This window comes from Chaetodon auriga, chromosome 15 (genome assembly GCF_051107435.1).
Source record: "Chaetodon auriga isolate fChaAug3 chromosome 15, fChaAug3.hap1, whole genome shotgun sequence".
NCBI lineage: Eukaryota > Metazoa > Chordata > Actinopteri > Chaetodontiformes > Chaetodontidae > Chaetodon > Chaetodon auriga.
Genome location: NC_135088.1, coordinates 7,035,264 through 7,170,000, shown reverse-complemented (window position 1 = coordinate 7,170,000; position 134,737 = coordinate 7,035,264). Strand labels below are relative to the sequence as shown.

Sequence of the window (134,737 nt, the reverse complement as noted above, 5' to 3'; positions counted from 1 at the left end):
GTCTGCGTACTGTACGGCATCGCACAGCTTGTCATTTTGGAAGCGACGCTCTTACTCTTGGCCAAAAATGAACCTTTGCAGACTTGCAGAGTTTTGCAGGCTGCGTTCAGACCAACTTTATCCCTGCAAGAAAAAAAAACCGAGACCTCCAAGTAACATGAAGGCCTTATTTGTAATGTGTATCTCACAATCGTCACAGTCAGAGTTGTAAAATCCTTTTTCAGACCATCATAAAACCACTGTGCAGTGTTTTGGCCTTCAAACACGTGGGTGTTTTACTCAAACTAAACCTCCTGGATTGTGTTTCATGTCTCACCAGTACCTCAAGCACCACTCCCCCCACCAAATCTGACCAAAATATTCACTACATCATAACATGCAAAGGCGGACATTTGGCGCATAGACCCCTCACTTTTAACTGTTTTGCACTCTTGGTCACATCACTGGTTTTTCCAGGCTTTTGACACCAGCTCTGGGTGTGGTTTTGTGTGTGCGTGTGTGTGTGTGTGTGCGCGTGTGTGTGGCCTGAGTTTCTGTGCCGGCTGTCATGGTTTATTGCCCCGGGCGCTGCAGCTGTCACTGGACCGGGGCTGAACCTGTTCTCCCCTCTGCCAACAACTTGTTTCTGCAAGAAAAGAAGGGAGAGAAATCATCACCTGCTGAAATCCAGCACAGGCACCGTTTCAGTGCTGTGGGAAGAGCTTTCCCTTCCAAGGAAAGATGACTTATTTGAAACAAAACAAAACAAAAAAAAGCTCGTCCAACAGCATGTTGCAGTGAGAGCAGTAGATCACTTAAGGGTTTTGTGAGAGTTAAAGGGTCCAAGACGTCATTGTTTGAGTGATTTGAAGTAATCACTGTGTGGTCTTAAAGAAAACAGATCTTGAATTAGTTTCCATTATAACAACGTTTGGCTATTTGGCAGATAAAACAAACTAGATCTTCTTGGTTTGAATTGTCTGGTGTTGGGAATTTGCTGTATTTTGGTCTGATTGGATGAGCCGCGGATGTGTTTTTTTGCTCTGTAGTTGCATAAAAGTATTTCCTGTTGCTTGTAGTTTAGGACTGGCACTACCCGAGGTGTCCGATGTGGATTCATGTCATCATCCATCCGATGCTCTGACGAGGTCTGAACACACTGTGTTTATGTTGTGCTCATTCAGAACTCACTGCACGATTTCGTAATTCTACAAAATATTCTTTATGACAGCATTTTTTTTTTTTTACTTTGTCACGTGTACTCATCAGCAAACGTGTTCAAATAAAAGTTTGACGTCATGCAGAGGAACAGTACTGAGGAAATACTGAAGAACTGAGTGCAGTGAGCTCTCAACTAATGCAGTGATGTTGTGTCTAAATGTAGCAACTCTTTCGTGTGTGTGTGTGTGTGTGTGTGTGTGCGTGTGCGTGTGCGTGTGCAGGAGTAAATAAAGGTGTAAAATCAAGTCTCGACACTGAAGCCATGATTCATGGGCAGCGTGTTTATCTGCGTGTTTGTTTGACAAGTTCTTGAAACTCTAAGCCCACTTTTGTTTTGTCGGAGTAAAGCTTTGGCCGTAGTGCGGTTTTAGAGCTTTGTCTTATTTCCTTTGTGAGACACAAATTCACACCAGCTGACAACAGAGAGAGATATCAGATCTCAGTACAGTCAGGGCAGCAGCAATATTTGGTGGGTACACACATTGTGCGCACACACCCACACAAACTCAGCTTCTCAGAGTTGACTCAAGTCTGTTGATTCTTCTGCCATTGTGGAAATGCAGGAGGTCGTAGAGAGGAGCAAACATGGGGAGCTGCACTGAGGTGTATTTTGGTTTTTTGTCCTTCTGTAAACACACATACATTCACACACAGAACAGCCCCAATTCCAAAAAAGTCAGGATGCCGTGTCAAACGTAAATAAAGCAGAATGTGATCATTTGCTAATCCTTTTTGACACATACTCAATTGAAAACAGTACAAAGACAATGTAATGTTTCACCTCATCAGCTGCATTGATTTTAGAAAATATCTGCTTATTCTGAATTTGATGCAGCAACACTTTCAGACAAGTTGGGACAGGAGCCACAAAAGACTGTTTTGTGGTTTACACAGGTAAACAGGCTCATTGGTAACAGGTGATAGCATCATGATTGGGTATGAAAGGGGCATCCTGGAAAGGCTCAGCCGCTCACAAGCGAGGATGGAGTGAGGTTCAGCACTTTGTGAACACATGATTGTTTGAGGTATATTACTCCATGGGCTCAGGGACACTTTCTAAAAACATAATCAGCGAACACAGTTGGTTTGCAAATGTTTTGGACTGGTTTGGAGTCGGGGTTGCACATGCAGAAGGCGCCCAAAGTCTACAAACTGCACTTCTGCAGCTCCTTTATTAATAGTAAACTGCATTTTTTCCCTTTGTCTCACACAGCTTGTCTCACTGCCCTGCACACACACACACACACACACACACACACACACACACACACAGACACCCACACACACAGTGAAGAGACAGGCTTGGCAGGCTTCGTGCGGCGCTGACAGGGACCATGCGTCTCGCCTCAGTGGAGTGTGGAGAGATCTGTCAGAGTCGGGCTGACCTCCAGGCTAAGGGCTCTGAGAGAACTCGGAGCCCAGCAGACTGCATTCCTCTCTGGGAACTCTTAAAACCACGCCTGGGTCTTCATGTCCTGGCAGGAGCTGTTGTATAGACAATATATGGATTTTGTTGTATTTATTCATTCCATCACCAAGATTTTTGATGCAGGACCGCTTTTCTGATGAAACCGGTTCAGAATATATAAACGAAACAAAGAACACACGAGTCCTGGGGTGTGAAACAATTTGGGGAATCTTAAGTGCTGGACCTGGTGTTCTAGCACATGTGTTGGGAAGCGTCTTCCTAACTGACGTGTCACTGACAGATGACAGGAAACCCCTCGCAGCTCTAGGAATGCTTTCTGCAGCTGACACTGACCTCTGACCTCCATGCAGGGAGGCAGGCAAAAGCAGAATTTGCGGAAAGGGGGACAAAAAGATATCTCTTGATTAATGATGCAAATACAAAAAAAAGAAACATTTAAAGCATGAGTATTGTGTCCAGACCCCTTTGCCTCATTTCAGTTGCTTGAAGTTTAAAAAACCCTTGAACAAATGTGCCTCTTTCTCTGTCATTGCTGTAAGTACTATTAAAATAAGAAAATCCAATACAAAGGGATAATAGCTTTTACTGTCCCCGGTTTGACCTGGCCAGTGCACTCCACAAACAGAATAAGAGCTTAATATTTTGAACATTTAGTGAATAATTGAGTTTCCTGTAGAAACCTGATATAATCCTTTTAGCCTTGATTGTGTTGCCAAGAAGCATTAAGGCAGCATCAGCAGGAATGGACGCTCTAAAATGAACTTCTGTTTCACCCAATTTGTGGAATCTTGAGTGTGAACATATGGATCCTCAGTGAATCTGAATGCATGTGGCAGTGAAGTGCCAAATAAATCCCCTCACATCCAATTTGATCCTTGTTCAGCTACAATGAGGAAGGTTTCCAGCAACAATATGGTCGTCACTTTGGTCCAGCTGCAGCCGCTGTGGCTATCACTCCTTAATGATGGCCACAGCGGTGTCTCGCACTGCTATTTGAAATCAGTGTGACGCACCGAAGCTTTGATTTCACAACCGCTCCCTTTTGCTATTTCATAGGAAATCTGTCCGTCTGAAGAATATATGCTCATTCAATTCAGGAAAAGAAGTGCTTTCATCATTGTTTCCATCATCAGAACACATTATGAAGACAGGCTTTCATCTGAGCACTAAATCAAGAGGCTGAAATTTGGAGGGTAGTCTCTGCGCTGGGGTGACACTGTGATTAAGGATGTGATGAGATGAAAGTTTGCTCTTTTTTGGGCCCAGAGAGAGGAAGGGCCAACAGTAAGAAGAGAGAAAGAAAGGATGAAAGGGAATGCAGAATGAGATGTGGAGAGAGAGGAAGAAGGCAGCAAAGGAGAAAATAAAAATGGGAAAGGGAGAGAAGCGAAGTTGACAGGACATGGGAAGAGATGAACAACAGGAAGGAGAAGATGAATAAATGAAACTGGATGGAGGGGGAGAGGTGGACGTAGAGAAGGGCTCAACACAAAAAGGCGAAGGAGCCAGGGACAGCAAAAGGAGCTTCAAGGGAGGGAAAAATTTAGAAAAGATGAACAGAAGCAGAGGAGAAGGGCAAAAGGAAGAGCTGTGAAGGAGGAAGGAGAGAAATGACTGAGGAGAGCAAAATGCTGAAAACCAGAGGGAAGAGGGAGCAAGAGACAGTGTGAGAACAAAACCAGAGAGGAGATGTGAGAGTGAAAGTTGGCCGTTTCCCAGCTCAGCACGCTTCCATAATTAAAACCAGCCTCTCCTCCAATCCTTAAACAACGCTGAGTCGCCACTTTCGGCACGCCAGAGGCAGCGAGACGTGTTCACAGGCCGGCCTGTTCTCAGGGATCACCGCGCTCAGTGATTGAGCTGTTCAGACGGGGTATCTCTAACACGCTCACACACTCAGACAGAGCATGGGAAACAAAGACATGCATAATTAGCAAATGCATAAACGCAGACGCTCGCAGCGCGTAGCGAAAAAGTCCAGCGTTGAATTAACTCCCACAGAGTTCATTACAGAGTCTGCGGAGATGCTGCTCCAAGCTGCTGCATGACTCGGGTTGAGATAAGGAAGCTGAGCATTGGACGCAGGAATAATGCGCAGCCACAGACGTGCACGATGGGAAGGCTTTGTTTTTCACCGCTATGAGATTGCATGTTGTTAAATGGTCATTATTTTAGTAAGTACACTGCTAGCTTGCTAATCCCCAGGACAAATTTGCTGTTCAGTCCTTTACATTACACGAACGTCTCTACATGTTCCCAGACACTCTGACATGCTAACAGCTATGGGCTGTGGAGGCACATGCAGAGACTGTGTACAGTGATGAATCCTCTTCTGGAAGGCATTCATAGGGTTTCACTGTGTTGTTCTCAAGTGAAGTGCCACTAATGGTTGGGCGACAAATGAAAAAGGAAAGCTGGAGAGGGAAGGTCAAACCCTGGTGTCTTTCTCACCTCTGCATAGCTGGACAATCACAGCCTGAAGTGGGTGTGAATGCCAGATTGTTTGTGGTCCGATATCAGCAAGGTTTGTGTCAAGTGAGGGGCTTTCTGAAGCTGTTTGGCCATCAGACAAGCACTTCAAGAATGTATGAAACCAGCAAAGCATCGCATTATGCTCTGACTTAATAGATTAGTCATTTATTTTGATGATCAATTCGTTGTTTCGAGCAAAAATGCCAAACACGCCGCAGTTCCAGCCCTCTGAAATGTCAGAATTTGCAGCTCATCAGAGTAAACTGCACCTCTTTCAGTTTCAGGCTGTTAGACATAAGAAGCAATTTTAAACTGCCATTTTTAAGTAATGACATAATTAATCACAATTAATACAGATTAATTGATTCAAGAGTTCTTCCTCAACTGCTTTGATTCTGTCGGCTGTGGCTGTAAGGAGAAGGGAGACATCATGCAACATGTCCATGTGACGAGTGTAGAGCAGACCGACACACGTGGTCTCACCACAGCATCAGCTGACTGCGGCTGAACCTCTGAGGCCTGCACACAGAGAGTCACACTGTGCAAAAAGCTGTTTACTGGTCAAAACTGTTGACTGGTAACACGGCGTAACAACACTGGTGGCTCGATCCTGATCTTGGCAAGTCCAGGATGCCCCTTGTGAGTGAGGCAGCTTGACAATCAGCTGTTCAGTGTGTGAAGTTGACCGAACAGTTTGCTTGATGCAGAGAGAAGTTAGTTTATACAGATTTGAAATTCTAACACATTTCTCATAACTCCATCAAACTGAAATGTCTGCGGTCAGCTGTATATTGATTTTAATGGTGAATGTCAACACTGGTTCGCTGCCAACAGATCACGGCTCCTTCAGCGTCCTCCCTGGTGCACATTACACCAAACAGATGTTACCTCTCGTATTGTGGAGAGGAGACGTACAGGAGCTACTTGGTATCGTTTTACTCTGATTTAATCCTTGACATTTCAGCTTTGATTTTGGAAATTACTGCCATTCGGTGGCGTGTGATGCTATTGTTCATCTGTGGGTGGGCGAATGTGATTGACAGCATCTGTTGCCGCTCGTCAGTGTGTGAGAAGTGTCTCATCTTTGCCGTTGGTTTGGTTCAGTTTGAACACTTATTTTGTCTGCCTGTGCTCTCTCTACAGTTTCGGCAAGCAGCTGGGGGGCAGACGAGGCTGTGAATGCATCACATTGGAGCCGTCAGAAATGATTGTGGTGAGTAGAAACACTGCCTCTGCCTTTGTCTCTCCTCCAAGCACCTCCCCTTTTATCCACCCCCCCACCTCTCCCATCTCCATCCTTTGATATCATTCCCATTTTTTCCATCTTTATTTGATGTCCGTTACCTTTTTTCCCCCCGTACTCTTCTCTTGTTCGTCCCCTTTCTCCCTTTCTTTCATCTCTCTCTTCCTTTCTATCTCCCCCATCTCTGTTCTTACCCTCTCTGCCCTCCCCCCACTCTGTATGCACCATATCTCTGGCCTCAAATTCAGATTCAAATGAGCCTCATTGGCAGGATATGTTGCCAAACCGTTTGCCATGAAAAACATAAATTACCTCACGTAGCCCATGTTCAAGCCCAGGAACATTAGAAAATAAAATCCAAGTGCTGCAGTGGAATTAAACATATAATATACCACATTTTTCTATCCATATTGGTCCAATATAAGATGATATTAATTAAATAAGAATCATGTTTCAAAAGCGTGGATTTGAGTACTGGAAAATTGCATACGTCAGAGTATGGTGAGTCTCTTTTTCCCCACGTTTCAAGTCCACACTTACACATAAAATTAAGGCAAAAAAATCCTTGCAAAGTTTCTCCAAGTCCGTCCATGGTGCGTCTTTTAGAGTTAGTGAGTCCTGAAAGTGTTTAGGAAGTCCATTTTAACCTGCTGGAGCTTCTAATTGCTTGTGTAAATTGTTTGTCAGTCCCGATGACTGAAAACAAGACAAAAGTGTCTCTTTCACTGAACTCAGAAACGAGGGTTTCGGTTTAGCAGTAAGATCTGTAACAGCTCATCCTTCCCTTAGTCGGCTGGCAGCGTTTGTGACGGGGTGCTTAAAAGAGCTCTGCTGTTTTGATTAGTCACAGTGGTGTCATGCCATGTGGAAAACTTTCCTCTAGTGTATTTTCAGTGTACACAGACCACCAGCACAGACGTTGTGTGTCGTCTGTGTCGTTGCTGGTGAAACTTTTCCGTAATCCTGGGAGAATATGCGAAAGTACTCTTTACGTTTAGCATGCTGTAATTTGCATATACAAATGTGTTTCTGTGCGCCTCCACAAGGTCGCAGTGCTGACAAAGTCTCTTTCTTATCTCCGCTGGAACTGTCCTTCCTGCTGTCCTATCTTCCCTCTCTGAGTCTCTGAGTCTCCCTCTCACTGACTTTATCGAATAGGAGACCCTGAACAGATTTGACCTTGTGCCTCCTTGATTGTCCCTTGATTGTTCGTAGTCTGTCCTTGGCCTGTAACGGCGAGGTCAAGGGACTCGTGGATATCACAGGAAATGCCCCGCAGCGTTTTCTACAGAATTTTCTAAGAATCCCTCATGTGAGATATCTGTTGCTATGACTCTACAGAATTACATAACTGTCATTACTGTAGCCAGGGGAACAGTGATGAAACCTTATCGTCCTTAGACAGACCGTAACGCTGCTCACTTAAAACTGAGGCAATAATGTGCAAGATTTCTATGTGAATTCATCTCAGTTTTACCACTTCGTATCACTTCTTGTTATAACACAATGATGATTTAACCAGTTTCACTTTGAAAGTATTTATGTTTAGTGCTTCAGGCAGTTTTTTTTTTGTTTTTTTTTTTTTTTTTTGGTGGGGAAAAATCCCCTGATTTACAGGAAGTCATGTTTCCTCTACAGCTGAGAAGAAGAAAAATATCAAATGAACATAATTGAAAATGTCTGCTTTAACAGCCAACGGGTCGGCGGAGAATGATTTTACAACGTGATGGGTTTTGTGTTTGGTTTTGTCATTTTGACACTTTGATGCTTTAGAGGTGTGGGAACGTGGATTTTGTTACCTTTGGTCAGAGCAAAGCTAACTGTTTCCCTCTGTTTTCGGTCTTTGTGCTGAGCAGGGTTAGCCGGCTGCTGGTGTTAGATTCATATTTGACTGTATAGACATGAGAGTGGTCTTAATCCTCGTCCTCTCTAATATTATACATATGGACTATAGAAAAGTAGACCAAAAACACCAGAATGAATAATTATGCTATTTGATGATTATGATTGGAATACAACCGTAATGTTTCTTTAATCATGCAGGATATGTTTATACCCTGTTTCAGAAGAAATGAGTAACCAGTGGAGCTTTGATCAGATCCCTGGAAACAGGGAGCTGCAGCAGCTAAACTCCCAAACTAAAAGTCCCTTTTGCTCCTTCCATAACTCCGGCATCAAAGAACTGTGGCACACTGCGATTTCTGTTTGAAGGGAGGCTTGCAAAAGTAAAAAGGGACTAGTTGGAAATCTACGATCTTTGCCTAAACATCAGAAGAAGAAACGGGGCTTGCGCTTGACCTGTCAGCGATGCAAATTCTCTTAGTTTCGGGGACATCTGAACATAGTTTTCCTGGAAAGTTCCCTCAGCAAAAAAAAAGGATTATAAGAGTGAGATGTCCTTTCAGCAAGTCACTAAATCCTAAGCTAACCTCAGGCTGTAGCTGCAGTAAAAGAAAGTGGCGGCACTGACGATCCTCCAGGTATGATTGTGTGATACTGTGTTAAAAAAAGAGTTTGTGGCTGAGGGAGTAAAATAGGTCTGAATTAAACCCTTCACTATGCGTGTGCCGTCCTGGAGGAGCAGAGAGAGATGCCGGTGGTGATGGAGGGTAAAGGCGGAGAGGAGCGAGAGTTAGAAAGAGACAAATACGATCAGCTGATGAGAGCCTGAGGAGAACATGAGGTGTTTTTCTGTGTCTGCGTCCGCACATACAGACGGTTCATCTCTGAAGTCGTCGCATTTTTGTCTGAGAACAAGGAAATGAGATTATGTTATGTTATTGTGGTAAATAGCCGTGCATAGCCTCGTCTCGTCCACCTTTAATGGTCTGTAATGCTTCTACCAGCTGCAGCACAGCAGGACAGGGTAGGTCTTTGGATCCAAAGTATCCGATTCAAGGAAACAACAAAGTACGACATGCTGAAGCAGGGGTCCATCCGAGGGACATGGACTGAGAGTGAGAAATCAGAATGACAGATGGGTTTATTGTCCAGCAGGTTTCACATACAAGGAATTTGCCTTTGTGTTGTGGTGAACAAAGCAGCACTATTATGAATTGGTGTGCGTGGTAATAATAAGTTAGATGTGGAGGGTTCACAGATGTGCAAATATTAAAGACTTTACGTTACATGAGAATCAGGGTCAGGGGCCTTGCTGTTGATGAGGCCAGCTGCAACTGCTGCTGAGCAAACCCCCCTCTCTCCCTGTCAAACAGTAATGACACTCGTCAACATGATCTCCTGTCAAACATAAAGTACACAGCTCTGTAACAGTCAGGTAAATATGTCATCTTTGAATTTGGCAGATCAAGACCACCTCGTCTAAATTTAGACAGATTTGTGCGCAGAGCTGAGCAAAAAAAAGATCTTAAGCACGTTTCTCCCATGAGGCTTTGACTGTGCACCTCCACATCTACAAGATAACAGTTGTTTTATGTTTGCAAAGATACTGACTTATATTAGAACATGGACAGAGGACCCCCTGAACACATTTCAGCTTTTTAGAGTGCGTTTAGATTGATTGTTTAATGCCTTACAGAAGTCCAGAACTGCTTCTTCAATACATTTTGTGACAGTATACAGAAGTTTCTCATCAGATTCTAGCTTACATTAGCTTGCTGATTGTCTTTATGATCGCTCGGTGCAAGCAGATGATCACTGGCTTTCAATCTGTAACGTCAAAGTTCCACATTCGCCGCAGCTGCCACTCAGTCTAAACCCAGCGAGTGAAAGTTTTTACATTTGAGTCAGTCGAGGCTTCCCAGAGAGAATCCTTCTTGACGTGTACAGTAAGCGACGCATGTGAGGCTTCAGGCAGCAGCGGCTTGTTCGGAATGAATCGGTGAAGAAACAAGGCAGTCGGCTTGAACGATAAGAGCTGAACAGACGAAATAAATGAAAATAAAGACACCGGAGCGCTGTTTGAGTCACGAATGATTTCTCAGCAGTGAGTGCTTATCACCACTGGTGCCTTCAGGAGTAAAAAAAATGTAGGAATTCTTGGATGACCGCTGTAAAGAAAACCAGAAGCACAAATAAACATGAACACATTTGCACACACACACACACACACACACACACACACACACACACACACACACACACACACACACACACTCTTCCAGATAAATGCATAAACACACAAGAGCAGAGGCTCTGTGGTCTAGTCACACTGCATTGCAGCCAATCAGTTAATTAGGGCCATGGGAATAGTAGAGGGAGTGTAATTTGTGGCTGTCGTCATGACTCTGGTCACAGGATGGACAGAAGTGACATTCACAGACTGGAAGGGTGGGGTTGTTTTTGAGTTTGTGTGTGTGTGTGTGTGTGTGTGTGTGTGCTGGGAATGGACGGGAATGAAAAGAAGTAAGTAGTGGGAAGAGGAGAGTGAGAAATGAATGAACTGAGCATAAAAAAAAACAGCCAAGCCATCGCAGACAGAGAGGAATGTAAACTGACAGATGAGTAGATGTTAGTCACACACACACATATTTGATTGGATAGAGGAAACAGGAAATACGGTCACGATATGACCATGACAGTCAGTCAACATAAAGGCAGGAGTTCTCAATGGCTGCTGGTCACGGGATAGATGGGGGTTGTGTTCTGGCCGGAGAGGCACGTCCACAGTGAGACAAGAAGACGGTTATATGGTCACAGGATGGATACGAAAGTCTGGCACTTTTCTTACCTTCTCCTCAGAATTTCGGGTGTATTGCCTTCAGGCCGTCGGTCTCATGAGGCTTGTTAGAAGGAGGCGAGATGACATTTTTTGCAGTGAGAAGGGACACATCAATACTGGCTACTTTTTACAACTGTTATTTGTTATTTTATGGCTGAACTATCCCTCATGCGGTTGTTTCGGAGTCCATTACAGCTAAACTACCCACAGTGCAGTTGTTTTTCAGTATTTTACAGCAGAACTCCCTCACATGATGTTGTTCGGTCTGTTCCAACACATAGAGGCTGTTCAGTCCCATTTGGATCCATCTTCCCTCTTACGGTTTATTTTAAAGCCGCAGCCTGATCGATATGCGAGCTTGCTTTTGGAACCATAATCCGAGTCTTTTCATGTTTCGTAGGTGTTATGGGTGTTATTATATGTGTTACATGTGGGAATACAGAAAGGCAGACAGCACAAATTTCAGTCCTATCAGCTCAGAGTCTTCCAACACAACTCACATCTCCTCATAACTCTTTGTGGCAGATCATGGGTCTCCTTATTTAAGGCCTGAATACTCATGACTGACCTGAGGGGGGGAAAACACACAGTGGTCACGTAGAAAAACACTGTCTGTGTGGAGCACACACACTATGAAGAAAGCTTGCTCTTCACTGCAAAACACTATTCAAAAGGTTAAGGAAATAAAACCAGTAAAACCAAAATCCTGCGCCGCAGTTTTTAGGGACTGTTTCCATTTTTTCCAGATTCTGTTTTATTTAACTTCCATCTTTTACCGTTTTAATTTTCTTACATTTTGTCATCAGAGAGCTTCTAACCAAGTGGTGGATAAGTAAAATTTCAACCACTAAATAGGGAAATATTCAAAATGTAATGAATATCAATGAATTGATGTAACACAATATTGCACTATTTTTTTACCTAACGGCTCTGCAGGACAGCCTCCACCTGCGGCTCCAACACACCGAGTAAAGTGGGTCTGACGGAGGCTGTTCTCACGTTCAGACAGCGCTCCTCCTTGTTTACAAAGCTTGACCAAAAAATGGACTTAAGAGTAAGAAGTGGAAGAGGAAGAGTCTAAGGGAAATGATGAAGAAAAGGACCAAAAAAGTGAAGCTAATTAAAAGAGAGAGAGAGAGAGAGAGAGAGGGAAAGAGGAGCGGCAAGAAGATGCAGATTAAGATGTTCAATCAGCAGCAGATGGATCATGTTAATTTCGTTCCTCTCTTGGCCCCTCAGACAGACACACTGCCAAAACTGCAAGCCTGAACAACAGGCAGTGACCAGGCAAAGAGACACACGGCTCACACCTCTTAAAACCCAGCAAATCGTCCAATCAGTGTTCTGGACTCAGGCGAGGATGGCGTCCACGGCTGGAACTAACAGCTGAACGCAAACCCTTCAGCGTGACATGACGGTCCAGTGAGAAGAGGTGAATTTAGGCTCATACATGCCTAACAGTACGTGATTTACGTGTAATGATCCCCTGCAGGGAAATTTGGTTGACGCACAGGGACAACACAGAAAGTCTTCTTGAAATTTGAAACAATACTGAAGTTAGAGGATCTAGTTTTAGGTTAGTTTTTTTCACTCTGTTTAACATTAAACATTCAGTTGTAAGAAAAAAAAACTAAACAAGATTTACAAAAAACAAGTGGCACACGAAGTTGAAGCATAGCGTGTCCTCTCTCAAAGATGGGTAATGTAGTTAGAATTTTTTTTTTTAAATATCATCGTTACTGACATAATAAGGCCATTGACTTGTTCAACATTAAGCAGTGGAGGAAGAAAACAAATTCCTCCTTCAACAACAGGCCGGCACAAAGAGCCTACGGGGAACCAATTGTATGGCCGGAATCTGTGTGCTATGCTGTTTTTTTCTGCCTGGCAAGGATATTTGTGTATTTACGGTTTCCTGGAGGAAACTCAGGGCTCGTGCTGCAGCGCGCGCGTCGGAGAGCGAGCGAGCGAGCGAGCATGTGAGTAAGTCTGTCAGTATGCAACGTGTTGAGCAGCTGAACTCTGTCCTGAACTCTCAGAAGAGGACAGCTCTCGCCAGATCTGAGGCAAAAAGAGACACAGTCCGTTTGTTTGTCCATTCTGGACGTTTGCCCCAAAGGATGTAATGTTGCGGGATGCCTCGGGATTTTGGACCTTTGTTTTGAATTTGGATGAAACACTTCTATTCATCTCTCGTGTAGAAGTGTTTCCCTGCTGTTTTTTTTCCTCCCCTCCTGTGGTATTTCCTGCTTTTATGTGTTGTTGTGATCGCGTCCTTGCGTCCCGATGAGTGTGCTCCGCTGGCACCGGCTCTCCGCGCTCTGGAAGAGCTGGATGTTCAACCAGGAGCCAGCAGAAGAGCAGGGCCACATCTCAGAAGCTCCAGAGCATGAGGCAGAGCCGCGGCTAAAGGAAGGCAGCACATTCACGGATAACAACTCAGACTTTCACAACTTGGATTATGCGAATCAGAAATCGGAAGTTGAGGACCAGAACTTAACAAATGTGAACCCTAAGATCCAAAAGTCTGAGCTACTGAAGCGCAGCAGCTCTGAGCCGTGCTCTCAGGTCTCAAACAGCGAGGATCGGTCGTCCAGCTGTCCTCACACACGGGAAGGTTGTGGGCGCGAATCCCGTAGAAGCTGCTATTCTGAGGAAGGTGTCGACTGTGTATTGCAGGTGGATAACGGCAGCGAGGGGGACGACGGTTTTCTGCAGAGAGACGGATCACAGCGGAGGTCCAGACGGCGCTTCAGGAGGGTCAACCCCAGGGGAGAGCGGGAACTCATCACGGACGGGCAAGAACCCGCCAGCTACAACACGGTAGGAGTAACACCCTCTTCAGTGTTTCTGTTATATCCCGCTGTGAATAGTGTTGTTTTACTGTAAAAATACAGGCTTTTTTGTACCGCATGTTCACTTTTAAATCAATGTAAAACCACTTCCACAATATGAACTTATAGCCTTTAACATTTGATTTCTTCTATTAAACATACATAGCTGGTTAGATTTTATGTTTGAGCAGTAACAGGCTGTTTTCAGAGGCTCTTAAAATAAATTCAGGTTTTCTGAAACCTGCTGACATCCTGACTAATTAGTGCTTTCAGGCTCAGCAGTGGCAGATGACACAAGTTGGTCAAAGCTGTCCTCAGCTTTTATTTGTCAAATCCTTCTACTCCTGCTGTAGTTCGTACCAGTGCACAGTCTGCATGTGCAAAGAACAACAAAGAAGATTAAAAGGCACTGGCGGAAACCGCAGCTTTATTTATTGCCCAATAGTACTGAACATTCTTGTCAGTGTCTTTTAGGGCTCACAGAAGATAAACATCCAAAATATTATCACGTCTCCAACATTTCAGACACAAGAAAAAAGCTAAAAACAAGCTAAGTCTCTCTTGAGGCAGTTTGATGCTGTGGCAGGATTTTTGAGCAAAGTCTGTGTAAGAAAAGTATTGAAACTGAATGTGTGTGTTTCCCTTTGTATGAGGTTGAGTTTCCCTCCCTCTGATAGAATCACTGGGGCCAGCAGTGTGTCAGTTACACTTTTGACTAATCACCAGAAGCCACGCTCTGCCACACACAGTCACAAAGGCACACACACACACACACACACGCACACATACACACACACACACACACACACACACACACACACACAAACTTCAGCACTTAGCTCACATACACACTTTTGAAAGCTCATGCAAAGCTCCCTGGGGCGTTACAAAGGGGCTTAATGGAGAACTTAAAGTGTCCTCTGCCCACCCTATGTGCCTCTGTAGTCTCTTGGTGATTGTTCCACTTTTTTTAAATTGCGTTTTTTAGCCTTCAGTGTCGCCGAATCCCCCCACATTCTTTTCCGTGACTGCATTTATTTTGTAAAGGCTAACCGCTCTGATGTGATAGCTAGCGCAGCGCTACTCCAAAGAAGCAGGGCAGGAACAAGTGGAGCAGTGCAAATGTCCTAGAAATTCAGAGAATTTCGTTAGTCCTGCGGTCAGTTTGAGCAAGATGAGAGGGCAGGATGACCAAGAGACAAAGACAGAACATCCACAATGCAAGAGATCACAGTGCTATGACATGTATTACAGTCTGGTCATTGTTAAGTGACTGAATGGGGCCCTTGACATGCTCACTTTCCAGTTATTAAATGAGAATATAGATTAGAAGAATATGATCTGCTCGCCTGGACTCATTTTCTTCTCAGCACACACAGATGTGTTTGCATACTGTCCCTTTCTGACTGTCTATTTTTTCTCTTCTCTTTTATATTTCTGCTGATGTTCCTTGGCTTCAGGATTATGTCAACAACCAGGTAGGAGGAATTATAAAAGGAATCTTTCCCTGCATCTTTGCTCCATCCTTTCTCATCCATCAGGGGTTTTCTGCTGATGTGTCTGGCGTACGTGTGTGTTTGCCTGTGCATGTATTTGTATGTGAGTCACTCCTGGTGCAGGCACCTGTTGTTTAGAAACAGGCAGTGTTGGGAAAAGCGGGTAATTTTGAGGCTGCCACACACATGCACATGACACTGTGGGTGGCAGATAGGAAGGGGGCTAACTGCAGAATAAACAGATGCATGCTGAGAACAACAAGTGACTGCTTAACAAATGGAGGACGAGGCGCGTTGTTTCGACATTTAAAGCCGACGCGACAGAGACAGGTTTGAGACGACTCTCAACGGCGTCTTTTTCAGGTTTTTCCTCAGATTCTCCCCTGAAAGGGAAAATGGGAACATGATTTGTTTTGTGATTCGGTGCTTTGTGAGACATCAGAACTGTTATCTCTCCGAGCATCTCGTGTGATCCTGGTGGTTAGGTGACACATAAGGCCAGGAGGCAATTTCCCCACATTGTCTTTGTTGGCAGAGAGAGAGACATTGAGAAACTCCCAAATCTGGCTTATGTCCCAGTCAGGAGTCAATTCGAAATAAAAATAACACCATGCATCGTTGAACAAGTTCAGTGGCAAGAGAAATGCTACATGTTCATGGTCCAGGATTGTGCAATAGAATTAATAGTAGAGCAATTTGACATTTTTTTTTACGTGTGTGTGTGTGTGTGTGTGTGTGTGTGTGTGTGTGTGTGTAAAAAATGTCAAATAAAGCTAAACATTAAAGTTTAAAAAGAAGCAAATATAAATGGACATAGTAGCACAGAACAGAGAAAATGTTTTTTCTTTCAAATGTTACAAATCAAAAAAAGTCAAAAGTCAAGTCAAAAAAATATATAAATACTAGAAAACATAATTGTGTTTTTTTCCAGCTCCTGTGCGCCAAACTGTTCTCGGCTACAGCAGCAGAAAGCATTTAAAAACCTCTTTGTACAAGACACTGAGTGTGATTTTTCTTCACTTTTTCCAATGTATCTTTTGGGGAGGCCCATTTGTAATCATATAATGGTAATGAATGGATGTTACACAGGCTGTAAATGTATATATGGCTCCCTCACACACACACACACACACACACACACACACACACACACACACACACACACACACACACACTTTAAAAGAGCTGTTTTTCTGGCAATGGATCAGAGGATGTTGTTTAGGGGCCTTATTAAACCATAATGACATCAGTAATCCATTATCACTGGTGTGTACTAGTGTCTGGTGTCTTGCTCCCTCTCTTAATGGCTTGCCCTGGAGTGAATTAAGTTCCTGAAGCTATGAATTGAGAGGAGTCCCAAAAATGGTGCAAAAAATAGTTCGAAAATGTAGCATCTCGTGCATCTTGAGCAGAGAATAAAGGAAAATAGAGCTTCTATCTACAAATCACTCCACTGAATAGGCCCACTGGATGGATTTTTCTTCTTTTTTAGAGGCAGAGAAAGACAAACTGCTGATTAGATCAAGTTTTATTTTATTATTTCATTTTACTTCTTCCATTGGCTCAGATGACTCTGGTTGTGATTGGCTCCCATTGATCCAGAAACCCGATTCTTCTTCCAGGCGGGGCGAGAGACAGCAGATCTGTGCATTCTCTCACTTCCATAGCCAACCGCTGGGATTCACTAATGACTCGCACTCACCCCACGCAAACATGTGCACGCTGCACAAAAACAGGCGCAGAACAACACACACACACACACACGCACACACAGAGAAAGTCACTTCATTAAGACATCAGATGCCTCACTGGGTTACTGTCTTTCTCTCACTGGACGCGCCCAGATAGATAGATGAACCCATCACCTCATTTGCCTCGCAGGGGGAGACCTGCTGCAGGGGCTTTTACAGCCAGGCTACTCCGTGGAACCCCAGGATCATTAATTTAACATGATGCAGGTTCAGCCATCTGCACTGGATAGTTCAGTATGCAACACTAGAATAAAATCAGCTAAGAGTGATGTTTCGCTGTCTGAGCCAAGCCGTGCTAAATTCAGTCTCATGCACTGGTATTTCAGACACAAGCCAGTAACACACTCTGCACCACGTGAATATAGACACAGGTGTTTGCACACTGTGTGGAGCCCTTTATCTTGTTAGCAGCTACATCAGTCTTGAACATGCGTGTGGAAACGCTCCGAGCATGAAGCAGCATCCTCTCTGCTGTTTTGAAGCAATCTTGTTTCGGTGCACACCGGAAACACCACGTCTTGCAGCGTCTGTGGTTAGCTAGCTTCCTGTGTTACAGGGCAAGACGTCTGACGTCTGCCTCTGCTTTTTCCTCCAAACTCTTGAGCGTTTGTTTTCCCTCTCTGGCTAACCTGGCACACACGTGAGTTAAATGTGCAAACCTTTTGGCAGAGGGGGAGGCTGGTGAAATCTACTCCAGCCAAAATTTCTAGAAGTACTCTTGATTGTAGACGTGTCCTGCTTGCCCACATTAGGTGAGGTGTTTAGTCACTTCTGGAAACCTCCACACAGGAAGCAACAAATCACGTCCTCACAACAAACTTGTTCCAAAAGTGTACCACAGCCATTTGAGCTCAACCACTGATGGTTAGATACCCGTTAAAAGGTTGAATCCTTTCTGTCTGCCCCCACCACACACTAAGCAGAATTCAGAAGAAGAGCGCTGTGTCACACATTCATGGTAATAAGTAGGGTAGCAGCAGCACTATCAGAGAAAACTACTAAAGCCCCTCCATCAGCGAGCACTGACCTCTGTGTGGAGGAGGCGTCGTGCATCTGCTGAGGAAGATCACGTCAATCAAAATCTCCAAGACGTCTTCTGTTGACGTTGTTGTCAGCTACCAGTCAACTACACTCAAGAATGTAGTGACCTTTGCTTGAAAACATCTAATTTTCAGGTATTTTTCACTCTCGTAACCTAATATAAAAGCTTATTTGGTCTTTTATGTGGTGTATGTAGTTTTAAAAGGCTACTGTGCACTGACCGCACATTCAGTAAGTATATTTTTAGGTGGCCGTTAGCAATGGCTTAATCATCATGATGCCTCTTTGGTGGTATCATATTAGCTCAATCTGATGAGTTTGTACTCGTCATGCAGTGAGATTACTCAAGTTACTCTATGTTGCTCTTCGCAATCAGGTTAAATCTAAGGTTGTGTTCATCATCCAGTGCGCGAGTCATAGGTGTGACTCAACGCTTTGTCATAACAGTGTCAACCTGGTTTGGACGGTAATGCAAAGACTCCTCTGTATCATCTTTCAACCTCCCCCCCGGTTTGAAGGTCGTCGGGATGGGGTGATGGGAAGGTGCACTTGCTGTGTTGTTGTTTTTGATCAGCTATTTGTGGTAAATTTGGCTTATCTTGGGAAGTTTTTCTCTACAGGCCACTTCGGCAGGTGTGATTGGACCTTCCGAGCTTCCTTATGTTAAAGCGCTGGTCAAACGTGTCTGTGGAGCACCAGCCACTGTGGCGGTTTGTTGAAAACTTAATTTCCTGTGTTGATTGTGTTGGAATGAGCTCACTGGTGTCGGTCAGTTTTATAGAGTTTTGTTTGGCATCATGTAATGGTGGAGCTGTTAGCATTCCCGTAATAATCCTGGCACCGTTTTCATTATTATTAATGTGTGAGAGTGTGTTTTTGAAATTCTGCGTGTTAGTGAAACTGCACATGTGCTGTGCGTGTGACTGTTTCTCGCTGTTGGGGTGTGTCTGGCTGTTCTTTAGTGCTTCTCAGCTGTGTGTTTTTAATGCAGTATGTAGGTTTTATGCACGTCTGCCTCGCCGTTCTTCTTCCCCATGATTCTGCAGAGCTTAAACACTCTGGGCTGCTTATGTTTTAAAGCCCCTTGCTGCTTTAATGCACCCAGTGCTTTCCTGAGCTCATCTGGTCTCATTCTATCAGAATGCAGGTGGGGCCAGCTAAACCCCAAGGGCCTCGAGCCAGCTCTGCCACTGCTACACCAAGCAGGGCCCCAGGGAGAGACAGGGAGCCAGGAAGAACGAGGGGAGGGAGGAGAAGAATAGGAAAAGCCTTAAGAACAAAAATGTGTCTGTCTTCTCTCAGAAAATGGTACAACTTAAAGGAGGCCTCCATTATTATCACTAGAATTATTATTCAGTTGGATGTTTGACCATGTTAATGATAGCTCATGGTTTCATTTTTTCAGTTTTAATTGCGTCAAGCGTCTAATCAACTAATAGACGATGCAGCACAAGTGGACACTTCTTACAGTCAATGACAGTAATTGACATGAACGATGAAGCCACAGTTGTTAGCCCGTCTATGATGTGGAAATAAATGGCCGTCAAAACGGTTTTAGGCTGATGGTGGACAGTCTATGTTTTGATTAAAGCAAAGTGTTTCAAACTGCAATGGAAAGAACACAAACTTCAGGAATAAATAATGCAGCATGTGACTGGAACACCACTCAAGCTCCTTCGCCGCCGAAGAGACGACAAAATTGCAGCTGACGAAAAGATCGGATCTCCATGGTGCGATGAGGACACTTACTGTCCTCTGTTCTCTGTCCAAATGTGTGCTAAATTTGGATTGGAACTTGACTCATGATCCTCCTGCTTTTTGTCAACTAGTAAAACATTAAAACCCTTAAAAGCAGCCTTTCAGGTGACTCAGCGGCCACAGAAAGAAAACCATGTCTTGGCAATCCCACTTTATTTTGATGCAAAGTTTCGACCTTTGTGAAACGTCCTGTTCCCTTTTCCTGTTTTTCCTTTCACTCTCGGCTGTCTAGTGAAGCAGGGATGCCACGAGAATAACCTTTTAAAAAATCAAAGAGGACAGGAAGGAGGACGGCAGGGAGAGAGAGAGGAGGAAGGAGGAGTAGAGGATGAGTGTGAGAGACTAGGAAGCAAAGTTAGAATACGTAACATAAAAACGAGCGAGGATTAAAAATGATGGAAATGGAAATAAATTACAGTGTGTCTTTGAATGTGGTGAAGAAAGACAATCACAAAGAAGTGAAGGAGTGATAAGGAATCCAGGATTAAGAAAAGATGCATTGAGCACATATCATAGACGTGAGGAGCTGTGAGGGACCGGCTGAGATGGAGATGAGGGGTTGAGGGAGGAGAAAGGAAGGTGAAATGAAGACTGGAAGATAATGGGGCTTGACAGGTAATGAAAAACAGGAGCGGGCATGCAGCAGAGGGGGCGGTGAGACACGGAGATGGAGGGATGGGCCAGGAAGGTCAAGGTTGTGGGAAGGTCAGATGAGGATTTAATGGGAGGTGGGAAGGATGGGGTGAGAGAGAGGCGGGGTCAAGAGGGGGTGAAGACAGGAGAGCGAGGGAGGGGGGTCGGAGGATGAGGGAGCAGAGGAGCGGATCTGACTGGGGTCAGTTGTATCTGCAAGTAACGTCGCACCAGTGGCTGTAATGACTGGGGAGTCCTTGAAGTGGATCCCCGTCTTCATCATGGCTTTTCATAGAGAGAACACCTCAGGACTCACCTGAGGGAAGCGTGCTCATAAGCTACCAATGTCCCTACTTTGTTTTGTGAGTCGATTGAACGATCAGGTGGACAGATAAGAAATGATCAAGGCTCACTTCACCAACCGAACAAAACGTGGGCTTCAGAAAGAACCTGGAGAAACCATCAAAGTCTACGGTCTGTGTTTCTACCACCTTTACGTCACACATCACACACATGTCTGCTGCGAGGGAGGGCAAACAAAAAACACAGAAAAGCTCGAGATCAGATAACTGGCAAGGAACGAAAACAAGAAGACCAAAATATTTTTCATCCACACAGCTGGCGGGGTCTAGTGCAGCCATCATGAGCTAATCAATGACTTGTTTACTTCCTCAAATTGTGACTCGGGCTCAAAATACTCAACTGAGTCTTGGAGCGGTGCCTTCAAACCGCCATCCAAACCACAGACCTCAGAGCCCGGCGGTGCTCCGGCCCTGCTGCTGGTCCATGCACACAGCACGTATTCGAACACTGACAGGCCTGTAAAGAGTCTGAAACTGGTTTTGTTTTTTTTGTTTTTTTGTTTTTTTTTTTACGTGCAGGTCCATTCTTAGAATAATGTGGTGCAGGCACAGCATTCGTTTCAGTCCTGCTGTGTGTGTGTGTGTGTGTGTGTGAGAGTGTGTGTAGAGTACAGTACGCCGGGCAGTGCAGTGTACCAGTGGGGCACTATCTGCGGCTGTTATTGCTGCTAATTTTAGGGATTACATCAGCAGCACTAAGATGACAATGTTGTTGAACTCCCTCTCTATATTCCTCTCTGCTGCTTCTCTCTTCCTCCTCCTTTCCTCACTCCCTCCTCCTCCTCCTCTCCTTACCTCTGTCCCTTATCCGCCCATCATCTTCTCTCCCTGCTATTTCCCTCTGCCTAACCTTCATCCTCCCTGTTTTTGTGCCTCCCTGTGATAACATTTGATGTTTTTCTATGAAATATGCGCAGACATACGGACACCTACTGTGCATACGTTATATTCTACACTCATAGGAATACATTTTCTTGCTCTTTTGTCTCTTGTTCGTTTTAAATCATCATTAAGCGCATGACCCACAGGTTTTAAAATCCAATCAAAGCTTTCTCTGTAATTTCCAAAATTCCTCCTTAGATCATGAGGAGCCTGTTTGAGCTGAAGGACAGACGAGGATGTGTGCAGTTCATGTTGTCTGCAAGTGTCCAATCAGGAGATCAGAGAGGGTCTTAACAGTAGTAATAAATGGCTGTTACAGAGGTAAAAAACAAAGCTTACCTCGCCGTTACCTCATGAAATCCCGCTGACAGCCCGGTCCCGTCTTCTCAGCCCCACCCCCTTTCCTTCAGTTTGTCTAAATTTTTCATTCAGGAGTCTGCTCCACTCACTTCACTTCTTTTTTCTCTCTCGCATGCTCGTCTCTGACTCACTGTCTCCTCTTATCCACTTGCAGTATGTCTCACTCAGGTCCCGACCCTCTGTGTTATTTCTAACTCGCGATGATGACCTGCTCTTCTCTATTTAACTTAATTACTTTATTCCCTGGAGTAGGAGGGGAAGACAGGTCATTTTCAGCCTTTTGTTTATCCATCATATGCATCACATTAGACGCCACGTGTGAAGCTTCTTAGGAAACATGCAGAATTACACATCTCTCTGTTTCATAATTATTATTATTAAACACTTCTTAAAGCAGGTGAGCCCCATTTAAGTTAATGAAATCTCTTTTCCAAGGCGGCAGCATTACAGTGTGTCAGGCAGCGGACATGTAAACATTGAAAACACACCGAACAGAGCGTGCAGTATTGACTGGCTTTACTTTCTGGGACTTTCAGCTACAGTTCAAGGTCGAAACATAGATGATTGTCACAAATTGGCCAAGGATGTGATTCGAGCATATTGTGGATAAATACCTTGTTCACTTTTGCAGTGGCCTGATTTTATCGGCCTGTTTCATGTTTTTGCATCTCCAGCTCCTCTCCCTCGAATCAGCCTCTCTGTGGAGACCAGTCGGAAAGGGAAGGGCTGATTTAAATGGCAGGAATTCCTGTCTTGTCCTTCAGACAGATGCGCACCCACCCACACACACGCGCACACTGAGCGTGTACTGACACACACACACACACACACACACGCATGATCACATGGCTGCAGCCAGCGCGTTCACATAGTTGTGGCTTTGTGTGGTTTGTGTGAATGTACGTGTCTGGATGTTTTTGTGTGAGCAGGACTCGATGCTCTTTGTGTACTCGTCTACTGTACACAGGAAACCATCAGATTAGATCTGGCTTTGAACAGAGGTACCTCCATATTTGCTCACAGGGATTTAACCGTCTACTCCCTGCTGTGAGGCGACAGTATAATGCCCACCGAATGCAAGGAGCCACGAGGTTTTTGAACATCTTTGCAGGACTTTTAACAATGATCTTTACACACTTTGTTCAGTGTAGGATTAATGCGTACTTTGTGCTAGTCATGTACTATTTGTGTACATTGTGCAAGAACTACTGCTGCTACTACACACAGATGGATACGATGCTTTTCACACACTCTCAGAATAATGCATTTTACCAAAATTTCACGGATACCAGCCTCTCAAAGGAGAGTTTGTGTGGGCGTTCATCTTATCTGTTTGTGAACACGTTGGGTTTCAGGCAGTCAGACAAAATAAGCTGTTTGAATATGTTGACTTTCCCCCTAGAAATTGCACCATTTTTCACAAATTTCTGCCATTTAATATATTTTTTTTTGTATTCCAAGTGATTAATTGAGACAATAATCTGCAGGTTAATTAATAATGAAATAATTCTTGGGTAGCGTTAGTCGTTTGCTGCATCCACACAACTCTACAAATGTTGTCAAACTCAAAGAGAGCACAACATAAAAATCATATTCTCCAAACATAAGACGTATGTCACATCATCATCATCATTTTTGTATTTCTGTCCGTACAGATGATGCCAAAATCCAGCTTCACTTTGATGGCGCAAAAAGATGCGTGATGCACCAGACCTGCACTGGTTTATATCAGCCCTCATTAGTCGTGCTGTAAAAGAGGTGCAGTGTCTCTGTGGCTCTGGACTGTCCAAGCAAATTACTGTATGGCCACCCAACAGAGACACGCAGGACTTGAACAACTCAGCACTTGTGCTTTTGTGTGTGTGTGTGCATGCACATCTGTGTGTTACAGAGCTACAGGGGCTTTAGTCAGCTGACTCTTTTTAATTAGCCTGGCAGAACTGATTAGCTGCAAGCAGTCACACGCACACACACACACACACACACACACACACACACACACACACACACACACACACACACACACACACACACACACACAGAATGTAGTTGGCCACTTTGTCCAAGCATGTGAGGGTATAGGGATTAATGTGTGTGGTGTCTCAGGGGGGCAGTTGTCCCAGCAGCACCAGGCCGAGTGACTAAAGAGAGACAAGACCCCCTCAGAAATCAGCGAGCCGTGTCACGCCTCAGCGAGCAATACACGCAAGACGCACACACACACCCACACACAGGATGTATGTGTGTGTCTAGTCAGGGCGAACTGTCTAATATGTGTGAGCCTGTCTGTCTGAGAACTTGTCATTGGAGGGTCAGATTTCCTGTCTTTTGGCGCCTGCCTCAGTTTGTCATGTTGTCCAAAAAACGTTTGTTCTTCGCACACTTTCTGTTTCTCTGTTTCGTTCTGTCTCAGTCATTAGCTGCAGCTCGCACCTCTTTTCCCTCTTGTTCGTCATCTGACTTTGCCCGGCACATGTTCACAAACGGCCACAATCGCAGTCAGGCTGTTCCAGGAAGTGTTTCCTGCGTGACGTGTATCCTGCTGTGTGTTTTGCAGACAGATCCCACATGACCGTGGACTGAGTTTTACAGTAAACGGCGCTCTGGGCCACGTTATGCAGATTAGCATATGTTTTGACTTTTCCAGTTTGAACTGAAAATCAGGGCAGTCGCACAAGATGAGACGCTTGACTCCTCTGAACTTGCATGTTTTGAAACCACGTCATGGTGTGCTGCTGCAAATTAAACGCAGCACTCTGTTCAAAATGAGTATAATACTCGGCATTCCTTGTGACAGTTTGACTTTAATTCCCCTAAATCTTCCTCTCCAATGAAAATGAATTTAGATAAATGCTGCTACACTGCGGTGATGTGTGGAGATATTTTCTTTATCTCGGCTGAATTAGTGTCACATTGACGCCGTCCTTTCTTTTCTCTTGTCTCTTTTTATCCTTTCTCTGTTTGAATTTCATCTGTTTATCTGCTGGCTTGTTGTCTGAGGTCATTTCTTCTGTCTGAGTTATTTTCTTTCACAGACCCATCAGGTCGCCGCAGCTCAGCAGATGTCACAAAGCGCTTCGATTTTGTTGGTTTTTTGCAGCGCCTTTGGTCATTGCTTGGTTCTAGTATAATGTCCAAGTGATCGCAGAGCTTAAGTTACAGTGTAAAAGCTCATCAGTGTGCAGCAGAGATTCAAGAGTCTCCAGTGTCTTTAAAATAGGAAGAGCTGAATGATTCATGTGTTTCATCAATGATTGATAAAGAAAAGCAAAAAATTCTCTCACACCGTATGAAGAAAGTGGTGATCTGTAACTTAATTAATGCTCATTAATTAATCAGCGCGCACTCTAAATATTTAATCCATAATTTGTTTGCTGTTGCGACCAGTCAATTGTCCGAAGCTGGACTTCAGCGCAGCTTTTTCCTGCAGACCTGCAGGCGCTTCACGAAACTTCCAATACTTAGAAAAGTGATTTTCCTCTCAGGTGCCCTTTCTCATAGTTAGCCTTTGTGATATTATCTTTGAGAAAGCAAACACAGCAGCTGAGTGCGTGTATACGTTTATGCATGTGTGTGTGTGTGCGCGCGCGTGTGTGCGTGCATTTATTAGGGCTGGGGCTTTGACAGTAGGGCAGGGGAATGATGTAGTGCTGCGCACACTAGTATGCGAAAGGGAAAAGACTGCAGTTAGAACACACTACACACACACACACACACACACACACACACACACACACGCAGTATAAACACAAGCCTTTGAGATACATACTTAATTTCACCCCATTTTCTATCTATTCATCTATCTGTCTATCCATCTTTCTCTATGTCTGTCTACCCATCTGTCTGTCTGTCTATCCATCTGTCTGTCTGTCTGTCTGTCTGTCTGTCTGTCTGTCTGTCTGTCTGTCTGTATATGCGTATCTCTTGCTAGCTATCTGTCTCCATATCTATTTCTATCTGTCTCTTTCTCCTCCCGTCTCTCTTGTGTACATAACACTCCTCTGAAGGCAGGGCTCCATGTGCTTGCATCTGATTGGCTGCGGAGTAAAAAGATGATGTCATTCTTAGTCGGGAGGTGCATATCATTTCACGTACACACACACACACACACACTCACACACACGCACACACAGAGGAGAGAGAATCGAGGGTAGAGATCCTGGTTTCGTAGCAGAAGGCAGAGAGAGAATGAAAATGGGAGCGTGGAAAGAGGGAGAGGGGTAGATGGACGGCGGATAAAAATGAGAGGAGAGGAGGTCTTCAAAGGGACGAGAAGACATTGACACCAGAACAGATACTAAGGCAGGAAAAGAAAAATTGGGGATTGAGGGAGAAAAGGAGGATGAAGAGGCAGACGGAGAGGGAGAGAGGGAGGTCAGAATGAGAGAAAGGGAGAGGGTGAGAAAGACCCCCCCCCCCCCGCTCCGAAGCGTCTGGTAATAAAAGCTCGCATCTCTCCTCAGCTGGAGGAGAATCAGCAATCCAAACAACCAGACAGCTCCCATTGTCTCTGCTTTCAATTCATCCCTCCTCTCGCTCTCATCTTTTTCTTATCGACAGAAACAGAAGAAGGAGGAGAGAGAGGACGGCCGTAAGGCTTGGCACCAAAAATAAAGTATAATTATTTCATTATTTCAATTATTTAAATCCCTACAGAAGACCTTTTTTTTTTTTTCTTTTATTTTTCTTTTTTTTTACAGGTTTTAACTCGTTCACGTGTGTGCTACTGAAACTCTTTTACGTCTTCAGGAAGTGAAGCGGAACATGCCTTTGCTGCATTAAACCAGTAAATAATCAAATTTTATACAGAAGTTGTTATGACAGATGCTTTGAAAAGGGATCGTTGTACGGTGTAACTCCCTCTGAGGGGACACGGTGCTTCACAGGGATGTGAAGTTTGGGAGAAGAAGTTAGCGTCATAAATTCCAGACCTGCGATTCTGAGGTTGTGAGATTTTTCGTTTTTGAGGAAGAAAATTGAAATTTATGGAACAAATTTCAGTAATTTTTGAGATAAATGCCCATTTTTCTTGCAAGAAAAAGCGTATTTGTAGCCTCTAGGTGTCCTCTAAGTAAGGAGTACAAATCATTGTTTCAAGTCACGGTTTTCCTATTTGTTCCCGCTGGTTTCTGCTTCATTAGCGCTCATTAAAGGGGTTGTGATTCCCATTAAGCATCGATTGAGCGATTTGGTAAAAACTTCTACTTGTCAAGGTTAAACAGTAGCCTTGTTTCATTTCAGTGACCTGCTTCATATTGAAATAAAATGCTTTGAAACATTCCAAACTTTCACTCATCAACCATGTTTGCTTTGCTTTTCACTTGAGACCGTGAGACGTGTTTTGCCTTTGAAATCAGCTCAGATCAATGCATGGTGGGGTTAGGTAGTTTGGTCGATTGGGAGCTGAAAGGATTGGAAAACCAGTTTCAGTCTAACTTTCTTTGGTGGTGTCCCATGTTTGCCGCTGTAAGTGGAATAAACCGCCTTCAGTAATTATTTGTAGTTGCTTTCAAAGCAGCTCTGCCTCTAATAGTTTACAGCTCCAGACCTCTCAGCCGAATGCCTTTATTACCTCAGTGTTTTGCTCAGTGATGTATTGTGTTGGAGAGATTTATCTGTGATTGTAATGCGCCTTTCTTATTCTTGAAATCCTGTCTACTGTGTCGCAAATCCTCCAGACGCGAGGGGGGAAAACCCATTATCGGCTTGTGCTATTGTGTCGCGTGTTCACATTCACCAAAATACCGCCAGCGTCTGTCTTTGTATCAGATAGGGGCTCTGTGATTTATGCCCCCCCCCCCTCCTTTTTTTGTAATTTATGCTCACAAAGGGGAGGGGGTTGCCTCAATATACTCAGCTTTATGTTACCAGCCGATCAATAAAGATGCTCCCTCTCTTTCCTCTCTATCTCCGTCTTTCCCATTCTCTCGCTCTCTCTTCATCTCTTCCTCTCTCATCCACATCTGTGCAGCAGCCAATCCATCTAATGCAGTTTCCCTCTGCTTGCTCGGGCTTCATCCACGCCACCTCCCATCCCCTCTCTCTTTCCCTCTCTCTCTCTCTCTCTCGCGCTGCACAGGTGATGTCATTCTTTTTCAGCTGGATTCTCCTCCCTTCTCCCTCCTCCCTCGCTCTCACTCTCTCCTCCGCTTCCCATTAGCGGCTGGCTCTCCACAGCACAGCATCCTATCCGCGGTCGCACATCTCCGAGAGTGGGAGGGGAGCAGGAATGCCGGTGTGAGGTGGGAGCGCTAACCAGGGGAAGAGAGCTTGAGGCTAGGGGTAAGGAGCGGGATCACTGGACTCTGTCATGGAGCTGCACCGCTGGAGCTCTGTAGAGAGATAAAGAGTTGCAAAGAGACGGAGAAAGGAGTTTGATAGACATAGACGGTGAATGAGGAGGAGAGGAGTGCTGCAGGCAAAGGATCCAGGCTTTTGGGAGGTGAGAAGGGACTGTTTGGATGACTTTAAGCCAGGCAATAGGCTTCTTCCCAGGGGGCTGCAGATGCACAGACAAGCCCCTCTTTTCATCCAGCACCAGCTCATCTACTGAGGAGAGGAATCCCTGCTTTTTTTAAAGAAGGAAAGTGGATCTAGAAGAAGAAGAAGAAAATGACTCAATGAGTTTTTACATTTAACTTTCTGCAGAAAAATCAGCTGAATTCGGATGTGAAGTTGGATTTCTTTCTTGGACCATGCAGCTTGAATATTCAGCAGATTCCCTGCACTCAAGCTTTATTTGGAGTGTTTTAAGCATCTCTGCTGCTGTTCCTTTCAATGCTTTAGTCAAAGACGTATAGATGGATCTGCCTTGACTTTAAGTCTCCTTCTGTATCGACGTCTGACAGCCGATCTTCTGCCTTTTACTGCCAAGTCAACACTGAGGACTCTTCTGGACAATTGCAGCAAAGAGACCAGCGTCAGCCCTTGCCCTCCTCGTTTACTTATTTATTTATTTTTCTTTTTTCTTCATCTCTTGGTGAACGAGGGGAAACTTCCCCTCTCTGGCACCCTCCCTCCTGTGGAAATGGCTTTCCTGGTCCGTTGCTATGCCAACTGCTTGCAGCCGTGGTCCTCCAAAGTAAGCGATGTCGTAATCCCTTTTCTGGCCAGTGCCTCTGGCTTAGGATGCTGCTGCCTGTGTGTGTGTGTGTGTGTGTGTGTGTGTGTGTGTGTGTGTGTGTGTGTGTGTGTGTGTGTGTGTTGCTGAGAAAGAGAGATAGGGTGTGGATGAGGGAAAACGAGGTTGATTCATATGCATATGACGAATGTCTGTGTATAAATGCATTCATGCTTTGCTTCCTGCGTTTAATTTGAATTTTGACTGTTGTGTCCTGAAAAATACTGCTGTCCACAGCAGCTGGTACCGTGCCAAAGCCCTTTCCCGTGCCGTCACTGTCAAGGGAGGATGAATTTAAAAACTTAAAATCACCTGCATACTATATAGGCAAGATGTGTTGATTTACCAAATAAACAAGAATACATTATTTTAACTATCTGCATGAAGAAGTGTATAAAAAAGAGCCTTGTGTTTAATTCCTCATGCTTGTGCAGTGTTTAGTCGTCTCAGAGGATAAACCTGATGGCATATTGAAACATCTCAAAACATCGCAGTGTACTCACTGTGTGGTCACTGAAGAGCTTTGATCGAATGAAGATGAAGGTTTTTTCCCTTTCTTTGCACCAACACTCCTGATTCTCCAAAGCAGGGACTGATCTGAGGGTTTCCAAAAATAATGTTCGGAAGCCACAGTGCAGTGCACCTGTGACTGGTTTTATTTTTAAAATCTTTTTGCTTTTGTTGAAAGTACAGTGTTTGAAGATCACAGATGATGGAAGAGCTCGCAAATAAAGTTGCATTATTTATAGCGTCTAGTTTATATATAGTAATATCACTTTATGAAACTGATAATAATAGTAATCTCAAGGCTTAGAATTATACTTACATTTGGGTACTTGCCAATACCGAGTACTGACTTGAGTCCGTAATAGTACCATTACTTTGGAAACATGTTTCATCAGATGTTCCTCACTTTCTGACAAATTAAATATACGACACGATGCTGCTGCTGACATTTTAACATTCAGCTCTGTGTTTTCTTGAATATCTCACACATTCAGTCGATTTCAGAAACTGTAGCGTCTGACATGATGTGTCATCATATGTTAGCGCTGTCTGTCTTTTTCAGAGAAGAGGCAGGTTGTTTTCGATGAAAAGAAGCTTCTCTGCATCATCAGCTGCGAGCCTGTTTCTGTTTTCATCTACGACATGTGACACCGAGCTGAACAGCCTTTCACTTTCCGCACGTTTTCTCTGGCTTCTCCAGCTGCAAAGTCGGCTGTTGCTGTTTCCCGCTGCTAGCTTTAGCAAACTCCTTCAACTCCGTGTTGCTTTGGTTCTTTAGATGAAGATTCATATACTTCTCAGGTTATATCTGTCAGTGCGTACATGTTATCCATCTGATCGGTCTAATCTGATCAGTAGTCTCCCAGCAGTCAGCTGTAGACTGGTAATGATGTAGCCATGTGTATAATTAACAGTTGGATGTCCTAGTTTTAGTTGCTCAGAATAATCCGCCAGAGTTAGCCTAGCCCCCGGTGAACTTCTTGATGATGCAAGTGACGCAGCTAGAGCGCATGAAGCGTGACTTGTGTCTTTTATGGATCCTTGTTTTGTTGTTTGATATTCAGAGAAAAAGGCTGCATCATAAAAAGAGCCAGCTGAGTGACAACACGCCAGGACCCCTCTGCTGCACGGCTCATTGGTCGTCCAAGCAGAGCGACTGTCGGGTAGATCCCTACGTGTCTGTCTCTTTGGGAGCGCCTGTCTGGGTGCCGAAAGCCTCAGAGATGTTTGTCTTCATTATGCGTGCGTGTGTGTATGTGTGTGTGTGTGCACACGCTGTCAGTACGATAAGTAATAATTAGGTCCCTGGAGATGAAAGGGGATAAAGTGAGAAGATGTTCAGTCTAAGATAACACATTAAATCTGTACCACACGCAGCTACACAACTTAAATACCTTATTACTCGTCTTTAATGCCTCCCATCTCTCGTGTGATCCAAATTATGCATAGATCTCTCACTCTGTGCGAGGGCGCTAACGTCACTGCTGCCTCATGGAAACCTTGTATATCCAGTTCTGTAAACTGCAGTTTTAACTGTGCGAGTGTCAGTTTGCTCATCTTAAGTGACATTGTGTGTGACCTTGTATGTACTGGCTTACAGTGTATGCGTTTGCTCTTTCATCTCACAAGACAAAGCCATAAGAAAGTTAAGACAAGGGATTGTTTGGCTTTTTTTTTCACTTTAAAGAGTAATAGATTATAAAAATAGCTGCTGATCAGCGATCAGCTATCATTTCTGCTCTGCTTGTGAAATTTTTGTCATGAAGAGACACAGTTTCTGAATGATCTCAGCTGCCATTTACACCAACACCGATATATCACCGATAAGCTAATGCCACCTGATTCATCAGACTATTCACAGCTGAACATCCTGGCCACAACTGTTGCAGGTCATTTCCAGTCCAGCATCTGCAGTTCAGAGCAGGTGACCTCATTCGTCGGCTTCTCAAATCTCAAGGCTCCTGATCCCTACTGAGTGGCGCTAAATTGGGTTTTTGTCCAGTCAAATGTTTTCTCATCCACATTGTTTACAACCAGGAGTAAAGAAGAACTTAGACAAACAGTTTTTTTTTCCTCTTTAAATGTTGTTTTTGCATCAGCTCAACTGAAAATGTTGTATCTGTATGTCATTACTGGCCCATCTATGCTGCATGAGTCTCGCTCATTCATCTAGAGCCACTGAGATTGTCATCCAGCTCAACCTGTTTCAAGTCCATAGTAAATTGGTCAGCGTCTGTGATGAGCCCACCTTTTGCAAAGGTTAATTAAGTTTCCCTTTTCCTCCTATTAGGTAACATGTGCTCTGTCTGGAGATACAGCAGCAATCAAAAACACTGCAGTGGGGTTGGAGGGAAGAGAGGCAAAGTGGAAGACGGTGTGAGGGTGGTCTGCAAAGGGATTTTAATTCCCTGAAAAGGTTTTGTGAATTCATTCTGGGACCTCAGGGAAGGAGGGACAAGGCAAGGAAGAAAGATGAAGAGCCATGTTGGAGCGTGATTTGAAACTTGAGGGAGGCGAAAGACAGAAAAAGAGAGGCAAGCGAGAAAGAGACAGAAAAATACATTAGTAAAGAGAAAGCCTCTGAAGCAGTGATTTTTATTCCACAAGAGGTTCTCACAATTTTATCATTGACTGCCTTCTCAGAATGGCAGCCAATTATTTTCTCTCGAAGTCGGCGTCTTTTGATAGTTTTGGCTGGCCTGCGCTGGCTGGGATTGGCGATACTCTTGCTGTAGTGATCTTTGATTCATCTTCACCAGCCAATAAAGCAGCGGTGCAGGCAATGACAGCTTCACATTTAATGCATTTCCCACCAGTCAGAGGCTTAATTAGCCTAAATGAAATTTTGATCTGAAAACTGAACTAGTCTGCTTGCTACTGGTGAGCATTGTTGTTCATTTGAATCACTTAGTTTTACTTCTCTACAGGGAATCTGCAGCTGCCAACAGGCTTTTACGCTCTTTTCTACAACCTTATTTACTACAGACTTGGAGAATAATCCTCAGGCTGAACTTCTATGGAAAGCGAACAGTTTATTTTGCATTGTAGACGCTTTTGTTGGTTATCGCTGTTCTGAACTGCAGCTCTTAACATTTAGCATGCCATACTCGCTTGCTCTAATTTCTAACGTCAGAGCATAGTTATTGAAATATTGACTGTGTGGCTGGAAATTTGGCATCAGATGACAGACAGCGAAATGTAGGCCAGTGGAGCTGCTCTGTGGGGCCAGCAGGGCCTTTTTTCTGACGCACTGAGCACTTATGAGGCCTAGATTTATTTACATCTCCAATAAACTGCACAGATCTTTAAAAGGGAGCTGTGCTTGGGGTAGAATAGTGTCCTCTGAAGAGTCAGCTGCCGTGAGCTGCTCTCTTAAAGAAGCTTTCAACGTCTTGCTTACATTTTATTGTTTTATTGTGCCGTGTTTATGGATGAACTGTCCCTTTAAATCACATCCTGCTCATCCCGGTGGAACGCAACCCCAGTCCACGTCCTCCCGCTGCTGCAAGACTTGTCAAAATGTTCTGCCGCTGAACTCTTTGACCCTCCCCGCTGCCAACATGGGACCTGTTCTCTGTCGAGCCTTCCCAGTTTCTGTTCTTGTTTGCTCTCCCTCTGTCTTTCTTTATCTTTGTCTCTCTCTTCCATCTGTTCTAAGCGGGGACTTCCTACTGTCTTCCTCTTCCCCCTTTGCTTCCTTTCTCATCTGTTTTTAGTCAGGGACTCTTCTATCCCCTACTACTTGTTCATCTCTTCTTCTTCCTCGCCCTCTCTCTTCCCGCATCTATTATTTAAACATTAATAATGGGGGCCGTTGTTGTTGTTGCCATCCTGATGCTGCTGTTGTTGCTGCCCTGCTGGGCTGTATCCTCACTCATCTTCTGCTTCCTGTCTTATAAATCACACTAGCTTCTTCTAAAACCATCTGCATCCTCACATGTCCAACCTTTGCTCTCTGTTTCTGCACCAAATGGCACCCATTACCTACGACCCTTTTAGCTGCCTCGCATGTCCTTTTCGCTCCTTTCTCTTTGGCTTTTCAGTGGCGTTGTGTAACAGTGAATTTAAAATTTCATCAAAAATTGGTTTAGTGTCGGCCGCTTTGCATAATGGTGGCACCAAATGGCAGTAAGGTATTTTAAGCTTATTTACTCATAGTTCTCTTTAAGCAGTATTGTCTACTTGATTGAACAATACTTTCCTACTATGCCTCCCAGATACAGGCGAAGAAGTGAAACTGAATATTCAGACTTGTGGGAAAAAATATATGGACTCTATTTGTGGAGAATGTAGCCAGTATCTGCTGGTTTCTTTAAAGGAACTGCAGCCAGTCTAACTTTGTGTCTTCTTGCTGCTCAGTTGAAAGGCTTGTGCATGACTCATAAATGTCTTTCTTGAGGAATGTCTCCTTCTCTGTTCTATCATTTGTGCTATGCAGATTTCCCACCATCAATCATTTCTAACCAGATAAGCTTTTGCCTGAAAAATACAGGAAGTGTCATGCCTCACTGATAGGAGGATTTGCTCTCAACACTAAGCGCATAACTGAAAAGAATTGTAATAATTCCCCCCTCTGAGCTGCAGACTCCCCTGGCAGAGTGCAGCAGGTCCACACTCAGGTTGACCCAGGCTGCTGTCTTTGCTTCCCTCAGCAATCAATGGGCCTTGCTGAACATTGGCGTAATCAGTTTGTGTGGGCCCATGCTGCGTTGAATAGTAATGGGGCTGTTGAGGTGTTGGTAGCGGAGTGCTTCAGTGGGATGATGGATTCAGTGCCAAGGCAGGAAGGGCAAGGCGAGGCGGGTCAGACAGATGGACAGGTAGACGGACGAAGCGTCTGGCATATCCAAGTAAGTGCCACTCTTTACCCACAGCATCCATGGAAACAGACCAAAATGCTTCTACAAGAAGAAAACAGCATAAAAACAAACAAGATGGTTTCTAACGAGTCATTTTATAGGCTACAAAGTAGATCTGAATGAGGGCAGAAAGTAGAGAGAAGACCAAAAACAACTCTTGACTCCTTCTCTGGTTTGCTCTTCAGTGGCGGCAGACTTCCTGTTTAAACAGCAAGATGCTATATTTGATTCAAGCTACAGTTACTGGCCTACCATTCATCATCAGATCAGATAGGATACATAGCTACATTAAACTGCTGAACCTCTATTGAGTGGAGCGAGGAGATTAATTATTCTTCAGTACAGTTTATTGACCCTTTTTCTCAGTGCTGTGGCTTCATGCCCGGACAGCATTATGAGTCTGATTAGGAACCGAGCGCCTTGAAGCTCTGCGCTTCAGTCCAGAAGGTACATGGTCAGACGTCACTCTGAGGCATAGAGACAACACCTCCAGTAATTACCACACTGATTTCAATTCAAAGATGAAATAAAGTGATTGTTATGGTTTAACTGGAGGAACTGTTGGCAAAACCCATAACCAAGTGTGGTCACATCAAGCATACAAGTGGTTTCATATGGTTCCTAATGGTTAGAGAGACTTTTTTCTCATACTGCAGCTTTGGTCCATCCTGTCATAATGCCTTTGAGTCAGACTTGTAGAGGTTCTTTTCATTTGAAGTAGTTATGAGAGTGTCAGGGAAATACCTGAAATGTACTTTTCAGTTTTGTAATCAAGCTTTAAGTAAACAGTTATCATGCCATCCAAAAAAAATATGATGGTTATTACAGACCAAAACAAGAGCCGGGACATTCAAATTAGCTACTCCAACACAAAGGGTGACATTTGGGCACTGTGGAGGGCCAGTGCGGTCATTGTAACTGCACCCTGTGTCAGCAAAAAATAAGTAGTTTATGAGGCTCAGTTTTGCTTTGTTACACAAGAAATATCAAATGAAGTACAAGAAAACACCGTTTTCATCTTGAGAGAGAGAGAGATCTTGATTTATTGAAAAAATGCTGCGGTCAACAGGTTGTAGCTGGCTTTCAATCATAAAATGCACTTTGTACTGTAATCCTCTACATCATCAGATCAGTGGATGGAAACTGCAGGCACCATTAAAGGAGTATTAGATAGTTGCACCGTGGCTCCCCTGGTACCTGAATATGTTGACAGATCCATTTCTGTGCACCGAGAGGACGACCTTTGCCAGGTGATGTAATGCCACGGCCTCTTCACGTTGGCCTCAACAGATTTACTCTGACCTCGAGCCCACAGACAGCCTGATTGACGGACTGACAGAACTCCAGGTGTCAAGGTAATGTGGCCTTTGAGCCCAGAGAGATGGAGGGAGGCAGATAAGAGCATGAGGAGAGAGAGAGTGGACGAGTGAGAGACAAAGACAGACAACAGAGAGAGAGAATCTGAGCATGAGGCAACAATAGAGAGAGAGTGCTTTTAGCATGCCGAGGGAGGTGTAGGGTATCATATGCACAGGAAGTAGGGGTGATAAAGATCAATATGGGTTGCATTAGGCCAGGCCATGCCCAACTCACATCCCATAAGTCATGAATTACTATTCCATCCTTCTAAACAAAAGCACACATGGTTGCTAATTTTTTCTTGCTCTTTTGCTCGTGCGTCTCTTATATAAGATTATTCTGTGAATCAGGAAATAGAAAAAAATAAAATTGAAACATCACAGCGTGCGGCTTTGCCGGCTTGTGAGCATGCTGTGAAGCGTCATGAATACCATAAGAAAAACACATTTCTGCTTCGTTTTAGCATTTGTTGACTTTGAATGGACTCTCCAGTTGCCTTCTGTCACCTCCTAGATTTTTGAGAAATTACTGAAATAACTTCTTCGTGCCACACTGGAGTATGCTGCTAAGTGCTCCCTTTAAATCATTTAGCTATGTGGATACCTGCTATTCATTAAGTTTCAGATTAAATAAGCAGGGAGCAACACAGTGTCCCACTCAAGGACACTGTAACGGAAGACATAAATGTAGTTTTAAAGCCTTTACTTCTACAGGAACATGCGCTAAATTGGTCAAAGGCTCATTTTTTGCAGTCTTCTTCACAGCTGATCTTGTGCATATGACGCACTGCCGCATATTGTCACGATAGCACCAATTCCAATACTAGTTACAGTGCAGACAAAGGTCACAGAAAAGGCTCTTGCTCGCTTAGTAGTTTACCAGACTTCACCTTTTGATGTTGAACTCAGAATGCAGTGCTTTTTGAATGTTTCAATGGGTACAGTGGCATTAAAGAGCCAGTGTTGTGTCGTGAATGGTGTAATTACTGTCCATTAGCTATGATAGGCTGAAATTTTAGAGTGAAAAGCCCACTCAAGCCCTGTATGCATTAACATGCCCAAACAGGTCAACATTACTGGGCTAAATGGACTGAAAGTGAGGCTGCTCATGTGGAGACGCACTCCAGCCTTTGTGCATAAACACACACACACACACACACACACACACACACACACACACATTGTATGGACACCCATGCATGTGACCTGCTGGTGTCTGACTATCAGATACAGTTTAACACCCGCAAATGCATAGACACAAGCACACACACACACACACACACACACACACACACACACACACACAGACACGTACACACATGCATAGACCAACATACTTGCAGTGGTCACGATACCTTCATGCATACAATTCATGTGCACATACACATAAATGACTCCCCCTCACTTTGCAGACTCCACCTACCAGAGCTGTGTCAGTCATAAGCTGCTACCCCCACCCATACACACACACACATACACATCCTGGTGCTGATATTTCAACCACCCTTAGCCACTATAACCCCCCCCCCCAATTTCCCTTGCTCCCATTATCTCGCTGCTATTGATCTACATCCCCTCCTCTGCCTGCACAGCCAGAGAGCCTTTACTGGATAATTTTCAAGGGCATTTATAAACACAGGATGAGATGGACGGGTGATGCTCTGTGGGTGTTTGTGAATTTGTGAGAAAGAGAGAGGAACAACAAAGAGAGAGAGATGAGTGAAGGGGCAGCAGACAGTGTGGTGTGTCCGTATGCAAACAAATGTGATCAGGCAGGAGGATGGTCAGACGCTGAACTCCGTTCATTTGCTGGTAAATTGTTCTTTTTTAGTGCTTTAAGGTGATCAACCAACCTCTAAAGCAAGCACTTATTCAGTGAAGACTAAATCAGTTCTTTCTTTTGAATTGTAAGCCAGTCATTTTTTTTGTCAGCTTTCAGCTATTATTATAACCACATTTCAGCGTTCACATTTTTTACACTGAATATTCATCGACACGTTAAGCTCCTTATGCACATCTGTAGACTGTCACGTCGCCGCACGCTGACAGCGGCATGGAACATTGACACCAAAAGAGGCCAAATGGTTCTAAACTCGGGCCATAATGGAAAGAATGGCTTTTTTCAACCATATTAGCGCCAGCTCAGCTCATATCTAGCAGAGGCTCTGACTTTCTTTTCTTGTCAAGGCTAGTTTTTGTCATGTTACGTAATAAGATGTCTGATAAGCGTTGGAGATCAGGATTAGGGTTAGGTCGGCGAGCAAACAAAGTTAATTTCCTGTCCTGCCTGCCCTGGTACAGAAATTCTAGTCAGCTCTGTCTGGGCTGAGATGAGTGGGCTGAGAGAGTGGAACAGGATCCAACATTAACAAAAACACCACAGGAGAACCAAAGGGTGGTGCTGCCCCTGCACCTGGCCCCTGGGTCAACCTGTAGGGGTGCCAGGGACGCTCTGCGTGTGTGTGTTTGTATGTGTGAAGTAGTGTGGGTTGGGCTGCAGGGCAGGAAGCATCTGTTAACAGAGGGGAGCCAGGAGGTACTAAGGTGTATGTGTCTGTATGTTTTTGTGCATGCGTGTGTGTGCGTGTGTCTGTGTGTGTGTGTGTGTGTATGTGCATACACAAGTAGTTGTATAAGTATTAAAGCCAAGTGTTTAGCCCTCCCCCCTGTATCCGGCAGACCTGGCCATGGCCCACCTTCCTCAGGGGCCCAGACAGAGACGCCTTGCAGCTTCCTGTAACACACATGCGCACACACGCACACACACACACAGAACAAAAGAAAGAGTTGATAGTGAACATGATGGCTCGGTTTGAAACCGCACACACATTGCATATTTAAGTCAGTGAACTCTATCCGGCATGCAGAACAACAAGGTGAAAACAGCAGCATTGATGAAGCTGCAGCAGCTTCAGTCTGCTCGGCCGGCGCCGTAGGTGTGGGTGCCATCCCATTAATTATCATTAAATCGACTCCATCAAAACCACATATAGATCCTTTATCAAAGCACCAATTTTTATTAATCTGTTCTCACAGCAGGGAGATAAAAGAGGAGTTGCAGGATATAGAGGGGGTGGGATACAGAGAGACAAATGAGGGAGAGAGATGGAAGGGATGGAAAATAAATCTCCTTTTTTAACACACCTGGAGGAAAAGATGGGCCAGAGCTGCTGCTGCAGACAATCTAACAGCCATGAAAAAGTGTGGACTTTTCTTAAAACACATTCACTCTTTCATAGACAATCACCCTGATACATGAACCTCAAACGTCTCCTACGACAAGCAGGTTTAAATCTAGCTCTCCCAGGTGTTAAAGGGAGTAGAGGAGGAGGGCAGACGGGCTGTGACAGGTTGAATATTCCTTTCAGAAACATCTAACACTGTTTGGCAGCAGCTGCCGTCTGCTGCCTGCTACCACACACACACAAACACACAAACACTCTCTCTAGATACCAACTGGAAGGAATTTCCACTAAAGCCTGGTTGTAATACCATCAGTCCTCCAGAGAAGAATACTTGACTCCGCAGGGGTGCCGACCCATGCTAATTACCTTCTTCACTGTGTAAGCCGCCAGAAAACTGAATGAGTGGCAAAGACTGCATGAGATGAATGAGCATGCAGCCAATTTAGAGCCATTACTCACCAAGAAAATCCAGACTGGCGTAGCTTATTGTGATGAAGAGAGTGTGGCGTAGACGTTATTTAATGTTTCTGGTTGTTATTACATTAACAAGTCAAGTACTTCATGTGAAGTTTGTGATATCAGTTCTTTAATGTTTATTAAATTATGGCAAAGAATTTGCATCTTAACTCCTTGAGTCAGATTTTGGCAACTTTAGACTTGACAGAAACAAAAAAAGATAATTTGATTTTGGCACAAGTTACTTCACTTAACACTTAACAGGAAAAGGTACATCTGACAGTGTACAGCAGACAAACTCACAAGGACTTTTTAACGCCAAGACTTGAGACTTACTTGTGCAAAAATAATAACTTCAGCCCACCCATACTGGTTTAACATTGAGTGTTTGAGTAACAATGCACTTCCAGTTCAGGGCTGATTCAGTATGGTGGTCCGTTGTTTGGAGGTTGTTCCCTGGGTTCGGTATTACAGGAATGTGTCCAGGATTTTAGAATGTGTGGATGAATCATTAAACATGAAATCAGAGCAAAGAAACACCAAAGAGATGCAGACACAGTCTTTTCCTTCTATTTACTTACTTTGTTTATCCTTCCTTCCTTCCTTCCTCTCCTCACTGTGTGTCTCCCTCGCTGCATCTCTCTCCTTCATCACTTTCAGACAACTGGGGCAAAAGTCACAGGCCTTTGGCAGTGTTGGTGACAGTGCCATTCAGCATCCCGTCTGTCACAATACTGGCACGACAGAATGTGGATACTGCCAGCTAATGGCTGTTTATCCACTGTAGAAGCTTTGCCAGCCACTCTCTATCCAGGCTAAAAACTTGCCAGCCAATGACTGTTGAACCTTGTATCTCACAAACCAGCGCCTGCCAAATCACAGGATGTAGTTCATTTCCACGACTGAGATTAAAATGTGTTTCAGGGAGATTGTTCGGCAGTGTGTTGCTATGCAGAATACCCACCTTATGTTGGAAAAAAGTTTTTCTGTCAAGCTGCCACGCGTTCAGGTTCCAGCCATTAGTGTCTCTTTTTATCCTCCAAGACTTTTTTGGAGCATATGTTGCTGAAAAAGTACTGAAGAGAAACAGGGAACAGCAGAACACAGTGAGAAGAAAACACAGTAAGCGTTTAATGCGACAATAACATGATTTGCTATTGCACCTACGTGAAGTCAGGGGGGCTTGTGAGGGACAGACTGTAATAAGGATCATCAAAATCAAAGCAGCCAAGGTAGATATAGTCTGACATTTTGCTCCATAGTAGCAGTCACATCTCCAAAAACTCTGGATCCTACATTTCCCATAATGCAACCTGAAATGCCAGCAGGCTTCAAACTGCACACGCTGAGTTTTTAACAGGCTTTCTGTTCCAGATTTGTTCTGACTTCTCAAGCTGAAACGGAGATTGCCCTGATGACATCACTATGGCATCATCTCAGTTATTCTCTCAGACTTTGAAAAGCTTCCTCCCGAGTGACAGAAGATATTATTCAGCTGAGTTGTACGCCTCACGATGACTCAACTGAACATCGTGTCTAAAATGAGAGGACTTTGGGAAGAAAGCAGACGTCAGACTCGGCAGACCGCACGAGAACAAACCAGCAGAGCTCCTCTCAACGCACGATCGAGTGTTTATTCTTGTGGGAAATGGTGTTTATTCTCTTTACCGGGGTTTAATCTTCATCTGTGGTCCGGTAGAGTGCATGAATAAGTAATGTAAAGCAGCAGCAACACACATTTTATTTTGGTCAAGATGTTCACTGCAAGTCCTTTCGGAAAGTAGGACTGGCGGGAGATGGAGGTCGTCTCGCTGCGAGAGGCCCGAAAAAAGTGTGAGTGTGTGTGTGTGAGACGCAGAGAATCCGTGTGTTCGGATTCTTGTTTGTGTGTACGCACATGGCGTCTTCTCTGCTTGACAGTGTTTGAGTCCTCGTCTCCTCATATGGTCCCCTGCTAACTCCACCCAACCCCCCACACCCACCTCTTCCCTCTCTCTGTGGCATGTCTGCCTTTGCAGTTGTCACCTCCAATTCCAACTTCAATTCATTACATCTCCCCTTTCCCCAGCTGGCACGCACGTACACACACACACACACACACACACACACACACACACACACACACACACACTCTCTCTCTCTGTGTCTCTCTCTCTCCCTCTCTCGACCACAGATATGGTCGTCTGGACTGAGGTAGAATTGGATTCTTAAGAGAATATTTGAGACTTTTTATCTTCATCTGTCCCCTCCCTTTCACTTCATCCTCATTGCACCCTTCGCTGTCAGTTCTATCTGGCATTATACCCCCCCTGCTACCTTTGCTCTCTCTCTCTCTCTCTCTCTCTCTCTCTCTCCCTCTCACACACACACACACACACACACACACACACACACTTCACTTTCTCAATCATATGCTGCACTCTGTCTCTTTCACTGTCTCCTCTTACACTCTTTCCTTTCAACCCCACTCTCTCTCTCTCTCTCTCTCTCTCTCTCTCTCTCTCTCTCTCTCTCTCTCTCTCTCACCCTCACCCAGTCATATTCTCTCTCTATTTTCTCCTCATCTCCATCTGTCTCTCCCTGCACTGTATCTTAATCCAGCCGTCTGTGGACTTGCCAGTAATAGAGTGGAGCGTGGCAGTGTGCTGAGCCTATTCAATGAGCTGGGTGTGTTTTACTGAATGGAGCCCATAGATGCATGCACTTCACATATAGTATACTCCGTCTGTGTGTAGGTTAGCTTGATTTCACGTTGCCTACTTCTTTTTTGTATGTGTTGTTGTACTGAGCGTGTACTTGTGTGTGTATGTGCATGTATTTTCCACTCCATATTGCTCAAGAATGTGTGTGTTTCCCGACACCTTCCCCCTCTCACGACATTAGACCAAGCCAGCAGTGGCCTTGATTGATCAAAGCTTTCTGCATCGCTACAGGGCTAAATCTGGAGCTTCAAAATGTGTGTGTGTGTGTGTGTGTGTGTGTGTCCTGTTCCAGACAGCAGAGCCAGCGTTCTCACCTCGCTAGTCTGATGAGGCTACCTGCAGTCGTTTCACTCCTCCTTGCTGCCTTTGATGCAGAATTGTGTCTGGGAGCAGAAATGGGGGTTTGATCCAGTGGGGAGAAAAAATGCAAGGCTGGAGAATATTACCCAAAAAATAGACATAAAGTGGTCGAGGCGAGAAGAGAAGGCGACAGAGAAGTGACACGGAAACTGGAGAGTAAGAGGCTGTAATGATAGAGTGAATCATTGGACGCAGAGAGAGACGGGAGAGTTAATAACCAAGACAATCAAAGCGAAGACGTGAGATCAGCCGGAAAGAGACAGAGCGACTCGAGAGTGCAGCGAAATGAACAAACCAGCGGAAATCAGATTCAGACATCAAGTTAAGTGTTACATCAAAGGAAGGACAACTCATTTGCACTATGAGTCTGGAGCTGCACCGTGTCTTTGGGTGGAGGTGAACTGTCTGTGGTGTGGTTTCTGGTGTAACAACCTGCTCTGAGATACCTCAACACATGGTGACAGCTGCTATGAGTGAAGACACACGTTAACAGATTTCCTGTTTTAATGTGTGAATGTGTTATAAATACATACTGAGACGGCCTTTTGTGGAATTTCAATTATATTGATGAAAGTGATCCAGACGGCGGAGCTTGCTTTATTGTTGCAGTGTTTGAATTTCACTGCTGAGTGATGGTTGTGTTGCTTGGCTCGTACCACGTCAGTGCAGTTTGTCACTGCTGACACCTACAGGCCGACCGCGTTCATGTCAGATACCCGGCCGCTGACCTCACTATCCATCGGCGTGCCGGTGTTTACTCAGCTGGGGGTTATGAGCAGTGTGTAGCTACTACATCCAGCAAAGCCAGCTCTAAAACAGGACTTATTATTCCCTGAACCTCTGCAGCATGAATTTTCTTTTCGGGGGCAGTTAATGACGCTTGAATGACTGTTGGTCGGCACTCATAGCAAGATTAACAGGGATAGTTGAAATTGTTTTTTCGAAACATGACAAAGTGATAGATTTTTCCGCTTAAATCTGTGCAGTATTTCACTGATGCTTCCACAAACATAGCAAAGGTTTGTCCGGGTGGAGCCGTGGTCATCCTGCATTAGAAACATGACAAAGGAAGATCTTTAATGGTGCAGATCTTGCAGAAGCACCAGCTCTCAGTGATATTTGGCTCTGGTATCTGTTTGGATTTATGAACAAAGAGACACATGGATACACTTGATTTCTGCTCACATCCTTTAGTGTGCATATGCTTTGGCTTTTTCCCAGCAATCCATTTGGAGACACCGAGCAACAACTCTTTCTCTGTGATGTTGTCATTGTGCTTTGTTTTTGCAAACACAACGCTGGCTTTAAATATTCATTGAGCTTTGTTTGTGTCACTGTTTGTTGAACCCAGTTTAATTATCACCCTCATCAGGATTCATCAGTCTCATCACATTTTCTTTAATTACTCAGCGAAGCCATTTCTTCTCCTTATTATTCGTCTTAATGTATTGTTCTCTGGCTTCCGTTCCTCTTTGTCTCGTTCTGTGTGTTGATTTATACGTCTTCGTCATGCTCCATCTCTTTTGATAAATCTTCTGTCGTCTGAAGTCTCAATCATGTCCTTCCATTTAGTCATTAAACGAAATCCTAATGAAGCCTAGGCTAAAACAATATTGGGCCAGAAAACTATTAACTAATAATTCACGCAGAACAGAATTAAAAGTGAGGGAGCACACCCTCCTTTTTTCGTTTTAATGGCGTAGCCCCTTCTGGGACCCTTAACCAACCAATTCCAGACTATTATGCCAGACAGGCCAGGACTCATCCATTAATGTCTTCAGGGTTTCCCAAAACATCTCTCCACACATTAACCTACAATGTAGCAAAGATTATCCCAACACTAAATTACCTTTGGGAACCCCGCTCTCTTGTCTGTGTAGCCAAATGGCCAGTCTGGGCTTTATAGCCCATTTTATCACTGAAGAAATAGGGGGAACAGAGCACTCAGGCCCACAGCTAGTTAATCTCATTGTTAAAATCGGATGCAATAAGAGAAACAGACTTGGCTTTTATAGAAGAAGGAATAAGAAGACATCATCCAAATTTTTTTTTTTTTGTTGGTTTAGCTTTCAGGTCCACAGGAAGACAAATGAAATCATAAAGTTGGCTAAGAAAAGAGCAGAGTGGCCATTTATGCGTCAGTTAATGTGCTTTTCTCCATGTCTGATGGATGTTTGGAGGGACCTTATTTGAGTGATAAACTGCTTGTTGGAAAATAGAGTAAAAACACACAAGTGAGAAATCACATTAAGTATGCCCTTGTACTCTAATTGTAGTCTAATTTAATTTAAACCACAAAGCATACATATGTAATACACACACACACATCACTGACAACAGTACTAGAAAATTGGAAAATGTTGCTCAGCCCAACCAGTTGTGTTCTTTGTTCATCACATTAGCCAATTATTCATTTATAAGATGCCAAATTAGGAGGCAGCTTGGTGATCTAACAGCTTCAGCCTCGTCCTCCTGCTGCATCTCTCTTAGATTTCTGTTCTCACCCTTACTATGACTGATGATGGGGGTTCATTTCTCTGCCGTTAATCAGACTCTGGAAGTGACTGATTTTGTGGCGGCTCAGTCTGTTTGACTGCCACACAACATTCAAAGCCTGCTTGATCCTCCTATGATTGCGCCCGCTCGTTGACATGATAGAATTGTACAGCTGAAGGAACCTTGCACATTTATATTTAATCTCCTAACTCTCATCCTTAATGCATGAGGAGAATGGGAGACCCCGTAAACCCCCCGCCCCGCGACTTTGCCCCGCTGGGAGAGGGAAGGAGGAGGATTAAAGCAGGATTAAGTCTGTGGTGTGAATAGGAGCCACGAGACCACCACAATTATTCACTTCCCCCATCACTCCCGGGCCGGACTCCCTCCTTCCATCCTTCCCTCACTCCTAAACTCACACAAACGCATGAACTCCCCCTCTGGCCTTGCCTTATTTCATTCCCAGGCCCCTCCAAAGCACACATACTTGTGAATTTGTCTGTCTCATACCTAACCTTAGTCTTATCTCTTAAGTTTCGAGCTGAATGAGCTGCACAGTTAGATTACAAACACTCCTCCAATCAGGACTTCCTGACTAAGAGGAATCAGAGCCACAGGCTAATTATTTTTTTTAAATACAGGATATTAATTTTGTGCACTGGCATTTTCAGATGCTTACTTGCCAAGCAGAGCCAGATCAATGTATTGAACTGCCAGTTTTATCTGCCAGTATTGGCTGAACGTGCATTTATTGGTATTTGACAACGTGTTGGCCGATACGGAGCGAAATTTTGAATATAATTCAGAAGAAAAAGTGCCTGGTGGTGCAGAGTCTGACAGGAATATTAACAGACTGTTAACGGACCAGTAACTTCCTACAGTCTCCACCAGTTGCCGATACATAACACCCAGTAAAACAGCACTTTGTAACACTTTGGATTTTGTGTGGATTAAACAGAGCAGATATAACGTGTTAATTAGTGGGCTTTGGAGGTGCTGATAGGTGGATTTTGACAGTGCCAGGCCAGCCATTTTGCCCTGTTTCCAATAATAATGCTAAGCTCATGTAGCCGTCTGATTATCGTAGCTTCAACAACCAATTTTAAGATGTTTTGGGCAAAAGAGGTTAAAAAACCCTCATACATCCACTGTAATAACCTGCCCAACAGTCTCTCCACGTATTTCAGTGTTCAGTCATGCCCTCTGCATGCATGAATAAATGAATATCCAGCAAAATTATTTACATTCAACATGAGAGATAACAGGAGTTCAACAAATCCCAACTAATTCCAGCGTCAGTCAGGCTGCAACAGTGGGTTAGTTTGACGGCATCAGACACAGATCCTCATGTAAACATTAACACTCAGCCTCCTGTTACCAAACGCCTTCACTTTGAAACTGAAATTTCCAACTCAGCCAATGGAAAGTGTTGCTTTTTCGTCCGACTGCTGTGAGCTTGACAAGATGAAACTCTCGCTGTTCAATCATATTAATCACATGGGCTCAGCAGTTTGACACCTTAACCTCTGTCTCCGTGTATGTGGATTCAGGTGAATGCATTAAATGGATGCAGGGTGGGAGCTTCATCATCGCCGCCTTATAACTGCTCCATCACACAGAAATCAATAAGTATTTACCTGTAATGAAATTAGCTATCACTCTCTGTCCCCCGCTGTCTCTTCTTATTCACACACAAACACAACATGCTACCAGTGGAGAGCTTCAGTCCACAGTAAGCATCAGGGAAGAGAGTAGAAAACTCAACTTATGTATATGTGTGATTTAGTCAATAACACCAACAGTTTAGGATTAGGTGTTTGCCTGCAGTTCAATAAGTGAAACACAATGCATTACACTGCTGAACCTAATGGGGGAATTGATTTCACTTAACATCAGAGGCCTTTGAGTAAGCACATGTGTGTGAATGTTGCAGAGGCACACTTTGAAATTGCAATCATACGGTTTAGAAAATATTAAGTGGTATGCTACATTAACAAAGGGGTGTGTGATGTAGAAAGAAGGCAGCAGATGCATTAATGTTTGATGTTTATAGAGGCTAGTTTTACAGACCAAAAATTCAAACTATTAAAAAGAAAACAAAGATGACATCGAATAGAAAACCCTGTGTATTCAGTCACACAGTCACTTCCTAATTATCTGATACTGTTTAGTAGCTTGGTCCATTCCATTCACGTACCTCTGTGTTTTAAAAGGTTATTCTTGGGTCTGCACATGTCTAATTGTTGTTTATCTACAGGGATAAACAGTGATTTAGGACGCAGCCCAGGAGTCCTTAACGCCCAGTGTACGTGAATTCATTAACTGAGTGTTCTCCTTTAATAGGCCACACATTAAGAACAAGCCGTTGAACTTCCTGAACTCCACCCCTCAATACTGTGTTTCCCTGTGGGTTTGGGGGAGGGAGGTGGGGAGGGTTAAGTGCTGATGGGGTCGTACAGTACAACAGGCCTATTAGGATAGAGTACTGAGGGGGCAGCACCCCCAGACTCAACGTCTTTAATATTACATGTTGGCACCGTGGTTCCTCGCAGCCTCAGCCAGTTTCCGAGCTTCAGCTTGGCTTGGCGTGGCTTTGGATGTGCTGCTGTTGGTGCGAGCGAGAGGGTTTATGTGTGTGTTTGGGCGGCCAGCGCTGTCTGCTGTGGCGATGGAGGAGGTGTGCTGTAGGTTTGCCCGTTGTCGCAGGAGGACTTCCTCTCTTACTCTGGCACTGCCCCGATCCAAACTGGTAAGACTGGAGAATCTGAGGTTTGGCTTTCTTTTAGGGACTGTGTGTGTCCACTTGTCCAGCACATAGAGATGAAACCTAGCTGCTTCACGTCATAGGACATCCCATATTTAACTTCCTCAGTCAGGCTCTGAATAGTTAGCAGTAGCAGCCTCTGTAGAACAACCTGTTTTCGTTATCCTTTCATCTTCATCTAAGATAAAACATGTAAGCATCATAGTGCTAAACCCTGTTAATGAAGAGAAGACGGTTTCACACCAGGATATGCTGATTTGTGGGATGAAATGTGTTTCTTTCCTGTAAACTGGAGCAATGCTTCAGATTGAATTTAATGTAATTTGAAGACTTTGAGCTGGGGTGCACAGATATATTCACCTCGCAGTAGTCTCTCTCTCCATGGTGCTGAAACGTTCAAACCCACTCTCTCTCCTTCTGTTTATGTCTTTCTTCAACACCCAGCAAAACCAGTTTCACACAACTGATCCTGTTTTTGATGGAATCATCGGCCTTAATCATGCACCTCTAAACGAGCCTCATTGTTTAAGCTCGACTTTGATGTGTTCTTGATTTGATGTCCTTCATGTCTTTGCTTATTTTAATTGTAAAAATGGCGATGGAGGTGTAATTGCGTGTTCATTATTTTTTGTCTTTGATTGGGTTAGCGTAAGAATCTTTCTGTGTTTGGATGTGGCTCTGACTGAGTTTGAGTGTCCTTGTGTTCATGTGCACGTTTGTGTATTTTAGCGTGTCCACATAGTACCAAACATGTGTGCATAAAAGAAAGCAAGCCATGCCGTCTTAATGAGACAGCCACGGACGGAGTTTACAGTTTTATACTTTTTCTAAGGTCGCTCTAAAATTATAAAAGCAGCCTCTCACCTCCAGCCTCCTGTCAGGAATCATATCGCCCTCCAGCTTTGGATCATAATTTACAGCCGTCTGAAGTGTCTTCAGCTCCGTCCTCTTCATGACAAACAGTGCCAAACCACTTTGGCTCTCAAGCTGATGAAACAGCCATGTGTGTGTGTGTGTGTGTGTGTGTGTCTATGTGTGTGTGTGTGTGTTTGTAACTTGCTGATCTCATATCGTCTCTGCCTTCTCTGTTTTCTTTTTTCTCCTTCTGTCTCTCTGCCACTTCCTGTCTGTCTGAACAGCTTCCTGCTGACCTCAATAAGATGCACCTAACAGACCACGCCCACCAGCAGGTGATGCACATGCCTCCCAGCCAATCGGGATGCAGCATTGCCAGCGACTCGGGAAGTAGCAGCTTATCAGACATTTACCAGGTGGGTACCTCATTGCTTCTTTAAGTCATTTTATCTTCATCTTATCTGCATCAACAACTGTGAGTTTATTTTATCTAGATGTGTTTCATCTTATTTTATTTTCTCTTATTTTATTATCTTTTCTTTTTCACACGGGGGTTGCAACGAAAATTTCATTGACATGGCCATGCTCAATGACAATAAAAGCAATCTTGAATCTCTTGAATCTTGAACTGGCAGACCCTTTCCAACATGGAGTTTTACACCAATGATGCACAGCGTTAAAATCATGTCATCTCCTTAACCTCCAGCTCTATGAAACCTCGTCTTTTAAATATTCCATCAAAGTTTGGACATTTTCTCATTCATATTACTCTGCCACACTGTGACAACATCTGCTCTGTGGCACAAGTGTTTAACTGATGGAGGACTCTCCCCACCTTGATTTGCTCCAGTTCTGTCTGTTTACCTGTAGCATATCCATCAACCCTCGACCCTCCCTCCTCATAGTCATTGGTATCTGGCTAATTATTGCGCATCAGTCGTGCGTCCTGGTGTTCCGTCCCCTTCTGTACTTCCTGCTGCGGACGAAAGGTCACAAGCAGGAAATGAACCTAACCTTTCAAGCTCTGTATACACCTGTGCCACAGACATATAGAAGCTGTAAAATCGTCAGTGTGGATGGCTTCATAACGATCACTTTGCAGGTATTCCTTTGGTCTGCTCCCATAGGTAATATGCAGTGAAGCGTGGTAGGGGGATTCAGATAGTATAACACCCAGTGTACATGTTCGATTTAGGTTTCCCTAAATCGAACATTAAATTTACATTTTCCTGATTTTCTCATCAGGAAAAATCCCATTTCCGAGTTCTCTCAGGTTTTCCCATAAACATAAATTACATCTGAAATGAGACAAACGCATACCGTTATTTAATGGAAACACTGGAAACATAAAGACTTTTGAGATTGATTGTGTCCTTTAAATGTGAATTCATTCCTTTTATCTGACCCTTACTGAAGGTTGCTTTTAATGTCAGCAAAGCAGGACGCCTATTCAACGGTTTCCTTCATTGCAATCACCCCGTGTAATGCAGGAAGTGTGAAAGTGTAATTTAAAAGTCTTATTTCCAGAACAGGAGCTCTTTAAATTTTACTCTCTCCCATTGTATCAGCCTTACCTTTACTTGACATTTCGGAGCATTCAGTAGCTCAATGTGCTTTGGAATTAAATCCCGCTCTTGAGTGCTGGGTATTGAAATGGCTGTGAATCAATAATCCATAAAAGGATACATGACAAGACTGTCATCTCATCATTTTAATCCCCCAGATCTCCTAATCTCCCCTCTTTACACACAAAGTCGTAATAAATCCGCCAACCTTTCAGTATGGCTCTCTGTCTTGACTTGTCCTCACCAGGCGCTGCAGTTTTTTGTTCCTCTTCACAATCTGCATGCCATATTCTTTATACACGTGTGTGTGTGTGTGTGTGTGTGTGTGTGTGTGTGTGTGTGTGTGTGTGTGTGTGTGTGGATTGGGAGTGGTTCCATCTGACGCCAGCTTGTTAGCATTGTTAGCATTCATCAGTGGAACTGGTGAGGTCCATTAGCTGCAAACTAATGAGCTAGTTACAAGATAATGAGCTGGCATGATCAATGGGCAATGCTGGCCACAAAATTAATGAGCAGGTTTGGTTGAGGAACGTAAACTAATTTTTTAAAGGCCAGTTCGTAGGTTTTGTTTCGCTCACATTTTAGCAAGCCAGGGGTGAGAAAGCCAACCAGAAGTCAAGTGCAGGTGCTTCATTCCCAGCCACCACACCAAGCTTTTGAAGGCCACAGTCTGTATTCAAAATGTGTCTTATTAGGAGATTATGTTGCATGGATTCCCTCAAATAATGCAGTTAACAAAGAGAAAAGTAATAAGAAGGAGAAAGTAATGTGGAAAAAGCATAAAAAAGGCACAGCTGAGACAGTGGGGAATAATGAGTTTGCTGCAAATTACCATCAGGGCTGCACTAGTTACCTCAAAAGTAATAGTGCAAGAATTATAGAAACTGTTCGTCATTGTCAGCAGAATTTCACAAAATCACCTGTGCCCTCAATAGAAAACAGACTGAAATGACATAATTCTGATATCTGAACCTACCTGCCACAACCTGTCCTCCCCGCTCAGCCTGTCTGCGAGGCGTTTGCAGATTGATGCAAGTCAGGTCAACCCGGGTCGGACGTTTAACACCTGAGACCTGATCTCTTCCTCCTGAGATTAGATATTAATCACACGGAGCTGATCCCATCATCTCGCCGCTGACCCGGACCTGTGTTTGTTTACAGCTGTCTTAAAGCGCTGACCCTCCAGTCAGCTGTGGTCCTCAGCCGTCAGTGCAACAGGGTGTTTTTGTTACGGGTGTCTCCCGCTCGTTCTCTTCTTTCCCCCACTCTCTCTCTCTCTCTTACAGTTCTTCACTTAACTTTTCAATCTTCGTCTGCCTCCTCCTCCTCCTCTCTCATATTCCTCCCTCCTGCCCTTTCCCTTCTTAACATCCTTCCACTGTCAATCACCCTCGATTCTTCTGTTATTCTATACTGTTCTTTTCTGTGCTTTTCCCTCTTGTCCTTCATCTCTTGGGTCTATCCTGAACTTCTGATGCATTCTTTGTCTCTTTTCTGTCTCTGTTGTTCTGACACAGCATTGTTAAAAAAAAAAAAAAAAATGTGGGGGTTTGTGAGCAGATCTGATGTCCCTCATCTCTAGGAAATGTCCTCCTCCATTCTGAGACCGGGGGACTTGGACTGAAAGGGCACGTCCTGCATGCTGAATGAATTGGGCCTCTCAAAAGCATTGAAAGATATGTCAGTGGCAGAGGGTGAGAAGAAAAGCGAGGTGTTATTTTGTCAGGGCTGCGCCTCTGTTCTTTCCACCTACCTTAATGCCTCCATTTTCTAACAAAGTTTAAATCGAAGGCCCCTTTTCTGCAAGAATTTAATAAGCTCCATAATAGCCTCAATCCGACAAAGGTGTTCTCTGTTGGGAATAATAAAAAGCACCACTGCACTCTTGGCCTTTGTCTCGCACTGAATACTGCTGGCCTGAGGAATACATGAAACAAATGTCCTCCAAGAATCAATAAATCGGAGCTGAAGCAAAATTAGAAATACAGTTTGATCCTGCAGAAGAGCGTGCAGGACAAGCTGCTGTTGAGATGCTTGGTTTGAGTTTTTCGTGTGCTGGTTTCTGCCTCATTTATCATGTCAGTCAGGGTTTTATTTGGACTGAATTTTCATGCTTCTTTGTTCTTATGTTTTAGGCCAAATTAAATGTATCTGGACAGGGCAGAGCTGAGCAGCTGGTGTGTTTTTAAAAGTCCTCTAAATAGCTTGACCAACCTAATTTATGAAAACAAAAGTGGACCTGTGCCTGAACTCGGGATGGACTGTTAGCTTAATCCCCCTGCCTCAGAGGAACCAATAAAACCCTTTGGCCGGGTACCAAATCGGCACAGAACTCAGGAGCTCCATCACATTGTTGGTCAGGGGGTTCATCTGGTAGTTTTCAGGGCAGCAAATGAACTTTTTCCCACCAGCCACAACAACTGATCACAATCAGATCTACTCCTGCTTTCTACTCTTATATATTAGTGCCTACAAGGTAACGTCACTGGGACTTTTATACTTTTTTCATATTTATTTAGCTCTTTATTCCAAGATCTCAGAGAGCTGCATGGACATTGTTACACAGAAAAAAACTAAATATATAAACTAAGTGGCCAGTAAGAATTGTTGCCCAGTAATAAGCAAATATCATACAATAAGAAGAAAATGATGAGTAAATAAATAAACAAATGAACAAACAAGCACACTGTTAAATTATGCAGTTATTAAAAACGGACTGAAACAGGTAAAAGAACGGGTAAAAATCAGGCCTCAGTTTTTCTGGATGGTTCCCTTCGCCGACCTGTAAGGGCCCCGGTAACAGATGGCCTGCAGTGCTGCCACTACCACAGGAGAGCTCCTCTTTTCACCTCTCGGTTGACGGTTCAATTCCCACCTGACCCCAAGACCCCCGTGCCCCTTTAGAACCATACTCTGCCAGCCATCTGTCCGCCCCGCACAGGGGAAATATGGTGGAATATGAATTATTACCGCTGGATTTAAATATTTGGCAGTTCGCCTCCGTTTTCTGGTTTGGGACTCGGTGTCAGGGTGTTAGCTCAGGGTCACAGGTACAGCTGCTCATTCCAAGGTTATTCTTCGTGTGTTGTGTAGGTGTGACATCACTGAAAATAAATGAGAAATGTAATAGAGCTGTAAAGTTAGAGGGGGTATCGAATAGCATGGAGATTTTTACAGGTATTACTCATTTACTGAAAGACATATTGCCTCCAAAGTCTGCATACTGTTTGATTCCATAACTGACATACATCCCCATAATTTAATAGAATCTGTGTGCCAACGTCATGCAATGCTACTAAATACCCTTTAGCCTCATTTTATAATGTTTTGAATCAAATCTCCGTCATGTCACAGCTTTGTGCTGCCTGTCACTGAATACCACTATCAAAGGCTTCTCCACAGACTTCTCCACTCGTATCGTTACCGACCTTCTCCTCTGTCTTTGCACCAGGCCACGGAGAGCGAGCTGGGAGATGTGGACCTGTCCGGACTTCCAGAGGCTGCGGTGGACAGTGAGGAAGAGGAGGAGGAAGACGAGGACCTGGAGAGGGCTTCAGACACTCTTCTGGGCAGAGACCTGGTCCGAGAGTGTCTGGAAAAAGACCCAGCCGACCGCAACGACGACGACATTGGTAAGTGAACTCTCTGCTGCCCTGTTTTCCTATCTGATGTGTCTTTATGCTCACTTTAGATGTCATTGACGAAGTCTGTGGATTCTAAGTGATAGATTCATTTGATTTCTGGAGTAGAACGATGTCAGGTCGATGTCTCTGTCAGGTAGTTTGTTATATCTGCAGCCTCAGTAGCAGCAAATGATCTGATTTTCTGTTTATACCTTTCTCTTGTAATTTCATCTAAACTAGCACAGTAAGAACTTTCCTCCAGCTCGTCCAATGCAGTTTTCACTTCCTGCCCTCCATTAACGTCACGTGACTGCAAACAGCCCATAGCACACTTCATTTCAGTGAAATCGACTTCATTGTCAAGAAACGAGGCACTGACAGAGTCCGTGCCTGCATGTCACACTTAGCCAAGGAGGACTGTCGCTTGCTATTTTTAGACTTCATGTACACGAAACACAGCCCTTAGACACCATCTATCATTCAGTAAGCACAGGGGAGATACACAAGCCCCTCGCACAAAAGACCCCTCGCAGTGGTCTCTAAACACCAGTGCCCTTCCAGTGTATATTTTTAAGCAGGCAATCAGAGAGACGACCTCATTAGCGGGACCCAGTGGGGTCTTGGAGGAGAAGGTGACCACATCAGAGAACTGAGAGGCGCTGTAAAGGCCTGGCCTGCTGTGTGCCTGCTGGGAGGCTGGCCTTCTCATGGCCCTCACCACCGACTGGCTCCACTCAGCTCATTCACAGAGGAGGACGTATCTAACCAAAGTTCAACCCTGGCTCACAATAGTATCTTACATATATAAATGAATAAATAAATACATTTTTCTTTGTCACTAAAGTTCACTTGAGTTCAACACCAGTGGAAAGTAAGTGGAGGATGTCCAACGACTAATTTCCTGAACAGTTAAACTGAAGTTTAAACTGGTTTAAGATGAGACTCAGAAAACAATCAAAATTGAGCACAATCAATAAAGTAGAACACTGGAAAAAAAAAAAAAAAATTGTATATATTATAAGAGCCATTTTAGTCAGTGCACATGCCGATACACATGTGCTATAAGATTTCAGTGTTCCGGACAAACGGGAGAAATTCTGGTAGAATAATACCCGTGTTTATGGACCCTTTTTGTTTTACGCTTAATCATCCATTTGACTAATTTCCTACTTTAAAACACAAATAATTGCTTAAAGCATTGTGACTGTTTAACCCAGCTTTTTAAAAGACTAAAGGGAAGAGGGACAGAGACGAGGAGGACGACAGGAAATGAGTGAGGCGATAACAGCGGGGGGGATAAAAGGCTGCGTAGTGTGCGGGTTGGAGCTGGGTCACTCTGTTCTCAGCCACAGCACAGAAGTCGACAGATCAGTAGGGAAGGAACAGAGTGTGAAAACATCTCATCACGCATGAAACTCTTAAGCACTGATGGTACGCACTGTGCCAGGCTAACAACAGTGGGGTTGTTAGCTTGTTAGCTTCAAGTATCCTGTGATCTGTGTATATTATTATATGTGATGTTTGATTTCTGAGTGGGGTTTGCTTGCAGTAGGGACCATTTAAAAGTCCAGCGTTTGTTTTAGAAATGCTGCTGTTTGTCAGTGGAAAATCAATGTGTTTCACCTGCAGACCTGAGAAGCATCGCTTTGGATGGAAGTTACATCAATAAATGCTCTTTGCATGTTTCACAAGAGGTTACTGTTTTTCTTTCTGTTTAACTCCTTTCCTCTCTCCTCTTCTTCCTTTTTGTGCCAAACAGAGCAGCTACTGGAGTTCATGCACCAGCTGCCTGCCTTCGCCAACATGACCATGTCTGTGCGCAGAGACTTGTGCAGCGTCATGGTGTTTGAGGTGGTGGAGCAGGCCGGCACGGTCATACTGCACAACAAACAGGAGGTATGAATAAACTCACAAGTCTTAGTATTAAGAATATCCCTCATGCAGTAATTAGAGTTAGTGTTTTTTCACATTAGCGGCTTCTTTTGCTGCATGTCCCTCACAGATTTCTCACAAACGGGGTAATTAAAATGTTTTGTTTTTCTAATGTATCTGCTTCATTAACAAAATTACACTGAATTCCCTGAACGCTTAGATTAGTGTTTGTCTTTATTTATTCACAAACAAGATGTGTTTCTGGCCTGCTGATTCTTAATTGGGTTGTTAATATAATTACAGTTAAAGATCTTAAATTTGTCTTTCCGTAGCCAGCAAAATACCAACATAACCTTCCAAAAAACACACAAAAATGCACTTAAGCATGAAGGGAGTCATAGGAGGTCAACACGGGTGAACATGCAAAAGCATATAAAGGTGAAAGAAAGGAAAAGATGGAAGAAACAGCCAAACCCAAAACCACTGACACTGGGGTTTGAAAGAGTCCACACAGGTGCTGACACATTCCCCTGTGTGCAAACACACACGTCCTCACCGTCTTCCAGCCTGTCCAAAGCCAACTCACACACAGTGCAAAGTCACTGCAGAGTAAAAGCCCCGTCAATCACCTGAGCCGCTACACAGCTAATTAATTAAGTTACATGCCTGAGAAACACGAGCTCCGTCTTGGCTGTTTGGTTGCACACAGCAGCATTGGAAGCGACAGGGTGATAAATGGCAATGAACTGCCAGCCGCCAAGCTCGGGGAGGACGGGACTCCACATCAGCAGGACAACTATCCGCTCACACACACAAACAGACATACACACACACACACACAGATAGGCAGTGTGTGTATAGGTGCCCGTGCTTCCGTAGCATCTGTGTCGAGTGTGGCTGATGGACGGGTCTCCTCTGCTTTGTCTGTCTCTCTGTGGACTCTGTGTTGAAGGTCAAAGAGAAGCACTTGGCTCCTCTCACAAGTGAACACATCTCCGCTAAGTGAGCGAGAGAGGGAAAGGAAAATAAAAAGAATCTAAAGTGGTCTGACAGACGTAAAAACAGAGGTAAAGTGCTTCAGAAGACAGAAAGGAAGGGAAAATGGAAGTGGAGGGAGCCAGCAAGGGACTGTCAGTTACAGGAGGAGTGAAACCAGCTAAAGTTTCTTAACTCAACGTTTTATTTGAAGAATAAGAAGTTGACAAATAATAGTTTGCCTGCCTTCACAGGCTGGCATAAATAGTCATGATAGACATTCATCAAATATATGAGATGTATTAGATTTATGCAGACATTATGAGAATAGCCTTATGTTCAGTGTATATGTGGTTGGTTACCTCACCTCACCTTACTTATTACCATTTCATCATTGCTGAGAGATAAGGAGCACGAGAGGCTGACTGGAAGAAGGAGTAGCTGATGGGGAGAGAAAGTGAGAGAATTGGAGATTTGCTGGGTGAGAAACAGTGAGGGAATGAAAAGGCAATGAGGAGGAAATATCAGTTTTAGTTTCGGAGGCAGCTCGGGGCTCGTTCACCCTCCCTCCCTCCGCCTGCTCACACCGGGGATGAATGGCTTGTTATATTATGCCTGCTAGCATTTCCTTTTTCAAAAGCCACCGCTGGAGCCACAATGCCTCTTCAGCACCATGCTTATACCTCACACACCGCACATTATGCTCACAATATACTAAATGTCAGCTGGGAACATATCGCCATTTTAACAGTCATTCCTGCGCAGTGACATCCAGTGTGCTCTTTGAAATCCAAAGATTTAAGATAAAACTCTGCCAAGTGATGTTAATGATTGCTGATGCGCAGACAAACCATTATATATTTGACTTTGCTGCTTGTGTGCCAACCCCAGTTGTACTGCAAGAGTAGCTTAAACGCAGGATGGTAAGCACACATGGATGTACAGTGTACTACCTTAGCTGTGGAAAAGGGCATGAATGAAAAGCAATAAGATCCAGCATTAATATTAGCATTATAACAATAAATGACGTTGCATGTTTGATTCCCGCAGCTGGACCTCTGGTATGTTATCCTGAACGGGGCAGTGGAGATCAGCCATCCAGAGGGAAGAGCGGAGACTCTTTGCATGGGCAACAGTTTTGGCATCTCACCCTCACTGGACAAACAGTACATGAATGGAGAGGTTCGCACCAAGGGGGACGACTGTCAGGTAGGGGAGACTGATTAAGACAAAAAGGTTTTTTCTCGCTCGTGATTGGATGACGTGACAACCTGTTGATAGCATTTCAGCTTAAAAGCAAACATTGCTCGGTCTCATGCATGGCAGACTTCAGAGGGTTTGTCAGGGTGTAGCTAGAAATAAAGTTGAATTTATTTAGCGAGCAAGAACAGAAGAGTCGGGCAATGACACCTGGAAGCATGTTTCACAAGATGCCACCATGAATGTTCTGTCTGTTACAACATTGCTGAGTTGAACTGCTTCCCGTTTAACTTTGCGCGGCCTTTTCTTTATTTTGCAAAAATGTGTGTCAGAGTGCAAGAATTGCAAAGTTACGTATTTTCTTGATTTCTTCTTTTGACTTCAGCATGGAAGTTTGTGACCACAACTAAGCAATGGCACATCTGAATGTCAAGATTTTCATTTTTACCTTTCTTTTGTTTATTACAAAAGTTGACATTTGTAAAATTATCATAGCATGTCTTGTGTACCTTTAAAGAGTCTTGGTTGTCTGTGAAGTCACGGGTCTGTTGTACGTTATCATAGCCTTGCAGGTTTCTCACAGAGAGACAGTCTTAATATAGAGCAGGCATGTTATGTTAATGACTTTACAGAGGTAAAAGAAGTGTTGCATGTAATTGTGGTAACTTCTGTTCACACTGTCCGGTTCCTCCACTGCACGCCTCATTTCCTGTCTTCAGATGCAGAGGAACTTGCAGAGGTAGGGCTCAGCGAGGCAAATGCAGAAATTAACGATTTGGTGAGGGGAAACGCAGCGAGTGACAGTGCTGTAGGATAGTGACAAATCCTGTGAGGCACTTTCTGTTCAGTGTGAGAGAATGGGAAGCTAGTTTAGCTCCAGTGTCAAAATTGAAGTGAAGGATGCTTCTGCAAAAGGCTGAGAGGATTTTGGACCACCGTAGGTACTTACTTAATCGAGTTTAGAGTGAGAAGTAGCGCTGTTTGACCTTCCCTCCTTCGTCCATCCGTCCCTCCCATGCCTCTCTCTGCCCGCCATCATGCTTCTTCTGTGCTGTTGTTTGAGTTCCCGACTGTGGTGCAGAGCAACGTTTTGCTCTTCTACAAGTTCACCCGCTTTCCCCATGTCATCCTCGACCAGTTCGTCTGCATCGCCCAGGAGGACTACTGGCGCATCCTCAACCATGTGGAGAAGAACACGCACAAGGTGGAGGAGGAAGGGGAGATCGTGATGGTGAAGGAGCACCGCGAGCTTGACCGCAGCGGGACCAGGAAGGGACACATTGTCATCAAGGTTAGTGATTTTATGTGTTTCGAGTGCTGCGTTGTTAGATTTGAAGGAACAGAAGTTCGACCACGGTTTCGAGAAAGCGTTTGGCTGTTCTGAAGTGTCCACTGAGAGTCTTCTAGACCCGGAGGTTTCTGTGTCTGACCCCAACCTCTGACAAAGATCAGCAAAGTAATAAGCTATTAGTATCTCTATGAGGTAAATCCACTGTGGATGAAAAAAGCAGGGGTGATGGATTGCAAAAGTGAACTCAACCTCTGGTAACTGACTCAATATAGAAAAACATTTGACTTTGTGACATTTAAGGTTCAGTGTCCAAGGTTAAGCCAACAGGATTGTTTGATTTCACTCTAAGTTTGGGTTAGCATGACTAACTTCTAAAATGACAAAAAACAAGTTCACAATCACCCTTTGCTTTTTGTTTTCTTCATTATTATCTACTAGATACAGTGAAATGCCTCGAATTGATTTGAGCACCACCTCATTTCGAATCAATAGTGCCCTCATATACAGTATCTTGCAAAAACGCCAGGGCAGCCACTCGGTGTTCTTTGTTGGTTGCTTCGAGGCACCGTTAGCACTATTAGTGTTTGCTGGAGCATTTTCTTGTACGCTACATTGCAAAGCGCTCCAAGGCCTTTTGATCCTTCTCCCGAGCCTCCAGAGGCAGCCAGGTATTGATTGGATAATGGGCCTGAATGATTCTCTTGGCCACTGCTCCGAGGAAGGCTGTTGGCTCCAAAAGCACATCCAGTGGAGATGAGTCAATTCACAAGTGTTAGCATTTCCGCTTCTGTTTTTGGCTTTGTTCTTTTTGTGTCAGACAAAAGTGGATGCCTTTCTAGTTTCTGTTCCCTGTCAAAAGAATCGTTTCCCCCCGAAACATCTGCTCTAATAACACTAACAAACTCGCTGAAACCAGAGGAGTCGAGTTCATGTGTCTCGGACGTCGCGTGTCTGCTGCTCGTGGATACAAATGAAAAGATCTAAACAAAGAAATAAAACAGTTTGTCCCGAATAATCCATTTAGATTTGGTCTTGTGATAAAGATGTACCTCAGCAAGAAAAAGTCAAGTGAGCTCTTGTAGTAGAGTAGAGCTATTCTGTGTGTGTGTGTGTGTGTGTGTGTGTGTGTGTGTGTGTGTGTGTGTGTTTGAGAGAGAGAGAGAGATAGAGAGAGTGTTTGTCTGTGTTTCATTGATGGGTGACTGACAGCTCAGTTCAATAGCTGCATCTTTATAGTTCATGTCCTTGTCACTTTTATGATTAATGTCGACATAATTCATTCAATTTGGTGTGTGTGTGTGTGTGTGTGTGCGTGTGTGCATGCGTGCGTGCGTGTGTGTGTGCGTACTGCTGCATTTTGCATGCTTGTGTGGTGTTGTGTATGTCTGTATTGAATTGATTATAGTAAGAGCCCTGGTGTTATTGCAGCTGTCTTACATTTACTTTTTTTTGTGCATCCTTACGTGTGTGTGCGTATATGTTTTTCACCCCAGGGAACCCCGGAGCGTCTGATCATGCACCTGGTGGAGGAACCGTCTGTCGTGGACCCCACCTACATCGAGGACTTCCTGCTGACCTACAGGACCTTCCTGTCAAATCCTATGGAGGTCGGCAAGAAACTGCTGGAGTGGTTCCAGGTGGACAGCCTCCGGGACACGGTGAGTTCATGTGCATGTGGTCATCTGGTTTTGGTAGTTTGGGGTATGAGTGTGTCTGCATGTGTGAAGAGTAATAAAGCAAAATGTGTGGAAATGTGTGTGTGTGGACCTGCAAGATCTGTATGCACGTCTGTACTTCTGAGTTTGTGTGTGTTGTGTAAAGAAAAGGTCAAGTGGGTCAGTTGGCTGGCGTGGGAATGTAAGTAAATGGTGCAGGACATCAGTGTGGAGTTCACATACACATAAGTCAAAACTGTTAATACCTGTACGTTCTGTACTGTTTTACATGTGCAGAAATTAATGACGGCCCTTATGCTTCTATCAGCACTCCTAATGTTTCGTATTCATGCATGTTAATGGAAATTCACATGTTGTCCCGCTCACATGCCGATCAATACAAGTTCAGCCAGCTCAGCTGTCCTTGAGCCCAGCCGTGATTTGTTCATGCCTGAGACGCCCATTGTCCATAACCGCTTTAACCTAAGATTAGTCTTGTACTGTCAATAGTCTTTATGTGGTTGTCATTCAGGCTTATAATCTTCAGCTCCGTTAAACAGGATCTAATCCCATACAGAAGGAGCAGGGAGAAAGTAACGGAATGTGGAAAGAAAGGGGGAGAGATGGCCTGAGAAAGGAAAGCGAGAGAAGAAAGTGGGCATTGATTGATGCTCTGTGTTGATTTATCGGTTGCTGCTCTGACCTTTCGCAAAGGTTGGAACAATGTTACCGCCGGTGTAAATTTGAAGGAATAACTGTTTACGAATGCCCTTTTCTTAAGGGTTTTCTTCTAATTATTGCGGCACGAAATTAAGCAGTAAGCCAGCGGTGAAGCATTTTTTCTGCAGCCATGCTTAGGGTCATTATTTAGCCTCCCTGCTGTTTCAGATGTTTTGCTCGCTACTTAAGGCTGTTTGTTTGTTTGTTTTCACAAAATATAGACAGATCCATAATTGGACTGAAAAAAACAAAAAAAAAAACCCAGAAATCTGACCATTGGGCTACATTTTGTTGGAGTAAGTTAGTAATACTCACTTACCCATTAAATGTAACTGAGAAATTTTGATAAGGGCAGCATTTGACAGCACGGTAACACAGGGAATACGGACGACTGCACATAAAGCGCTCATGCTGCCAAGCGTTTAGCCTGCTAAAGTGTCCCTGAGGCACTGCAGAGGTCCTGCAAGGTGGTTAAGTATGACCTCTGACCCAACACCTACAGCATAAGCATTCTGCAAGAGCGCTCTGCAAATGACTCGTCAAAGCAGCTCACACTCAAACCGTGCAAGAACTGGAGGGTCAGCATGTGTTGCTACAGGAGCTGAGGTGTCCGTTTGGTGTCTCCACTGAACAAAGCTCTCATTTGTCTTTACAGGTCACAAGAATAGTGCTGCTGTGGGTCAACAACCACTTCAATGACTTTGAGGGCGACCCGGCCATGACACACTTCCTGGAGGACTTTGAGAAACATCTAGAAGCGACAGTAAGATCCAACGTCAATCCAAAATTAGTTTTCACTTCAGTGCATTCGAGTTCGTCTTTTATTTTGTCTCTTTTTACTCAGTTCAGTTGAAGAGTCCCCAAAGACTTGACTGTCTCGTCAGAATAGCAGCTCAGATCAAACCATTATTGTGTTATCATTTATTTTCTTATGCAAAAACGGCTGGTTTTAAATCAGATCCGAGCATTCGCACGTAATTACGTCTGCGAGTTGTTTCTCATTGCAAATCTACATCGCACACAGACAAAGGCTAATTTACATCCAAGACCGTTCAGGCTCATCATTTTCCCATTTTTCACTCCTCCTCAGAAAATGAAGGGCCATTTGCGGCTGCTGAACATAGCGTGCGCAGCCAAGGCTAAGTGGAGACAGATCACTCTGCAGAAGGCGTCCAGGGAGTCGCCGCTCTACTTCAGCGTGCAGGGCGGCAGCGAGAGAGGATTCGGCATCTTTGTTGAGTCGGTGGAAGCAGGGAGCAAGGCCGCAGAGGCTGGACTGAAGCGGGGAGATCAGGTGAGATGACACAGTGCCTTATCATGTGGTAAAATACAGAGTGTACTACCAACTGCCTGTGCTTTTTAAATAATGAGAGTGGCCTTCATGCTTTTTAGTTTTTTATAGAGAGCATTTAAACAGCACATAGCAAGTGGCTTCAGGAGCCGGAGTATTGAGCTTAGATCTGTGTTTACTTGATCATTCTTGACTGTGAGATGTCCTCAACTGTGCCAAGTTTTGGTGGCAAGATAGTTAGAGCAGCACACACTTGCCTCTGTAGAGTCCCATTGTGAGCAAAAACCAAGTCCAGAGAACTCATAGACTGCAGAGGTAGACGCTGGGAAGCTGTTTGGAGCAGCTTTACGATAAGAGGAGCTTTTATCAGGGAGGTGAACGAGGACTTTCCTTCTCGGCTGGGCTCAGCTGGAAGTGGAAGCTTGAACTCCAGCTTTAGAGAAACATCTGAAACATCACGTATGCATCCAGCTACCAAGTTTTGACCAGAGGCGACTTTTATTTGAAAAAAACAATTATATTTGCTAAACTGAAATCCGTTGAACATGAGAGCTGGTGATAGTGATTCATCAGAATTATTGTCTGATGACTGCACTCACACATTTCATTCCTATTTATTGTCTTTGGTCGAGGTCTTTTTTTCTCTATTTCTATCTGTAGCGCGTTTTCTGACTTATCTTGTCTGAACATGACACGAAACAACCGTGATCAAATCAAGCTAACCAGCAGTCACACTGCACTGCGTGCTTCCCTTTTCGTGTCGTTTGAAGAGCAACGTGGTAACCACATTGTTCACCCTTTGCATTCAGTAAACTGCTCACAGATATGCTGAGTCTGGCTGAGTGCGAGGCGCAACAGAACAACTAATGCGTTACAGATTTCAGTTGTGGGTAACCTAAAAGTTTGCTTTTTTGAGGGAAATTCGATATTTATTTACTGGGCAAATACCTGCCCATCTGCCTGTGTGTGTGTACTTCAGTCCTGCTCTAATTTTGTCATTTCATCTGTCTTGTTTCAGATCATGGAGATCAACGGTCAGAACTTTGAGAACATCTCCGTCTCCAAAGCTGTTGACATCCTCAGAAATAACACGCACCTCTCTCTCACCGTCAAAACCAACATATTTGGTGAGCAATTGTACACATAGAGCGCAATCTGCTTCGATTCGTATCAGTTCTAATAATTGTAGATGACGACTAATCCTCCTCCTCCTCCTCCTCCTCCTCTCTCTGTGCCTCCACCCATCCAGTCTTCAAAGAACTCCTCAGCAGGATCGTGCACGAGAAGAAGAACGGCGGCCCTCACATTCCCAAAATCCAGGAGAAAAAAGGCAATCGCTTCTCCATCCCCGACCTTCCTGGAGACATGGAGTTCCCCACAGACCACAAGAGCACCAGGAAAATGAAGGCCAACACTGTGTCAGGAGGACGGAACAAGATCAGGAAGATGCTGGAGAAGACGCGCTTCAGTATACTGCCACCCAAACCATTCAGGTAAGAGGAGTAATGCGACGCTGCTGTCTGTCTGCACGCAGGAAGATCTTAAACGGGACTAAAATTATTGTTAGTAATATTCCAATTTAAATGTATCATTGAAACTTTGCACATATACAAGAAGAGCAGGCAGAAGGACATTGATTGAAAGTATATATCATTAAATCTCCTCCACTGATCAGGCATGGCATCTGGGACAACAGAAGATTAGTTCAGGTGGATTTACCTTCCGTGAATACCGTCCCTCAGTCTCTGCCTGGATCAGCCTGCTGTCTGTGCATCAGTATTGTAGCGAGCTGTGACCATCTGCAGACAGAAAATATTGGAGGCGTGAGCAGAAATCTAAGCTTCTAGCTTTGTGACTGAATTGAACCACCTCAGAAAGTGACAGAGAAGCACATCCTCTCGCGGCTCGTACGAGCAGCAAAATGGAGAGATTTCACCCGACTACCTGCGGTTACCTGGTGCTACACAGAAATAAGGAATCATATGCAAGTTTCATCCCATTTCACCCTCTGAACATCGCTCTGAAATTATTTTCTTCTGCACTCTCCACTCTTCCTGGTGGTTGCAATACTCTTATCTTCAGCTGCTGTAATGTCGAAAGGTTGCAGCCAAATCACAAAAAAACATAAAAGGCATCATAATAATAATCATCATCATCAAATAACCATTGTCGTTGTCACCCATAACCGTCCATTGCACTTGCAGCATCTGGAGCCATTGAAAGCAATCGTGCAGACGGAGGCTCATATTCAATATTCCACCCGTAACGTGCTGATACAGGCTTGATTTCATTTCATCATTTCATGCCTCTCCAGGCCTCATTAAACTCCATACTGTGTCAGTGTGTGAGAGGGAGGACGCCGCTCTCGCCCTGTTAATTACAGAGCTAACCGTCAGCACGGCTCTCGCGCGCTCTAAACTCACACAGTCGCTGTCACGCGTGTCCCCTCACTCCTCTCCCTCACTGTCTCCACTCTCAGTTTCCAGCCCTGCAGTGATTATGCCCACAAAGCCACACAGTTTGCATGAAAACTGATTGTGCTCTGTCTCAAAACGCAACACACGCTATCACACGGCCATTGATCTGACTCGGCGCGCGGCTTCCAAAGGCTCTCCGCCGCGTTCTATTTATCGACCAAACAAGGGTCTTCATTGCTTTTTATTTTGCTGGTCGGCACCATTCAAACCACTCTTTGGTTCAAAGGAATTGATGGCTGATTAAAGGGGCTGCAGATGAGGATGGAGATGAGACGGGTGATTTGGGTCAATCAGGATTCATCTGTGCCTGTTTCAAATGAAAATTTGAAGGGAGGCTACACTGTAAAGTGTACTGGGCGTGTGTGTGTGTGTGTGTGTGTGTGTGCGTGCATGTCTACCAAACGTACAGACTGCACTGAGGACAATGTAATTTAAGATACCGTGCAGTTTTAAGTATGCCCACACACACACACGCACTGGACTCACTGGTAAGGACACATTAGCTCTCACAAGGATGAAACTTGTGACTCCTGTTGATATGAAACAGTCATTCACACAAAGGCCACATTTAAATGCTTTGGCTCACTCCTTAAACAAATTTCAGATATTTTAAATCAAGCCATAGCCTTGTTTAACAATTTAAAATCCTATTCAGTAGCCCTTGCCCAGCTTGCGTTGATAGACAAACCCGCCGTCGCTGCTGCTGCTGCGGCTTCTTCCTGTTCTTGGCTGACATTGTGCTCCACGTCAGACAAGGATTTTATATGACAAGGACACACTGGCAATAAACAAGTCGTTTTTCTGCCAAATGAAGGTGTCCGGGCCTGCGCATGCACCTTTACACACATCCCACATTGACCAACCCAGGTGATTTACATTCCAGAGATTGGAAAGCAATAGACAGAGGTTTTAGCCTTTAGTCAGTTTGTCTCAGAAGTCTGAGGTGATTTAGTGAGATGGCAATAAAATAGTAACCCCATCTCCCATGATGCCGTTTCCAGCCTCTCTACCTCTTTGTGATACAGTTACATGCCTTAAATCATGATGCAATCACCATAACTATTCTGTTATTGAGTGTTTGTGCATCTCAGCGTTCAGCCTACAAGACGTCAGCATCTTACTGCTCGACTGCTGCACGAAGCTTTCATGTATGTAAAATAGGGACTACTATATCTACTGTAGATTATAAGTCAGTAATGTCTGTGATGACATGAGTGGAAATGCTCTGGTCAAAAGGCCGCCACCTACCAATTTCAAATAATTGGTGCACTGAGTTGCTCTCTAATAGCGTAATAGACCATTAACCTGGAGCTGATCATAAACTGAACTTGTAAGACTCCATAAGGGACAGGTTCAGGGCTCTGCCTTGTTTTCCACTGTGTTTTACAAACCAGAACATTTCGGATACACGTCATTGAAAAGGCGTATGGCAACGCTGGGACAAACGTCATTTTAATGAGCTGTCGTGAAGGCGTGCTGTTAGTCGTGAAAACGGAAAAAAGTGGCGCTAATATTAATTTTCTTTAACACATTTTACAGACGTGTGAAGACTTTTAAAAGTCAGTGTTGTTAAATTAAAAGAGCCCCACCTGCAGTAGGAGGTCAACAGAATGGCGCAACCACAAGACCGACAGCAGTATTTACTTTTACAGGAACATTGAACGTCGCTGTACATGTGCCATTTCTCAGCTGACGTGTTACAGAAAGGTGTGACTGTCAAAAACCAACAACTGAATCATTAAGAACCGAGTTTTGACTCTTTCTGTCTTCCTCAGGTACCATCACAAGAGCAGCTTTAAAAACCAGGCTTTAACTTTTATGCTTGATTGATTGATTTATTGCTCGATAAAACATTTTGTCTTTCCAGGTACAAGTGATGCAGTTCATTCCTGTACTTGCATGTTTTGTGTGGTCAAAGTCACAGTTAATAATTCTGTTTTCTTTCTTATTTCTTCTGATGATGTAATCTTCATTTCCTTCCTGCTGCAGATCATCTCACTAGTATGTTTTGTAAAAACAGGTCAAATAGTGGAGTTGGATTCCCTCACAGATCCTTCAGTTTCCTGTCATGTGCTCTGTGTGAATCGATGCTGGCGTTCAAAAGCTGCTCCTGACATTTTTTCTGCTTATTTATTTCAGCAAACCTGTCAGTGCGTCCGAACTTTAGCTGCTGTGTATTCTGTCAGCCGACATGTGTGTTTGTGCCGTTTTAAGTGTGTGGGCCTCGTCGCTCTGCTGCACTTGCGCTGCTGATTCACTTCGGCGGAGCTCTGCTTCTGTTTTTTGGGCTTGTTTTCGTTTTCTTTTTCACGCTTTTCAATGTCGTCTCTTTTCCCGTTTGTCTCCGCTGCTTCAGGGGCCTGTTTGGGTAAGACCTCTTGCGTAACTCCCCATCCTCTAGCCATTTGATTCAGTGCTCATCTGCAGACCTGCACACAGCAGGCTGCCACACACACACACACGCACACACACACACACAAACACACACACACAGCACCACTGACCTTCAGCAACGACTGCATTTATAGATTTCATGCTAATTCCTTTAACACGCACTTTTAAGCAGGGTCGAACGTGTTCTTTCTCTTTGTTTTCTCATTCAGACTCTCCACTTAAATTTGTGGTCACCACTTCTTCCTGCCGTCAGTCTTAGACGTTCTGTTATTCCACCAGATGTGCTGTATCCTGCCATCAATGAAACATCAGGGAGGCTTTGGTTTAATGCAGTGTTATCGGCTGCAGGTGGTTTGGCTTTCTTAATGTTGAACAGACGGCACACCTGGGCCTTAAGTGACTCAGATAAATACCTGTACGCATAAAAACTTCCATGCTTGAGAAACTTGCTTTTATGCTTTTTCTGTGTCAACGCCGCATTTAATGGACTCTCATTATATGCAGCTGACAAATTAGTCTTTAAAAGCAAAATTATTTAGATTGCAGGACTACCTGTGGTTCAGAATGCAGGACTGCTGTAGGTGGCAGTCGGGCTTCTCTGAGTGTCACATTCTTCATCATCAGCTGTAATTATGTCTGTCTTGACCTGCATCAGTTAAAGCATGAATATTATTAGACTTGATGCTCAGAGCGACCAAAGTGAGAAGTCTAATTTGAGCTGTCTCACTTTAACTGTTACGCCCTTTGTCTTTATTCGACATGTTTCTTTTCCATTTCTTTTCCCTTTCTCTTCATTTCATGTCTGTATTTCCTGTCCTGTCTTTTCTTCACCTCTTCCTTCCCCTCTTGCTTCCATCTTGTCGGTGCAGTACTTATCGACTGGTGACTTGAAGATCACAGAGGCTTTGCTACGGCAGCACTCGGCTGTGTTGGCGGAAGCCCTGCATTACTGCATCGTGTTCAGGACATACTGTACAGACACACACAGCTAGAGGGAAGCTGCCGTTAGTATGCAGGCAGGATGAGATGAACTCTCTGTCTCAGACGCTTGATTACAGACTGTCACTCAAACTATTTGAATATATAAATCCTCACAACATTGAAGTGCCGATATCAGCTCATATTGCTTCCCTCTTCTGTTACTCTGCTCCTATGATGGGGCATCTGCAGGTCTTGAAAAGTCTTTACTTCAGTTTCCTTCAAAGAACAGGCCTCAGAAAGCCCAGTCATGCTAGTTGTGAAATGTTTCTAATCTGACTCACAGTATGATTGGAAATTATCATTGCATGCCGCTGGGAAGTACTGAAGAAAGTGGGATATAATGGTAAATAATGCCAGGTTATATCATCCCCACTGGTTTTCCTTCATGCTTTTATTACTTCGGCCAGTATGAAAGTGAAACAGGTATTAACTTGCGTTCTATTCAGCATTAAAACGTTCAAATCTGTCTTGATAAACCCTGCGGGAACCTCGGTTAGGCTGAAAGCCGCCACAGCTGTTTAAGAAAGAGTTATCCAACCTTCAGGAACCCACATTTATCATTTGAGGCAGGGCCATTGGCTGCCTGTCTGTCTGCGGCTGTCTCTCACAAGAGTTGCCATTTCCATCACATGTATGCACATCCAGGCAGTCTAATGAGACCATTAATGTAAAGGTTGATGTTTGCATATCCCTGAGCGGAAGCTGGGGAGCCACGTAGGAAAGGCGGCTGTCTCTCAAGTCCAGTTTAGCAGCATAATGTGACCGACTGCTGCACTCACACACTCACACACACACACACACACACACACACACTGCAAAGACACGGGAAAACATCTAAATGAGCTAAAATCCTCATTACGTATCATTTCTTTTCATACGGTGCTCCGCTGTTTGCAATGCTTGTGTGTGTGTGTGTGTCTGTTAGCTCGTGTACACCTGTCTCATTGGCTCGTGTGTGTGTGTGTGTGTGTGTTTGGTGAACTTGTGTGTGTCTATCTGTGAATGCTCCTTATCAGTTCCTGCCATTCATGAAACCTCATGGATGAATTTCAGCTGTGTCACTGCTGCATATTAAAAGACAAATCTAGTGATATTGATATTTTGTGTTGTCATTCTGCAAGAGTAGACATTTTGATTAAATCTCTTGATTTTTTTTTTCCCCACAGCGTTATGAGTATCGCACTTTTCTAGTTTCTCATTCTAATACTTGTGCTTAAAACTCATAAAACAAAAGGGAAAAAAAAACATTCAGACAATGTCTACTGCTGCAAAATCAAAGCTGAAAATTCATTTTAGAACATTAAGTTAGTCTTCGATGGAGGAAATCTAATTTTCCGGTTTCATTTTTTCTTGTTATACCACCCCTCCTTTCCCCCACTCCAACCTTCACCCCCTCCTCTTTCTTGCTTTCCTTCCTAGTGATGGTGGCATGGGTCAGTCTCAGGACGACAGCATTGTGGGCACCAAGCAGTGTCGTCACAGCGTGGCCATCATGCCCATCCCTGGCAACCTGTCGTCCAGCAGCCCCGACCTGCTGCAGCCGGCCACCAGCGTCCTCGACTTCTCCAACCCAGCAGGTAAGAAAACACGCCGGCTCAGTGAAAGCAGGGCGCTTCTGCGTGGACACGACTGTGGACGTGAATTCTTCTGATGTCGGCTTTGTTTGCTTTTTGAGGTTTCTCGTCCTGTTTCTTTCTTGCTAAATGCATTTGATGGTTAGTTCGTGTTTTTCAACATATATCAACAGCCTGAAACGCGTCTCTCAAACTGAAAGTCAGTACCACTCAAATATGAAACAAAGGATAGAGCCGAAGCGCATCGATGCAGACTGCCCTCTTGTCGGAAAGTGCTTCACCGAAGAACAAACCTGAATTCCTAAAATCAGCCAAAGAATCATTTTTGCTTCCTATTTGTGTATGAAACACGTGCAAGCGTTTCGTGTGTGGAAGGGAAGCAAATCTTTGATTACACTCACTCACAGTTGTTCATGACCCTCATGGCCTTATTTCAGGTGTCTCATTCAAACAATCCAGTGCTTCTCCCCTGAAGCTGTTTGTCACACTTGACTCGAGACCTCAGCCCTACTTGAACAGCCAAAGTGGAGTGAAGGACTCCAACGCTCAGAGACGCAGTACGGACAGCCCGTCACCCTTGAACATAATCGCATAAAGCGCCCATATGAGAAGTGTGGCGTCGTGCAACACAAACTCTCAGCCTCTCCTCTTTTATATTTCTCTCTCCTTGAAATACAGGCAAACTCAAAACACTTACGCTCACTTGTGCTGACAAAGGAACACACATTCACTCACTCAAAGCAGGCAACTGGAGGCTTCTAGCATAGGTGTACACACATATTCACGCACACACACACACACACACACACACACACACACAGCCTGGGGCCTTTCTTTTTGAAGTGCCACAGAGCTGTTGCAGAATTGTATCCGTCTGACAAGAATTAACCTCCTGGACTATAAGACTTATTTATTCCTTTCCTGTCAGACGGGTTTCTGCTCCCATTATTATTCAAGCTAACATGGAGCTCTCCCTCTGTGTGATTTGTGTGTGTGTGTGTGTGTGTGTGTGTGTGTGTGTGTGTGTGTGCGTTACCGAGATTGAAATATGGAGAGAGGGGAGAACAAGAAAGAGAAAGCGGAAAGGTGAAAGAGAGCGAGAGAGTGAATATGGTCCTGATTTATTCCACCGGCCATTTATCAATGAGCTACACACACATACACACACCTGCACGTGGATCCCCAGTTTGTAGACCCATACATCACATGTGGTTGTGTTGTACTAGAGTACAAACACACACACCAACTGGGTCCCATTAATCATCCACCGTTAGATCAAGTTTCCGTTAGTCCTCTGGCCTCCCATTACATTTAATAGTCGAGGGGGGGACAGCCCGTTCAAACTAGACCCCGCTCCAGATGCTCTGCAGGCCTTGTAATACCCCCCACCTGCAATGACATTAGCATAGCTGATGCATCACCATCACCTCTCAGCTGTCCATACTGGGAAGTATGAGCAACATGGCTGCCAACGTTGTATTGTTTTGGATTTGTCGTAGCTATTTTTATGGTTTAGCGCAGCTCTTCGGTGGTTTTAAGGTGCCACAACCTGGTTTTGTGGCCGTTTCTCACAAGTCTTATGTCTCATTGTTATTGCAGTCTGTCTCGGTCAGGAGATTTTTACAGATCTAGTCTTACTTTATCAGAGAGTATCAGTAAAAGAGAGCAGTTAATATTTAAGATCCAAAGTGCTTCATGCTTCATGACATTTTTCAGCCTTTCATACAAAATAATCTTGAAAATCATCAGTTGGTTTTTAGCAGAAGAGAAGCAGGAATGAATCAGCAGCAGTTTTGGCCCATTTTGATCATTGGTTAATTGTTTGACATGCAAAAATGTCCTGGTTCTTACAGCTCGTCCTCATATCACTGTGAGTGAATTGTCCTTCAGCGTTGGACTGCTGGTTGGACGAACATCAGCATTTCAGAAACTGAACGATCAATCAGTTAACAGATCAATCAAATCAACAGATCCCGTGCTTCCCTGCTTTAAACAACGAAAGCTGAGACAGGTAGAGAAGTGAGGCGCGCCGTCTTGTTCTCTTTGGCTCTTTGAGTAAAGCAGCGGCGTGGACGTGTCTTTTCATGCGTAGCTCTGAGTCCTCCTCTCAGATCCTCTTTTGTCTCTCTCTTTCTGTCCGCTCTCTCTTTCTCTCCTCCTCTCCTCCCGCTCTCTCCTCTCGCGTCTCCCTCGCTGTGATTTTAAACAGATGTTCTCGTGTCGACATGGTGACTCATTCTCAGCCCCTCTGGTTTCGCATGAACAGATTAAGGCTAAACTAGAGACTCCACTGGTCTTCCCTCCTTTTCTCTTCTGTTGTGATGCTTCCAGTCACTGTGTCTCTTTGTACTCCTCCCACACTCTCTCCTCCTCTCATATTCACTGTGTTTTCTCTTTTTCCTCTCTGCTTGCCAAGCCCTGGGACTGTACTGTAAGTATACACACCTTCAGTGCCACTGTTTGATTGTGTCTTTTATCCATGAACTAATTTTCCTCACTCCATCTCTGCATCCGCAAACTGCATCCTTCAGGCTCTGACTATCAGAGTAAGGATGTTGGTTGGTTTCCACTTTTCGCGGGGTCGCCTCAGGGTTGAAGTAATCATGTTTATCATTTTCACTTAAGTAAAGGTGTGATATTCTTCTCTCTGGAAAACAGTGGCAGTTCAAAGTACAACCAGTTCATGAATGCTGATGTTTCCATGTGTTCTTCAGCAGTGAAATGCTATTTTTGGTTTCATGATGGCACCCCCTGTCTTTGCATGAATTCAATGGAGAACCATTAGTTAACCGTCCACATACAGCCGATCAAATTGTTAAATTTTAAACCGTATTTTCATAAAGCAGCAAAATCACCATTCTATTATAGGCGGAGCAGATGGTCCTGCTGCCTGAGAGCCATCAGCCTGCGACACAACACAGACTTTGAGTAACAGTCCACACTGGCTTCCAAACGTGGACACACATCCTGAACCGGGGAAATGTACACCGCTAACATCAATTTGCAGGCTCAGCTGTAGCACATCCAACAGCATGTAAACATACCTGCAGAGTGTCACTTTGGTCCGGTTAGATGCTGGTGTGGCTCCTCACTCCTCAGCACCACTGACGGAGCAATGTCTGCTCATGGCTTGTAAGCTACAGCGCAAGTTTTTTACTTAGTCTGTGGTTCCCCCTGGTACCAGAGCTAAGCCTGCAGGCGACTGTCAGTCAAACACAGCCACCAACACGTCCCTCCAGCTGCTGAGACAAAACAGAGCGTGAAGGAACACTCCACCTAATGCAACCATTTGGCTTTATTTTGTCTTTTTAATCCAGACGTTTATCACATCGAAGCATAAGTAATGTCAAGCTGTGGCTGCAGAGACAATGCTTGTTAGTAGGATAGATCTATTGTTACTTTTAGTCTCCTCAGGGGGATTGATGATAAGAATAAAAACGTAAAATAACACCATCCGTATCCTTTAATGCTTTAGCTAGCGGGATGTTCAGGAATGAAACATCCTCCTAACAAGTGCAATAAGATACAGTTTTTTTCATTCGTGTGTGTGTTTGTTAGAGCCCTGGTGTTTAACCACAGCTGCTCTGCTCCCCTGTCCTCTGAGCGCCTCGAGCCATCATGCCCTGCCCTCTGCTGCTCTGTATGCTTTCACATGTGATTTATGTCTTCCGATTGTATGATGGAGTGACTGGGAAAAGCTTTGGCAAACAGTAGAAAGGAGGGCAAGGAGGAGGAGACCGAGGATTGCGGAAAGTGTGTAGCCTCTTTTAGTGCTGTGTTTGCAAAAACTGAGACTTTTTTTTTTCCCTGTGTTGAAATCCTCTTTGGCTTCGGTCCATGAATAAATTCTCTGGTGTTGAGGAAAATGAATGATCCCTTATTAAAGGTGATAATTGATTGGATGTTTGGCTGGATGGGCAGCGATTGTCCTCCTGTGTGCAGGTCGGGCCGCAGCTCGTCCAGAGGATTAAATATGATTAAGCCCCCCGGATATGATAGCCAGCTATTTAGCCGAGAGCTTCCCTCTCTCTAATCACAAATCACTGCTAATGAGACACAGAGCATTTAGCTTCCACTCAGCCCACCCTCACCACCCTGCTGCACATAAACAAGAGAGGAGCTCTGCTACTGCAGCAACATGGAGGCAGCCACACGCTCATTCCTCTCAGGCAGTCTTTGTGTTTTTGATTCTGAGAATCTGTATTTCTGCATATATATATCGCCTTCTTCAGGATTAAATTCAGTAATCATTTGACTGGCTTAAGTGCATGTGTCATGTGATTTCAATCAATAAGCTCACAGTCCATAGAAAGGTCATTCATATCCAAGATTAGCCTTAACATCAAAACATCAATATGTGCACATTCCAGCAAGTGTTGAATGCAAACTAGAAGAAAACAAAGTTAAATCCACACATTGTACCAACGCAGGTACACATTTATCAATGTGCAATAGCACATTTATACACCTGGACACATCCAGAGTGATGCCACTTCCTTCAAAATTATCCTCAATTCTTTCATTTATGTATCACAGATATTGAAAACACAGTCAACCTGTACACACACACACACACACACACGCGCACACACAGTGACACACACCCACAGGCTCTGTAAACAAGCAGAGGTGATTGATTATCAGCATTCTAACCTTATTGTTATTGACTTTACCTTCCGCAATTTGTTTCTGCTTATTGTGCTGCTGCCGCTGCCGTAATGATGATGATAATAAAGCTCTTTTCATCTGAACACACACACACACACACACACACACACACACACACACACACGCACACACGCGCCTAAAGATCGCCACGGTCGGACACGTGAGAGATCTGTGTGCTAATAAAGGTGGAGGTAATGACTTTGTGTCTGAGCACACTTAACCCTTTTCTGCTCGGTAAACAGGAGGATGCGAACTCATCAGTCAGACAGACCCTGTGCTTTGTTTCTAGATGATCTCTTCGTGATCTCTCTCTATTTTCAGTCTACGTGATGGAGCTCTTCGGCCGCCCGTGGCTAATGGGCCGTACCCTCCTCCTTACTCGAACACAGGGATCTTTAATGCAGTATTTCACTCAGGGGGAACATTTCCATTATTTAACACACATTGCACCGTGTCGAGTCGCGTGCAGCTGCACCGGGATCAGCTGCCCCGGGAAACTGTAGCTTTTACTTTGGCCTCTCACTGTTGAATATCGTCTTAAATCAATCAAACAATATTAAGGTGTTTCATTTAACATGAAGAAACAGGGTCATTGTGGAAGATGATGCAGTTTTATTGTTGTTATGAATTATTCAGCGTTGCATTCGTAGCTTTTAAGCGGTGCATTACATAATGCGGCTCAGTAAATGATTTAAGTTTAAATAGTTAATTATTGAATGAAGAAAGTGTGTTTTGATTTATGTTTTTCTTCAGATCCATCGTAATCTTTATAAAAGGTTTTCCTATAATGTTGAGTCGAACTCAAGCAAGTAATTATTGACCAGGTCATATATCAGAAAGAAAGTGAGAGATGTTAATGTGTGCACATCATTGTCCCTGATCACACATGCATGTTCAGAGTGAGATTCCTGCTGCTTCTACCATCGTCACGCAGCTCCAAGCACACTGCTGTTTCCTTTCTAGCTGCATGTGTCCTTTGTATTTATCTTGCATAAGCTTTAAATGAGTGTGTGAATGATGGGTAACCTGTGATTTCATCGATCATGTCACATGCACACGTATCTCCAGGGTCATTGACAGTGTTTGTTTTTGATGCAGACGTCCAGTCTGTATGATTTATGCACAGACTGTATAACATAAAAAGTTCTAATAATGATAAGTGAACTAAATGTAAGCATGTAGAGATGTTGCCAGATGTGACGTCAGGATGCAAGTCCATTAAAAAACTGGCTTCACAGAAAGACTGATGGGATTTATGCGACAGTGAGGCTGGAAAGAAGAAGAAAACAGAGTGTTTGATTTGGCCTAACAGCTGGATAGTTCAGCAAAGTCATTGGTACGCTTGTAAGTGTAAGTCATACCAAAAGTAAACTGGTAAATATCAGTCACTGTAACACCCAAAATCTCTGTGTCTTTGACCCTTTGCCCATTTGGTTTTACACCAGAGATGTTGTGGGAGGAGAGTAGTCAGCTCAGCCAATCTGTTCAGAGACAGTTTGGTTACCTGAAACCCTCAATAATGTGCAGCGGAGTGTCCTGAAATCTGATTGCCCACCCCAAACGCCATCTCATTATCCTTAAGTATGATTGGTGATCTGCCCATTGAGTGGCGGGATCGTAGTTAGAACCAGCTTTTTTGAGAGTACATAAAAGAATGAAGTATGGATGGATCTTTCTAAGTCTTTCTAACTTAATGACATTCTTGTGTTGTGGAAACTCAAATATCAGTTTTTGTCTGCTTCTGTGAAAACGCGTATCCAAATACGAGTCAGCACATCATTTCACTTCTTTAGTCAACTTTCATCGCTTGTATGCCAGAACCATCGTTAGCATTACACCAATCGCAGCTTTTATACACTTCAGGTTACATCATCGACTCATTTCGTAACAGGGTGCACGACCTTTTGGCAGGATGGATGAACTTCTGGCTTAGCTTTCAGATGTGATACTGCTTTCCAAAATGTCAGCGGATTTATGCTCTGTCTCTCCTTTTCAACAATAGTCAACAGCAGTTTCCCTCATTTAGAGACTTCCTCTTCTACACAGACACTCGTACACAGGAGACAGTCTAGCACCCCTTCAGATGAAACAGACAAAAGTTGAGAAACTGTTTTTATGTGCTGTAGTCTTCATTAGTTTTATTGCATTTTTGCCTTTTGTTTCAGCGTTGGCCTCCACATACTGTAACCATCAACTCGTCCGTTCCTCCGTCAGTCACTGACAGTTCTCCCTTTTTTTCTCTTCCACTCTCAGACATCCCAGACCAGGTGATCCGGGTGTTCAAGGCCGACCAGCAGAGCTGCTACATCATCATCAGCAAGGACACTACGGCCAAGGATGTGGTCGCCCACACCGTCAACGAGTTCAGCCTCATCGCAGCACCCGAGACCTACTCCCTGTGTGAGGTGTCCGTCAGCCCGGAGGGCGTCATCAAACAGCGCCGCCTGCCCGACCAGCTGTCCAAACTGGCTGACCGGATTCAGCTCAACGGCAGGTGAGAAACAGGAATTGCACTTCTTTCACATTTAAGATTCATGTGTCTCAGCCCAACTGTGGTGGACATAAGGGTGTTTCTGCCTCTCCAACGTAAAATACACAAGGCAGCAAACAAGAATTAATGTAGCAGGAAGGAAGCATTTCATGGTCAGGGAAGCACATCAGTCCAGGAAAAAAGCAGGGACATGTATTTACAGCAGATCCACAATGGGAGCCTTGGACAGAAAGCAGCTGGAAGCGGAACATTTCTATAGACCTACGTCTTGTTGAAGACTTGAATGACTAAACCAGAGCGATAACCCACAGTGCTTGGACTACAAGGCCAAAGTCCTTCCTTTTCTTTTCCAATTTATTTTGCTTCAACCTACGCAAGGCCGCACGGTGCTCATCATTTTGCAGCTTTATTCTGAAAATAGATGTGTAGCCATAGCAGAGGAACCCAGTGCAGCACTTTACGAGGCACTGCTCTGTGGCGTTGTTAATTCACTTAGAAAGTGTAAATCAGTTTCTGAGTCAATGGCCCGACTGAAAACCAGCAGGGCTCCAGGTGCCGAGGAGCAGGATCCAGAACCACTGTCCTAGTTCAGTGGAATGAATAAATCAGGCGGCGCATTGCCCCGTTAAAGGACTGGAAACGTGTTCAGTTGCTAGTTGTTCACAGTGAATTGCGTATAATGCTGGTCAGGTGCCTTTGTGTGATGATGGTGATGATGGGTGTTTATTTTGAACCAAAGCACCACTGCCGGTCCGTTTTTTTTAATATGTCTGCAAGTCTGTGGTGCGTCACGCTGTCGTCCTGATGCCAGACTCATTCCCTTTTTAAGATGAAAGTTAGTAGGACATGAAGGATAATTGGACTGCAGCCGTAAAGTCTGCCTTAAGACCAGCTCCTCTGTCAGTTTTTCACACTTCTCTCCCTCTCTTCCTGGTCTCCCGTGGTCCCTCATCAGTCCCCTCCCAACTAGGTTAGCATGAATATTTCATCCTCTGTCAGAAGCCTCGGCAGACAGCATGGCACGTCTGGAATTATTCATACACACACTCGCATGCACACGCAGGCGCAAGATATAGATACAGACTGTCACCCTCTTATACACGCTCACGCATCCAAACGCAGATAGACATGCAAATACTGTGTTTACGCAGCCATTATGTATTAGTACGAGCATGCTCCTGCACGCACAAATTGTTGCCGAGAAAGTCCGAACATGTATGAACAGAGACACACTCAACAAGCTATAAGATGCTCCCCCTGTGTTTTTGATTTATGGCTGAGCTGCGTGGGGAAAAACTGTCATGCTGTGAAATATTGGTAGGAAAAGATTGTTTTTACTATGAAGGTATGAACATGTATGGATAGCTCTTCTCGCTAATACTTCATTCATTCTATCCTGTAGTAGTTACTCACAGCAAAATACAACGTTTGCCTTCACAGATTGTTCATCTTGCTGATAAATTGACAATACACTGTCATGTATGGCAGCATTTGTACATGTGTACATATACATGGTGCGGTGTCAGCAGCGTGTACATGTAGTGTGTACTCAGCAGAGTTTGCAGTAGTTTCCAGGAGCAGGAGGCAAATATATCTCTGTATCCCGCCTCCTCCGCCTCTCTCCCTCTCTGCAGCTGATGATTGACAGACGGTCTAACAGGAGACGGGCCAAGCCAATGGCGAGCCTTGTTCACACCACTGCCAAAATACACACTCGCACACACACACAAACCACCAATGGCCATTTACACTGGCTTAGTTCCAGTGACTTAGCACCACTTTGTCCATCATTAATTTAGTCTCCTCTCCATATGTGCAGAGCTGTGTGTTTATTTTCTATTTTTTGTCGCACAGGTCTTCAGTTTATTAATGTAACTTTAATTGAATTGAGAAAATTGAACCAATATGTCCACTCATTTTATCTCGTCTCCACCTCTGTCCTCTCCCCTCTGATCCTCTTTTCTCCTTTTGTGTCTCCTCTCATCTCCTCTCGTCCCCTCTTGTATCATATCGCCTCCTCTAGTCTCATCTCCTCTGTCCTCTCCTCTCCTCTCCTCTCCTCTCCTCTCCTCTCCTCTCCTCTCCTCTCCTCTCCTATCATCTTATCTCCTCTCTCCTCATCTCCTCTCTCCTCTCCTCTCCTCTCCTCTCCCCACGCTTCCCCACAAGTTCTCCTCAGCTTATGTCAGTTTATTGTGTTTACAGGTTCTTAAAAAAGTCCTAAAATGTCTCAAATCGAAATGTGAACATTCAGCCATCAGTTAAAGTCTTCAGGTCTGCTTTTGATTTCTCAAAATAGCAGCCACTTCTGTCTGAGTGTGAAACCTGTTGTGCTTTATCCTAAATGTAAGTTTACCTCGATCCTTTCACCTCACATCCACTAATCTCCTCCTGCTCGCTGCTCCTCTCTCCAGCGGCCAGTTTAGAGTGATATCCATGCCAGCACTTTGCCCCTGAGAGCTGCAGGTCTACAGGGCGCAAAGGTGCTGCATTCCTACATGACCGCATCACAGCTCCATTAGAGTGGAAGTGGGGGGGTGTTAGATTTATAAACACAGAAGCACATAACGAGGTAAGAGAGATGGCCTTCGGCTGGAAGCTCTCCCAGAAAACTGTTGAAGTTGGAGGCAAAAGAGAAATGGCTCTTTTCTTTCCTCTCACTCTTGCATCTGTCATCGTCCTTGCTTCCCCTTTGCTGAGTGCCGCTCACTCCTCTCTCACTCTGTTTCTTTACCCCAAGGTAAAAAAAAATGGCCACAATCTATCAGTATCATCGGTATTTATCCCCCCTCCTCAAACTAATCTTAAATTGCAGACAGAAAATGTGGCCCTTTAAGATGAAATGTGAATGAGAGGAACATTCTAGAGATTTATCTGGGTTTTTTTAACATGAGCAGCAAGTTACAGCTGCATGAAAAACTGGATCCTGTCCACCCACCTGTCTGCCTCTGCAGCCTGTATTAAAGCATCTGAGGGCACTGCAGATCCAGTACCTGCTGCTCTAAAAATACACAAAGATGACATCATTTCCGAAGTATTTTACTTTCTTAGACACAGTTGTTCCCCTTCTATTTTTAATGTCTTTTCTTTCGCAGGATTTGTGTTACTCGTGGGGTTTCTTGGATATTATACATTTCTCAGATTTGATAAATTGGCAAGAGAGGTCTGGGATGGCAGAGAATAACTTTATAGAAAAAAGGAGAAGTATAGTTTCTTAACTCGTTCATCACATCCGATTGTGGTTTTCATTGGTTGCTAGAAGAATCCAAACTCTTTGTGACTTGATAGTGATGCACCATCTTCCACACCTTATCCTCTTGTCCCTCTGCTGTCCTCCCTGTAGGTACTACCTGAAGAACAATATGGAGACGGAGACGTTGTGTTCGGACGAGGACGCTCAGGATCTCCTCAGAGAGAGTCAGATCTCTCTGCTGCAGCTCAGCACCATGGAGGTCGCTGCCCAGCTCTCCATGAGAGACTTTGAGCTCTTCAGGAACATCGAGTCCACAGAGTATGGAGCTGTTGACGTTTTGATTGCTTTTTATGACCGTGGTCACTTTGTTTGTGTGGCAGTTTTCAAAAGCAAACTTCAGAAAATGCTTTAGAGAAAGGCATCACGGTTAACGTCTTCGTCATGGTTTCCAGGTATGTGGACGACTTGTTTAAACTGGACTCCTCGATGGGAAGTGGTAATCTGAAACAGTTCGAGGAGGTGATAAACCAGGAGACCTTCTGGGTGGCCACAGAGATCCTGAAGGAGCCCAACGCCCTGAAGAGGATGAAGACCATCAAGCACTTCATCAAGATCGCCCTGCACTGCCGAGAGTGCAAGAACTTCAACTCCATGTTCGCTATAATCAGGTGGGCTCAGCGCAGAAGCTGTGGGAAGAGTTTGTGTGGACGTTTGCTTCCTAATTAAGTGCGGTGACACGGTGTTTCATCATATTCCTCATTGTTGCCTCAGTTGTAGAGTAAAAGTAGCATCAAAGACAGGATTCTCGTTCTGTGAGGACAGCTAGCATTTCCTGCTCTCCGCCAAATGAGCTCTGGCCACTCGAGAACCTGCCTCACCTCCTCCCTTCCTCTTCCTCCTCCTGCCAGCTTTCTGAATGAGCCCTGATTCTCCCAAACCACACAGACTCTGCCTCAGCAACCTTACAGCGTCCCAAGAGTCCCATAGCAACGGCTGCATTTATTGTTTGTTGCTGTTGTTAATTCCCTGTGGCCGCTGTGGTTTTGGCTGTGAGGCTGAGCTGAGGATGTGTGTGCTGTGGCCCTGTTATAAGGGTGGAACCCACATGAGGGGAGGAATTTCAGCGCTGGTATTGTGCTTTTAGTGATGAAATTTGGAGATTTGATTGTGTTTGAACCCACCGGTGTGTGCATACATGTATATTCATGTGCAGTTGTGTTTGTGTGGCTGAACGGGTAATTGTGTGTGTGGGTGTTTTTTCAGTTGTGTGTATTCGTTTACGTCGGTTTGATAATCCTCTCCTCAGTTTTCCCTCTACTTGTTATTCTGAAAACATCCTAAATTTCATTTTGATGCAGATGACAATACTTTTTCTACACTGCCGCCTTATATTTCTCCGGCTATATCAAATCTACAAGCAGATCCACGTCCTGCCGCTGGTCCTTATTGATCTTAAACTGGTGTTCTGCAAACAGAGGGCGAGAACGAACAAACACAACAAAGAACAAAACAAACCAAAACACAAATGCTCTGCAGCCATCTGCCGTTTCCTGTGTATATGCTTTTAATGGCTTGAACAGATGACATCCTACAAATACTTCGGGCTGTGGCTGCGTGATGAATTCTCCTTTGAATTACATGAAATTAAAAAAATGAAGAAGATGAAATAAACAGATAAGAAATAACAGAAGTGAGGAAAACTACTGCAAACATTAATGAAAGGCTGGAATCAAAGATGTTTCTGAATCCTGCAGAGCCTTTTAGTGAAAGCAGAGGATGACCTCAGCTGTTAAGCTTCTGTTGTGCATCCTGACTACGATTAAGCTAAGCTAATTATTTTTTTATACATACAGCAGCATCGTTGTGCCAGACTGTGTTAGTGGGACTTGGAGATGATGCCACTCACCAGCTCCTCCTTCTTGCTCCATGTTTGCTCATTTACTGCTGCAACAGTGTCCCAGTCCCCAGAGTAATTATTCAAAAACAGCAAGTCATGTTCCTTCTGTAGCTCAGCCTGGTTAATAGGTTGTTTAGACACGTCTGTTTTGCAGTGTGCTGTTTTCAGTCTACAGAATAAATAATAGGATATTGTCTGCAGTGTTATGCTGTTATGCTGCAGCATACATTTAAACATGAATGCATGAAGATGCAGCTCTGCTGTAACTATTGGATCTAATATGTTTTGATTCATTGAAGTCAATACAGTTTCTGCAGCACCACTTTCAGTTGACTTTCTTTTACAGTTTCACTCATGCTAAGCTGTCGTCTTGATAGTGATAGTAAAAATAATCATAAACTTTATTTGCATAGCAACTCTCATGCAAGAAATGCAGCTTCAAGTGCTTTATGGCAAAGACATGACAAGCACAAAGTGTTTCACATAAAAAAAAAAAAAAGGTTGGTTCATGTGGGACAGAGTCCACTTAAGATCTGGTCTCAGTTAAAGGAGCTGAGCAGTCTGGTGATCTTTTGCTTGCTGCTGTAAAAGGCATTTTAGGACAGGAGTGTCTGACCTCCATGTCCCTTTACACTCCTCCTCACAGCATGATGTCCTAGCACATATGGCTCTCTGATGCATAACCTGCCTGGCGACAGGGGCATTGCTGCTGTGTGGGTGTGTGTGTGTGTGTGTGTAAGTAAGGTAACATACAGGGTTTCCCCACAGTGTTTTGTAGTAGACACACCGCACTCGTCTTACCTACACCAGCATCATTTATGCAGGACACACCAGATTATTTTTGGATGCGGTGACGTGTTTAAAAATAAGGCAAATTGGTAGATGTGATGAGCTGAGAAATAAAGAGAGACCCCAGGAGAGGGATTTGGATGTAAGATGAAAAAGCAAAGCCTAGCAACAGAGAGGAAGGTGGGGGAAGCTCAGACAGGTAGCAGCAGCAGTGGAGCCAGAGAGGAAGGGACAGGAGCTGGACAGAAAATGAAAGACGAGAGCAGAAATAAATGCTGTGCCAGTCATAATTATCAGCTGTCTAAATGAGTCTGCTCAGGGATGACTTCACCTCGAGGGGTCCTCTGCTCTGGAAAATGGAGACCTCGCTCACTGAACATAGCTCAAAAAGTGGTGATTAAGCAGAGGCCAGTGTGGGGTTTTGATTGGGATGTATATATCAAACACTGAAACTGTTCTTTCTTCTGTCTCCACCCTCCTTTACCTCCTCTGCTTCCTCATTTCTGCCTCTATCCTCCCCTCCCTCCTTCCCACCATACCCTATTTATCTCTGCCTCCCCCGCTTCCCCTCTCCCACCCTCCTTGCACCTCTCTCCTCCTCCTGTAGCGGCCTGAATTTGGCACCGGTGGCTCGGCTGCGGAGCTCGTGGGAGAAATTGCCCAGTAAGTACGAGAAGCTGTTTGGAGACCTGCAGGACGTCTTCGACCCGTCCAGGAACATGGCCAAGTACCGGAACATCCTGAGCAGCCAGAGCATGCAACCGCCCATCATCCCACTGTTCCCAGTGGTCAAGAAGGATCTCACCTTCTTACATGAAGGTAGATGGCTCAGTGGAAAACCCAGGATGTGCCTTTCTTTCTGTGTGTGAGCAACTCACGTGTTGCCACATTTCGTTTGATTATCTGTAAGCTAAAAACTGAAGCTTTACACGTCATCCTGTGTGGTTTACTGTCCCCTACTTCCTCTGTGTGGAGCAGAAGGTCATTTTCAGTCTCACTCAGAGGCTTTACTTCTGCTTCCCCATCGTGCCTTTCTAAGATATCACACTGACTCAGGTCAGAAGCACCCAAACTGACTTCTCCTTAGAGCTTTTCTCTTAAATGTACGACCATGTTAGGAATTGAAAAGAAAGTTTCCCTAATTGTGCAAGTTGTTAAAAATTCTCAAGTGGCCCTGCGTGACTCAGTGTGAACGACAGACACCACTTTGATCTCCCGGAGGCGCGACAAGAAGGCGGCCAGAACAAGGAGATTTCCACTTTGAAGATCCGACTTAGAAATATTGTTGCGCTCTTGCAAATGTCCCAAAATATGAATCATTTATCTCCTTTATCATTTTGACAGCTGACTTCACGCTCACTGTTTGTGCATGTGTGCGTTCTTGTGTTTTTCCTCTCAGGCAACGACTCCAGTGTAGACGGCCTTGTGAACTTTGAGAAGCTGAGGATGATCGCCAAGGAGATCCGACACGTGGTGCGGTTGACCTCGGCCAACATGGACCCCGCGCTCATGTTCAGACAGAGGTTGGTTGTTATTGATGCCAAGAGTCCTCAAAACCTTTTCTTCTCAAGATGAACCAATTTGTCGTTACTTGATGCTGTTGGGGCCAGTTTCACAGATATGGGTCGTATAAAACATCTATGGGGGCTTTCATCAGCTTAATTATCTATATCACAAAAGTGTCGCTCCCAAAATTCTCTCTAATAAAACCAAGAAAACTGAGTACTTCAGTGGTTGATGTCGTGAAAATGTAAATTTTTGAGCTTTTTTGAAGAAAGTGTGTTGGGAAAGGAGCCCGAGGTGGTTCAGAAATCATCACAGGATCCCAATTAATGGTTGATTTGTGTAGAAGGACGGTCTCCAACCGATTTACTGTCAACAAGTAAGTTACCACAACATCAACCCCTTCAATTCTGTGCATCTTTGAAACTGACTCTTCCTGTTTCCCATCAGCTAGACTGTTGCAAAACTATCAGCTCTCAGAAAGAGGCATGAAGGCAGAGAGTGGAGAGGTAGATTACGGGTTTTAGAAAAGGGACCTTGACTACAGAAGAGCACAAATGTGAGCAAAAGGGGAACCACTACACACCATACCTCCACCAGCCGACCTGGATCCTTCACCAGCAGGATCAGGCACACACTCGAGGTCTGGTTCCATCAATTCCCATTCACTTCCTGTCCAGCTCGCGGCTCTTGTTGTTTCGATTGTGTTCCTCTGCTGGAACGTAACGGCACAAAGACACAAGGCGTGGATCGACTGGAAGTGAGGTAGAATTGATGCCAACCGCAGTGTGTAGTTCACTCAGTTTGTGTGTGTTTATCACAGTCTGTCACTGCTGCAGTGCATGACTGCCCCCTGCAGACACTCCCTTCATACTACAAGCTCAAGATGTCAGAGAAGACTTAAAAATCTGGTTTCAGCATCATCAGATGTGACAAAAGCTTCTACAAAAACCCCAGTAAGAGACACAACAACCATGTCTTCACGAGTGTGTGACGCACAAGGCCGTGACACGCACTCTCCGGGTTGATATGGGGAGATGTCATATGTCCGGTGTCGTTCATCTCCAGTCATTTCCTGTTTGTTTGTTGTGGCATGACCTCTACATAGTCTTGTCCACCCCGACCCCTGAACTTGTCTTAAAGTCACGCTTCAATCTTCACGCCTCTTGCTTGCAGGAAGAAGAGGTGGAAGAGTTTAGGGTAAGTTTGGCCTGGTACCGGGTTCGTCCTGTTTCAGTCTGGACCAGCAGAAATTCAATCCACCCTGCACCCCCCACCACCACCACAAACTCTGCATGCCCCCCCCCTTACTTTACCTGAGTGTACATGTGTGTCTGCCTGTGCTTGTGTGTGATTAACCCTTCCATTTGCAGTGCCCATTCACCTGAACCATACTGAAGTCCATCATTGACCCATTAATTGTTTGTTCATAAGATTGTTTGAGTCATATAGTAGCTTGAAATAACACTTAGTTTTTGTTTTTACCAAGAGGGTCTAAACACATTTGCATAGTGATTGTAGGTATTTGAGAAAATTGCCTGAAATTTCTGATTTCTAGCATTTACTCGAAGTTTAAGTTCACAGTTTTGTTCTTTCCTTGGGCCAATGAGAACATAAAACAACACAACTTTACAGACAAAACTATCAGCAAAGAGTCACAGACAGGCTGCCTGTCTGCACAGATTTATCATAAATATTGGATAATGGCATCAAAATATAAAAAGTAAAACAATCTCACATCAGGTCCATTTAGTGTCTGTTCTAGAGCTTTCGATCGTATCACGTGATCTCCAGCAGCAGACGGAGTTCACCGTCGAACTGTAAATGTTCAAGTTTCCGTATTTAAAGACAACTTCAGCTTTAAAGCCAACACGAACAAGAAGTCCTTGAAGTGCTCAGAAAAATGAAATTTGAACATTTGCAACTCCATGGAAACCGACTGAACCAGCTGCTGCTCACGAAGCTCGAAAAGCTCCAGAACGGTTACTAAAAAGTCGTTAGCCTTTATTGAACAAAGACTATGCATTCTCAGAATGAGAGGCGATGATTTATGCCAAATTTAGCTATTAGCTCGTTTCTGTCTGCAGTCCCTGGGCGGGTGCACACAGAGCAGCCAACAGACACTGAAAACATTTACACAATAAATCTCTATCACACCAACAATTATGCAGACAGATCTACGAGCACAAATCAACATACAAATACCAGCACGCTCCATTACCGCTCTGAAGTGAGTATCAGATGGACCTCGAGGTGAGATTGTGTTGTTTACAAGCTCAAGTCTGAACTTTGAAGCTCTCAGTGGCAAAGCAAAACAAACCATGAGAAATATTTACAGATACTATTTGACTCAGGTTTGGTGTTTGTTCGTATCTGCATCCCGGCATAATATTCCCCATATCGAATCTCGTGCATCATTTGTTTCCTAACCCTTTTTGCCTCCATCTGACAGAATGTTCCGCTGTAACTGTGATAGCATGGCACACGAGCGAGAGCTGCCTCCCCCCCAGCTGCATGGTCCTGTTTTAAAATGCTATGCTCCAACACAAAGACAGATGTGCAGATTTTACAGTAGAAGGGGTATTTGATGATAAAGCAGCTGTGCCTGTGTTAATGCTGGTTGGACTGATTGTCGTTTGCCGTTCTTTCCTTCCCTTTGTCAATCTGCCTCTTTGTTTTTCCGTCTTTGTACTTTGATTTGCATTTCCTCTGTTTTCCTCCCGCGTCCCTTTGTCCATCTTTTACTTTCTTTACTTCTGCCTGTCCTCATTATCCTCCTCCCTTCCTCTTCCTCCCTCTGTCTTCCATTCGTTAGGTCTTTGAGTCAGGGCAGCACCAACTCCAACATGCTGGACGTGCAGGGCGGCGCCCATAAGAAGCGAGTCCGCCGCAGCTCGCTTCTCAACGCCAAGAAGCTGTATGAAGACGCTCAGATGGCCAGGAAGGTGAAGCAGTACCTGTCCAACCTGACGGTGGAGACGGACGAGGAGAAACACCAGATCATGTCCCTGCAGTGCGAGCCGTCCTACAGCACCTGTGAGTAACACTGAAACTGAGACTGCTTTACAGAGTTAACCTCGTCTTCACTTTGTTGACCCATGAGAGTTTATGCAGAAGGAATTTTGGACCTCTTATCAGAAAATACTGTCGACAGCCATAAAAATCCATTTAATCCTTGTTTTATTCAGTACATTTAGAATGAAATGTTATATACTGACTCTGAATGATATATGAACAAACTCTTCTGTGAAAACCTTCAGTGTATAGATGGAAAAAAAAATGAGAAGTTTGATGTGTGCAAGTGCTACTGAAGAAATCTGAGAAAACAGCCTTTAAAATTGTTAAGTTCCATCCATTTTTAGACAAGAAATAAGACACTACAGGTGAACCCTCATCCTACCTGCTACATGCATTATTCCAAACATTTTTATGCGTCTGTGTATGAACTTTTATGTATTTTGGCCCAACATATATCTGAGGTTTGACTGTTGGAAAAAGGGTAAATATTTATTTCCAAAATGCTAAAATGTGTTTTTTCTTCTATCAAAATAGCTGTAATTTCACTGGCTGATAACTGACCTCACAGTATATCCTTTACTGGACACAGCTTACATTTCTATTATTGGCTTGCACTGCCACCTAGTGCATTTGCAAATGTCTTGCAGAAGAGAACAGAAATTGATTGATGAATCTGTTCATAGATAGCTGCTGAAGCATGCATCTGTTGTATCATCTAAACCCTCTGAAGAACAAAACAGACACGAAATAGTTTGAGGTTTTTGTCTGATTGGTTTAATAAAACCTAAATGTGAGATTCTTAAATTGACTTGTTCAGGGAAGTAACGTTCTGTTCTTCTTCGTCCTGTGGTTGTAGTGTCTAAGAACTTGAGTGAGAGACGATCCACCAAGTCGGACATGTCTCCAGTGTCTCTGCGGTCGGCTCTGCCCTCGGCAAAAACCCAAAACAGGGTGTCACAAGTCCTTCAGGTCCAGGTCCCACTGAACCCTCTCCGAAAGAAGAGCACTGCCAAGGACATCGGCACACCGAGTCAGTACACCTGCGTTATACTATATATCACAATCATACTTGTCACATACATACGAGTTGTGTTTTACTTCTTCATGTTTTTTGTGTTTAGTATTTCATTTAAACCTTTTCTGTCCTTCTTCTCTGGTAAAACATGCGTAAAAGAAAACTTCCATTCCAAGTTTTCTATCATTGCAGGTGCATAACAGACTCCCAGGATAATTAACTTCACTGGAACCCTTTTCTCTCTCTCTTTTTTGTCTTCTCCAGACTCCAACTCTCCCCAGGTGGTGAAGAAGCCTCCAGTGAACTCATCAGAGGAGTGGAGCACCAAGAGACCATCTGACGACACCGTCTCCACCGTCTCCTCCCTTCACTCCAGCCCCACGGTGTCGCCCCAGGGCTCCCCGCGCAAAGGTGCGCTACAGGAACTGTGCTGTTCACTCAGCATGCTTCAATCCAAACAAAGTTACACTCGGTGAAGAGGAGGCCCAGAGTAGTTTTAGTGAAACAGTCACCTCCAAGCAGAGCTGAGTTACTCAGTCAGGGGTGGATCCTTGTGCATGTAAAGTGTAGATTTATGGTTCATTTTTCACACTTTTCCTACCTTGAAAACTTTTGCAACAGTATGCACAGAACATCTCTTTCATCTGTGATGCATTTTTATATGAGATGCTCACTTTGTCCTGAATGTCCTGTCGCCTCCCTCTGACTTAAATCTCCAACCGTCCTTTTGTTTCAAGACAAATAAAAAGCCCTTATCTTCATCTCTTATTTCCTTCCCCCTTTTCAGTGGGCGTGGCCAAGTCCCAGAACTCCAGCCAGATGAACCTGTCGGGGTCTTCGTCGTCGCTGACCAGCGACGCCAGCACAAAGGCCGGCACCGTCAGCCTGCGCAGCTACGGCATAGGTGGGGCTCTCCTTCACAAGAGGATCCTCCTGATGACCAGGCAGCACAGCCGAGAGAGAAGCAGGGAGAGAGAGGATCAGGCAGAGGAGGAGGAGAATGGAAGTGAAGTGAAAGAGGAGGTGACGCAGGAGGAGACAGTTCAGAGAGGCTTGCTTCCTTCAGAGCACAGCAGAGGGAGATCCAGGCAGCAGAACAGCCAGGGTGCACAGGCAGATTCAGGGCTAAGGCTGCAGAGGGTGACAGCAGGAAGGACGGGCACGCATGAGGTGCGTCCCATGGCCCGCACTGGGCCTCCTCCCAGTCTACCCGTGCCTCTGTCACCTCTCTCCCAGCCCCAGCTAATGAGACCCAAACCCCCAGAGTCCCCCATCAGGACGAGGCTGATGTCACCCTTCAGGATACTGAGGGAAAGGAGTCAGTCCAGAGAGAGGCCGATGGCGGTCAGGCCACATGTGAACAGTGGGGAGGGAGCAGGAGAGGCTGCCCCCTCCTCACCTCAAGATGAGAGACAAAGAGAGACAGAGCAGAGAGCCAGGAGGTCGGTCAGCCCCTTCCTTTGTCTCTGCAGGGACAGACGCACCAGGAGAAAGACCGTCTGACAGGGACAACAGATTCATGCACTGATCCGCTGACTAGAAACAGAGAATCAGAGATAAAATGAAGAAAATTGAAGGTGGCGGTGTGAATTTTTATTAGCAGTTGATGATCAATTACTTTTCCATCACAAATGGTAGCCTGTTAAAGTGGTAGTGAGAGGAGAGAGCCTCATGTCCACCGTGAGTCATAGAAAAGGGCGAACAGCGAACATTCAGAGCAGATAAGAAAAAATAGATGCTGTTTGCAGCAGCAGAAGTGACAAATGGAAAATCATTTCAGCGTGTTCCTCCCAACGTTTCTTTGTGCGTGGGATTAATGCTGTGAGGCTTTCAGTGTTGCAATGTCAACAAACAGCCAAATGTAGCAAAATCCCTCATTGTCAAAGCCGAAAGCATATTCACCTTAACGTCTTAATCCCAGGGTGAAGGATCTTTTGTCACTATGAAACATTTCTGCACAGATCCAGCTCTGAAATGTATTTTCCCAAGAAAAAGACCCTTTTTTGTTGATCAGTGTTTGATATGTGACTTTCTGCTGTGGCATGTTTTATTGCCGTGTTCATTCAGTTTCCCTGCAGTCAGGAATGGTTTGGTTCAGGAGTTTTTGGTCATGTGAAAGTGGTGATGTGACCCCGACAGTGTCCTTCACAGTCATTTCTCTGTTTACCTTCACGTTTTAGAAGTGCTCATAACTCCACAGCCTCACGGTTTCTGAATTCATCACTGATGGAAAGTACTGTACATGACATAAAGACAATGACGAGTGTTATGGTTCCAGGGTTAACAGTGTTATATTTAAGTATTTGGTATTAAAAAGGAAACACGCTTCAGGTTGTCTCCTCATGTTCTCACATCAGTATCTTTCTGTCTTTGCTTTTATTCCCATCACTCTCCATCCTTGTCCCATCCCCTTTTTTCTTCTTCTCCCTCATTATAATCTGTATTTTTACCTCACGTTCAAATGGAAATGTCCTCAGTGTTCCTCTCTCCTGCCCTCCGTCCAGGTTACACCCTCCTACCAGCCGGTAAAGCAGACAACCTGTCGGACTCGAGTCACAGCGAGATCTCCTCCCGCTCCAGTATCTGCTCAGTTGACTCCATGCCAGCACCCGGGCCTGAAGACCGGTGCAACAGCAGCAACAGGACCTGTACTACTACTATTACTGCTGCTGCTAGTACTACTACAACACCAGCTGCAGCTGTTGAGAGCACAGCAGCAACGCATGCACACTTAAATGCTGATTACAGCCAGCCCAGCACAAGGTAATTCACTTTAGTTCAGTTTCATCTTAGAGTTTGTTTCTTAAGTGCTTTTGATATTCACAGTGGGATGAACAGTATTTCACATAGGAAACAGCTGAGTTTTTAAAGTTCATCCTTTTCTGCAATGCCCAGATGTAGATGTAGACAATATAGTCAATGCATTTATGTGCATGTTAGCTTCACCTGCACAATGGTGACATTATAGGTTACTGTGAGCGCATTCTCTGATCACCTGTGTCACCTGAACTCTCTGAGATTACTGGTTTCCTCAGTGGATGTGAGCCTGCTGAGCGATTCACTACAATACACATCCAGATAGACGAGCCGTTTACGCTTGGCATTAACTTGCGATCTTTATCTCTATATCCCATCTGGGTATTGAAGTCCAGGTGTGAATGCATGCAGATAGCCTGCAGAATGCACTGGGATCACTGCAATCAGCCAGACCTCACTGTGAGGTGGTCAGGGTCGCACTGTAATGGACCCAACAAGGTCAGGAAAGGAGAGGTCACCTGACTCCACTTCTTTGGGCTCAACCAAGCAAACAGAAACTACAGGCGGTAGCAGTGAGGCTGGCTAGCGGCTCTTGCCTTCATCCAGTTTGATGCGGTTGCAGGCTCTTGCTGTCAGTAAGTTTATTTTTCCGTCACTCTGTGATCTTTGCAGCCGCTGCACTGTGTGTAAAAACTAAAATGAAATTATCCAGTTCATTGAAAATCAGTAGGTAATTGTTGCTTTAGATATTAGTGGGCTGGGAGCGTGAAATCAGCTCCCATAGAGAAATAAACGCGTTGGAATGGAGCTAAACTAGCTTGAGGACCTGTGACTTCGCAACGACTCATGAAGATTTATTTCAATCTCCCCAACTAGAAACACCTTTTACTTTGTTTATCACGATGCTTGTTCGCTCGTATCGTGCCCACACCCCTGAGAGCACACATTTTTTTTCCTGCCCGTGACTCAAGCCTCGACCCACCAGGACACATAAACACTTAATCATCAGAAAGCTTCCCAGAGGCCGGCGCGAGCGAAAAGGCAGCGCACGTCCGCGGTCTGCCACCCCGAGCCGCTCTTCCATTTCCTCTCCCAGCTGGATTCCAATTATGTCCTTTCCTCATTAAAACTGCGAGAACAGGAAGCCGTAAAACACAGCAGGTTTTTATTAGCATCCCACATTTACGGCCCTCCTCTCTCCTCCTTCTCTCCGTTAACAACGTATCGCTTTTCGCGCAGGCGGCTTTTTAATCTGCCCGAGTAAACAACACACCTTTTTTTTATTGTCTGCTGTTTGTTTATTGTTCCTACATGATCAGGCCATTCTGTCTCACAAAGTGGGGACTATAAAATGCCGCCCGACGCAATAATCTGTCTGCTTGTCTGATATTATATTACCTCGGCAGCCTCGCCGTATAACGGCGGCCTGTTTTATGAAATATGGCTCCGTTTCATTGAGTGGCTTGTTTGTCCAGTAAAAGCGTGTCAGTGAATCAGGCTTCTGCTGGAAGTTGGACGACAGCTGAGGAGGAAAACTTTTTGAAACTTTTTGTTTGTTTGTTTGAAGCCACGTGATCGTATTTAACGGGTGAAACAAAAAAAACACACCTGGCGACATTTTGTTTCGTCTTCATTTTTGTTGTTTTGACTCTCTGACCCTCATGTCCTCCAGCCAACAGCCTTTTATAGTTCTCCTCCTCCCGTGCCCTCGCCTCCCTCCCTGTCTCCTCATTTCAGTATGACGTACCTCCACCTTTAACACCACTCAGCAGCTCGCCGTCATCTTGTGCTTCACACTTTTCTCTTTTCCTTCTCTCTGGTTCTTTCACAGTTTTAGGCTTGGTTCATTAACACTACCTCTAAGTCTAAGTCTCGTACTCTCCATTGTCTCCACTGTGCTCCCAGGTCAAACAGTACTTCACATCACAAATACAATTTAAGCATAGAAAAGTCATTACAAGTACACTTTAATTTATAATGTTTGACACATACTTTTAAAAAGTGTACTTCTAAATAGATGTTATTAGGTTCTACTTAAATGTATCAGAAATTAATATACTAAATCTGCAGTACTTTAAGTGGTATTTCAGTCCAAAGTCCTCTAATACACTACTAGCATGCTTAATTAAAGTGCACTTTAATTTCCAACACACTGGTGATAGAATACAGTTGCCCTCTCAGGCAGCTGAAGGTGAGGGTTGTGCAGTGATCCACACACCTGATCAAAGTCGAGATGTGAACTCACTCATCATTTGTTTGTTTATCTCAGGAGGGCCGTGCTCGTGGATTAACTGGAAATTAACAGTGAGTTTGTCTCCGTCTCTTTGACCCACAGTAGTTCCTCGTCGTTGGCTCGAGGACACGTAACGCGAGCCTCCACCTTCACCTCCTCCACCTCGACGGAGGAGCTGACGCAGGACCACACCTCTCTGGACTCCGTGGCCGACAGCGGCCGCGGCAGCTGGACGTCCTGCTCCTCCAACTCCCACGACTCCTTCCAGAGCCTGCCCGCCTCCTCCTGCCGGCCCTGGGACCACGGCATCCACGGGCACCCGCTCTCCCTCCCGCACACGCACCTGGGCGGCTTCAAGCACACGCAGCTCGCCGGGCCGATAGCGGAGGTCGAGGCCGCCGCTCAGGCGTGGGCGAACGAGGACGCCGCCGCCAAGCAGCACTCCAGAAACTCCAGCTCGGACCTGTCCAACCAGTCGCGGCAGAGCTGGGCGTCGTCCAGCTCGCTGTCGGACACCTACGAGGGGAATTACGGGACGATAAAGAGGCGAAACACCTCGGAGCACCCCTCCTCGCCGACCAACGAGGAAGGAGGGCAAAGCACAGACCCTGTCTACAAAACGGTGACGTCAAGCACAGAGAAGGGCCTGATAGGTGAGGGGTCAGGTTGCGAGTTTGATTCCCTGTAAGCGCAGTGTGGCAGCGGTCTGTTGAGGCGTGTGTGGATGTTGGATAGTTACAGTAAATGTTGTTGTTTCGGGTGAATTACTGCGGCTTTCTGTTGCTCGACTTGCTGCTTCGGTCTAATGACCAGCTGGCAAACGCTGCACCTCATGTCTTCGATCTTGGGCTAAAGATTCCTCACAGATCTCATTCTTGTTGCTGTCGGCGCTCGAACTGACACGAGTTATGCAGCATCCTCATCAGCCAGAGTGTAAATTTGTCTTTGGATCCCCTGCTGTAGTTCCATGTGAAGACCGTGCAGTTTGCTAGTTTATCAGGATAATAGAGGAGCTAAGACAACATTATGTCCACTGCCAGACAGTGTCAGTTAATCTATTGGCAGATCAACAGAACATCAGTTGAGGAACATTTTGATAATCGATCAGTCGTTTAAGTCGATCATTCTCTGCTTCCGGCTTCTCAGATGTGAGAATTTACCTGTTTTCCATCACTTAAATGAAACATCTTTAGGTTTTGGACCGTTGATCAGACAAACAAGCTGTTTTTCATTTTTTTCTGAACCAAACGATTGATCGATTGATCTGGTGAATAATTGACAGATTATTCAGGAGTGTCAGTGATCATTAGTTGCGGCTGTAGTTCTGTCTGTATCCGCTGCAGCCATCCATCTCATCGGTTCTATATTTTTCTTTTAATTTTAACACGTTTTGCTGCATGTGTAGATGTTTAGTGTGTTTGTGAAACATCACCTTGATTTCATTTTTCCATTATTTTCTTTTGTTTCTTCCCTCCACAACTTTTCTTCTTTTACGGCGACCTCTTCGCCCCCGTCGGCCCTCATCCCCCACCCCCCTCCTTCTTCGCTGCATCCCTCCTTTCTTTTGATCTGCACCTCCATCCAGTGTACTGTGTCACCTCCCCCGCCAAGGATGAGCGTTACCGAGCTCCCCCTCCCACCCCTCCAGGCTACCAGGGTCTGGCTCTGGGGGATCTCGGCCTCACAGACGGAGTAGTGGGTGGGCCAGGAGGCGCCCTCCCCAGGCCTCCTCACCTCAGACCTCCAGACTACAGCGTGGCCCTGCAGAGAAGCAAACTCCTGCAGAGCCCCGGAGCGGCCGGCAGTCTGGCCGAGGCGCGGAGGCTGGCTGCTAACCATCACCTCCACCAACAGGAGGCCCGGATGGCCAGCTCCACGCAGGGCCACTCCAGACCGCCCAGCATCTGCCTCCCACCGCAGGAGCTGGATGACAGTGAGGATGGTACGTCCCGCAGGATGGAGAAATGATGAAGCGGCACTCTCAATCTCTGAAAGTGTCTAAACAAAGTGCTGGTTCCCGTACTGAAACAATGCATGTCCCCACAAACAGATCGCTCGATTTATAGTTCATTTACACGTTTGCAGGTTGACTCATCAAGTCTTAGTGGTCAGAATGGTGCTATTACAGTATACTGGATGCATCAATAGTGTTTCAGAAATGACCACAAACTTAGAGAAATCACAAGGGATTTCTTTAACTAGTCGCTCCGGTCAGGATTACTTCATATGAACGGACACATTCATATGATTTTGTTCTGCTTTCACATTAGCAAGTTCATGCCATGAGCCGAATTCCTTTCTGAGGCCTAAAAGCAAAGAAATAAAAGAGAAAGATGTCTTTTATTACCGAAAACGGCCAAACTTGCCCCTTAAAGTTGAGAATGTTATTACTCTCGGATAGTTTCATGCAATAATCTCAGTGATTATCGTCACTGGTTTTTAGAACTAAATAAAGCCAGATACCTGATATTAAAAAAAAAAAAACAATAACAGAGAAATATTGATTTTATTTGCAGTGCGCTCCCTCTGCACTAACTTTTTTTTTGGACATTTTTAAATGGAGCCTGGTGCATAAGCGCTCCTCAGCCACCTGTTTGCCTTGTCTCTCCTTTTTTCTCTTCACGTTCTGTCACTGTAAGATTTTCTGACCTGAGTCAGACAGTTTCATACTTTTGCTAATATGATATATTAAGCATGCATTCAATTTGGCATTACAAAGGTCTTTAAAAATCGTAATTTGAACCTTGTGAACCCTGCAGGAACCTCGTAAAATGTTTTAAATTTAGAGCATATAGACCTGTAGAGTCCCCCTAAACGCTGTCCTCTCTTCTCTCTCCAGATGAACAGGTGTCGGCGGTGTAAAGACGGCGGCGTCACCCTCTCACACGCACATATTCTCACACACGGACCAGGTCGCGGCGGTCAGGCTTTGGACTAAGCTAGCAGCCTGCTGTCACCGCGCATCAGAGCACATTCTACCAAACCCCGCCCACAACCCTGTGTGACGTCACCACGGACCATAATGCACCTGTGGACCGGAGCGGTGGGTCACGTGACCTCTCTCCACCTCCCAGGACTTGTACAATCATCTCTTTTTAAACCCATTCTTTAAAAAACAAACTCTGGAACAATGCAGAAAAAGGCAGCGTGATGGAGTCACGTCGCGTCAGACGTTAAAAAACGGACGAATAAAAGAAGGAAAGAGCGACGGTCAGAGTTTCTCACGAGAAGACGTCGGCCTCCTTGGAAACAGACCACCACGTACCTCCAGTTTGCGCTCCAAGCTTGTCTAAAGGTGTTTCTCGTTGTTTTCTACAGTTTTAACACGTTGTACAGTGATTTGTTTTCTATATATAAACAGATTTGTTTTTCTTTTCATTTGCAATCTCCGAGCTTTGCAGCGTTTTCCCGTGAGAACGGAGAGGAGGAGCAGACAAAGGGAATGAGTCAGTGGTAGTATTACGACGATCATCGGCTCGCGGGGGATTTTTTTCTTTGGTTATTTTGCAGTTTTGCTGTCAGCTAAAAGAAGATGAATGTAGATAAGAGACAAGAAAAACAGATTTTTAGATTTCCTCTTGTTTTTCGGGGGCTTTATGGGCCTCTATCCAGCCCTGGCACTGATGATGTAAATTCCCACACAAACAAACCAAATGCACACAGCTACAAAACCAACTGTTAACCCCAATACTCACACCTTCGTCTGTATTTGAGGTCAGGGAAGCCCTCGACTTGTTTCCCACTCCTCTTCCTAAAAGAGAAAAACTCCCGAAGTGACAGAGAGCACGTCTGTTTGTGTTTACCACTTATTGAGCTTTATGAATAAAACAAAACAAACAAAAAAAAAGAAAGACGAGCAGCATCTCTCAGGCAGTCGTGTGTCTTGTCCCGCGCTCTCCGCCACCCCGGCCGCCTCGCTTATTGCTCGTTTCAGCCTGACGCGAGGTACTTTAGCGGCATGCTGCCTCCTGGATGTTCTATAAAAACTGTATTATAAGTCGTTTTTAATGAGCTGAAGAACAAAATGCCTCGCTGCTTCCTCTAGAGCAAAACGCTCGTCGTTTATTCTATTGCAGCAGCAGTAATAAAACCATAAATTAGCACTGTGTGTTCACACAACGTGCATGCATACACACACACACACACACACACGATAATGTTAGTGTGCATAAAGACAAAGGACAGTGTTTACACCGACGCTTACATGTTTTGTTTACAGTGTTTATTAGACTAGTTGTCTATTGAATTACAAGCTGAGATGTTAAAGTGTGACTCTCCAGGTTCGTGTGACCTTGTAAATTTGTTTATAATGCAACAGGAAAATGAGATGCAGCGTAAACGTCGACTGTGTGCTCGCAGTGTACCTCTCATATCGGTTTTTGCTTCTTATTTAAAAAGAACGAGCGGCAGAACAAGTCAGCAGATGATGTATTTTAAGGCCTGGCTTGCATCTCCATTCCATGTTCATAGTAGATTTTGTAGAATATTTAAAGGATTTGCTTGAAAAATTGTCTATTTGTATTGAAAACAGAAGCAAATTTGTACATTCTGAGTCATGTTTTGGAAACGGGAAATTGTTTTTGATTGTGTTTATCTGCAGTGCAGCAGGGGTGTTAACTGGAATTAGACGCTCTTCTTCTTCTGCTTTCTGTCTCGCGCTCTGTGATGCTTCTTTCGTATTGTTTTGCCACACAAAGACTTGAAATGATCAATGCTAATATATACATGGCATATATATGAATTTATACATATATATTTTTGTTGTTTCTTTGCCATAAATTAATGTATAGATGAGAGAAGAGAGTCCTCTATAAAGGCTATTTTTGAATATTTTGTTATAAGAAATAATCCGAGGTGGTGATCGCCCTGCTTCTGTCTGCGGGCAGGAGTCTTTTAAGGAATTAGTTCTTGTCGTTGTTCGTGACTTGTTTTCTGCCCTCACGCTCTGTTGTTGGTGCCATTTCTGCTCTGTCTATAGTTGTAATTGCTGCTGTGTTTTGGGATATGACTGCGTGCGCGTGTGTGTGTGCGCGCGTGTGTGTGTGTGTTGTGGAATTATATTTGCGAGGTTGAGATCGACATGGAGTTTTTAAAAAAATATCCCATTTTGTCGCAGTCTGGGCTCGTAGCACATAAAGAAAGGCTCAGAAGTCATTTTCAATAAAAGCCCTGCTCGGTTTGCAGCTCTGATTGCTCCTGCCTGCAGGAACGTGGCGCCCTTGTGGGTCTCCTGCCATCGGCTTCGCGGCACAGGGCGAGTTCCTTCGAGCTCTGGCTGGATGATTAAAAGGAGTTGTTGGTTTGTTTGTTTTTTTGATGCTGTAATGTCTGTTTGAATCGAACAAACCCTGCCACGATGCCACGTCTAGCATCGTCTCCCCGCCTTCGTCTCGACCCAGCTGGATTTGGCTGGATCCGCTGTGACCCTCGCCCTCGTCCCCTTTTTCCTTAAAACAATCCCCATTGTAGAAACTTCAAAAACAGACTGAGAGTCAGAAACTGAAAATTCCTCTCTTTTTTTTTTTTTTTGCACAACTGTATTCCTCAGATTTTTAACCGTAAATCAGTATTAACCTTCTGCATGGATGATTTAGAAAATAGCAGCACAGAAGAGTCGGTCCAGATGTTATGACAGAGGCACAGATCTGCTTTTAAACGTTGGATTGAGAGCTGAACATCGGACAACAGCTTTGCATGAAAGTTATTTTACTCCTCACGTCAGCTCGATAAGGCCTCCAACACAAGATGCTACATTTTTATTTGTTTTTATTCACTTTTTTCCTTTCAGGGCTAAATTTCATGTAGCAGCAACCCCCTCTTCTCCTGCTCTGCATACAGTCGGTATGTTTTCACGGAGGGTCTGGCAGTGAGCAGCTCTTGGCACTGTGAACACAACATGTCAGTGTTTTTAACCCCTTCAGACTGGAGAGGATTGACTTCACCTCTCTCCCAGCTTGAGGAAAATCTCTGGCTGATTGTAATTTAGCCCCCTCTTGTCCTGCCATGTTCCCTGGAATGCAATAAGAGAGAAGTTGTGAATGTGTTTTACGTCGACATCTTTTGGCATTACAGCAGAAATGCACAACAATAAGCTTAAAAGTGGTGAGCGTGCTGCACAATCTGTACAAAGAGGTATTAACTTGGTCTGTGGCTTAAAGTTTGCTTTCGTCTCACACTTCTCATAGCTGTTGTAACTTATGTCTTTTAGAAAGACAACATGATCTTGCTCGTACGCTTTTTATGTATTTTTTACGAGTGATTGTAAATAGTTGTTATATTTTTGTTTAAGAGAATGTTTAAAAAGGAAAAAATACCTTTTATTTCTCCAAGTCTACTGATATGAATTTGGACAATGAATAAAATGTTACGCAAAAAGGATTTTGTGTCCTTCTTTCTCCAGCCTGATGTTTCCCACGTTGAAGCTAAATGTCTTGTTGTCTGTTGGCCTGAAGCTAACAGGAGGCTTTGTGACCTCTTTGTTTCCACTTTGTCAGGACAGACACAGCCAGTATTTGTGGTGTAATACCCACTGTCTGACACTTTTGACCAGTAAATCTTCACACAAAAACAGAAGGTATCTAATCTCTCCTTGTGCTGTTCAGACGTCCTCGGCTTCGTCCTCGCTGTCTCTCCGCCTTCTGCTGCGTTCAGCTCCGTATCAGACCTGATCAGAGCGCAGAGCGTCATGCTGTGCTCAAGGTCAGGCTCCTTTTATTACTCATTAAAGGTTTACTGTCACACAGAGGGGCAGGAAGTCATGCTGGTTGCTCTTTCTATGTGTGTGTGAGAGGGAGAACACACCAGTCTGTGTGTATATATGTTGTATTTCTGCTGTAGCTGCAGGTGTGCAGGCTGAAGCAAACAGAAAAAATGTCTGAACCACATATGAAGCTTTTTCAGACGACGATGGGCTTCTCTGCTTTACATACTGGCTGCCATCGTCAGCAGACTATAAACACCAGGAATGACTCAGTTCTTTAGTAGTTAGCAGAAACCCATAAAAAACATTTACAGGGTCATTTCACCCAAATCAGAACAGCAAAAACACTCAAAGCATTCATTCACAACCAGGAGTCTGAAAAAACAATCCCAACTCAAGGTGCACTCGCTGGCCTTTTTTCAAAGCTTTCAACCATATCAGGCAGTAACGGCAACACACAGTTAAAAGGAGCAGAGCACGAGTAACAGGAACGTAGGCGGTATGTCTCAGAGCTTCATAAGAGACTAATCAAGGATTAGGTGTGCACATGGGTCAGGTGACTTCAATGATGCAGGTGAATGAAGCAGGAGACAGGGTGAGGCTGTAGAGGTCTTCATCAGCACAGCAGATCTGTTCCCAGGCTCAAGGATCAACTTTGGTGTTTCATTTTTAAGCCAACACAGATGAGCAGAAGTGCTGTGGATCAGATCATAAGTTACATACGAGCGGAAGTTGAGTTTGGACTTTTTTTGTCAAAAAACAACAGATTTTTTCATTTAGTTGAGTTCAGCACAACCCATGTGTCCCTATACGAGCAATTGTATCTAAGCAACAGTCTGAAAAGATACATAATGAGTACAAAAATCTGTTAAAACTTTTCAAAACATCCAAAAAAAAAAAAAACTAGATAAAACACTGAGGAACTGAGCAGGTGGACAGCGGAGGGGTTGAGGGCCCAGAGTACCTTAATTAGCATCACCAGATATCAGTCATGCAGGTTTTGAGACATCAAATAAGAAAATAAGATTTCTGTCCTCTGAATGTCCCTGAGGGGGCTCCAGCTGATGCTATCTGCTGATCTTTATTTCATTTATTGTGGGCGGTGGGTGTGAACTTTTTTTCAGCCTCTGAAGCACCAGAAAAGATTCAAGAACCAGTGCTCTTAATAATCCACAGGAAGCACTGTCAAACCGTTTCTAAGGGAGCTACAGGAAGTCCAATGAAAGTGGTTTTTAATGAAATTAAAAAGATGAAGTAAGACCAGCCACATCCTGACCAACAGCACAACATAAGATGCGCAAAGTCTGACTAATTCAAGTGACGTTTAGTAAACTTTTCGCTCAATCTGACTTTGACACTATCTGAAGTGCTTCTTAAAGACTCTGTGTTCTTCTGCTGCTGCAAAGTTAGAGGGATGTGTAATGGACACGGGTCAGGGTGGTGCAGGGGTGAGGGTGGTGCTGGCGCTGAAGCGGGGAGGGATGTTAACCAGCATGTTCAAAGAGCTGGTCCTTCCACTTCAGAGAGAATATTCCAGAACGACGAGAGAAGTGAAAGTTCAGCTCCGAGTGGGATTCGATTGGAAACGAGTGGGTGAAATTACACGCAGCTTCAATTATACATCACAAAGGGCGAAAGAGCCCCACTGGATGGCAGGAGAGGAAATGTGGAAAAACGGGAGCGCTCGGGTCTTGTAATAAGTGCGGCCTGTATGCACCCGTGTGTGTGTGTGTGTGTGTGTGTGTGTGTGTGTGTGTGTGTGTGTGTGTCACACCTCTCCTCTGTTTTGACTTTGAAGTTGTGACTTTGTCAGGAGCAGCAGCCGAGAGCAGGAGGTGGGAAAACGGAAACTTTACCACCTGAGGGTTGTGCGCACACACGGGGGTTGGCTTTTAGCATATTCCTGTCTAAATGAAAATTTGTGAAGCAAAACAGTTTGGAAAATATTCCGTCACCTGTACAGTCTCAGCGCTGCCCTTCAGCTCACGTATGTGTGAGTGTGCATTTGCTCTCACGCACAGAAATGAAAAATAAGCTTTCATGTCATGATTTCTGCATGATCATGTAAATAAGTAACTTTTTTTTTACGTCTTTCTCTGCTCACTTTACATCTTGTTACGGTGCCGTGTTCACCAGGACCACCAGCCTGTCGCTGTGATTGATGTTGCTCGGCCGCTTGTGTGGAGATGAACAAATAGATGCTATGTGTTGATTGATTTGATGAATTCATTCAGAGGTGCTGGTCGGTGTATTTTTGAAGTTTCTGGACACAGCCTGGCCTGCTGGTTCTCCTGCTTCCAGTCTTTATTCTAAGCTAAGCTAATAATCTCCATGTAGCTCTCTGCCAGAAAATAAGTGTATTTCCTAATATGCTGAACTATTGCTATGAATATTTGTTTTGCACAAATGCAAAGTGAGATGTCTGGATGATGCCTCTGAAAAAGGCTCAGTGGTGCGACCATTTTAGAGTGTTTGGATCGGTCATTCTTTGCAAACTGGCTGTGCACTTTGAAAGTTTTAATGGTGTAATATCCGCTGGTGTTTTTGCTCTGTGAAGCAGTGGCATTAACTGGACGGACACCATGACTTTAAGTTTCAGCCCTTCTTTCTGTCGGGGTCTAAGGCCAGTCAGTGATTTACGAGGCCGTCTGAATACAGGTGATGTCCAGCAGAGTCATTACTACAGTTCATCTTCTCGATCTTCACCTGCTCTGCCACGTGTCACATGTGGTCACTGCAGTCGTTTTTCACCTGTGGTTCTCCAGCCAGAGTCACACTAAATATGTTCAGGTCAAAAATTTATCAGACCGGAAAAATTCAGCTTAAGCGTACCCAAACAGACTATAACGTCACCTGTTTTCATTCAGTTCTCTTCAGTCTGTTGAGTGAGATTCTGGTTAATTATGAGCTTCTCCTGTTGATTACCTTTCAGGTCTGTCTTGAAAGTGTCAACAAGCTCTCACAGCAGTTTGCTTTTGAGACACTTGTCCTGTTAGCTTGTTAGCAGCCCCATGTGACAATCTCAAAACTATTTATATGTAGGCTTTTACACCACGCCGGTATTTAACTGTTATGGAACATTTCATGTAGTTTATATAATATGAAGGTTTTACATAATGGAAAAATGGAGGTAGAATATCTCATATTGATGTGTTTAGATGCTGGGTGGGTGTCTGTTGGTAATGGCTTTGTGTCCAGGTTAATCCTCAGCCACTTACAACAACTCATCAAAATACTGAAGTGTCATTTAAGATGTTAGCCTGTAGGAGTGGGCAGCAGCAGTGCTCTGAACTGAAACTCAGAGGCGAAGATTTCTGGACAAAAATGTGCAAATGTGCCGCTTATGTTGTACTGCATGCAGGTGGAAAAAGGATTTTCTTTTTATCAGCTCTCCTGGGCTCCCAAGTCTTCCTCTCCGGACTATTTGTGGGGCATGGAGTTACATGTTGAGGTGGCACCCTCCAGGGTCGCTCTGGCCATTTGTCACCAGTCCTCAAGGCTTCCTGCGGCTTGTAAAGCGGTCGAGGTCGGCGTCCTTGCATCTCACTGTCCTCAACAATGTCAGCAGTGCAGCACAGATAAATGACCTGACAAGCCTGTAGAATGTAACCCAGTGTTAAAAAGCCCACAAGTAATCCTTCATGCTCTTTTTTTTTCTCATCCACTCTTCCCTTCACACATTTGCTGCAGGTGTCTGTGTGACTCTTACACATCCTTATACCTAAATGACTGAGCAGGTCAATTGCCAATGACTGCCAAAACCACATATATGACCGCCAGCAACAGACCTGTCAGACCTTCCTCATACCGGACTTTTGCTGTGTGGTTAACTTTGTGAAACAGTTGCAGTTTGCTGAGGTTTAGGCACCGAAACTGCTTGATTAGGTTTGGGAAAAGATCATGGTTTGGGGTAAAATAAGTACAACACTGTGTATGCTGCATAGCTTCAGTTTGTTACCTAAGTTAAAATAAGTCAGCATTTCCTGGGTGAAAGTCCAGTGTTTGTTTGACCCCTCAGCTCCTCCAAATGTGGACTTTCTTGCTCTTTATACTATGTCACATGACTTCCTCCTTTGTTCTGTCAAAATTACTATGGCCGAAGATGCTCTATAACAACAAGATAACCCATTACAAGCTGTGCTAATGGTACATAGCAAATGGAAACAGTATACACTTCCTGTCTCCAGAGCGGGCACAGTTGCCCCCTCCCCAATCCCCACTGGACATGTTTAACACTAACACATTACTGATGGACTGTTGCCTGTCTATGTAAAATCCCCAGAGTGTATAAAACATGAACGATGCCACCATGACGTCACTCACAGGTTTCTGTTGTACAGTTGGACATTTAACATGGGGGTCTGTGGGCATTGACTCATTTTTGGCTGTGGTGTGAAAGAATCTGTCAGAATCTGTGCTCATGTTCACTTCTTCCCATTAGAGTGAAGAGATTCAGGACCTGTCATTAGTCTCCTAAAAGGCGGGTCAATGGCGACACCATCGAGTCCAAGCTGCCAAGCTGCCTCCCCTCCAGCATGAATTATAGTTCAACATAACAAGAGGTTTTTATAAATGTCTCACTGTGACCTTCCTTTAAAATCAAATTCCCATTTCAGTTTCTCTAGTTGAGTGACCTCTTTTCCCAACCATTCTGTATGTTTCTGATGACAATGTGAAAAAAAGTATAAAAATAGCAGGTTAGTTTTGACAGAATTTTACACATTGGAGCAGTCTGTGGTGAGCCGGAGAACTGACTCTCCTGCTGTTCCACAGACGACCATGGGGGGGCAGTGCTGCATTGTGTGAAACAATGCCTGTTGACGAGCACAGCAGCTGCATTCCTGCATCCGACAGGCCTTCGACAAGGTTTCTGAAAGAAGGCTATTTGGGGAGCATATTTCCCCCCAGAGATCAGCCATCCTATTTAGGTGCAAATTACCAACATGTTGTCCGTATTGGAACAATGCAATCCTGGCTTTGTGGAGGTAATGATTATATCTGTCTCAATTGTCTTTGCCCTGTGTGCAAAAGTCTCCTCTCATCCCTTAACTAGTTAATGTTGGTTCCTAAAGGGGGAATGACTGCCACTCCTCCATACTGAGCTTTAATTGTTGTTTTTAATGGCTGGTTGCCTCACTTTGTGTGTGAGTGTGCGTGCGTATAGATCTACATTATTTAATTGACTTAGTGGGTGTGCAGTGAGTGTGCAACTTCCCTCGCTGTGTGTTTTGGTGTATGCATGAATTAGTGTCACTTTCAAGGAAAGTCATGCATTTAAGGCACGCTTTTGTTTTGCATTATGTGTATTATGTGTGCATGTGTGGGAGCGAGAGAGAGATTATTTTGGAGTGTAATTTATCCTCCCTAACTGGAGAAAACACAGTTGCGGCTGCACATAAGGGCCTCATTGTCATCATCACCATCATCATCACATATCATCATCATCATCTCTACATCATTACCTTAACCAGCAGAATGAGATTCCTGGGAGGAAGCAGAGTAAATGACAGTCAGAAGAAACACAACACCCATTTTTCCTCATCTATCTATCCATCCATCTATTTATGTAGTAAAAACTTCAGTCTTCACTTTCTGTTCTGCATTCGAAATTTGCAAGGTCACATTTAAACTTGTGTCAACTCTGACAAACACACGCACACACACACACACACACACACAAACACAAACATCATTACTGCAGAACAAGAGGTTAGCTGCAGTTCACATCCTCTCTTGTCCTTCTTAAGCAAGGTTGGCAAAGGATCACTCCAAATATGTGTGTGTGTGTGTGTGTGTGTGTGTGTGTGTGTGTGTGTGTGTGTGTGTGTGTGTTTGTGTGCATGTTTATGTGCGTGTGTGTGCTGTGTGAGTGAGTGTATTACTGATGTTGTGGGGACATAGATCTGTTTACACAGTCACATTGTGGGGACTCACCTTCCATGTGGGGACAAAACACAAGTCCCCATCACGTGAATCATTTGTGTGTGTGTGTGTGTGTGTGTGTGTGTGTGTGTGTGTGTGTGTGTTTGCTGTTGAGTATGCAACCCTGTGTTTCTGTGTGTTTCTGAGCTTCAGAAAGTGAGTGTGTCTGTATCCATACCAAGACCAACTGTGGGGTTGTACTTGGGTTTCTGTGCAAGTACGTGAGCAGGTATGTGAAATGCAAAGTGTGTGTGTATGTGAGCATGTGAGTGTGTGCGTGTGTGTGCTCTCACGCATTTAAGTGTGAGTAACTCTTGCGGGGAGAGCAGCTATGGCTGACAGAGTAAAGTAGCTGGACGCCACTTTCTCAATAATGACTCAGGGTCAAATGGTTCAGAGGAGGAGGGGAAGGTTAAGAGTCTGAATAGGACGATCGACCACATCCACCCTTTGCATCTACACACACACACACACACACACACATACACACCCATACACACAAGTAAGCTCGCATGTGGATGGACACACTTGACTTTTTTTCCCCTTTTAGAGGAAGCAAGTGGAGAGTGGTGAGGGGAAATGAAGAGAAGCAAGAGGGTCAATGGTAAAGGAAGAGGGAGGAGGTAGGAGCTGATTTATATGTGCGTGTGTGGGTGGATATGTGTGTGTGTGGTAGCGGGATGGGGGTAGGGTAGTACCGTCTCAGCAGGACATCGCCTTTGCCTGAAGCAGACCTGGAAGAAGAAAGAAGAGAGGAGCAGAGGAGAGGAGATGGGACAGGAAAGGACAAAGGGGTGAATATGATGCAACTGGCTTATGTTTGAACTGAGCAAGTTCATACAATGTGTTTTCTGACCATGTCGGAGGGCTAACCTGTTTATAACTGATCCAAACAGTCACACTCGGAAATTGAGTGAAAAGCTTTGCATCACAGAGGGGGTGAAGATGTGATACTGTTTAAATATAAGGGTTAATATAAGGGACTCTTCTCACAGTCACAAAATCCTTGCTCCTTCCTCATTTTTGCACAGCTGGCCAATCACAGAATGAAGTGTTTGTGAATGTCAGATTGTTGGTTTCAGAAAGTTGTGCGTCAATGGTCAGACACAGCCCCCCAATACTTAGTCTGAGAGGCGTCAAAGGAGGGGGTCTCCAAAGCTGTTGTACCATCCGACAAGGACTTCTGTTGAAGCGTACCGGCCAAATTTAAAAATGCATCTTTTTCTTTCAATTTTGGCCATCTGTACACACTAGGCTGCCATTTTTGACACAAAAAAAACTTTTGAGATCTTCATAAATGGTCTCTAAAGTTGAGCTACCTGGAAACTGTGATGCGCTATAATGACGTTTAAAAGGAAAGTTGGAGGAGACAAAAAGTTATCTTCACCTTTCTGCCAGCTTTTACTTTTCTCTCAGGTGTTTGAGATCTTTATGAAAATGACCAGAGAATGATGGTGTGTGCGTGGACGCATGTTGGTTTCACACGTGAACAACATTCTTAGATCCAGCTGACGTTGTGTGGATGTGGCCTGAAGGTTTGAGTTTGCTTTTGCAGGCTGTGCATATAGGCGACCATGCAGCAAGGTCAGGGTTTTTGAGTGTAACATTATGTACTTTTGATCCATCTCCCGATGGGGGTTGAATCAACCAACTAGCTTGCTGGATATACACTTCTCCATGACACATTGATTGAGGCTTGGGCAATGTGCAGTGTTTACCAAGGATGGAAAAAGAAGAAATACTGTTACTGTAAAGAATCTGGAGTAAAAGTGAAATTTTAAATCAATTCAAATGTTCCCAACACAAAAGTTACTGGATAACTGAGGGTCACCTATAAAGGCCTTGAAAACTAACTTTGCAGAAGCATCGTTCTCGTCTAAAAAGGAGGAGAGACGGATAGAAGAAGCATCAGCAGAGAGAGAGGGAGAGAGAGAAAGAGAGAGGGAAGAGAATGAAAGACGAAGAGAGAAAATGAAAAACTGAGAGAGTGTCAGAGGGAAAACCTAAATACCTCCCACTGAGGAAGAGCTGCAGAGAAATGGATGAAGGAGGTGATGGGGGGTACTTAGTGGGAGGCCCCTCCTTTGAACTGGATGTCAGGAGAGAGAAGGAGAGAGGGAGAGGGAGGTGTCTCAGAACAGATCAGAATGTAGCAGAGCAGATTAAAGACGGAGAGATCACAACAGAGTTAAGGCGACGAGAGAGAAAAAGTGCAGACCGATGGTGATAAAAAAAAAAGACACTTCAGCAGCTCCAGCAAAAAAAAGGAGGAGAGGAGAGGATGCTGAAGGTCTAACCTCCTCCGGTGCCTCTGAGCTGCAGCCAGGACTTTGATCCTGCACTTCATTTAGCTCCACTGTAGGAGACCCTCCCAGTCTGATGCACAGGATTAAAAGCCCATTCCAGAGTTTATTAGACATGTAAATTATTATTCACACGGATTCACAAGGAGTTGGAGTTGACATTGACCTGTATTTGCTTATGACAACTTCACTCGAGGCATCTTAATTCAGAATACAGCAGGATGTGCTCGAAGCCGAGCAGTCAAAGTGGGGTGTGATGTCCATGAGTCATGAGGGCTGGGTCCCAAATGTGGACAAACATTTTGAAACAAATGCAGCCTTAGCGTAAGATTGAAATCATCCTCATTGTAATGTGACTCATTAGCTGCTTTGATGTCCACCACCATCAACACACAGCACGGTACCTGTAGCTGCATTACAGAGAGTTAGGAGAAAACACTTTGTGTAGTGTGTCACAGTCCTCACAAGTAGCTCAAAACAGGCCTAAAATTGAGTTTAAAAAGCCATAAATCTCAGTGCTGGGTTGAGTAACTGGCATTTGCAACAGTTGTCAGCCTTATGCAACCACTGCAGGACAGGTACACTACACAGTATATTATAGTTACCATGAATCTTATTTATTGCTCCTCCAAAGGCCTTGAAATCATATTATCTCAATCAGCTTCTTACTTTAAGCAGTTGGGTCTTGCATGAACACACAAATGTTCTGCTAAAGTTTGGTTATTTCACATAACAGATGTCTGCATGTGTTTTTGTCTGTGCTTTTCACACTGGTTTGAAAATGTGCAGGGCTCAGATGGAAGAAGGTGATGTCAAGTTCCTCCCTGCATCAAAGTGTGATGCCAGGCCTAGCAATCAAATCTGATCAAACTACACCCAGACTGTCTTTATGGAGCATTTTCACACCCAAGGATGTTTTTTCTCTCTCTCAGAATGTAACTTGTGTCGGTTATTAAATCATGTGCACTTACTCTCATAGTGAAATGTTCAAAATGATATGTTTTCAGCTGCTTTAACATTCAAACTACGGCTTATATACACAAATAAGAAAACATCTAGCAAGACTGAATATCCAGAAAGATGCACAACTAGAGGCTCCATACTAGATAGGCTGACCAGTGTCAGTATGTAGCCAGGCAAACATTAAAGGTGTGGAGGTCAGGGTGGTGGGTGGGTGTGTAGACCGCTTGACTTTCATGCTAACTATGAACTTTCCTTAGCCTTAAATTGATTTGGCTCCCAGGTTAAGATAGCTGACAGGACAACAATGACATACATACAGGGGCTGCAATGCACATCATTAGACAGCGTCCCCTGGAGGGCCTTCATAATTTTGCACTCACTTGTACATGAAAGCAGTAGACAAGAACTTGTTACTGATGTTTGCAACCACAAACGATGCTCAAATAGAGAAACACAAGAGTCTATAGGAAAACCCTGTCAGACAGCTGAGCTATCATCTGCTACAGAATCTGCGGGGCAGATGGTATTGTAGATGTATGGCTGTTGCTAGATGCACAAAAAATGTAGGCAACAGTGTTTTCATGCATGCTTAACACAGGTCACAATATGCAGAACAGTTCAGCTTCCCTGGCTCTTGTGAAACATGTGAGATCCAGTATTTCTCTCTCCAACAGCAGACTTCTCAAAGCAGTTTGAGTAGATTTTTTGAAGAGTTTAGCCATTTCTTTGAAGTCAGCAAATTGATTCTTGAGCTAACCCTGCAAAAAACATTATGGGTGTCAAAACATACCTAAGCTTTAAAGCAACTCTCTTCTACTGGTCTGTCCTCTATGTCCTCCCTGAAAAAAAAAATCCTTATTCTGCCTGGCTTTCACCTCAGTACTCTTCTGCAGTATCCAACACTGTGTCTGAACTTGTAAGTGTGTCTAATTCCTTGATCTGTCACAGTCTCCTATTGATCTTTAGATGGAGAGTGAATATTATCAAGTAAAATCAAAAATGTCAGCGCAGATTTCAATTTGAATGCATACATTTTTTGCAGGATATGTAAGCTGTAGGTGACATTAGACGTTGAACACTTCAGCCCCGTTTCCTGAAAGATGTCTTGTGCATGTTTTGAGTCTCTCCTCGTGTATCTTAAGATTTGTATGGCTCAAGGTTAGAAGGCCCTACACGCTGTCTAATGTACAAACACACCTTTGCACGAGTCAGTGAGTACACAGTGTGCATGTGAATGAGATTCTGAATGTTTTTAAAGTGAAGATTTTGTTTTTCTTTGAGTAACAGTGCTGTTAAATGACCAGCAGTAGACCAAATCTTTATTTTTACAAGATTAGCTTCAGTGACAAGGTCCATGATGAATGCACGAATACAGATATAAAAGCCATGGCATTGGAAAATTCTGATTTATCAAAGTACTCAGTGCTGTTGTTGTTGTGTGCTGTTCCCATTAATGGCAGAGAAATCTGTCTTTTCTCGTTATTTTGAGTCAAGAAAAGAAAGAAAGAAAAAATGTTGCACAAATTTATGCTGTGTTGTACTTAGTGCCTCCTTGAAAGGAGCCTCATTAGTTGACTGAGGAATTGGAAATAACCATCGGGATTTGATGTTGAAGAATTCAGCCAAAGTATGTGAAAAACATAGAAACATACAAAAGGTTCACAAGTTAAAAAAAAAACAACTCTCTGCATGACTTCTTATGCCTCGTGATAAATGTTTGATTTTTTTGTGTATTTAAATCATGTATGTAATTTTCTTGTATGTGAAAAATCTTTTGGCGTCTTTTTACGCATGTGTGCTTGATTTATTGAAAAATATTACAAAAATTTGTATTTTATTAGTGAGACAAGAAAACACACAGGTGAAAATAATGAGGAGAAACCACAGAAGTTAAATGGGTGAAATTACTGACAGGCTTGGCTAAACTACCTAAATCTGCCAAGCAGCTACGACAGCCAAAGATGGCGGACGGATACGGTGAAACCCGAACACGAATGGAGGGCTTTTGTCAGTCATGACTTTGCTGTCGCCACTTGATGCTACAACCGCTGCTGCTCGCGTTGTTGTTAGCTTTCGAGTTAAACAAACAAACTAGCATGCTAACAGAGTACTTCAGGACAGTTACTTCGCGGAGGATATAACGTTAGCAGCTAGCTAAATGTTTGTCATCAACGGTCGGATTAAACGCCGCTTCAAACCGGAAGCCAAGTTTCCCGTCGACCAGTTTGGCAGTTTGAAGTCTTCCAGAAGGATTTATCTTTACTTCACAGAGCTGCTTTACTGTAAGTACCCGCTGCTTTTGCTAATTTTGATATGTTTTGTATGAAGTTGTTATGGTTAAGAAGTGACGCTGTGGCTGGGTTAATGTACAGTATGTCCCTCGTCTCTCGGCCTCTGCTGGCTGGCTGGCTGTCTTTATTACCAGCGGTATTTGCATTGCTATCAAAGTTGCTTTCTTGAAGTGGCTGAGCTTGCTTTGGTTGCTGTTTGGCGTGTGTGATATGTTTTAATGCTGGTTATTTACATTGTGGTGAAAAACAACTATTAATGTTTCAGTGCTATGACTGTAATGGCCTGAATTGAATTTGAGGCATATTGTGCTATTTCATATATAATGTGTGTGTGTTCCTGCTGACTCTGTATGGATGTAAACACTATTTTCCAGAGGTGGAAAATACATTCACTCAAGTACAAATTTACGATACATGTATGTTCTTTTCATGCCCCTTTTGTACATGTACATTTTCCTGACTATTCTTACATACTTTTACTTTGGTAACATTTCAGTGTAGGACATTGGAGTGTTATTACAGCATGGCATTTTTGCTTTTACTTAAGGGATCTGACATGTATATAAGCAGTCACATTAACGCTTATTGCTACCTACTACTTACTTAATTGCACACATCCAGGTAAGGCATTAGATAAGTATTTCACTCAAAGCAATTAATTTGACAGCTTCCTTTATTCTTAATATAATTAGCACTGTGTCTGACCTGCTTTGCTCTTATTCTATGCTTCTTTTATGCTGCTTCTACACTCAGTAGCACTTCCCTCCCTCCAGTTAAGCTTATATTCATGTTCTGATGGTGAACTGCTGCTTATCACTGCTACAAAACATTTTAGAAAAAGGGAATGCGTGCTCCAAAATTATTTTGGATAATTATCTGCTGCATGGTTGACATGTTTTGGACAGCTGCTGCGTGTCAGCTGGACTGCTGGGTTCAAATTTTTGCACTTCCTTCCTTAAGAGACGGTTTTATTTCCTGCATTTATTGGGAAAGGCCACATGTGTGATATTGTTCAGCCCTCATAATAACTGGAGTCCTGCTCTCTATCTAAATGAAGGTTTATTAATGCCACTCCCCAGCCCTGCTGTGTTGAGGTTGGTGTTTGTTTGCGGGGAGTGATGAAGTTCGAGCCACGTACGCTTGCTCACTGGAATATTTTCCACATAATGTTGAAGAAGTCTCATCAAATGTTGCTCTTCCCATAAACTTTTAATATGATTATGATTAATCAAAAATGCTTTTAATAAAGCACAGTCAGTCAATTTCTCTCCTGCTGTCTCTCTACGTCTGTCAGCACTTCCTTCAGATGTGGCTCCTTCCTTTCATTGCAGCATGTGGCCGGTTTCACAGAAGCTGTAATATATTGAGGTAAAACCTGTGATGTGCTGCTTCATGCACATCCTCAAAAAGCTTCCCAGCTTAAATGGCAGAGTAGAATTTCTTTTCACTCTGAACTGATCTTTTGTATGAAATTGGCATATTGTTGGAGATTTTGGTATAAGCAATTGCAAAAAAAAGATTCCTACAATAAGACTTTTCTTACATGAAGTTACTTTGAGACCACTCTTTCGTCTCTTTCCCTCGCTCTCCCTTTAAGTTTGAGTAAATGTTACGTGAGTGTGATTCTTTTTTTTTTTTCTGGGATTGATGGATGACTACAGTGCCCGGAGGCAACTATTTCAACTTACAAGCCTGCCTAGGTTTTCAAACCAGCTTTCATATCATTTAGAGGAAGACACCCACACGTTTACACATGCACACGCACACGCACAATGAAGTTGGTAGACTTCAGTCTTGGTTTTATCATTTGTTTTCACCACCGCTCTGCTTCGACTGGACCTCCTAGAGATACGGTGACTGTCTGGATGTGCATGCCTGTGTGTAAGGCATTTGAAATGTGTGTGGGTGCATGTATATCTAACTTAATTTGACTGAAACTGGGAAAGAATTGTGTTTGCTGTGTTGCTGAGATGCACAGTGCCTCTCTGCCATCACTTAGTGTTGCAGAGGAGGGAGTAATGCTGCTGAATCTCATTAGCAGGGAGACTGTGACATCTTCAGTGTGCTGCTTATACCTTAACCACCCGCGTTTGTGTGTGTGTGTGTGTGTGTGTGTGTGTGTGTGTGTGTGTGTGTGTGTGTGTATTTCAGACACTGGATGTGGCCATTTTTATTCATGCCTATGTATGCAATTGTTTGTATCTGTCTCTGAATATGCGTATGCACTTCACATAGCATCCCCAAAGCCTTTGTTCGTGTGTGTGTGTACCAGTCAATCAGCCAGCAGTTAGTATGCACTGGCTGTGGCTCCAGATTACTGTTGTGATTGATGTAGCTGTGTACACACTGGATCTCAGAGCTGTCTGCCAAAATGGATCGGCCATTCCCTCAATTGTACTTCCTCCTCATCACCTTCCTCCCTGTTGTCCTCTTTTTCCTCCTCTTCCTCCCACTCCTTGTTTTTGTCTGAGACCATAATCTTTGACAAGAAAAGACAAAAACCTTAATTTGATTCAGAAAGCACTGTCTGGACAGGTCTAAATGCTGTCTCAGTGCATGAACAGGCTTGTTGATGTTTGAGCTTTTGAATGTGTATGTGAGATGGCTCAGGTGGTTGCACTGATAACGGTTATGACCTCACTGAGTGCTTAATTTTGACTGCCCCTCTTTTAGTTCTGAATCTATTGGTCCAGCTAGGAAAATTAATTTTGAGAAGTGATTAAATGTGCTCTCTCAAACTAGGAAAAAAAACTTTATCAAGCAGAAGATGTCAAAGACTTGCTGGTTGCAACATCTTATATACATTTGAGGATTTGCTTTGGATTTGGGTTTTGAAATGCTGGTTGGGCAAAACAAACAATTTGAAGATGTCACCTTGTTGCAATTTTCCCCTTTGGTGGACTAAACAAAACACTAATTAATTGAAAAGGTAATTAACAGGTGAATTGCTAATGAAAATAATCTTTTGTAGCTATCTTCTAACAGGAATTTGATATGTGATGAGGCACATTGTGTTGATGCAGAATGGCCTCTGTTCTGTGTATTTGTATGTTTGTACATGCTGGCTTTGGACAAGAGATGATGAAAGGTTTCTCTGGCAAAAGAGGCACAGCCATGCTTCCAAAACCCAGCTGCAAAGCAGACACATCCTCTGCAGGCCAACAGCAACTTGACTCGTTTCATTTTAAAAACTGGCCTGTCTTGCCACTGCTGATCAGTCTGTTGTTAGAGAGATATTGAAGAACGCCGTTTTTTTTTTTTTTTTTTTTTTTTTTTTTAAATTTTTTACGTCTACAGCTACATTAGTTTCTTCCAACTTGATTCAAGTTTTCCCTCTGGGGAGAATTATATGTTACCCTTTAATTAAGTGCATTTCTACTTCTCTCCCTTGCTAGACTTGCAATCGCAACGTGTGGCATTAATGTGTAAAGCAATACCTCACATCAATTTGTAGTTCTATTTGTGTATTTGTTTTCCTTTTAAACAAATATCTTGGTATGTGCATCTTGCATTTTTTTTTTCAAATTACCTGAGCCTGACAAAAAAAAGGTTGAAGTACTTGTGCAGTCTGTGCTTTGTGTCTGCAGCTATGCTTTCATATTTTCAAGCGGTACTGCTACCTGTGCTCTCACTTGAAGCTGCTCTCATTACTTGCAAGTTCAAATTTATTCTCAGTGGGATTGTTTTTTTTTTTCTTCCTCTGTGCAGTTGAAATGGAGCAGCGCATCCTAGCAGCTCTGCGATTAACTTCCATTCAGTTCTATAATAGCCTTACAGGCTAGATGATTCCTTAGAATACAGTAGAGATAGCAGCACCACAGCGACTGCAAACAACTGATCAGATGGGAGCGCGACACAAGGGTGAAAATGTAGTGGGAATGGGGGATGTTAAAGGCTTGATATTCTTCCAAACTGTAGGTGCTGGTCATGTGCCTCTTTCACCATTCCTTGGTGTGTTAGTTTGTGTGTGTGTGTGTGTGCCTGTATGTGAGACCTTAGAAGGGCAAGTGGAGGTGAATGATCACTTCGTCCTGCTCTGTTTAATCGGGTGGAGACTGTATGCCCCTGGCTAGGATGGCTCGCTCTACCAACGCACACACACACACACACACACACACACACACACACACACACACACACACACACACACACACCTCAGCCCATCAATGACCCATGTATAGCATTCAGCCATTTGGAGTCATTTCAATGCAACAGTCATTTTCCTTCAGGCGGACAAAGGCTGTTGATCTGCCCAGGGTGCACATACAATTTTCTTCAATCTGAACCCTCTCTTGCACCACTTCTGACTGATAGACTTGGTGATCCAACACTCCTCTTTAGATGTCTCTCATTCCTTACCTACTCTGTCAGCGTCCTTCTTTCTCTTGTATGCCAATAGCTGTCTTTATCGTTTTCTCTCTGCTTTTGTCTCGTCAGATTGTGGAGGAAATACTTTTGGAAAAGGTGTTAGATCGTTTATGCCTCTGTCTTGTCGAGGTAAGGGATAGCATGCTAACAGTTACTAAAAGAAAGCTGTGTTTTTAGCCCTGTGTCTGCGAATCAATGTGAGTGTTTGGAACACAGATTTTAGATTTGTTTGATTTGTTCCACTGTGACAGCGGCCCTCTTTAATGGAATAAACAAGACATCATTTTTTACCAGCTGTCTTCCTTATGATTAGCACAGAAACAAGGAATAAGCCAAATATTTCCTAGTTCCAGCTTCACAGTTATGAGGATTTTTTGCTTTTCTTTGTCTTATGTGATAGTTAACTGCATAGTTTTTATTATGGACTGTTAGTCAAACTACATTTGAAGATGCCACCTTAGGCTTTAGGAAACTGTGAGGCATTAGTATTTTCCATTTTTTTCCCAAAATATCTTCGAGTTTGTATTGAGGTAGCACCCATACACCCACCTGACTCAATTAAGAAAAGCTCAGCTGTCAATCATAACATCATACCCCATTTTATAGTATTACATCACTTATCTAATCACTTATTATGGCCTTAATTGGTGGATGAAGTTGCGCAGTTGTCATGGAGATAGTTTAATGCTTATCATGTGAAGTAATTATGAATTTTTGGTTAATGTGATAACAGGTGATCATTTGTGAGGGACCTGTTAAAGTCTGAAAATGATCACATTTATGATGTGAGGTGGTGGTATATGGGGGATGTCTTTGTTTAAAGATCTGTGGTGGTGTATGTGAATGACTTCCTTGATCTTTCTCTGGTTGTCCACTGACCTTGGGTAATGACTTTGACCCCTTCCAAATTGATGCTGGGACCAGTTTTGAGCAGGTTGTAGTTAATAAACAAGGCATATTTTTTTGTTTTTCCAAACAAAAAAGTTCTAGTCTAAATGAAATAGTTTGCTAATTAAAATGCAAACTCAAATTTAGATTTAGAATTAACTTGGTTGTCATCCTCTGGGTGTTTGCTGTGTGGCCTTTTGCCTGCTTGTTGGGGCATGAAAAAATTGCAGCAGGTGTAGGATACCGCAGAGGTGTGTTTATGGGTTTATGGAAGCTTGAATTATGGTAATGTGTGCGTTTGTGTGTGCGCGTTTCTTCCTTTCACAGCCAGATATGAGAGGTCCTGTGCGACAGAGTCGGAGTGCTCATTACCTGCTAAATTACCCAGGATCCTGTGGGAGGCTTGCTCTGTCTGAGCTGCTACAGGAACTTAGCAGCGGATTGAGAAGCCCAGACTGCAGAGTGAAGTACTTCACGATGCTGGATGACTGGACTCGACTCTGTGTCCAACTGTGACTCTACCATGAGAACTGAATGCATTCTGTGTCACCTCGTGTTTGAAATGAAATCAAATTGGCCTCTTTAGTCACTGATCAGCCATTTTTAATCCGGTCATCAGGGGAACATCTGCCTGAGAACAAATCCTGTTTTTCAGCAACACCCTGCTTTAGATTGACTGTGGTCTACACAGTACAAGCATAGTAACTCTCTCATAGCAACTTGAGGATTGACTTTGCTGAAGGGCACTCCAGCAGTAGTAGCTGTATTATACTATGCTTTACAACAAATATTTTCTAACCTTTAGCTCTGTGATCTTGGCGCTCCCGTCAGTCCTTGTTTGGTTCAAGCCGACTTTGCTGCCTCTTGTTATTGTAACATTTTCCATCAAAGTGTTTTTCCTTGCTCATAGATCTGCTCTGACTTTTTTTGAACTGTCGGATCAAAGCTAGAACCCACTACACTTTGACCGTCTGAATTGCTAGACAGGAACTGACCCTGACCCCCTGGAGTATTCAGTCTGAGCTCTTATTGGTTTAATTTCTGCTTGAAATGACCTCCATCAGATCAATAACCACAGCTGTAGTTCCTAAAGGGTTATCAGTTCAGGTGCTCAGCTGATTTATCTGTCTTGCTCTTGTTTTAAGAATGTTGAATGGTTTTACTGAAAGTTTATTGAAACATTTATAGAAATACAGTGTGGTTTTTGTGGTGCATAAGACGTCGCAAGTTAAACCAACTTCTCTTCACTTTACTTGCAATATTGTCCAGTGATGTAAGGTCTTATGTGACATTTCCAAGCAATCAATATTTTGTTTGTGTGTGGCATTTGCAAGCAGTTCATAATTTGATATGGCTGCAGATTTAATGGATTTGACCAGAGAGCACCAGAGAAAGTTGAACCAGTGATCCAGACTGTAGAAATCTCCAGATAACACGCGCTGATTACACACCATATATAGATGAGTTTCTGCTCGCTTCCAAGAAATCTGTGCAGCCTTTTAAGATGGAGCCACGAAGCAAATACCAGAATGCTCATGGGGCCATGGAAAAGGAAATTAATCCATGACCTTGAGTTGGAAAGGTTGAGGCATTGTCAGGCTTGTGGTGTATTGCAAGGCCCTGACAGTCTCGTTATAAATGAAACACAGAGTTATTTACTAGTACACAGGGTCTGATATGAGCAATCATTGTTCTGCATTGGGTAAGGTCTTTATTAGAAACCTAGATTGCATGTTTGAGAGAAATGGTGGGTGAGAGTGGATATGATTTGATACAGTGATAATCGTACTTTGGTCTCAACCACACAGTGCTGACTAGGAATGATGACTGATCATTCTGGCATCAAGCAGCACTTATTCCATAGATAGGTTCATATCATTTGAAAGTGATTTTCTGAAGTACTCTAGTGGCCACCTTCCTGCTTGTCCACAACGTTTTTTTGCTTTTATTTTGTTGAATAGTTTTATTTTTGTCATTTAGAAATACAGTTACAACATAAATTTAGGATTATCATCTTGAAAAGCTTCAGTGAATTTGTTATCCAACATAGGACACACAATATTGAATTAGGGATGGAGATCCTACATGTATATTGTATTTTTCCTGCAGCCACTAAAGTTATACATGGTAGAGACTAGGAGTATGCTGTATCACATCGTTCAAAATAATGGCAGTATAATTTTCACTATGATTAAAAAAAATGCACAGCAGTAACATTCATGGCTGAAAGCTAAACATTTATATCAATGAAGTGATTTAGTTACAGAGGGTCAGATATACAAACCAAAAATGGTTGATGGCTATTCTAGTAGTGGATGGTACACACACAACACTGAGATAATTTAATACTCAAGATTTTGAGTTTCCAAAATCATATCCACCAAATCTAAAATCCTCTTAAACTCTCTCATACTTGGCACTTGCTAGCAATATAGTCTTGGATGTGTCAAAGCACAGGAGCTGTTTGGTTTACAATGTTTATTATCATGAGGAAGTTCATCAAAATGCTTTGAATAATTCAGATAAATTATGTCTTTCATATCAGTGTAACTACTTTAGAAATACCTCCCAGCCTAATTGGATTATGAGTGAACTTCCTTGAACATTAAACACACAGAGGGGTTTCAACTTTCCCAGACCTTCCCTGATCAGATCTTAACTGACAGGTTATGAGTTGTGCCAGACAGAAGAGACTGCCAGTAATTCTGACTCCGAGGAGAAGGCCTGTAGCAATGCATACGTGTGTGTCTAGACAACATAATAGGTGTGTGTGTGTGTTAGTTAAGAGTAAAAAGCTTCATAGGAGCATTATGCTAACACTTTCTATTCGATTCTCTGCATTTTGGCATCTTGCATAATCATAATCATAATTATATGATGCGGCATAGTCCTTTACATGCATGAAAATGCATTGCACTTTACTTACCACTAACAATGAAACATTCTGATGAAGTATCAGTACAGTATGTACTTCACTGAAGATAACACATACAGTGATAACTTATGATGCTGCATTGGCTGTTACAGCATACTGTGAGTCCATACTACAGTTAATTGCCGAGATGAGTGTAGGTAGTCAAAATGTGTCATAAGCCCCATGAGTCAACCTGTCATCTATAACTAGTCAAGAGTATACATAAGACACTTAGTCAAATCTATAATTCATCGCTGTGCATCAGAAAACATTATGCATGTTTATGAGTGCAGACATAAAGCATTGCAGTTCACTTTGAATGGCCCCATAATGTACTATAGATGTGGTCGTCATAGAAAGTGCTGCTGAACAGATCAATCCACATCATAAATGAGATTCTTGGAGGTGCTGTCAGTTGTTTGCACTGTTGCTTTGATTAATGACTCCATGGTGCGTGTGTTCGTGTGTGAGTGAGCTTGTTGCTTGCAGGTGGTCAGGTCAGGCTTTGCTGCTTGGGGCTGCAGCACCTTAGTTCTGCCAATTAGGAGTAAGTGGGTGAGAGGATATGGAAGGTTTAAGAAAAGGAGAGAAGAGGACGGAAAAGGGGGCAAGACCCTCTGAGAGAGGAGGTGAAAGAAGCAGGAAAAGAGGAGCTGTTGAGGGGTAATAAGTCAGAACTGTCAGGGATGTGTGAGAGGGAACGTGGGTGAGCAGAAATTGTAGGTTTATTGACCCTTTCTGGATGGTGCTGGCTTCAGCCAACAAAAGAGGGCCCTGTCTCTTTAGAAACTTAAAACTGAAGCTGTAAATGCTGTGACACTTCCATCACAGGCACACACACGCACACACACCAATGCCACACTCCCAAAATTCACCACCACCTGCGAAGCCTACACACCCTGTATCACCTGCATTATTGAAACAAACCTGTCACTGCAAAAGTAGGGGGGCTAGGCCCAGATCAAACGGTAGTCAGTGTGACAGAGACAGAAGGGGAGGCCCTGCTGAACTAGAAAGACTTAGTTCACAGCAGGGCTGTGAAGATGACTTTTTGGCAACAGTTGGAAAAAAGTTGCATTTTTTATTTTTTTTTTTCATCCATCTGTTAAAGGAACAGTTCACCCAAAATGAAAATTCTGTTTTTATATGTATAATACACACTTTTGTACACAAGACCTCAATTGTTTGGCTAAAAAAGTATAAAAAGTATGAAACAAAAGTTGCTTAGAGAAATTGGCATCTTTTAGAACTGAATCAATAAATTGTTTGAATAATTTTGTATGCAAAAATGCAAACAATTCTTGTTCCATCTTCTTACATGAGCATTTGCTGGTTTTCTTTGTCCTTTATGATAATACATTGAACTATGTTGTGGACCTTTTTCAAATCGGCACATTTGAATATGTCACCTTGGGCTCTGAGAAATTGTGATTTTTTTCTCTATTTTCTAATGTTTTATAGACTCGAGTGATGAATAGATTAAAAGTTTTTGTGAGGCTTTTGCTAAGTGAACCTGATGGAGCCTGTGGTAAAAAAAAAACAAAAACAAAACACCGCACGGTTATAAAAGTGATTTAATTAGTAAAAATGAACTTATGAAGAATATTGACATGAGCCTTGCAGTGAATGACTTTATTTTGTTTTTGCAAGAATAATAACAGAATCACATCATTTCCAACAGTTCCTCTAACACACACTACATGATCATGAAACCTCTTGATTCCTTTTATTTAACGAGGAGCTCTTTATTCTTTACTGGATACAGCTACTGTATAGAATGGTTCTGTTGGCTACTGAGTCAAACTTTGTTATAATCTTCACAAAAGTATGCTCAAGATTTCATACAGAGATTGTAGTCACGTGTGTTTGTCTTGTAGTTGTAGGCAAATAGTTGGAAGGACATTGCAAAGGTGGTCTCCAAGGCAGCCGCTGTGGTTTCCAGAGTGGTACTAAATAGTTGTTTGCTCTTGTTATTCTTGGTAGTTGCTAGGAAGTACTGCATGCTTGATTGCTGACTGGGTTTACAGTATGAACAGAACACCTACAGTGTTTCAGCACCATGGAGAGGGACACGGACGCATGGTTTTTCCTGGGATTTTCATCAGAATAAGAATCAGATTCAGATATTTGGTGGCCAGGAATGTAGGTATATGGCTCTGCTTTTATGCTGCTCAGTGTACTTTCACACAGAACAATTTACAGGAAGACAGGCACAAAACTAAAAACAAGGACAACAAACGTAGGTAAAAATAAACAAAACAATTGTGGACATACAAGTATATATAAATGTATATAAAAAGCAACAATGAACAACATACAATGTTTACATACAAGTCAAAGGACTGAGTAGTGAATGGGTAAAGTAATATCTTACTTTATATACATGAAGTGGGGGTGCATGTATCCATGTCTATATACAGTATATTCCACATGCAGGGTTTGTATAACACAGGGACAGATTACTTGTACATGTAAAAAACTATATTTTAATATCTAAACATAATTTATAGGTAAGTGGATGTTCAGGTGTTAGAGAGTTACTGATACCGATTTTAAGTGTTCATCAGAGTGATGGTCTGTGTGTTCTTGTATCTGGTTATTTTGTACATAAAACCTTCAGGGCTATAAAGCTGAACAGTACTCTGCAGCATCTACCAGATGGAAGAAGGTGGAACAGGTTGTATCCAGGGTGTTTGCAGTGATGTTTCCTGACTATGGGCATGTATAAGTTCTGAATGGAGGGCAGGTTGGCACCAGTGATTGTCTGTGCAGTCCTGACTATCCATGGTCGTTCCGAACCAGACTGCGATGGATGTACAGAGAACAGACTGAATTAATGTTAAACTGATAGAGGAAACACATGCAAGAGAGCAGTTTAACCTCCAAACAATGTTTATCTATTTTACATTTGTATCATGCCTACGTATGACTAGCTTGTGTGTATTGTATCCAGCAATCTCCTGTGTAACAAGTGAGCGTGAACAAACAAAAGATCGAAAGAGAATGTGAGAGACTTCCCTTTCTTCTCCTGCACCTCAAAGGTGCCAAAACTATCACTTTGTTTTCGGCCTGGCAGGTGAGCACAGCTGTTCCACCATCAGACTGCTGCTGTCACACACAGGTGGAGGAGGGACAGGAGAAAAACAAGAGAAAGGCGCAGAGAAAGAAAAGTGAGTGGAGCAGGAAGAAGGCCATTGAGAAAGAATGAGAAATGCATAGACAAGACAAGAAAGAGACAAGACAGAAGAGATGGAGGGAGGCATTGAGAGGCATAAAGAGAGGATGGAGATGGCAGACGCCGACAGGAAACAAAGACAGATTAAAGGGAAATGAAGAAAAGTTGTAGGAGGTGTTGGTGGAAAACAACAACAAAAATGCTGGAAAATGGAGAAAAAAGAGAATAGCACTTGCAATGCATTTGTTCAATTAATAATGTCCTGGATTTTGGCAATGATTTGTCAAGTAGTGATTTCTTTGTGGCCTGACAGCAGCTGACAATAAAGAACAATAATAATCTACAATCCAAAAAGACAAAAAAAGGGGCAAATTTATCAAATTATCATTTTATTTTGTCAAAGGTTTGTGTAAAAATTCAGTTGGATGAAAACAGCAAAGAAAGAACAGCTGGTGGAGACATAGAGAGAGAGAAAGGAGGGCAGCACTGATGGAGAATAACTGAGAGCTGTCTTCACTTTGACTTTGGCTTTGCGGACCACCTGCAGAGATCTCAGTTCACATGCTGTATGTGAGTCTTGTCTTTTTGATTTTCAAGAACGATTTTCTTCTGTCTTTCTCTGCCACCACCTCTGTCTTCCTTTCTTACACACATAAACTCACTCACGCTCTTTTATCTCACATATATTCTCCCTCACACACATTACCGGTTTTCTTCCCTGCAATTCATCTCTGTGGCATTTTTCACTGACACCAGAGCACAAGACGCACCTGAGACCTCCGCTCTATTGTCGTGCTCGTACTTCATCTCAGTGGGGCGTGCTTTGAGGGCACAGATATCTATTCCTCTGTGTGTATAGAGGAAGATAGAGAGGTAGAGGTCAAGTCTACAGAGGTGAAGTGTCGGGGCAAGCTTATAATACACGCCTGGAATATGAGGTGGCCACTGATTTGATCTTATCAAAAGCCGAAATGTCGGTCAACAGCCCTTGAAGCACAGCCCTTTCGTTGATAAATCAAACTAGATCTTACGAGAAGCTAAATCATCAAAACTGAAATGTTAAATGAGTGAGCGGAGGGTCATATCCTGCATAAAACTGGCAGTCTACAGGACAGAAAGATGGGAAGTGTGTTGGAAATTTCACTGTTACCAAAATTAACAGCATTCGCTTGATAAATGCGTCTGGGCTACTGTCCAAACTGCTTGATTTATGCCACCTGCCCTGTTTCTATAATGCTTCTATAACTACCACAGCCCAAATGTTTGGTGTAAAAGTACAAATTCATCAGTTCACTTTATTTCAGACTGTTTCAGTCCAAGATAACATCTTAGATTGCATCATTATGTCTTCTCAGTGTTATCAGGCGGAGAATGCAAATCATCTCACTCCCTCTTGTATAAGTTGTGCCTTCGCATCAAATTGATATTTTACCCTCATATGCCTGATGAGGTCAGAGTGGCAAGATATTTCAGTCTCCCTCTTGGTTTGGACCCCCTTGAAATGACCATTAGCACAGAGTTGCCATTTAGATATTACTTACTAATAGACAGGATTTGATGTTTGATCCCAGCTGATTTCCTCCATTTACTGTGAGAGTATTACACTCAACATAACGTTGCTGATCCACGAGGGTTTAAAAAACAAGTTTAAGCTGAACTTCTGTGCTTGTGTAGCTACAACTGGATGCGCACAGTTTTTATAATGAAATCTCTAGTCCTCACTGCCAACAAGTGCAAGCATCCATCCATTTTTGGGTTGCTTATTGCGGTCATGGATGCACAAGTGCAAGCAGAGGATACTATACAAATATATTTCTTCCTAAGCAACTTCTCTAGGTCCTGGAGAGATTCCCACCCACTCCCACAGTTGCATCTTCCCTCAGTTCTCCTCCCAAATTCTCTTCCATTCGGACCACTTCCAGAGGGAGTCAGCCAGTGGGCATCCTTAGTGCTGCCCCCACTGTCCGCCTCTCAATATAAAAGAGCAGCAGCTTGATATCAAGGTCCTCCCAAATCGCCAAGCTCACTCACTCTATCACATAGAGGGAGTCCAGCCACCCTGTGGAGAAATATCATCTTGGCCACATGTCTGTGAAATCATGCTTTCAGTCACTGCCAAAAGCTTGTGACCGCACGTGAGGAGGGGGGTTCAAGGATGATTGACCGGTATATTGCAGCCAAGGCTCCTAACCAGCAGTCCATTTTTTTTACCATCACTTTTGAAAATGATAGTGTATATTGAGTTGTATTCACATGGGTATAAGTAGAAGGATATTGCTGTTTCAGACATCTCATCCACTGCCTGCTTAAGGCTCACATCTGCATGAATCTTATGAGAAAACCTCAAACCTGGTGACCTATAATGAGATGCTCTTTAAAAGGTTGTCAGTCAGATGGTTACTTTAATTAGATACTCTGAATTCTATGAACATTTCAAGGTTTAACTGATAATAAAAGGCACTCTCTGCCAGCCCTGACTATGGACTGCGAAAATAGGCTCAGGAGTTGAGACTCTTTTTCTCCATTAGCTGTGCATCAATAGTACTTCCAATGCATGCCAGAGCTAATAAGTGACCAGCTGGTGCTTAGAAACCAAGCGCCTGAGGCCTTGTCAGGAAGCCTGCCGTCACAGTCTAGTCCCTGCCGCAAAACAAATTTCTGGTGACAGCATGACATACGCTTAAAACAAGAGAAGACCACCGCACTCCGCTTCTGTCCACGCTATTAATTAGCAGTAGGTGTGTCAGTGCCAGAAGTGCAGACAGTTGACAAAGAGTGTGGGCACCTGCACCTTATTAGTTTGTCATGGGAGTAAGGAGAAATGTCAGATATAGGCAACTGCTAACATTTCTGTTGTTGGACAGTATGATCTGTATGAAGTCAGAGTGAAAGCTATTGATTCTGTGCACATTGTTAGTTGGCAAAATGGTTATTGATTTACCCATTTATGCTTGTTACCAAAGAATATAAATATTGGTGAAGCTGCAGCTGGTAGGTAATGAGCATGTGGCGATACTTATCCCATTTCTACCATGAATGCTTGTGTGGGGTGCTAATAGAGTTAATGGAAACATAAGCAAATTGTGTGAAAATGCTGTTGTAGAAAACAGCTCTTCAAAATGAGCTCTTCAACAAGCAGCTTGCTGCCCCACTTTAAGTGCTTTATTTTTCACATGTGGGGCAATTTCTGGTATGAAAATTCCCATCACAAGTTCTCTCGATCATAATGTGTGTACAGCCAGCTGTGAGGGGAAATGTTGAGCATTGTTTTCTCTGCAAAGTCTACATGTCAAAATAAGGGCCTGCCCAATGCAGTTTTTGGTGCCAAGCTGTTATTTGCTCCACCTACCCACCTGCTGTTATGTTGGGTTTTCTATGGCTATGCAAAAACTTGATTTCTAAAGTAGCAGTGAGACTTTCAACCAAATATCTTCATGTTTTTAAATAAATACCACGACATGCCTCACTATCAGTGACTGAAACTGTCATCTGAAGTGTTTTCACATTGTTGTTCTGCAGTTGCTTCTGTAATATAGACAGGGGAGATTCCAATAACAATTTTTTCCACAGCATCCCAACTTTTTGGGAATCAGAGTTGTAGATGGATCTGTGGAAGTAGGCTGATCATTTTTTATGCTGCTGCTTGGACCATTTATCTGCTCGTGAAGTGTGATACGACATGGCTCATGTATGAGAGTTCGATATGCTGCTAAATGCATTGTTTCCTGTGTACTCAAACACAGCGTAACTCTAGATTGTGATGTCTGTCTTCTGTGTGGGGAAAAGAGAAAGTTCACAAATATTAACTTGTGTTATGTTAAAGGACTTGTGTTAAGCTGTCATTTGCTGTTATTTATGTTGTGCTGTGTGCTTTTAGTGCCCTCTACTGGCCAAATAAGATTCATCAGATGTTGTAAATAACGCATTCAGTTTTCGTTTGTCAAAAACCACCCTTTAACTCATGCTAGGACCCTAAACTTTCCTGACCTCAGATGGGATCCTAGAGAGTGCTGCTGGAAGTATTTTGGCTTTCACTTTCCCCCAAAATACCAGCTTTAGAATCCCACACTAATGAAATTCCCGTCTTATCTGTTCTCATGAATTTTAATACAGACACACAGATTACATTTCTGTAGATACTGCAAAGCCAGAGGAAAGAAATTGCCAAGATTCAGATTGTATGCATGTGGAAGAACGCTTATTGTTTTCTATGAATATATCAGCAAGCCCAGGGAGGGATAAAGCAAAATTAAATTGTTCCTATAAAAAGGGATAAGTGAAAATGGTGAATCTCAAAAAACATCTTTTTTTGCCAAGATTCAAAGTGCATTATAAATCAACTTTCAAACTTTGATCTTTTGATTTTGGGACGATAAATTGTTTAATGTTGTCATCAGAGTGTTTTCTTTCTCTGCTCGTGTCGTGTAGCATTTATGTCAGTACTACTTCCGTGTGGGTGTGCGGATGAAGATCTTGAGATTATAATGAAGACAAGTGATTTTATGTGTAGATGACATATCTAAATGTTTATTGCCATGTGCTCTAATGTTTATAACTATAATCTTACATCGCACTTTTTTGTATGAATGATTACTGTGCAATTAATCGCTCATATGAACCCATTTCAAACTTGAATTTTTGCAGAAACAGTCCAACTACAGCTGTCTTTTTATTTTGCTTTCAAGGCTCTGTGTGAGTTGTAGCCACCGTACAGCCTTGACCAAAATGTCCTTCATTGTCATTGCCGTCAAGTGCAAGATCTCCCATATTCTCACACCGCATCAAACACTTTTCTTTGTTGCTGTGCTGATGGGAGGATGCCTATTTGTCTCCTTTAATATCCCCAGAAGATCAGATGCTCTCAATTTTTTCCCTTTTTTAGTGTCAATAGCGAGGGGTCACCTTGTCCTTGAAGATGAAAACAAGTTGCACTTAGCCGCCGAGCTGCGGTAGTGTGTCAGGAGATGCTTTGCTCTACATTTGGAAAGCAGCTCAGGGACGAGCGACAGCATCTTTACTAACACAACCATATATGACAAGGGAAATTACTGCCATTGAATGCGTGCCAGCCTACACACACACACTTGTTTTGTGTTTTGCGCAACCATGGAAAGACATAAAACCACCTTCTGGCCCTCTCATCTGTTCCCTGTTGGCTTTTTCCCTGTTCATATATAACCAGGAAAATAAAGCTGTTTTGTGACTTTGTTTCGACTTGTGGCAATTTTTGCAATTTCTGACGCTCAATTACTGACCCCTGAGAGAAAGGGACGGAAAATTGCAAAGAAAGCCAGTGACCCCCCATCTCAGTGGAGGTTCAACTCATTTTCGATATTTTCACCCCCTTTGGAGCAATGGCGTCCTCTGGAAAGGCCCATATGCCGCCATGGGGGTGCGATGATACGATTTACCATGAGTGTGTGTGTGTACGTCTTGTGCCACCTCTGCTGCTCAGAACACCATTTAGATTACTTTCACCTCATCAGCCCACACACACTCTTGGCTGAGGCCATTGGGACGTACTCTCTTGAGGATAGATGTTTTCATTGCACCACAAGCATATGTTCCTTTCTGTGTGTGTGTGTGTGTGTGTGTGTGTGTGTGTGTGTGTGTGTGTGTATGTGTGTGTGTGTGTGTGTGTGGCGAGATAAGGAGAGTGGAAGAAAGAGAAAAAAATGGATGCAAGGGTGAGAAGGAGAGAAGGCAGTGACTCAGTGAATTTGAGGGAAGTCCATAAACACAGAAAATTCACTGTGGACATCCAGAGTGCTCGTCTGTCTCTGTTTCTCTTGACAAGAAAATAGACACTGTTTCCAGATGTGCCGATCACACATCAGTCTACAATGAATATGCATAATGCACATGTAGATAAGCTGCAGCTCCAACACTTTGAAACAATGATTTAGGTTGTTGAAAACCCTAGCAATCAAAGCATTACTTTCCTTAAAAGATAGCAGGAAAAGAAACAAAAGAGGTTTCTAATTAAAAAAAAAAATAGTGAGGACCAAAACGACTCTCTTGACAAATTCAGCCAAATTAAACAGAATTACGCTTCCGTTTCAGTATGAAGAAGCTGCAGGCTGTAATCTTAGCACAGATTCATCTCTTTTTCTGTGACACATGAAAAAAAAAAAACAGTCATTTTCAGAAAAAACAATAATTTAATGTCACAATGAGCATGCAGCTTGGATTTACTCCAGATCCTAAATTAAATCATTTTCAGCTTTATGAAACATCATCTTCTGACATCTCGTCTCCACAGTAAAGTGAAGTGTGCACCAAACTTGTATTTACAACACATGCATGTCCAATATCCATGACCCATTCAGTTGTTTGTCCCATTTAAGCATTTGTTTAGACTGCATTTTCTTCCACATCATTCCTCATCATATTCCACGGCTGGACAGAACAAACAAATGATATACTGTCACCCAGATACTTGCAATTTTTTAAAATTAGAAGATATGTTGCTTAATATATATATAAGTGGTTATGGCATATCAATAGTTGGAAACAAATTAGAAATAAACTCATTTTTTCCAACACAAACTTCAGGCACAACACATACTTCAGGGGCTTTGTAAAATGTCTCCTTTGTCGTATCTTGTCATTCTACATCATAAATGCCAGAGCTCCCAATGTCCTTAGTGCATGTGAATGTACTGTTTTTAGTCTGAAAATATAAAGCAAAGGCAAACAAGGAGCTGCATCAGTATCAGACTTGACTGCAGGTCCACAGTTTCACACCCACACAAAATGCTAACTTTAACCTGAGCACCAGTCCTCCAAGGTCGCCGGCAAAGCAGTTCGAGGCTGTCAATCATGTCACATCCATTGAATAAAAGTAATATTTTCTGTGGTTGGCTCATGCTGCTCTCACCTCTAAATGACACTGAGCCCCTTGGTGGCTGTCCACAGGGCGCAGCACGGAGGAGATGGCTGACTATCTGATAATTTAGACATTTTGAGCGTTTTCATGCATCGCTGCTTCACTTCCCCTCGTTGTGTGTGCTGGCTCGATGTCCTCGTTTTGACTGGGGCGTGGGTGACTGGACATTGAGGCGGATGGGTCAAAAGACAGGTTGACAGGATGACCAACCATCAGTCAGTGCGGGAACACAGACTTCATGTTTATGTTCAGTCATCTTATCCCAGCAAGTGTTCAATAGATGGCAATGAGCACGGGGTCCCTCATGACTCCCCCTGTTTACCATGTACTTGGCAGCTGCATTTACACAATATAGATACAGAAATGCACATAGAGATCAAATGTTTGCAGTTTCATTGACCATTTAGCATTTCTGTGGTCGATTTTGTGAAGGATCAAGGAGGAATGGATTGTGCTTGTTATCTCAACTCATTAAATCCATTCTCCTCATGAGCAATTGATTTCACAAATAATCTAAATGAGAACAGATATTGACCTTGCCAGGCCTTGTTGTTCAGTGTGAACCAATGAACTGCTTGGTGTTTAGTCTTCTTTTTAGAAAACGTGTCGATAGAATGTGTTTAAAATCACAATGTCTTTATTGGCCAAGTGTAATGAATATTTCACTGCTGGTCCAGAGAGATCAACATGCACAATATGACATCGGTGACAGCGGTTCGTCCTGTGCAGAGCGAGGGGGATTGTGCAGGATGTACAACAGGCAGCATACGATGCAGCACGTATCACTCTGAAGATACATTCGCCATATAGGTATATTCAGTGAAAATAGAACATAAGGCTATTCGAATGCTTTTATGACACTAAGCCTAGAGAAAACAATCTTTGCAAGGTATATTTATGTTGAAAATGAAGGCAAAGACATCTGATTTAATGACATATTGAATCATTTCACATCACTTGCAATGCAAACAGCCAAAGCCAATTTCCACACTTGTCGTATCAGATGCTGCAACAAGATGTGAGCCATCTTTCATAGTGTAAGCAGAGGTTCATACATACAGTGTCCGTCAGTGTTGTTGCTTTTTGCAATTGTGATACATTGCATGCTTACATTTCTCTGTATTAGAGGCCCAGGAGTCTTTTTCCCGTCTGTAAAAAATGTCTAGTGCTTTCGTATGCCCTCACTTGTTTGACAACAACCCAATAGAGATGACAGCAGAGATTTGACACACCGGCTGAGTTGCTATAATACTGGTGGATGATTTTCCACTGTCTGTCCAATGTGTGAGTCAGTCACCGCCATTTGTTAGACCTTGGACGCACTTGTTTCAGGAAAGCTTATGTTCCAGCCCTCGATCCTTCTCTCCCTCCCTATTTGCCTCCCTGCTGCGTCCCTTTCATCCATCCCTTTTGCCAGACAATGGGAATCTACAGCCACAGCCAACCTCATTAAACTTACAACCATCATGATAAGACTCAATTACTGCGAAGCTCTGCATTGGCATCCTAGATCAATATTGAACTAAAAAAGAGGGCGTCTAATAGTCTGATGTGCTTGCAGCCGACACAGGGAAGATGAGTAAAATCTACAAACCGGGTTTCCAAGCCTCACCAGAACATGCAGTCGTGTTTCCCATCATAGATAATGGCTCAGTTGCACGCATGTTAACTTTGTTCAGCTTTCCTCACAGATTTGAAAGGATTTATTTCAAGCAAGACCGGGCCTTTGGTAATAAAGAATATCTGAAGTTGCCTCCATGTTTGTATCATTGTTCTTCCGCAAAAATACAAGCTAAGGACACTTATGTGAGGCCAGATTCAGCTGTGTGTGTGGTAAAGTAATGAAGTCATTATAAAAAAAGCACTTAAATATAAAATCTTAGGGAGTATACGGCGCCTCACTCAATCCCACACCAATCAAGTAAGAAGCTCTTTTATTCATTAATTTAATTTTACATCAGTTTATGGTTTTGTAATATATATTTATCATGTAAATTCTGGGTACATTCTAGTTGATTGCTCCATTTTCTTTATTTACATTGTTTTCATTCAAGTGCTTTGGTTCCTTGCTTTGATTTCTGTGCCATTTCTTTCTATGACAGTGATTCACTGGGTGACTTTTTGGCCCATTACTAAGGATGGATTTTTCACTGAAATGCTGTGGACTAGGTATTGTTTAATTCAGTTTTTAGGTCAGTGTCATCCTTTTGAATTTGACATTTTCAATAATAATGCTGTGTCTGCACATTTCCTTGTAAATAGACCAGCACATGCATGGCTTCAGTAACCATTAAATGCCTTCAACTGAGATGCATAATTGGCAAGCTAATTGTTCTCCACACCCCACCTGTACACACTCTGGAAAATGCATTAAGACATGGGGGTCTCCCAGTAGTTTCTGTTCAGGCTCACATCCATGTTCACAATCATGTAAGTTTTGGATCAGGTGTGATCTCTCTTTTTATCAGTACACAAATATGTCGTGATGCTAATTAGAGATGGTGCTTATTGTTAACCTTAACATCTCTCAGCTGAGGATACATGGTCTTTTACAGGAATGCCCTGTCAACGGTTAAATGGAATTATAGAAACAAGATTGGACAGACGCATTAATTAAACAGGAGTCAGTCAGTGTACAATGTTCAGGGAACCTTTGGCTTTAAGGGTAACTGCACTAGATTATGTTTTAAGCAATGTCTCTTTAAAATGCGGAGGAATAATTATCATTGAATATTAATGTATTGTCACCGGGGAAATATTTACCTGTTAAAATATTGAAATTCAGATCAAAGTGCTTACAGTTTATGTATGAAGACTATCTGGGTGCAGCTATAATTCCAGGTTCATTTTGGTTTATGATGGTGGTATTTCAGATCCAATTAAATCTCTGTTAAATTATGAAGCAGGGTGCCGTGGTTGTGCCTATTATGCTAACCTAATAGATGCATCTTACTCTCTTCTGTCTTCTCCACACAATGCAATTCACATCACAACACTGTGAAACAAACACACACACACACACACACACACACACACACACACACACACACACACACACACACACACACACACACACACACACACACACACACACTCACACTCACTCATCTCCCTCTCTCCCTTGCTGTCTCTAAGGCTGTGTCTCTCTCTCGATCCCTGCTGCCGCAGTGAGCATAAATAGCATATCAGAAATATTCAAATTGGGCTGTGCTTAGGAGAGCATGAAAGATGTATAACTCTGGTCTCCTAAATTCCTGCCTGTCCATTAGCTTTTGCCGGCTCTCGCTGCATTAAACCCACGCTGCCTGGACGTCTGCATCATCAGATCTGCTCAATTGAGGGGTGGTTACATTATTGAAAACCATCAGAGAAGAACAGAATAACGTCAGGGTAGAGATCCTACTTTTTCTCAGTACGTTGGCTTAGTTTGTAAGGGTCCAAAAAGGTTTAATTGATAAAAGCACACATACACACTGCGTGGTGTTTTTGTTAGTCTTAACTAATGCATACTGTATGAGGCAGGCTATGAGAGCAAGGTGTAATCACTTAACCTAAATCTATATACAGTAGTCCACCTACGTTAGAGGCATCTTAATTCACCCCGGCCATATTTATGTGTGCATGTGTATGGCTTGCTTTTAACGAATTTCAATGGGATATAGGGCTTGGAAATTATTAATGGGTCTTGGATTTTCTTTATATTAACATGATGTAAAAAAAAAGTTTTCATCAGCCTTATCCTTTAAAATCCAGGTTTTAGATGTTAAACCAATGAAAAACATAAAACCAACTAAGGCTGTACTGAATGTCATTTTCTTTACATTTGAAGCTTCTGCCAAGGTTTCCGAATGAAGCTTTGACTGTCGGCCATTAGATTTAATGGCATCATCACTAAAAAAACATGCATGCACAGACTGCAGAGCTTTTTTGAAGGTGACAGATATAGTTGAAGTTGCATTAAATGTCATGCCACAATCTTATGATCTATCAAATGTTGATTTACAATTTGAACTATGCGGCACAACCATAAAAGCTACAAAATGCAGTTGATTAGTTGTGATTCAAAGAGATATTTGGAATTATGTGGTCATAAAAAACAAAACACAGCCATGTCTTCAGATCAAGATGGCCCAGTTTTGGCATTCAAACAATGTTTTTGACTCAAACGATGCCAATGGGACAGAACGAGATGGCCACCTAGTTTATCAGCCAAAGGACAGAAGCCTGTGTGTGATATCATTGCAACCAGTTAGAGCTATGAAATCTGGCTGAGATCTCGCTCCTGGATTCTCATCATTAGTTTCGGTGCTGCTTTTATCTTGTTTTAAGTTGTCTCTC

The 134,737-nt window shown here is 43.6% G+C and overlaps 1 protein-coding gene across 6 annotated transcripts; it reads left to right on the top strand.

Annotated features, from left to right (window-relative positions):
- Positions 1–13,041: 13,041 nt before the first annotated feature.
- Positions 13,042–97,532, top strand: rapgef6 (Rap guanine nucleotide exchange factor (GEF) 6). 6 transcript variants are annotated; one of them, XM_076751347.1, is made up of 29 exons: positions 13,042–13,848; positions 15,320–15,337; positions 49,089–49,220; positions 53,821–54,001; positions 55,752–55,888; positions 57,890–58,048; positions 59,178–59,330; positions 60,824–60,988; positions 62,361–62,468; positions 62,796–62,999; positions 64,015–64,123; positions 64,246–64,489; positions 67,830–67,841; positions 70,268–70,425; positions 72,839–72,853; positions 77,344–77,584; positions 80,925–81,092; positions 81,227–81,442; positions 84,068–84,279; positions 84,860–84,983; positions 86,140–86,163; positions 87,779–87,999; positions 88,838–89,011; positions 89,261–89,407; positions 89,784–89,900; positions 91,501–91,759; positions 94,089–94,639; positions 95,635–95,928; positions 96,826–97,532. In XM_076751347.1, the coding sequence occupies exons 1-29, from the start codon at positions 13,312–13,314 to the stop codon at positions 96,846–96,848; spliced, it is 5,103 nt and encodes a 1,700-aa protein (XP_076607462.1). In that variant the 5' UTR covers positions 13,042–13,311; the 3' UTR covers positions 96,849–97,532. The 6 variants fall into 6 exon arrangements, with proteins under 6 accessions (XP_076607462.1, XP_076607458.1, XP_076607461.1 ...); XM_076751343.1 differs by having other exon boundaries at positions 95,572–95,928; XM_076751346.1 differs by lacking the exon at positions 86,140–86,163 and having other exon boundaries at positions 95,572–95,928.
- Positions 97,533–134,737: the final 37,205 nt, after the last annotated feature.

Excerpts from the sequence above, each read along its gene's own strand:
- rapgef6 (XM_076751343.1), top strand. The coding sequence starts at position 13,312 with ATGAGTGTGCTCCGCTGGCACCGGCTCTCCGCGCTCTGGAAGAGCTGG. Across the intron at positions 77,585-80,924 it reads CGGATTCAGCTCAACGGCAG|GTACTACCTGAAGAACAATA; the intron begins GTGAGAAACAGG and ends TCCTCCCTGTAG. Across the intron at positions 91,760-94,088 it reads TACAGCCAGCCCAGCACAAG|TAGTTCCTCGTCGTTGGCTC; the intron begins GTAATTCACTTT and ends TTTGACCCACAG.